This window comes from Teleopsis dalmanni, chromosome X (genome assembly GCF_002237135.1).
Source record: "Teleopsis dalmanni isolate 2A chromosome X, ASM223713v2, whole genome shotgun sequence".
Taxonomy (NCBI): domain Eukaryota; kingdom Metazoa; phylum Arthropoda; class Insecta; order Diptera; family Diopsidae; genus Teleopsis; species Teleopsis dalmanni.
In genome coordinates, this window is record NC_051848.1 from 12,366,941 (window position 1) to 12,511,119 (window position 144,179).

At 31.1% G+C, this 144,179-nt stretch overlaps 1 protein-coding gene across 6 annotated transcripts; it reads left to right on the forward strand.

Moving 5' to 3' along the window:
* Positions 1-1,502: 1,502 nt before the first annotated feature.
* LOC119662596 (rap1 GTPase-activating protein 1) lies at positions 1,503-114,461 on the forward strand. Of its 6 annotated transcripts, none has more exons than XM_038072245.1 (6): positions 8,850-9,020; positions 15,187-15,492; positions 53,001-53,187; positions 110,841-112,520; positions 112,592-113,143; positions 113,232-114,461. In XM_038072245.1, exons 2-6 carry the CDS (start codon positions 15,224-15,226, stop codon positions 113,385-113,387), a joined length of 2,844 nt encoding a protein of 947 aa, XP_037928173.1. In that variant the 5' UTR covers positions 8,850-9,020; positions 15,187-15,223; the 3' UTR covers positions 113,388-114,461. The 6 variants fall into 6 exon arrangements, with proteins under 6 accessions (XP_037928172.1, XP_037928173.1, XP_037928174.1 ...); XM_038072246.1 differs by having other exon boundaries at positions 15,218-15,492; XM_038072247.1 differs by having other exon boundaries at positions 15,231-15,492.
* Positions 114,462-144,179: the final 29,718 nt, after the last annotated feature.

Here is a 144,179-nt window from a genome sequence, read left to right on the forward strand (position 1 = left end):
TGAATTCAAGTAACTTTTTCTCAAAACACCGTTTTTTATGAAGAAATATAAGAATTCTTATAATTCTTTCGTTTTTATAAAATACAATAAGTCTAGAATTTTATTCTTAGTACTTTTAACTTTTTTTCAAATAGGTTGGTCTCATTGAAATAATATTCGGAGAACCCAACACAATATATTTTGTATTTTGTAGCTTTCTAAAAGAAAATGTTATAGGAATTTCTTCATATACCTAACATAAAAAAGACTAAGTCTTTTATTATATTGATTTTATCGCTAATTATTTTTTATCTAAGAAGTTTCTTTCTAAGTATCTTTCTAAGAAGTTTTTGAAGATTTGAAAAAAAAACACAAGTAAGAACGTACTACTCATGAGAAGAAATCCGTGACATAAACTGCTTTAAAGGCGATACAAAAACGTCAGCTCTCTGTAATGTGATGTTTAGATGGCTAAAGTGCAATTAAGTCTGTCTAAATCTGAATAATCAAATTTATGTTAATCTAAAGTTACTAGAATTTATGTCTGATTTGGTTTCTAAGTATAAAGTAACACTCGACTGGCTATCTGGTCATAAAGGATTGGATTGGTAATGAAACAGCTGGAAAACTTTCAAAGAACGGTGCCCAAATTGACGTAAGAGGTCAGTACCTTTTAGCTACATATCAGTTGGTATCGGCACTGAAACGTAGAATATAAACTATTCATGTACAGCTTAATCAAAACCTGAGACCTTCGTAATCTAAAAATATTGTAGGAGTTAACAACAATACTATCTCAGTCGTAATATGGTTAAACTATATTTATTATTTCTTAAGTTAATTATTAAAAAACTTGTTTCAATTCTAGAAAAACATTGACACTATCCGCAACTGTGAGATGTAGAGCGAATGTTACAACGATTTCCAAAAAACGAGTGCAGTACTTACATTTGATATTCATGGAACCGCATGAGTTCTGTAATCTTTAAACTAGAGACGTTATAAGAGTTGTCAATATCTTCAAATTATTTGGAAGAGCTTAGAGAAATATCTTCAGGGATGGAACACTAGTTGTTATGTTACTACTGTGTTTTATATACTATTTATATCCGTTATCTACTTTTGGCTCTGAGTTCCTCCATTCCATTGAATTATGACATTTCATTAAAATAAAATTAAAATAATTATTCTCAATGCATTTGCATAATGCATACCAACCGTAGGGTTCTAGAATATTTCCTATGCTGAGAAAAAAATCCTATCAGCTGCTGGTATTTTACTTAATATTCTTTAGTAGCCAAGAGGTTGCAGCTCTTGAATATCCATTTGCGAAACTCGAGTGCCGTTAGAGAAATAAATCAAAATCGTGTCAAAACAATAAAAATTTATATTCTAGTGTTGCATACTTCTTGATATTTATTCTGGGGTTAATGGTTCATAACTATTACCGCACATGGCCAAATGGACATCATACTTATGTTTACACGAAAACATATGTGATAATTGTATTTATTGTTAGTTTTCTTTGTAATGTCCAAATGTCCTCGTATAAAATTCTGTTGAACTCTGATGTTGAACAAAATGTAGTTGTCTGTGAAGATGGAACTCTACATAAAGTTCTAAAATATTGGCGTAACACATCGAAAATTCCGAATTTAAAAAAAAGTGCAAGTTTTACTGATTACAGAAACAAAGATGAAGAGAACTGCAATGTTAATTATCAGAGATTGAAAAGTATCGATGAGTCCAAACTTAAGAAACTAAGGTAAGTAATCATGATTTGCAATATATGTATATATATACATATATATGTATACATTTCAAGAGGTGTCGATTTTAAGGCATATAGATACAGTTGAATCTAATTAAAAGTTGTTTGAGAGAAGTATGAATTCAAAGCAGAATAGAGCATATGTATTTTGAGCAATTGGGAGCAATTGGATTTCAGTGCAAGGAATAGTGATATAAAAAGTGATATAAACCTAAAGGTAAAACCGGTCTTAAAGTTTGGTAGGTAAACATCGTTTTCAAAAAAAAACGGTCACGTTATTTAAATATTGTTCATGGTTTTTCTATATATCTCCACATATATATTTTTCTATATATAGGAAATAATATTGGATTCTTAGAAACTTAACAGAAAATAGTGTTAAGATTCGATTTTTTATGGGCGAAACTTAAAAATAAAAATATTTTGAAAAGGCCGTAGACTCCAAATTGATTTAAAACCTATGGTTTCGTAAAAGCTTTTACTTACCATAGTCTATAGAAACGTGTTTTGCTATATGCTACAAAGGGAAACAATCGCCCGTATGTATACTTAAAAAATTGTATGTTTATATACTAAATAAGAAAAGTTATCTAATGTTTGTCTATTAACTGACAAAGATATATTCGTAGATTAAAAAAAATAAATTTGTGAAATAAATAATAAGATTAGTTGTCTTTTACATGTCTTTTACAACAAGAGTCTACCATAACTCCAAGATCAAAGGGTTTTGAAATTATTCCTAAATAATTGTTTAGTATTATCAACTACTAATTTAAGTATATATCATTTACTTATTTACCATTTACCTGTTTTATTTCTACAAAGTGGTGCGGATATCTTTGAGAGCGGCTTTTCAAACGTAACGCAACTGTTCCAGAAATCTACCGTAACACTCTTAGGTTGCTCTGGTAGCTTTTATGTGTGTATACCCAGTACAGTTTGTTGTTTGTTCGGTGCTGTGAAAGAGTAAACATCACTTGACTTCTTTATTCTTTCATAAATATTTTCGTAGCGATTTAAATTTTTCCAAACTGAAGCATCAGAACACAATAATTTGAACCCCAAATAAGATATCAAAATGTTCATCAGCTTCTTTTATCTTTATTTACTTGTATCTTGTCGTTAGATCTATCCGCCAACAGAGCTGGGTTCCGCTTTTGTGTAAGAAGAATACCACAGTCTTATAGCGCCAATGACTTACAAGAATATTCTAGATTCATTATTTGTCGAACGTTGGTTATTAAAAGTAATTTAAGTTGTTTTAAGTTTATTATTTAATTACCTCAATTATAGAATGAATTAGTTTTAAGGTCAAGAGATTAAGCTACCAACTTTTTGAAGTTTGTGTAGTTGGTATTTTCATGAGTTAATTATTTCACTAATAACAGATTTTTTCAACTTGATTCCTTAGCTTCATAGAGTTCTAATACGCTTAAACTTGGGCAGTTTCCCCATGCGTATTACAATAGAACATATAGGTCGCGATGCAAAACTGTTACCAACAATATCAAAATAATGGGCATTGGATACTGCATCCTCAGCGTTCTACTAGAATCTTACTATGTTATAGTAGTTCCATTGATTTCTTTCGAATAATTATGAATGTGAAATCAATCTCCAAGATAACTTTCTTACTTTTATATGAATATTTTATATATGAATGTATCGATTGTAACAATTAATAATGGGATTCCTTATTTGATACAAATTAAAGTGTTTTCACGCTTTCCTGAATTGAGTACTTTGTATTGACTATTGTTTTTTAAGTTGTCATTGTACTCTCTATTTTTTCGTTTTAATTTTAAGTTCTATTGTATAGTCTTCTTAGTTTGCTACTTTTTTCCTAGTCTTCCGTAGTCTGAGTCTTTTTTTTTCGGGGCACAACCTTAACTGAATAGCGGAAAAAGATGAAGCAATATATTCAGATCTTCTTGAGGCTCACTATTGACTGCTCCAATCTTTGTACTTTCACGATACGAGACTGATTGATTGACGATATTATAGCTTTTTCTTTCTAATTCTTATCTCATATACACTTTACTTAAATTCCGAATTCCCGATACTTAGTTTTTACTTTGCTTTAAGTTATAATGAATTAAGTGTTGGCTACTAGTCCTTCTTGTTAAATTGATTATCGTAGATAGCTGTGTACGAACATAGCAGTAATAAACATAATAAAAAATTACCCTTAAAATAGCATTCAGAATAGATAATAAAATTGTTTTGATTTAGCAAAAAATTATTTTCATTTCCATATATTTACATAAAGCACTTCCCTAGTAAACACAAAATAGGGGTATTTTGGAGTGCTACTATGGATGCAGACAGCGCGACGACGGTGAAAATATATGTATCTACACCCTAGTATCTTCTTGTAAATAATATGCTATGCTTGTAATAGAATTTCTTTGGAATTTAGAAGACAAACAAGTCTCCTACTTTATTCCTCCCACAAGCATCGGCTCCACTCTACAGTATCTAGACGAGAAATAATACAGACTTTGAATAATGTCACGGTATGGAAACTGTACATGATAAGCAGCATGGAACTCAATTTAATTTGCAAATAATTTGTAAAGCTACTGTAAAGCTTTGCGAATTATTCGCAAGTGAAGCCAAGAAGTGAACGGGAACAGCGAGCACCGCTTATCACTGATTACAGAAACTGCACCCCAAACATCATCGACAATTGTTATTGTGTCAAATGGAATCCACAAATCACATCAGTAAACACACATGTGCAGAGTGGAAGAGATTTCGTCCCATCGCAGTAACAAGAGAATACTCTGTAGTGGCGAGCAAAGTACTTGTGTGATGCCAGACTTGGTGGTTCCATATTCAGTTAAGGATGGATGGCGTATGGGAACAAAATATTTTCGTGATGTAATCTCCGTGCGCTTGAAAGGATTTTGATTGGAATTATTTTATTGCTTTTTTATAAGTCGACCATAGAAATTTATTTATTTTTTTTTGCAATATTTGATAGAAAATGTGTTTTTGTGGGTTTCTGCAAAGATTACATTATTCAAACAGAATAAATGTATCTACACACATAAAATCAGTATTGCGTATTATTACTTAAAAAAATTGAGTAATCAGTTTTACTATTTTGGATTCGAAATGCTTTGAAAATTTTACACTGATAAACACAGAGTATATGTGTCACTGACGAAATGAAACATACTATATGACACCAAATGTCATGGAAAATTTTCCATCTACCATGGTTATGAAGCCTTGTTCGTTGGAAGTAAATACCCACTGTTCTCCGTTGTCCATAAATAAATCGTGTGAGTTCAAATTTGTACTAATTCAGTACAAAAGAAATATGTAGCTATACTTTGAAAACTTTTCACAGTTTAGTGAGAAGACGTGGTCTATTACAATTAAAACCAACACCTATTGTTAGTACTAACAACAATGACTTAACTGAAATATTTATATAATTATTAATATGAATTAAAGAAAATTTTTTTTGAAAATTCGATACCAACAAAAGTTAAGGTCCTTCAAATAAGTAGCCAAATTAAAAATCGTACAGATTAGAAAGTCCACAAGCACACATATGCAACCATTACATAAACATAACTATGTTTCCCAAATATACCATTGAATCAGCCATTAAGTAATACACAGTTACTTAATACACAGTTTAATTTAACTAAATTATTATATCACTATGCTCCTATGCTCCTCCTAGAAGTTAAAGGATTAAATACTCGTATATATATATATTATATCACTTAATAATTTTTACTTGTATTTCTATACAACTATTATATATAGAACTCAGATCAATAAGAACTCCGATTTTAGTTTATAAATAAAATTGTTTCAGTATATTGCTTACTTTTTAGTTCCGGCTATAGCACTATTAACATTCGTATGTTGAAATTCATAACAAATGAGGCTTGATCGCTACATCAACCGTATGTTCTTTACTTTTTCGGATGGACGTTGCCAATGATTTGTTTCATCATTCTATCAATAACATATCTGACTGAATCTTAATTATTGTTTTCTATTTTAGCGTTATAAGACATACAAATCCATTATTTTTATTCTATTAGTATTTTAAAAAGTTAAGTTAGAATTAGCCATACATACATTATTATTATTATTGTCTGCGCCACAAAGTAGGCTATGGTTTAATATTGATTTTATGAAGTAAATGTGCTGCACGCTAATTATGTGTTTCGTCTAATCCATGATTAAAAAGATTTAACACAAATCGGTTAACTTATTTTGATGGTATAGTTTCTATTCTATTTTTCTTTATTGTAAGTAATCTATTTGTAAAAAATCATATATGTGTAAAGTTTTTTGTTGAGCTAAGAGTAAGGTAAAATATTCACTCATTATGTTAATTATTTATGGAGTATGAGGTAAAACATTTTTCTGCACCACTTTTTTTACTCCGACTCGTCCTCTTATAAATCATTAAAAAAATATATCAACTATTAGACGATAAAGGATCAAGTAGTGAAAATTCCATTGCAATTATAAAGCGTAGATGTTATAGTTATTAAGATTAATATTGTTAGAAATCCAAGTTTATCTAAGCAAGAGTGTGGTGAATGTAGTTATCACCATTCTTTAATGGTGCTCTACTTTAGATACATATTTTCGAAACAAAGTCATAATTTTTTAAATTTTATTAAGTATTTTATAAATGCAATTTAACGTTTCAGCACAAAAAGTATAGTAAATGAAAACAAAACAAATTATTTTCTGTTAACAAAACAAATCTTTTCAACGACTTGGCAACAATGTCACTACATATACCTATTCGTTTGCAGTTGCAAAACTTTTTGTTTTTCTGGAAACCGTCTTATGTGCAAAAATTATGTCCATTTAGAGATGCAGAAGTGATGCTGATTCCAGCATTTGAGTAATATACTCCTCTGGAAATAGAACCGTCTGCCCTGTAGTATGATGCAGATGCTTCAACAGTTATGAGAGGGCATTACGAGTACTGAAAAAGCAAATTCTTGGGATTTATGGCTCAGTAAGCATTGTTAGCCTGTGTTGAATTAGGTGCAACGACAAGCTGTCCAAATTGACATCAAAATTCGGGGGCGGTCTATTAGTCATATGGTAGGACAGCTTAAAACTTTTCTTAATCGATAGTCGCTGTTAAAAAACGCGATGACATATGTATGTACCTATATCGATATTTTTGGTGAGATATTCAGTTAAAAATTGATTTAAAGGCACTCTATACTAACAACTAGTAAAGGCTGCGTCTACGTCCCGCAGTCACTAGACGAGTTCGACGATCACGGCAACAACAACACCCAACTTGCGAAAATAAGTTCCTGATCAGACAAGCTGATGGTGACTAGCCCACATGGCCAAGGATTATACATGTATGTAAATAATAACTAAGTAAGAAAGTATAATTTTTCAAACTTAAGGTGACACTATAGAACAAAGACTCCATTTGCTTATAATATTGATATAATAGATAGTCAGAATAATTAAATTATACTGTAAGTTACTTGTCCTTTAACAGTGTTACTTCTTAAAAATTAAACAATAAAAAAAATGGTGGTTTCTACATTTTAATTATAAAAATTAAATTAAAAGCAAATTTTTTTTTCACAATATTCATCCCATCCTGCACTGTATGGCTAATTGAGTTACCAGGCCATTAAAAAAACCAATTAATAATGATCTTATTATATTATATTTAACAGCGGTCAAAGCTTGAGGTAATTGCTATTTTCATGTAATTTGCATACAATTCCCACTTGAGTGGCAACACTGAACAGACCTTACAGTGTGCAATAATTTCAACTGCTACGCACATAGCCATAACGACATGAAGCCAATTACGTGCATCCTACACTTTCCTAAAAAAAGACAAATAATACAAATGAAACAAATAATAAAGCAAATTATTTTCTCATTTAAATCAAAGGTGAATTGAGAGAGTAATGAGTATTGTCGACTTTTTTTACTTTTCTCAATGTTAGCCAATGCTTTTGAACTATGCAAGTCTATTCAGCAGCGGTGAGAGCAAGGCTATAACTGACTGCCTTCAATGTGTCAATATAAATTCATGTGTTAGTTTGTCTGTTGCTTGTGTGGAGTCGTACTAATAACAAAATTAATTTCCTAAAAAATTCCAATTATAAAGAAGGGACAAAAATACCGTAATTCATACATGTGTTGCCCGGCAAGGTCATGAAAACAATATAAACATGAGATGGAAACGATAACATAGCAAACAAACCAAAAAACAATTTTAATCGTTTGCACGGCGATTTTGTGCCGCATTGTAGTTGTTGCTGTTATAAGTGTGCAAATGCACATACATATGTATGTATGTACATAGAAATGTTTACAGAAAGTTAAAATGGAATTGTTGCACTTAGAGCGTCCTGCACGCATATTGCCCTTATGGTGCATTATTTGCTTTAACTTTTTACTTTTTATAATTCAAATAATAACAAATACAATTCACTCTTTTGCGTTATTTATACAACGAACGATTTTATATATAAATTGTATGTATTTGTTGTTATCTTTAAGAAACAACAAAGAGTTCGGCATACATAAGTGCATGTGTGCATGCGAAACGCATTGAGCTTATGTGCATAGGCATTTTGTGTGTCCACCCCCTCTTGAAAAATGTACATGTTTATTTTTGTTTAGAATTTTTATATTGTTTTGTCTTTTTTTATCATTAAGTTGAACTGAATTTTCATCACTAATTTATTTTCTGTATTATTTGTCATATTCTTTGTTTCACATAATTTTGTTTATTGTTTTTTTTTGCCTTTTTATTTTTTTTGGAATGATTACATTTTTATTTAAAGCTTTTGGTGTTTTGGTGTTTTTGTAAATCTTTAGTTTTTTATCTGCCGTTTTTTTTCTATGTTTTTGTATTGTATTATTTTGTATATTGTATTTTGCCGGTTGCACAAATACTGGTGCTGTGTGTGTTCAGTTTTGTTATTGCTTTTTCGCTCCAAATGTGGAACTTGTTTACTTGTTACAAAGTGTTGTTGTTGGCGTTGTTGGCTTTGTTGTTGTTGTTTGCACAGTTATGGAATTGGAATCACAGTTTCTTTGCTTGCTTTTGTGGTTGCATTCGAGTTGGTTGTGCTGTTTGCAAACAGTTTCGCGTTAGTAATCAATTTGAGTAGGTGAATACGTCGCTTGTCGGTCCCGGGTTGTGTTAGTCGTCTATTGCTTGGCCCTCGACGTTTACGTGATGTAGTTTACTGTTTTGCGGAAGTTTTTTTTTCCTCGATGTAGTTTTGTAAGCGAATTTTTTAGTGTTTCATATCATTTATTCATATTTTTTTTTATTAATCAATTAGTTTTTTAAGTTAACATAAGTTAAAATGCAATAAATAAAAAAATATTTCTAAATTTAAAAAAATGTTAGAAAGAAAAACAAAAGTGTTTTCATGCACAAAAAATAAAATTATTTAATATAAAAATAGCGAAAAACATTTTTTTGTGTTGCAGAAATTTTAAAAAAAATAGAAAAATAACACCAAATTATTACAAAAATAAATATAATTAAGAAAATGTAATTTTCAAAAAAAAAAAAGTGAAATTGTGTTTAAAAATCCGTTAACCAAAATGTCAACAGCTGATTGCGTGCGTACCATTGTGCGTTGTTCCCACCAAATCCAAATCCATGAAGTGCAATGAAATCCACAAAAATTTGTTGCACGCCAAACGGAACGCAGCAATTTGGTTCGTGGAGCAATGGCCTCCCCTCACCACAACAACAAATAAGTTATAAAACGTGTAAACGTGTAAATAATGGCAATATATATTTACAAAAAAAACCTTAAAAAGTGTGTAATTCTCGTATTACAAATTATAAAAATGCAAAAAAAAAACAAATAACTTTATGTTTTTGCCAATCAAAACAAAGCGATTTCACCAAATATTTCCAACCAACGTTTTTAATTTCTTTACTTTTTAAATACCAGAAAATTTGTTTCTGTGTCACGTGCCAAATTTGTATAAACTTGGATCGCTGCGTTTATGCCGGAACATTTGGGGTTGCATGTCAACCAGAACCCTTTTTACCTGAACATTGCAGTAATGCATGCAACATAATAAATTTATTTTAACTTTACTTATACTTTTAGTTTCACATAACTAAATACTTTTTTATAAAATTATTTTATAAATTAATAAATGTTTGTTTTTTAAATAGTTAGAAAGAGAAAAGGGTTTCAATGCTACGAACTCAACATTTTTCAGGATCACATAATTTTATATGCAAATTATTCTTACTTTATATATAGTAGTGTAGAACGAATTTAAATTTTTTGTATGTATTGATACTTGATTTAGTTACGAACCCCTTTTCAGAAAGCCTTATCAACTAGTATGTATTTGTCGTCATCTGGTTAACATAGTTTGAGCAAATATTATGTTTATCTTACTAAATTTCTGATACTTCTTAGGTAGTTCCTCTGGCTACACTTCGCTCAGTTTTGCTTAGTTGCAAAATGTCTGTATTCTACAAACACATTTTCAAACATCCCGTACATCCAGCCCAGTTAGTGGTTTTGCAACTTCATCACTCCATCGAATATACTACTTTCCTTAATGTCTTCATCTTTAGACTGCCGTTTCAAACACTTCCTTCACTGAAGCATCACTTTCACTACTCATGACAGCTAGCTTAGTCACTAGATGTTAATGCACTAAATAATGTTAATGTCGCCACGTAAAAATATCATTGTCGTTATTCGAATCCGGTTCATTTGGTTATATAACATATTGTCTAAGCATAGAAGAACAAAGATATTATGCGCAATATTTTCTGAGGACTTCTGTGCCACTCACAGAATTACAGGTTGGATTGTAATGTATAAAATATATGGCTTTTTGTTTTGCATTCAGTTTCCTACTGAGTTTGTGGTAGTATCTATGGATAATGTTAATTTTCTTTGAGATGTTTAGGCTGATATCAATTGTTGTTTTTGGTCATCACTAGTAATAGGCAACATATATGTTCATACTCTTTCTATACGACCAAAGCTAACAATGAAATAGCGATGTTATTAGTGCAAGCAAATTGTTATATACGTCAGTGTATAAATGTGTCTTTATAATAAGCACGTGCCAGATGCAGAATCACTTCCGTAAAGTTGATGGAATATAAAGTACGCTTCACTTTTGTGTCCTTAAACATCATTCAGAAATATATTTAAATAGTATTTAAGATAACTGGTTATCACAACAAGCTATATAGCCTTTAGGGTTCTCGGATGCTCAACATTGGCTGAAGTCAATTTTTTTAAATCTAGTTGTAAGATGATTAGATAATCACATATCCATATATACCCATCGCATGTGAGAAGCGTTATGTTTTTGTAAATCTGACAGGTTTTAAAACAATTTGGGTCAAATTTATATTTTGTTTCTCTTTTTCTATTTTATATAGAGCCATCAGAAGTCATTGTTTGAAGCTATAATCCATCAAAACCTAGACTCCATCATAACTAGCAGTTTTTTTTAAACTTAATTTATTACGTAAAATCTGTCAAAGTTATTCTGTTTTACTCATAGCTTGAATTTCAAAAACAACATGGGTAAGAAATTTATTACATATATGTATATATATCTGTTAGATAGATATTACAATAATTTTCTTGTTATGTCACTGTTTAGTGTATGATATATCTTTTCATAGCTTATGTATTAATTATTTATTTTTCATAGAATCAAAGAGATACAATTACAGAAATTAACACGAAAACAGTTTATAAGAACACATGTCACTTAGCTGTATTGATAGGCTTGGAAACTATAACAACCTAATGAATTACTTAATTATTTCCAATAAAATAAACTATTTAATACAAATCCATATAGCTATTTAATAATTGTTTCACTACAACTGTTTTAACAGGAATTTAAATACATTTTTAAAAACATTTCTAATAAAAACTATTCTAAAACAGATTTACGCATATACCACATATATAATATGGTTAGGCTGTCTCTTAGCTAATGAGAATATGAAACATATTATATATGTAATACTATTACTATATAATAATTCCATAAATGACTTATGTGTGTATTCACATATAGAAAAGAACATAATAGAATGAAAAGGTTCCATTAAATATCTTACTGATATCCATAATAATTGATATGTAATGATTCTAAGAATGTTAAGTATGCTAGGTATGATATTATCTTTATGGTGGTGTTTATATTATTATATTGTAGTACACAATATTATGTCCTACTGTTATATTTTTTGTAACACTCAACCTACATAAGCTGTAACTTTGTTTATTACAGCTATATGATATAAGATTATTTTCTCAGTTGAGATCACTAGATAGATCTTAAGTACCAACTTATTGAACTTCACAATTTAAACTTTTTCCTCTCATATTCTATTTGAGAGAAATGTGTTCCATATTTTCAGTTTAATCGTTTTAGAAAAATCACTTTATTATCTCAGATTAGATTTACTTCTATTACAATGCTTCGCTCATACAAAATTTGCTCTAACGACTAGGTATATCTTAGACTTATATTTAATTACTTGATTTCTGTGTCCAACTTTTCGGCAATAGGAGTTAAAGAAGGGGCACATGTAATATGTAGTAACCGGTGCCGTGTCTTGTACGTAATAAATTTATTAGTAAACTTGTTCCACAAATATATACATTTTTTTAAGTAATTAGTATTTATATAAATATAGGTATCCGCGAACTATTTATTTCTGTTTATCATATCTACGGAAATAGATTTTTAAGTAATATCTTTAAAACGATTATTTGTTCTATTTAAGAACGTGTTTGCTTACTCTAAAAAAATCGTTAAAAATAGTAACTAAAATAATTAATTAAAATTATAAATTATAAAATGATATTACTAAATTACCAAAAAACTTATCGCAAATAATAAACAAAATGAAATTACATTTATCGAAAATAAATTAAATGAAAAAAAAACATTCTTATCTGCAAATTTTAGTTAACTTTTTTTTTTGAAATTCTAAAACTTTATTGCATTAAAATTTCCAAACTGATAACAATTAAACTATTAAGGGGCGTCTTTAAAAGATTTGCTATTTGTTGGTTGATTGAATTGAACTATATATGATATTCAGCTGGGAGACTTGAGCTTTCGTTTCAAATTGTCATTCCTAGTAATAATAATAATTCTTCTCGAACTGTCTTTGTACTGTGCATAGATTACCCATAAGTAGTCTACATTTTCTTTTTCATTCTCTTGGAGAATGTATTGTAATGTCCCATTGAGTTTTTTGATTTCTATACTGAATCTTTGTAGTTCTTTACACGGTATTACACGGTATGGTGAGCATATTCGAAGAATTTTATATATACTGACGAAGCTACAAAGCCTTTGCTGTATTCATCTAATATGAATTATGTCTGACACCGTTATAACAACGTAGACAGTCTTACAGATCTTTCAATGCCCAGATTTTATGTAATTATATAAAGAAGTCAATCGATTTTTTGATTTTTGCCTCTATACCCTTTTCAGTTTCTCGACTTATCTTATAGTGCTTGGTTTGTTCGATTGGTGGTTAGTGAAGCATTTGAAGTCATCTATTACTCTTAAGTGATTTACCAATTCTTGCATTTTAAGTCGGTTCGGATTTAATTCTGTTTGAAAGATATAGCAGGTACTAAATGATCCCGCTTGGTTTATGTCGCCTTTTATAATTTGTGTCTGCATTTATGACTATAGGAAAAATTAGAGACGCATGTTATTTGTGCGTAATCCCTCTTAGTCAAATATAATTTTGTAGTCCCTTTTAAGTATTAGTTAAATTGACTTATTTATAGTGTTTTATATATATGGTATATTCAAGTTATACGACATATTTGTCGGAATTATCTGATTACCTTTGTTTGATAAATAATAAGAAATTTTTTATAGAAAATATCTAATAATTGGTAATAGTATATATCGAAATGTGTAATAATATTGATGTGAATACCCAACATATCCAAATGTAGATATAATTCATTTAAAATTAATTTAAAAATTTTAAAAATCTGAAAGTTTTGCTTTAGAAAATGTTAAAGACGTTATTAAATGCTTGGCACCAATGTTTTGCTTCATTCTTCTAGAATTAAATGACTGTTCCCATTATAAATATAAGTTTTAATCTAATCAGTATGCTTTACTCAGAGTCGATATTATTTTCAGTTCCACTGAAGAATTAGTCAATGTTTCTTATCAGAACTCTAAATACGAGTTAGACATTTGGGTATTTTAAAGTAAAATAAAAGTCACTAAATTAAATGCTGGCCAATATAATCAGTTTGGTGAAATATGACAGCTTGTTTGTATATTTTTTAATTGTAATTTCCATCTGTAAAGATACTGAATTTTTTCATTTTACTAGAGCGATTATGGTAAATTGAAAAAACGATCACTCTAATTGGACAGACGGCGCGACGCGTTACGGACCCGTTAAAATTTATATGAACGGAAGCATTCGTTTTCTAAAATTGGCGCGAATTCGTGCTAAAGTTTCCATTAAATATAAAATCCAAGAGCAAATAAAAATATAAACAAATTGTTTTTAATTTTGAATTTACAATTTGCAAAAATAATATAAAATACATATTTTTCTGCTAATAGAAGTGCAGATTATAAATTCAGATCGCGTCGCTTATATTTGCTTTCTGCAGCTCGTTAAGTCGGTGAATTTCAATTGCAGAAGGGTTTCCAAAGCCGGCCGTGGTGTGTATTGCGCTACAAAAGCTGAACTTATCATTAGTTCCATACATCAGTCCATCGTTTCTATTTAAGTTTAGTTGGTAGTTTTAAATATTCGATTCTGATAAATGTTGTGGGCCCCGTTTTCTTAATAATTTGCCAAAATGTTTACATGTTAAAATGTTAGATGTTTACACCACTTGACTGCGGTCCATATAGTCTATTAACATATGTTTTAAATGACAAAACTATTAAAGTTTTGTAAGATAAGAGATTTGTTTATAAATTGCTTATTGAAATTATTGCTGGATAAGATTCTAAATTTATATTAGAACTCTAATTGTACAATATGTTTATATTAATACATATACATAGTAATATTGAGGAAAATGTGATAATAGAAAGAGTACTATAAAAATATTGTAATTATCTGATTATCTGACTTTTTTAATTTATACAATATACAAGTTTTATTAAGATGTTTTAATTACCTTTTTAAGAACATTTCTATGCCATCACGATTCCTTCAACTTTAACAATTCAAGATTAGAAGAAAGGTTTTTTTATTAATAAATATCGCAAACTCCTTTCTTGGGAAAAGAAATTCAGATTTTTATTTTTAGATCATACTTATGTAAAAAAATGATTAGTTTGTTGTAATAAAATAAATTATAGAAAAGTATTTAGTTGTGTAAACCCTTTATATTTAATTTTCCCTGCGTTTTTAAAAGAAAAAAATTAGTAAAATACTAACATCACTAGTTCAACATGCTAGAGATACATATGTTGGATCAAGTTGTGAAATCGAAAAATGTTTGCGAAAATTTACAGGAATTATCACCAAAGACTATTAATAAAAATTATAATGTAACGAATACTATAAACTCAACTAAATTAGATATTACCACAACACTACCTTCATCAGCACCTATACATATACAACCACAGCAGCAGTGCTCTGCAATGCCGAATTTACTGGAACGACAAATGACTAACGGCAATATAAAGTCTTCTAGTCAAGGCTCATCGCCATCTGGGTATGTTCAAATTAATATTTTTTGTGGTTAATATTAAGATAAGCTTACCTAAAGTTGTTAATTCAAGTATATGTATTTTTAAGTGTTTTAAGAGAAAAATTACTCACCGCAAATATTTTTTTATATCCAGAAATTACAAAGCCCAATTAATCTTATAATTTGTAAATATCATGGCATGGTTTTTTGACCATCATACCCAACTTGTGTATGTAAGTATATATGTTTAGTGTTGACTAATATGTGGCACTAATTTTAGATGTAGAAACGTGACATTTATTTTGCATAAAACCTCTCTGCAATATATTACGAAGAACATTTATTTTGCTCTCTTTAGGCTTTCACATTAGGTAAAATTGCTGTTGTAAAGTGAAGCTTTATACTCTCTTAGATCGCAGTCTAACCAATTTATGCTCTTTGATTATTACAATGTAAAATCCCTTAAAGTGATTTAAAATTATTGGATATTGCGTAGGTTGCTTTTAGCATAATTTTATGATAAAAAGGCATCAGACATCTTTTATGTTTCTTTGCTTCAGTTACATTTACTATGGAGAATATAGATTTGACTCATTTATGTGGTGAAATGGTAGTAGTGTACCACGTTTGGTAGTCCCACCAAATACATAGCATTATCTTTCCTGTCAGCAATTTCGGGTTTCTTTCATCATTCTGACGAATGCTTTTAAATGTTATTTTTTTTTTTTAAATTCTTGAAGTGAAGAATTACACAGCTTTTATCTTATATATAATACTATGGTATGTATTTTATATAGTTGTTTCATAGCATTTCTTGTCGGAATCGAATTCACTAACGAGTTAATCACAGATTTAAAGGCTTAATACAGGAAGATCAGTGCTTAAAACAGAGTTTGAGCGAATTAGAAAATGAGACGATTCTCTGTGCTTTCAGGACAATAGATTAGAAAGTCTTAAAACGTTCCATTCAAAATGGTATAGTCACTTGATACAACCTTTAATATCCACTCAAGCACTTCTTTCGCTTGATGCCAACATTCTTCAAGAAAAATTTTTCGATGATCAATCTTACTACTTCGATAATCTTACTACTACTACTTCGTTCGATGCATCGAGTTCTTTGATATAGTTATACTCGCTTACTCTTCCCTTTGTTACTGTTTGTTTATATCTATTGCTTTTTATAGCGCTTAATTTACTTTTATTACGAACATTTATTTGATTTAAATGAAAAATTAATTAAACATTTATTGCAATTGTATAATAATTTTATTATTTTAACTAATTTGCCAATATTTAGGCAAGCGCATCAAACTGTGAAGGCGAAACGAGTTGCAGTTCGCCATAAACAGAAAACGAGTTTGTTTTTCCTTTTTGCTTTCTGTTGTTTTCTCAATGAGTTAATAATATTAAATAAAAAGTTGTACACAAGAGTAAACACGATTATTTCGCTTAGTTTATTTTTTTTCTCTACTCTTTTTTTTGCACGTTGTGAAGTCGTTATATCATTCATAAAACGAAACACGGTCTACGGTCTATGGACAAATTGGGCATTAATCCCATTCAAGAAAATCGTTCTGATTCGCTTTGGTATTTACGTTGCTGTCTGTCGGCAGTTTAATTGCCACTAAAAAAAGATATTTGGATCAACTGACAGTGGAAAGTAGACGTAGCACATGTCTTTGGAGACATGACATCAATAATTTCCGGTTTACAATTACTACAGAAATCGGAAGTAAGCACGGTAGCCTTTTAAAAAAGAATCATTCTGTATGTGTTAATGTTTGGGTTCTGTGTTATATTCATATCTCTCCTGATGAAATAAATGTGCTGTTTATATTCGCTTCACTTATGAGTCGACCTGTCTTTAATTTCATGAACCAGGTCGACTTTTCTGAAAATCGAACTCATGTCAGGAAGAGACTAAGAGTTCACCTACCTGAGTTTTTTTATTTTTTCCATATTTGAAAAATTGGAAATTTTAATCGATCGGAATTGAAAGTAATCTATGCAACTAATGAGTATATTGTGAACCTTGTAAAATCGTATTTTTTTCAGAAGATAAAAATAATTTAGTATGTCGTTGCATTAAGCGTATTTGTAATATACAATGTAACTCCCCCTTTTTTATTCATCACCGACCTATTAAGCATCGTGCGTATGTGAAGGCTATATGTATTAGTTTTAAATTCTAACAGGTATTGTAAAAATGTATCTAAAACATTTTGTAAATGTAATAAATGCTTTGATATTTTAATGTTTTATTTTGGTTTTTATAATATATTTTTTCTATAATTTTTTATTGGAATTTTTAGTAACTTGTCTTAAGATACGTTCTTTCCGAAAAATCATCAATAAAATTTATATCTCAGAACATAAAAACAAACATGCGTTTAACATTCTTTCACTTTCATTTAACAATAGATATTACAGTTCATAATTCTGCTTCACACCGAAAAAAATAGATTTCGATTTTGGATCTTATGTTTTTGGTTTTGGTTTTTACCTTGATTTCTTTTTTGTTCTGTTAGCGAAGATAACCAACTTTTTTTGTTTTTTAAATTCCTCAATTAACTTTGCTTCTGGATTTTGGTTTCTTTTTTATTTAAATATCTGAACGCTCTTTATTGCCATTAGCTGAAAGTAATTACTTCGAAGATTGGCCAAAAAATATGTTTGAAGAAAACCTATCAGCTCCACTTAGCATAACAAAAAAAGTTGGCCTAAAAATTTCGAATTAGCCTACTTCGCAAATATGTTTCGAATAACAGACTTCGAATTAGTACATAGTTTCCGCGAAACATTTAAATAGTTAGGTTTTGAGATAAGTGGAACTGATCGCAATAATTAATAAGATAATTCGCGGCTATTAAAGAAAATGGGCCATAATATGACATTTTGGTCAACTAAAAGTATAAATTATTATATGGATTGCAGGCATAGTTTATACTAAGAATAGACGAAGAGAATAGAGAATTTTTTTAATAAAAAAAATCTTATTAATTCAATAATAATATCAGTTGGTAAGTTAATTCATAACAACATGATCTAAACTAAGCCCTTATTTAAAGATTTGTCAAGAAGATTACACTTCATATATAGGCCATTTCGATAGTTTTATGTATGGCTTAGCATTATATATGATTTTAAAAAATTTATATAAAGAAAATTAGGTCGGAAGAATTGATAGGAAATACCATCTTTATAAGCCTACAATATTCGTTGAAAAATATCGTTGTAATGGGAATTTCAATCTTGCAGATTGTTTTAGCGAGTTTACCAACTACAATAACGTTCTTGAGAAGCCTTTCATATGGTCACTACAAAGGTTTGGGGTTTTCGATTGCTTATAAGATTTATGATGGACTTATAATTCTTTATGCTCTCCAGTCTAAAATATTTTGTTTGCATATTTGACAGCACCAAACATAGACACAATGTGTGATAGAAGATTGTATTTTCCACTATGTAGTAAATTATGTGCATGGCAGTATTTCTGCAGAAGAAACTATATAAAACTTTTGAGTTCCTGAAAAATGTGGAGTATCGACTGATTATTAAGAAAATCATTTCATTATTTCTACTCATTGTAAAACTGAATCAATACAAATTGTTATGTCATGGATTTATTTTTCTCTGAAGTGCGGAATCAGTTAATAAGCACAATATGCTCCTAGCGTATAAAAATGATCAAATTTACAAGTGATTTTTTTTTTCGGTATGTAGAAGGATAATGGCTACACACTGTCCAAGGTCCGGTGACCCGGAAGGTAAATGCTCGACTCACACGGACTATAGCCGATTCCCCTTATTCCTAGAGACTTAGTCATATCCTGGGACAACATTAGTATTATTTTGAGTTAAGGTCCATATTAGTCATTTTATACTTTTATCGGTTTGACCTGGTTCTAAGTGATTTCGGGTTATTATATAGAAATGTTGAAAGCATATGAAATGCTTAGCTAAAGACAACTGCTCTGTATATAGTTTGAGGTATTGTTTGTTAATATATCTTACATCCATCTACTATCAATCTACTATCTACTACCATATACTATCAAAAATATTATAACACATAACAGCAAACTTAAAAAGTGCTGTTTGATGTGCATTCCCAAATGGTAATATTCGTACTATTTGAATTTTTAGTGCTGTTTGGCAATTATTTTCTCTATTCTTTTCTCAATTCTTTTGGGTGAGTTTAATATTATTTTCGATCATTTTTCAAATGTTAATTAATTCTCAAGCGTCGAAACGTGGGTTTTTAAATACGATAGTCGTAAGAAGTCAACAACCTTCTTTCTGCTGGTTTAGATAAACTTGATATATAAATAGTAAACTCTCTCTTTTATCTTTCAAACCATTGGCTATCATTCATATGTAATTAATGTTTTTAATATATTTGATTAAGTACGTAGGAATATTTTCCTTACATTCTCTTAAAGAATATATGTATATAGGTATATATTGTGAGACGTTGGGACAGCGCATCGTTCAACAAGTGGCTCCATTGAAGTTAAGGATTAACCGAAGTAAACCACGAAACTATGTCGGTCCTTTTTCGATCTGCGATTCTCGGATGTCGTTATTGAGTTGGAACTGGTGTGGCATCTGTTCGCATTACTACATCAATAATTGTTAATGCGAGCAGTACATTTAGCTTGAGGTTGCCTGCCAAGTGATCACCAACCCAATGATGTCCTAATACAGTCTTCCTCCTACTTGCCAGTGCTGTATATGGCACAATATATGCACCGCTGTCTCCTTTTCTTCTAGACATAGTCTGCAAATGTCTTCCTCAACAAGAGTTATCTTTTTGAGGTGATACTTGAAGTTTTCATGTCAAATAATCAGTGAGGTCAGCTAGCTTAGAGTGCTCCGCGAATAGTTAAGCACTTTTATCGCTTCCCTGGGCAACGGTTTCGGCAACATGAGTTCTTGTATTTGTCTACAAGTGGTCATCTTTCTCTTAAAGAAAGTTTTATTGCGTTTAAAGGTTGAAGGTTTAGTTAAATTTTTATATTACAAATTTTTGTTCGTTTCTAGTAAGAATTCGTTTAAAGAATTTCTTAGATGTTAAGTTATTGTATTACTAAATTCTTCCAGTATTAATCTGTTCGTATTGACTTTTTAATTTCAATTAAGTTAAAAGGGGCAAATTGTGTAGAGAACACTTTCGATTGGCTTGATTTGACTATCCTTGACTTTGTTTCCGACAGTGGTCTTATCGATGGTTTTAATTATTTTCTCTAAAATATGAAATGAAAGGCTTTGCTAATTATTGTTTGGATCGATTTGCTCTTCTCTTTGTGTTTCGCAGATGTCGAAAATGTTTAATTTTGAATATTTCGGTGTTCAACGAAAACAATCAAAACTTTGGTTAATAAGCTTAAATTTGATATGCAAATAAAAATCGTTAGCTAAATACTTGGCATTGTGTCAAACACTATGTGATGTAAATCCCATTTGTTTGGTATAGAAATAAAAAAATATGAAGTATTGATAAATACAAACACTTCAAAGCAAAAATAAAGCTGAAATTAATAATGAATAAATCCGAGAGACATCAATTAAACAATTGCCTTTTTATCTGTGCTTCAGATACAAAAGAAACGCTCAAATAAAAACATAATCGCTTGACAATCGCTTGACAATCGCTTGCGCAGTCGCGCACTGCCAAAGCAGCACTAGTAATAGAAATGAATGGGGAATGTGAGCGAGTGCGGATATAAGGAAATGTCCCAAGTTCACGTATTGTATTGCATTGCTCAATCACTTCACACTCGTATTAATTGTCGTTTTATGGGTAATGCCACCGATATTTATGCAACATGCGTAACCGTTCGAATCTTTACGTGCCTAAAAGACTATCAAGTGGCACTCAAGTGCAGAGCGTGCGAGTGCTCCATATAAAGGGTTGAACAAATGTCGAGGCTTGTTTTGGAGACAAGTTCGATGGGTTTCGATTTGCGATCGTTGCATGAACTATTTTCTAAAAATTACTTAACAGCAATTCTTCTCCATCCGTCATTGCTCTGCAGATTATGTGTGAACATCTGCGAGCATTAGGAAGTCGCTGATGTTATGCGAGTGATATCGAATTTTGAAATGTGAACTCTTGTCTGCATCGTTTTGAGTTATGTCTGCTCCATGATAATTGAATACTTTAAAGATGTAAAATCCAAACGTTTAAAAAATTATTTATTACCAATTTACTTTCGAATGTCGTATATGGACGTACGTTAAACTGTTTGGTCTGCACCATCGCGACAAGTTGAGATGCTGCTTATCAATTTATATTGCTACATAGATATTTATACAATTATTTATAAATTATACAATATATATATTAGAAAATGTGAATGAAATTTTTTGGTTTAATAATTTCTATAAAGATTCCAGCTAAAAACAAAAGTTCACTTCAAAAAACATTTTTGAGTGTAGTTCATTATTCATTATAAATTTTCTCAAAATATATCAATATATGAAACTATGCTAGAGCATGCTTATTACTTTTTTGGATTGTAAAAATATTTTGTAATAAAAAAAAAAAAAACAATTTATTCGAAACATTTCTGTCCAATTCTTCATATAAAGCCTTTGCATTACCGATAAGTTGCTCTATCGTCGTTAAATATTTTTATGCAATTACGTCTACAGTACTTTGTGCTGGTAAATATGTTAAATGGAAAAGTAATTCGTAATGAAACTAAATAAAGTTTGACTTCAACATGGTGGTTAACACTTAACATTGGATAAAATCGGAGCTGAACGGCTGAACGGAAGCAGTTTATCAATGGATACGAAATACCTTATTCTCCTGTGATATTTACTAGTAAGAGATTCAAAAGTCTTTCTAGCTGAGTGAGGAGGGCAAAACTACTTTAGCAACCATTTTCCTATTGACTTTTCTTACGATTTAATATTTAGGGGCTCATTTCCATGATTTCACTCTGGAGAGCATTTTAAGCTTATTCGGCAGTGGCACACAATGCTCCAATAGGCTTAAGTGGATTCTTAGTATCGCGAGTGTAATCAACCTTCTTTATAATTTTTAACTCTCATCACTTTTATACCCAACTCGTATTGCAAAAATAGAAAGTACAAATTATCTTTCTTTTTGTTTGTTCAAAACTTTTATTAACATAATTTTATTTAGATATATAGATACATTTAAAGTACAAGTACAGATTAAAGGATAAAGTACATTTGTATATTTGGGTATACGTTTATTATCACAAAGATATTCATATTATTATTAAAGCAGAAATCTCCCCATTATATAAGAACTACGGTTGCCGTTTAATAATTTTTTTTCTGTGTCAAAATTGGTTCAAAAAAGTGGGATTTCTATGGAAAAATATATACAAAATGTACAGAAGTTATAAAACAGTACAAGTCTTTTTATCCATAACAATTTTATTATTTAAATTATCGGGCTATCTTTTATTGACATTACATACTGCATATCTTTTTTGTCAAATAGTTCTTTGCATTTAAGATCTTAAAATCAATTTCGATCGAAATTTTCTTTTAACTACTGCAGTTGCAAGAGTTTAACTATATCAATACAAAAATGATAATAGTTTTATAGTGCACAGTCTACAATCTATCACAAATCTATAAATAAATTTCATTGAATAATATAATAATATATACAATAAAGTACGCGCTTCAAAAAGGTACCATTTTCTAAAACGAGTACCAGAGTACCATATGGAAAAAAAAATATCAATAATATTCAACTTCTACATCTCTATATCTTTCTTTTTCTCCCATTTTCTATCTCTTGTCTCTTTTTGCCTCTTTTGTTGCTCTCATTTTTGCTCTCTTTCTCTCTTTATTTCTCTCTCCTTTCTCTCTCTGTTTTTTTATCTCTCTCTATATCTATCTCTCTTCTCCTTTAATTTCTTTATTTCACTCCCATTTTATCATATCATATATCCACGGTTGCCACTTGAAAATTTTTTTGTGTACCAAAATTGGTTTAAAAAGGTACCATTTCTGTAAAAAAAGGTCCAAAATTTTTTTGGACCTTTTTGTTTTCTTGTTCTGTGTTTTTTATAGTGTTATAAATGAACAAAATATAAAATAGTGCAAAGTTGCATTTATAAAAAAAATTAATTGGAAATATCCACAATAAAATTGCGTCGTCAAAAATGTACCAGTTTTTGAAAATGAGTACCAAACGAAAAAAAAAAAAAAAATGTACCAATTTTGGTACTAAAGTACCATAAGTGGCAACCGTGCATATATCTCTCTTCTTCTCACTCTTTCTTTATCGCATCATTCTTTCTCTCTCTTCTAATTCACTCTCACTTTTACTCAATCTCATTTTACACTGACTTTTTTTTTGCCTTATCTTTCTTTGACTCGCTATGACTCGCGAGTTTAGTTTTTGTGAACTTCTCTTCCATTCATTTTTGTGGTTTTATATTGCATTTGATCTAATCATTATATTAGCGAATTTTCTTTATTTTTTGCTATGGGAAAGGAACCAATGACGGAATGACCCCATATAGTGCCTTTTTCATATTTTCTAAATTTATCATTTGAAATGCAAAGAATTTGCTAATAGCCTTATATTTCGGTCAAGATATGGTCTAAAATAGTTAAGTAGTTTTTAAAATCTTATTTTATACATCTCAACTTATTATCCAGTATCCTAAATCTAAGAAAATTAAGATATTTTTAACCAACTGTTTTTGGATCTTGAAATGTGTTTATCACATTTGTAGATGATAACTAAAATAGATCACTGTATAAATTTTAACACCCATATTTTATAAAAACATTCATTTTTAATACTTTTTAATCCATATCTAACAGCACTTATTAATTGAATAATAATTAACGAATATCGATATCGGATTAAAATGTAATAATAATTAAAAATGAATAAGAATTGTTGATATGGTCTTCTCTTTATTTATATATAACTTTTTTCCTTTTACTTAATGATCCGTGTATGTCAGAACTCATTGACAAGGAAAGAAGGAAGAAATTAGACAACGCCATATGTGTCGCATTAAATATGTTTTTCGCTTTCACAAAAAGGATAAAAAGTCAAAGGCGCGCATTACATTGCAAGTCACAAGTTTGTGTCGGTCCTTTAATTTAATCCCTTGGGTGTTATCATTTACTAATTTCCAAAAACAAACGGCAAAAAGTTATGTTAATAAAAATGATACCCCAAAATTATTTTCTGAAAAGTAATTATTTTCACTCTTTTTTTTTGATTATTGTTATCTTTTATCTTTTGATGTTTCCGTTAAACCTATAGTTTATTGTATAGTGACAGAATTTATAATTGAAAAAAAATTAACTTTTATTAGAAATACGAGTGTTGATAACAATATATTTCCATATATTCGCTTTATCTTCCTTGCATGCTCTAACAAGGGTAGTGTATGGATTTCTACTAAAACTAACTAACTACTAAAACTGCGGTAAAAGAAATCTATAATTTTATAGGGAACATTGAAAAGTAGTCGAAGTACTTTTTAATTTTCTTCAACAGTACACACGCTTAGTACTCGTAGATAATTTCCAAAGAGCTCGTGTATTTTTCTATTTTAAAGTTCTTTCTACAATATTGATTTCTTAAACGTTCTTGTAGGCTTCATACTCATATTCCGACTGAGTTAAGCAAATTACATATCAAATGGCTACAGAATAATACATATGTATTAACGTAAGACTTTTAAATAAATCATAAAATGTCATATTTAGCTGCATAACTTGAAGTAAAGACCTGCTTTAGTACATCTTTTATGTAGAAAAATAACAATTACTTTGTGAATTTATCTTGAATTTAAAACTGTCGCAACATTATTTTCCGTATCCTTTCATTTGAGAGTTATACAGAGTTTTACTCTACACATATAAACATCAACGTCCCACCACTGAACATACACAATCACACGAGTGAACATACTTCCCCAAACATAGAAGAACGCGCACAACGCGAAAACCAACAACAACAACAGCAACAGCGACAATTCGCATGGAGACATTATTGTGAATTGGCATAATGGAGGCAGATTGTAAGCTCATAAGCTCTTGTCAAATACCACGTTACATAAATAAATAAACAAAAGCATACAAGCACACACACAGGCTTACAAACAAATTAACAAACGACCAAGCAACTTAATATATGCCGGTAGGGTGGGATGGAGGTAGGAACTGACAAAAAAAAAGCTTGGAATTAAGTTGACAGAACACATATGCATATGAGCACATAGGCACATTGGCACAACACCCGCTCCAAAAAGTATACATAACTCTAAATGACAACAACATATACCAGGAGTACTGCTGTATTGCAGTACTGTTCTGCAGTGTTCTGTACCGTTCTGTGCAGTGCTGTGCTGTGCAGTGCTGTGATTGCATTGCACTACCTCTCCCAACCCACCCGAGTGCAATCCAAACCTGAATCCTTTGGTGTGCAGTGATTTCACATACGCATGCAGTCCATACCAAGTTGTTGTTTGAATATTACAAGTATGACATCGCAAGAGGGGTGCAGGCAGATGTGCATGCAGTACTAGGGATGAGCGAAAAAAGGAAATCAAATAGGTTAACGCACTTTCTGATGTTGAAACGAGAAAAAGGTATTCATAAGAGTACATTTAATTGTGCGGAAATTCATCATTTTAATTTTCATTGAGAGTTTTAATATTAATTTCAAAACTTCATTGAAATTTCAACAGAAATTGGCTGCAGTCAAGTCCAAATTCTACAACCGTTCAGGTGAGTATTTTATGGTAGGTCAGGTATATTCTTTCATGTTGAAATCATAAAATTATGAATAATATTAATTTACCCAACCGAAAAGTTTGATGGCTAAATAAATACAATAGAATATGGTATATAGTATATGGTATATGAGATGTGATAATGTAGTGACATGATCGTTGTAGTTTAACAAGTCACCCGGGGACTCCATATAATCATTATCAATTTTTAATTTCAATTTTATTAATTTTCTTAAGAGGTGTTAGTATTTCATTGATTATATAGATTTATTCACTTCCAAATTCTGTTCTATATATAGAAATCGTTATGATGTATTGGAGCAAGGCATACATGCTATAAAGGTGTAATTATTTCCTATATCCATTGGGAATTCCTGGAATACTCCATATACTCATAATCAATTTGTGATTTCGATCCTTGAATTGCCAAATCGAATCTTAATTAGAAGTTAGTATTTTACTGATTATATCGGTGGGTCATGGATTGTTATTGCAATAGTTTCATTTACTTATAAACTTTTGTGTATCGCCATTCTATAAGTATTAATTTTTGCAATTTATTGAACGTGTCTTGGATACTATAATGGCATCATTAGTTCCTTTTTCCATTGCTATTTGATTTCGTGGAATTCCTGGAATACCCCATATACTCATCATCAATTTGTGATTTCGATCTTTATTATTTGCCTTAAGAGGTGTTAGTACATCACTGATTATATCGGTAGACCATAGATTGCTAACGCAATAGTTTTATTTTCTGTAATACTTATTTAGTGGGTCTCTCAATAAAATAAAACTAACAGATATGGAACGTATGACATTCAAAACTACTACAAGTAACTGCCGTATTAATATGGACAATCTTAAAAGTGTCGATGCTTTGAAAAGTAATGTTTATCCGAGCTATTATCTCAAATGTGCCAAAAAACCACCGAAAATTACCCCAATGCGATTCAGTGATCCACTGATCGGTGGAAGAAGTTTGAAAGATTTTGCACGTAATGGCAATATATTGGAAAAATATTTTGTGGAAATCTCACTCCGTTTTATATATACGTTTATTTTTAAATCCAGAAAACACTATATTATCTTAACAGTGCTTTTTAATAAAACCACTGTTTTCTATAACAATTATAACAATAATAAACTATCATATGAGTTACTTTTCATTACAGTCTATCTCGTTCTACTAGTTTAAAATATTTTTACTCCACTTAAAAACTAACGCCAGAATAAGAGATTCAATCCACCAGATGAATAGGACTGTCGTTTGATTACGAACGATTATGAATGATTATTTCAAGTTATATGTGATGAGTCATACTATTCTACATCAACTCAAATAGACAAATATGGTAGATCTCTTTAAATAGACATATTCTAAAAACATAAGCATAAAGTAATCACGTAACTTTGTCACACTCTGAGGCATATTCTATTAAAAAGGCATTAAATCTGATTAATTTTTCATGAAGCTCGTTTCTTGCTATATTAGTATGCCTGGAAATCTAAACTTCTCTTGTCTTGGAACTACTATCAGTTGAGTTTTAACTTAACCTCATGAACCAAACTTAAATTTTGTATTACCAATAATAATGGCTTTTACTATCTGATACATATGTACACTTTCACACTTTCATTTATATGTTGCTTGAAAAGGAGTAAACTATATATAATTACAACCTTAGCCAGGTCTTTTATTCATGAAAAAATCCTTTCTAAAATGATCTGATTCAAGTGCATCAGTCTCGTACATCAGGTGCGATTAGTACTCGGCCTGCTTTTGTTTACATCCATCTTCGAACTAGAATCGTTTGAAATTTTGCATTTCTGTTTCTTTTTTAGAAAAGTTTCCAATAAATATGTCTTATATTTTCAAAATAGTATTTAATGATAGAGACTTAAGTTATTTATTTTTTGGTTTCAATAATAATGGTTATTTGGTGTCCACAAATTTGTACACTGCCTGCATTAGACTTGGCATTTAAACAATAGGATAAACGCTGCATAGACACCAAGGATCAAATAATTCGGGTAAGGGTTGGGATTAATTAGCTGTGCTTATATTGAACACAGAACACAGAACACAGATCACATAAACACAGATGAAAAATAGGATTCCGAATTCGGTTGGTTTTGAACTCTTTTACTTCTTTAATGAAATCAACGCGCTTGTATGAGAATAATAAAATCCAGAGTGAATTATTTTTATGTAATTCCCCTTATTAATTCAAATAAAAATAAAACGTAAATAACAACCTAAAAATTATATGAAAATGTAATAAAATTTATTACAATTTATACGAGCATTGAATATTAATTTGAAGGAAAAAAAATGAATTTGAAAAAAAAACGAACCCCTAGTGTTGAGAACAATGGAATAGAAATAGAGAAAATTCAAATACGCGAGTTAGAACAAAAGGTGAAGTAGGATTTTCCGAATGCAAGCACAGGATAATTTAAAAGTAACAAAAATTAAAAAAAAAAAAAAATTCGAAAGAGAAAAAAGTACATATTCAAAAGTCACGGGGTGACAACACGTCTGCACATTTTAACACTTGAAAAAATTATCTACCCTTCTCGGTCCTCAGGCATTAGCGACACACAACGTCGGCAACGAAATTGAAGAGCGTTAATATTGTAATAAAAATCATTAAAATAATAAATTCAATAAAAATAAAGATAATTATAATAACATACAGCTTTCCATAAATAAAAGTGTAATGAGGACCAACTATTGGGTATGTCATAGGTGTCTTGAAAGAATCGTGAAGAATTAGGTCGTTACCGTTAAAGCTAGTGTTGTATTAAAAAGTGTTTAAGAATTAGTTATTTTATTTTTATAGAACTCACTAAAACTTAACAGTTCGTACTTCACTTTCCACCCTGAATCGCTTCTCATCCAAGCAGCTTTTGATAAGCGCATTTTTTCGAGGGCTTAGTCGAACAAATCATTTCATTAATTTGGAAATAAAAAACACAATTGCTTCTGCGATTTCCGGAATGACAATTTTTGTTGCTTTTGTTGTTTTCATGTAACAAGTTACTACCTACCCTCCCCTCCTAAATTCACATCAATCAAAATGTGCAAACCAAATATGAAATACAAGGGAGGAAACATGAGTTCTGGTTTGGTTTAGTATAAATACAGCTAGCCTACTTTTTCTCTATTTAGTCTGTAACTATTTCTAAATATTTATTTTATTTCCCCCTCCTCTTTCGACTGTTGCAATCTGCGATAGAGCTTTTTTATACAGCGGTTTATGGTTATGGATTTTGAAAACAATATATCTAAGTTATGACTCAATATTCCAGCCGTCCATAAAGGACAGACGGTGTAAGCTAGTTTATTATTATGTGGTGTATGTAGGTGTACATTATGTGTAAAGTTTTCGGAATTTGTAAATAAAAAATCATCATTTAATCAAAATTTTTTTTGTCGTCTTTAAAGGGCACCCTTTCAAGTACTATATAACTATATCAGCGACTGACCCAATAGTCTATAAATTCTTCGTAGACTGGTTATGGTACGAACTTCAACTCCATCAATGATTTATTTTTATTGTTACAATCGACTCCAAATGTCCTCTGAGGTAGGAAACTTAGTTTCGTGAGCAGAAAAAAAATTATATGGGGATATTATGAGAGAGGACGGATATATTCTTTTAGTTGTTTGGTGAAAACTATAGACCAATTTTAGACTTTAGCAATGATCTGTTCACCTTGCTAATTAATAAAACTCTAAAAATTTTCAATGTTAATAAACTTTTATTCAACTTTTTACAGAGAGAAAAATCGGAACGTTCTCCTCAATCAAAACAAAAAACTTAAAAATATTTGAAATTGAATTTTACTTTTTAAATTCAATAAATGCACAGCCAACTGGGTCGCCACAGTACCCCCTCCTAGCGATGGAGTACTAGCAACAACGCGACACCACAACTAAGTCGACAACACCACTCTTAATCCCGAAATTCCGCTAACCTTGCTGGGAAACGCACTACTCTACCAGCTCGTGTCACTTTCGGAATCGGCAACAGGGATTCACGCCTACAATCACCAGAAGTCACTAACTGATCACCATTCAACAACGCTGAAGGCTGACGCGTTTCTGGAACAACCTGTTCAAGATCATCACACGTTAAGTACGCCGCCTTCAACCTATCATTCGAAACAGTCACCTCTCTCCCACGGCAAACAATAACAGACGTCTTCTCACTACGACTCAGCACCTCAAATGGACCTTCGTAAGGCTGCTCAAGTGGAGCTCGAGCACGATCCACTCGAAAAAAACGTGCTTACAATTAATAACGTCACGCGGAACATACACAGATGGATGACAATGTCTTGTTGATTCAACGGATTTAACCTTAGCTAAAGCCCTTCGCAACGCCGACACAAAATCAGTCTCGGACGACTTCTGCTTGAAATCCGAAAGCATCTGCCCTGGAACACAAAGAGGATTTCCAAACAACATCTCTGAAGGACTAGCATTTAGGTCTAATTTCGGTGTCGTTCGCAATCCCAACAACACAAGCGGAAGAGACTGCGTCCAATTACTTGAGGAATGACATCGAATGGCTGCCTTCAATGTTCTATGGAAACGTTCAACCATGCCATTTGCTTGAGGATGATAAGCCGTGGTATGAAAGTGTTTCACTCCAAGCAATCTCGTCAGTTCCCGAAATACAGCAGACTCAAACTGCCGACCCAAATCAGTGGTAATAGCCTGCGGAGAACCAAAACTTGCCACCCAACCGTCGATAAAAGCCGCTGCAACTTCTTCTGCCGTAATGCCCGACAGAGGCACAGCAACAGGCCACCGAGAAAAACGATCGACGCAAGTCAAACAATAACGCTTCCCCTGAGACAAAGGCAATGGACCCACAATGTCAACATGAACATGCTGGAACCGACTATCAATATCAGCAAACGAACCAATTGGTGTTTTAGTATGCCGCTGAATCTTGGACTTCTGACACGCAATGCAACTACGCACAAACACAGCTACATCCTTAACCAAACCAAGCCAAACATACCTAGCCTGCACCAATTTCCGCGTTGCTCGAATACCAGGATGAGCCAAACCGTGGAGTTTTGAGAGTACCAGCTGCCGACAGTTTGCGGGAACAAAAGGACGAACACGACTGCCTGACACATCACAGTACAGTTCAATACTCGAATCCGGCAATCTCAACTTCTTCAACCCAACACCATCTTCAGACTGGCTCTTCAGCTGAGCGAGCAACTCTGCATCAGTCTTCTGCCCCTCAGCAATTAACTCAATAACATTTGCCTCCAACTGAACCGTAGCAACCCGAGACAAAGAGTCAGCCACCGTATTATCTGCACCAGCCAGATGACGAATATCAGTGCAATACTGACTAATAAACTCCAGCTGTCTTGCACGACGAGGAGATGCCTTCTCACTTATTTGCCTGAACGCAAACGTTAAAGGTTTGTGATCCGTAAAAATGACGAAATCACGTCCCTCTAATGCATACTTAAAATGCTGGACAGCTTGATAGATAGCAGTCAACTCACGATCATAAGCACTATACTTAGTCTGCGCTGGACTCAAACCTTTTGAATAAAATGCCAATGGCTGAGTCACACCTTTCACTACTTGTTGGAGAACAGCACCCACCGCAACGTCTGAAGCATCAGTCGTGAGCGTCAATTGTGCATCCAGAGCCATGAAGTTAAGCAACGTAGCTTGGGCAAGATCATTCTTGCAAGCCTCAAAAACCTCTACATCTTCTGGAGTCCAAGAAATTACCGACTTATCATTCTTGCGGTTACCTGGTGTAAGATGAAACAACCGCTGCTGATTCTGCACAGCGTTACGCAGAAACGGCCGATAAAAGTTCACCATGCCTAAGAATTGTCTAAGCTGTTTAACCGTTGCTGGCAGAGGAAAATCACGAACAGCTTGAACCTTACTCTCCGGAGGACGTAAACCCTTTGCACTAATAACGTGCCCAAGGAACTCGATCTCGGAACAGCCGAACTTACACTTGGCAAAATTCACAGTCAAACCAGTTTCTCTAAGTCGATCTAAAACCAGTCGCAAATGCATTCTGTGTTCTGCTTCATCTTTTGACGCAATTAAAATATCGTCGATGTACGCAAAAACGAAATTAAGATCACCTAGAGTCTCATTCATAAAACGCTGAAACGTCTGGGCAGCATTACGGAGACCGAAAGTCATAAAGCGAAACTCGAACAGGCCAAACGGAGTTGTAATAGCTGTCTTCGGAATGTCTGCCAGTGCAAGCGGTATCTGATGATACGCTTTCTGCAAATCTATCTTCGAAAACATAGTTTTACCATGAAGAATACTCGTCACATCATGAATGAACGGAATCGGATACCGATCAGGTTTAGTTTGCGCGTTGAGCATGCGATAATCGCCACACGGTCTCCAACTTCCATCGCCTTTGCGAACCATGTGAAGTGGACTTGCCCAACAGCTTTTCGAAGGTTGACAAATCCCTGTCTGGACTAAAAATTGGAATTCCTTCTTGGCTTCTTCAAGTTTGGCTCCAACTAAACGTCGGGGACGAGCAAATGACGGCGCACCAAATGTCTCGATGCAATGTTCAACCTTAGTAACTAAACCCATCCGATTTGCACTCATAATGCCTAAATCACGGTATTCATTAACCAGCTCAGCATAAGCTGAAACTGAACCACACACACGCACAGTATCTTCTTGAGACACAGCAGCCTTACCCTTCATCATCAAAGTCGTCTTCGAATCAACTAACCGCTTCCTTTTCAAATCCACTAACAAGTCATAGTGATTAAGGAAGTCGGCTCCAACAATAGGACAGCTAACATCCGCAATCACGAACGTCCACGGGAAATCTCTACGCAAACCCAAAGACAAAAGCAGTCGACGCTCGCCAAATGTTTGAATAGGCGTACCATTAGCGGCATATAAATTAACTGACGCAACACTGTTAGCCCTTTGCTTCCAACGACAGAACGACTTCGGTAAAACTGATATGTCCGCACCAGTATCAATGAGAAAAACGGTCGACGTGGCGGGATCTTTAATACTAAGTCGAGCTATACGAACACTAACCCCTTCTCGGCTCGACGACGTAGAAGGAGTGCCTAGTTTTTTGACTGATGAGAGCTTGCCACAAAACTACAGGGCTGCCGACAAGCATTAGCTCTATCACCAAACCTTTCGTGATACCAGCACCAATCTGGATGACTTCCTGGTCGGGAACGAGTTCGCCTACGTCTCCTCAATGACGATCGACTTTGCACCGACTCACTACGACGTAAATCCAAACGACTCAGACGCTGTTCGATTTGCTCAAGCCTTCGTAAAATCACAGCATTCTCAGAATAGGCTGGACAATCAGAGGCTGACGCTACAGCTATCTGTTGAAAATCACCCGCCTCACAAATACGATCTGCTAATTTCGCCAGTTCTGCTAGTGCCACGTTCGATGCCTGCAGAATAGCGCGCACTTGTGGTGGCAAACGCTTCAGCCAAAGAGACTTAAGGAACTCATCGCTCACCTTGTCTTTAGCTAACGCTGTCAACTCCGTTAGCAACTGTGTTGGGCGTCTATCACCAAGTTCAACTTCTGACAACAACCGTTGAATCTTCCGCTGCTCGCTCTCACTGTACCGCTCTATGATGCAAGCCTTTAAATTAGCGTATCTTCCAGTTTCAGGAGGATGAAGCACTGCATCACTTACATCGGCGATAACACTTGACTCAATCGCTGCTACAACCGTGTTGAATTGTGTGATGTCACTCGTAATGGCAGCTACTGCGAATTGCGCCTCGATCTGAGCAAACCAAATCTCCGGTCGCTCGTGCCAAAACGGTGGCACCTTCACTGCTACACGGTTTACGACACTTCCACTATCAGAAGCCATTACTACACCTTCGTCTGCAACTGACATCACAGCTCGATAATTAGATATTTAGCTCAGAAGTTAATATTTCTAAATTTAAACTTTTTCGAAATCACGTCGGGGTCACCAATTTAGCAATGATCTGTTCACCTTGCTAATTAATAAAACTCTAAAAATTTTCAATGTTAATAAACTTTTATTCAACTTTTTACAGAGAGAAAAATCGGAACGTTCTCCTCAATCAAAACAAAAAACTTAAAAATATTTGAAATTGAATTTTACTTTTTAAATTCAATAAATGCACAGCCAACTGGGTCGCCACAAGACTATAATTTCAAAAACAGCTTTTGGCATCATAACACAGTACTGTGCTACCAACTTACAGAAAAAAATTGTGAAGGTGCCTTATACGCGCGCTCTCAAATTTCGAACAATTTCTACATGAAATATAGTTAGTAAATAGAGAATTTTATAAATTAAATATGTGTTCACATCAAATTGAAAGAGTTTAACAGAAACTATTAAAACCAAATAGATATGGAAATATCACCATATTACTGCGATTCCTATCGAATTATTTATAAAGTCATTGTTGTTTGTGTTTCAACTTGGGGCTGGCTCCATTGGTTCCTTTGAAGTTTTGAGATTGGAAGAGTTTAGCAAAAGATTAATGAAAATAAGGATGTTGTAAATTGAATTCAGTGTATATATGAGGGTTCAAATTGTTATGTTGACTAAACTTGTGGATCCGAGCAATGCATCTTAAACTATAAAGGATTTTAATCTAATTTCTTTCCAAGCCTCCAACCTGCGAACACGTTTGGTATTTTGGTATAAATATTTCTGTTATATTCTTGTTATAGAATATATATAATATGTTCCTATATAATATCGGATACATTTAAATTATTTTATTACGAATATTAAAAAATACGGTTCTATGTATAGTGTGTCAAATGTGAATGGAAATTAAATTTACAAGTTCTTCACTCTCTATCTCTATGAAATCGTTTTGTATATCCTTTCATGTGATCTGCTTACAGGTCCCAGCGGGTTACAACTACAAGAAGACAATGATATATCATTATCGAGAAATTGGCAAAAATTATATTTATTGTATAATTTTGCACATAAAAACATAATGCGCTATTGCACAACTTAAAATAGTGATGAATAGGATAATAAAAAATATATACTACATATATGTTTTATCGTACTAGTATGAATCGTAATGATTGATAAGTTTATGTATTGACAGGTAGTAACTGATTGGGATTATCGTAATAACAATTTAATAACGGATATCATTCCCTTGCATTCTAAGTTCTCAGCGGCCGTCTAAAATCAGTTTTTGTGTTAAGAAACATTGATCATAACATATAAAATCATTATGTGTCGTACCGTGAGATTGAGGCTACATTAAACACTGGTTCCATCAGTATTACATATTATATGATCATTTATTATATGACCGTGAAAAATACTTATTCTTGTGAGACCCTACTTAATTTGTTTCAAGTTTAAACAAATACTCTTATGTTTTGCTGCAAAAAATACTCAAGAAATACATTTCCGGCGCATCAAATGACGTATATAACAAAGTCAAACAGGTGATACTTCATAGATTTGTAAGTATGAGCTTGAAATTAAACAGCAATCGACCATAGGGTTGTTCGATGATAGACCAGTCCCAACAAAAGTTGTCTGCACTTGAAGTACTACGCAATAATTGGTGATACTGATCTGTATTGTGATAATGTTACAGATAGGTGAATGTAGAATTGTCAGTTGGGTTGCCATTCCACAATTTGATGTTTGACAGAAGTTTTCAGAAAAATGAGAAAAATCAGTAACCAAAAAGTAATAATACTCCGAATTTACTTTGCAAGATCCCTCACATCGATTTAAAAACTGAAATTTTTTCACCACTAAAACATCAAATCAATAGATCATCTGTCGTACAGTTCTAATTCTGGCTACTTTTATTTCCGCACCGGGAACTTAATTTCATCCGAAATAAAAAAATCTTATAACAAATGGTTCGAACGCATGCAAAAGTGTGAGGATCATGGAGAAAAACATTTTAAAAAATTATAAAGTTATTTTTAATGACAAATTACTAAATAAGAAGTAAGTTTCTTTCTAGCAGCACTGGCATAGCGAGCATAATTAAAACGCAATGCACCATACTTTTTTTGCATCCTCCATGGATATTTATTAATATAATACATATATTTAGCATATTAGTCTATTTGGCGGCCTTTGCGAGTGACACTTAAAACATGATAGAGTCTCTACTCTCACTTATTACACCACTAATTAGTACAGATAAACCATAGCTAAAAGTCCATAGTTATACGTGTTTAACAGTACTCCTAACACACATATCAGTATAATGCGCAGATAACCGGACTGCAGATAAACCCTAAGAAATTCCTCCGGTATCAATTAAAGCTATACGTTTGGGGATAGTTTCTTCTTCGGGGGTATACGAGTAGAGTACGTTTCGATACGATTTATCAATAAGATACTATCATTTAGCGCTCAAACAAAATAAAGGCACGGTTTCAATTTTACAGTTGACAGTTGATTTTAATAAAAACTACATTTGTTTTAAATTACTTTTTCAATGTTTCAATTTTTGAATTACATTATATGTATCTTAATATAGTTTAGTTTTTGACATTTCAGCTTTTATAGTAATAAATTTTTATTTGCTAGTCAGCAATAACAACTAGACACGCTAAACTAGTTTTTTATAATAAAAAGTAAACTATCAACTTTAAACCTTAATATATCTAGAGAAATATAATCATTGTAACAAGTTAAACTATCAATTTTAAAACTTGATATATGGAGAGAAATGTAATCACTGTAACAAGTTAAACTATCAATTTTAAAACTTGATATATCGAGAGAAATGTATGTATTGCAATAACTAAACTATCAACTTTAAACTTGTACATATTGAGAGAAATTATTGTAACAAGTTAGACTATCAATTTTAAACCGTGTTATATCGAGTTAAATGTGATCATTGTAACAAGTTAAGTTATAAGTTTTAAACCTTATTATATCTAGAGAAATGTAAACATTATAAAAAGTTAACTATCAGGTTTAAATCTTGATATATCGAGTAGTAAGCTATATCAACATACATTGTAGTGGAAAATTGGTTGACAAGTCAATGTAATTTATAATTTAAAACGATATATAATATATAAAACTTTAATTTAAATTATAAATTAAATTTAACATTTAATACACAAATGTATGAAGTTGATCAAATTTTAGAAACAATAATAGACTTTTAGGGTTATCAGGTATTTGGACTTATATCAAAGCCATTTGTTTCTCAAGGCTACAAAGTGCCATTCTTCCCTCTTAACTGAAGTCACAACAATGAAAACAATAATTATACGCGATAATTTGTTGATTATAAATGATTTGTAATAAAACAAACTGTGTGAAGAACCGTACAAACACTTCGGCAATGCCAAATGTAGTTCTTCTTCTGGCAAATAGTTTCAATTATTTCTAATATCTCTTAATAGGTATTCTTCTTCCATGCTGTACTGTATCTTTCTATCAAAAAAGGACCAACAGAGGACAATTAAATAATTCCCTTCGAACTCGCAAGTCAAGTGTTTGCGTCTGCGCATGTTTCCTTGGTAGCTGATCCCTGTCATACTTGCATGCGCTACACTCTTCGGTATGAAGATCACGTTCGAGGCCATAATGTTTGTTGTGTTGCTGTTTGTTGGTTTGAAGAGAACTAGAGAACTGACGTGCAAGAAGATTGAGAGGCGACGAGAAAAATTTAATTTAGTATTGAAAAAGTAGTCTTAGTGGAGGGTTGGAGTTGCGCATTCGCTTAGTTCGCTTAGTTCGCTGAATTTGTACCGCAAAACGAAAGAACGACGTAGAAGTCGAACGTTAGTAACGGCAAAAAAATAAATGTGAAGCGAGAACTCAATAACAAAGAAACCGTCCCTTTAAATGATGAAAAATTAAGATAATTAATATATGATAACTTAGAAAACCAAAATCCTAATTTTGGCATAAAAACAAAAACAAAACAAAAAAAAGAACAAAACATAAAAGGATTTGTGTGAGATTTGCTTAGTTGCCCGGAAATTGCAACGTCAATGTGTTTTTCTTTTGTATCTCGGATTTTCAGTGTTTGTGGTGTTTGTGTTGTTAGTTTCGAGTACGGAATAAAGTGTTCAGAATTGATTTGAAATTTGTAATTTGAAATAAAATCAGTGGAAGGACAGGATCAGGACAAGCGAGAATCATTTACGTATTCGGTACCTGCTACATGCAATAACAGTGTTCCCTTACTTTATACTCCTTCAGCTTCTTCCTCTTCTTGTGAATTTCAGTAATTACTTATGTACATGCCACTAGTGAAGAGTGAAAATATTATCATAATAAAGCCATTGAAAAATCAAAAGAAAATCTCTAAAGTGAAGAAAAAAATGAAGTACACAAGTCACGTCGTCCCGAAGGAGTCCTACACATTTGTGGCCCGCAAAAGATACATGAAGAAGTTGCTGTACGTAGACAAATTCTTACCTAAATAATATAAAAAGAAAAAAATAACAACAAAATATTCTATGCTATTTAAATTTATTTTATTTACTATGTCAACTATATTCTTCTCATGTGGAAGGAACTATTCTCCTTAAGAGTAGGAGCAGGAGCAGTAAAATGCAGATTTCAGACTTACCTTAAGTGTTCCAAAGTGTTCTGTCAGATCGTGTTTATAATTGTGGAAAGGTGTTATCCTTGCCAAGCACAAAGCAAATTTTGCATGCCACTTGATTACGCCCCAAATTATGCAGTTTGTAGCGCGGGGAAGGACGTTTCATAATTTATGAATTCAACAAAATTTGCATTCATAACAAGCAAAACACAAAACACAAAACAAAAAACACAGAACAACAATTATTAAAGCAAAAAATAAACAACAAAAATATGCAAATTTTTTTTTTATGTCCTGTTTTTTGTGTTTTTGTCCTATATCCCCTTGTAGTCGCTGTAGTCCTTGTAGTCCTTATAGGATTGCTCAGATTCGCTGATCGTGTGCCACGAAATGAAAAAACGAATCCATTAATGTCGCTGGCATTTATTTATTAGGTCAGGAGGGATGCCATAAATTTAATAAAATGAAAATTTGCAAAATATTTGCAAAATAAAAAGGACTAACCAAACAGGATTTGCACGCCTAGAGCCCAGTAGATACGTGCTACGTAATCAGTAGATACGTGTGCCAAACCATAAATTAAAATAATTTTATGTATTAATTAAGTTTTTTTTTTTTTATATAGTTTTCTCATTTGGTTAGAGTTTTAAATGAAATCAATGCATCATTCGTTATTATCCTTGTGCACTTTTGGTTATACAAAAAAAAAAAAAACAAAAAACAAAACAAAAAAAATGATTGCTGTAATGTAATGAACTGAAATTAAAAATTTGCAAAATTCATCCTTCTGCATACTGAGATTCGCAGTACGTTTTAGGAAGACCACAAATATCGAGCTTCACCCCTTTTTCACTTCGTACATTGTTTGAGTAGATGAGTACCTCTGATGAGTGTTACGTCGGTCGTGCACCCCATACATGTCCTTCGCACCCTTTCGGACTTCGACTCCGTGCTTTTGCAAACTGCTCCGTATTGCAAGAGTCGTCTGCGTTTCAGAAAATGTCAAAATTAGTTGCAGTTTGCAAGGATTTTGAATGGTTATCAGTGATTTGGAACAGTGTTTAGTCGTTTTCGCTTAAATAGAGCCGCCTGTGATTTTTTACATCACACTATTTGTTATATGATCCTCATAGCTGATAATATATATTTACTTACATTTATTCCTAGTTTATGAATTTCATAACCCATAATGAATGGTTCATGCCATAACACATATTATTATTGTGGTGTAGAAGTCAGCGACAACATCAGGTTTGATTAGATTGTGAAGAGGATTTCATTTAATATACGTAAGTATATTTGATGACATTTCAATCATAAACTGATTATCATGTTACATAAATTCAGAATGGACATATGTAATGCACATGGGTTCTCCATAAAGGAAATTAAAACCTATAACTCTCCTCGGTATTTAATTGTAGAGTGTATTATAATTATTATTGATATGGAATGTGGCACTGAGACGATCAGGTCTATTGTGCCCCCTTCTGGGTTTAGGGTAAATCTCTAAATCCTGTTGCTTCGATAAAAAGTAGTGTAGAACCTACTTTAAAAAGTTTTATTGTCTCTTCCGTATGGGTAAACACTCCTAGGAGTCTATTCCGTATGTGCATTAGCGAAGAACATATGTGGCTGACTTTTCATTTTCTTCACATAATCCACAGTTTGCATTCATCTATCCACTAGTTTGGTAAGGTGGTATTTTAGTTTACAGAGTCCTGTTAACATTCCTGTGTTGATTCTAAATTTTTCTTTTGATAAGTCCATACAATGTTAGTGTTTCTTATTATTATCGGTACCAAATGTTAATGTAGTGTTGTTACTATTTCATTGGCGAACAAAAATAAGTTATGTTGTTATTATAATATCTATAGTTCTTTAAATATTCTTCTTAATTTTGGAATAGTACTTAAAAATTAAGTTTAAGTACTATTATATTAATAGGTAGCCTTTATATATTAACAACATTTCTATAACGAGCGTATTCAGATGTTGTGATATTACTTCAAATTATTTCCTGTAATAAAATGTATACATTAAAAAAGTGACGCTCTCATATCTTTTCCTAATAAAATATTGATATTGTTCTAGTAAATACCTATTGCAATATTACCAAATAAACGATAGTCTTTACATAAAGTTTCAAGCTTTTTTAATTAATAAAAGAAGAAACATTAATATCTATGAGATCTATTTAATTATCATTAAAAAAAATCTCTTTATATAGATTCGGGCTTTGTTAGCGAATATTAAAATAAAGATATGAGATTTATTTGTATTATTCTAATAGGAAGTCCCATAATTTAACCTGAATTGATAAAAGTGATCAACAAATTTTACAATATTTTTTGATTCAAGACTATAGACCGTATGTAATCTATTGCACTATCTCAAGATAGAGTCTCAAATTCAACCTGAAGAGAATAAAGTTTTTTTTAAAACTATTTTGAAGAACACCATGACATACGAGATCTATGCACTATCCTAAAAAGAGGCGTACTCATTTAGACTAAGAAATTTTCCAGAATTTCGGTTGCAGAACCAAATGAGCTGTTTGTTTTTGTATCCAAAAAATAGTTTATTTGAATCTATAGTTTAATAAACATAATAATGTGATCTGTATTCACATCATCAATTAAATGTGCATGTACGGTATTAACTGTTGATTACTGTCTTCCGAACTGATTTAAATGGAAAGGTCCTTCGCCCTGCTAATATAACAATATAATAATTCTTAACTACCGAAATACGTTTTGATAGATCTGTTATAACGAAAACAAGTGAATAGTAAATAGTAAGTAAGTATAGTAAATAACTGAATAGTAAATAGGAAGTCTTTCTAAGTCATGCATAGTTCCTCATATAATATATTACAACTGTTGTTGAGGAGTTCTGGACTTAGACTCAGAGAAAAATGTGATGAAAGTGAAAGAATATGATTGTTATGTATTATGATATTCTTATGTCTAACAGTCGTATGGACGATCCATTCAAAAGTTTTTAAATTTTTCTATTAAATATTTTTTCTGATATTGTTTTTTTCTGATTTTTTAACAAGATCGCATTTATTTATGTAATTAAATACATGCGGGTATATATTATGGATTTATTTTTGAATTTTTATGTTTTCAACTGTAATTCTTATACCAAAAAAAAAAAAAAAAGACAAAGAGTACTTATTTTTTTAATATAAATCTTTTTTCTATTGACCATTAATAGAAACGCAGTTGTGTCTCCATAAAAATAGAATGTTGTAGATTTTGCATGAAGTAAGCTTAGACAATTTCTTTTAGTACATGGACGGAAGATAGCCATTATGTATTTCCGGCAATGTTTTTGATGAATTAATTACTGAAGCTCAAGCCAAAATTATTACAAAAAAGAATTACATAATTTGTGGCCAACACGTTTACAGCTCTGCCTAAAATTTTCGACTTCCTCCAAAACTTTATGACGAAAAATTTCTATATTGAGAAAGTTGTAAACATTTTACTTTATGAAAAAAAAATTCTATGAAGTACTTAAAAGTCGTTCGCTTTATATAGGATATTATATTATTTCTAAGAAGAAAGTAACATTAAAAGCTTCAGTATCTATAAACAGTCTTTAGCATCTCTAATGTTGACTCTTACTCATAGGTATTTACTCATACAATAGACTTTCTATAAATACTTCCTGAATTAAATCTTGACGCTGAGCTTATAGTAAATATTATAGAATTTGATATATTAAAGTATTATTGATAATAATAATAATATTAATGATAATTGCTTTGTTTCGAACAAAGCTATTAATAATCATATTGTCTTAATCCATAAATATTTAAAGTCATATTTAAAGTCAATAAGCTCGAATCTACATATTAATAACACTGTTTTCGTAACTATAGAAAAAACACCTATAATAATATAAAGCTCTAGGAGTTTTAAGTGATCGGAGTAGGTTAATACGAATGCAAATTGTTAATATTAATATTATTAATGTGCAGTTCTAACTTATAATAAATAATATGGAATTTTGTTTTCTTTTCTTCTTATATGTTTACATTAAAAATCTCAGAAATCCGAAGAAAGTCTCAAATCTCAAAACTCATAAATCTTAAGTAGGACATGCATAAGTGTTATACCATAAGAAAGATGTAAGGTTCTGGGGGCTTGTTTTGGTTTCTTAAAATTATTCATTAATCCGTTAATAGTTATTAACTTGAATTTTGCTCTCATAAAAATGATGTTCCTGCTGTTAAAGTAGCGGGATATATTATGTCAATATGGTAACCTCTTGGGGCGGATGTTCTGTGTAGGTTTGAATCAATATCGTTTGTTTTGAAGAATTTGAAAATCATTTATGTTGATGAGTGATGACTTTAAAATTTATTTTTAGTACAGTAAATCCGCGTTGAAAGCTTAAAAATGCATTGAATTTCGTAGTCTCTGAACTCCTGTCTTCTCTTCTGCATAACTGCAACTAAAAGTGTAGACATTCAATCATAATTAGCAAAGAGTAGTAGGATTCTGTGACTCTATGTTGTAGGTTACAAAAACGGATTTTATATGTCCCACCAATCATATGTGGGTAGTCTCCTACTACCTGTACTTCGTTTTTCAAGAGTTGCACGCTTTTTGGAAGAATTAAAAGTGCTTTTATAAAGAACTATCTAGCACTTCAATATTTCGATGCTGAATTAAATATATCGCAATATTTTATAAACATGATCCTTTCATTGCTTTTTTTTCTGTTGTGTTCTCTATGAAAAAGTGCAACCCTAATAGTTAAAAATTTGTTAAAAAAGTTTCTACCTCTCCATAAACTACAGATACTTAAATTCTCTTCTGTCTCTCATGTCTGGTAGATTTTTACTCAATTTCAATAATTTTCTAAAGTGTTTGCAATTATTCTTTAGTGTTTTGCGATGGTTCGAAGCTATCAACGAAGGTGATCGTGACTTTCATGGTTTTTTTCTGTGCTCGAAATTTAAATTTTCAGGAAGGCATTGAGCCCAATGTCATAAAATTCGTTAAAAGATTTAGTCTCCACACTTTAATCAGACTATGAAAAAAATATAGGATGGATGATTTTTCATACTTTATTTTTTAAATCAATATAGAAACTTCTGGAGGGCTATTCCGGGTGGTACGCTCGGAATTGATTGATTTATAAAATTGATTATTTAAATATTTTAACTAATTTTGAAGCTTTTTTCTTTAATTGCCCTATTTAGAGTTATTGTTCTCTTCATTTTAATAAAAAAAACCACTTGTTACCTACAGTTTAATAACTTTCAGTATATTCCTTATGGGGCTAGTGTGATAGAATAGTGCATTAAAGTGCTGAACAGCTTCTCTTATTTTTGAATTATATTCAATTTTTAAATAATTAAATAAATGTTCCAAATTTGCAAGCTTTCTTCTGAAAATTACATTCTTATATTCAGGTTTGTTTAAAATAATTTCTTTATAAATTCTTTTTTTTTACGCTGAAAATACAAGTTTTCTTGGCCATGGCCAAACACTGCGTTGGTAAGATGTCTCTTACCATGTTAAGCATATCTTACCACCATAGAGGTGGGCGATCTGGTATTGTAATATTCTAAAGTTGTTGTTGCTATTGTTAACTTTGGATTTTATTGTAAAATTTGCTAATTGAGATTGCAACAAATTGTGGTAATAAAAAATCAGAACCATTTGTCGTCTTTTCGAACTCAAATCTGCAATCTTTGCAGATTTGACCGAGTAATTAAGTCGTTTCTTGTGTGGAGAAAAGTCAAGAATGAGCTCACGATGCAAGACTCTCACGCCACTTTTAATGGGTTTTTGTGGGTGTTAAATGGTTTTCGTTGTACTGCAGGTGACTCAAACTGAACAAATTGATTGTAGAGTGATTTGAATAAATAAAAGAAAGTTTATTGATTAAAGAAAGGAAAAGTAAGTTAGATAGCCAACTGTTATTTAGTTGAAGGCGAATTAATTTCTTGAAATACTGAAAAAGGTTAAAAAATTCATATTCTGTACTATATCTAGGAGCATCGCATACGGGTCTGTCTTAAATTATTTCAGACTATGTGTATTTTGAGTAAAGAAAGTCGAAGAAATTATTTTTCAAATTCGAATACTTTAGTAAGGTTGAAATACTGAAAATTCGAATACTGAAAAAGGTTAAAAAATTCATATTCTGTACTATATCTAGGAGCATCGCATACGGGTCTGTCTTAAATTATTTCAGACTATGTGTATTTTGAGTAAAGAAAGTCGAAGAAATTATTTTTCAAATTCGAATACTTTAGTAAGGTTGTCCAAATATAATTACTGAAAAAAAATAGCTGAAAGACTACAGCCGGGACTATAGAGAGTCATAAACTACTTTTTATATACTATATAGCCATCGCGAATAATATATATGCACTACGCTTGTTTTTATGAGGTACCTCGTACGAATACATATTACAAAATGTTTTCTCAAAATCAAATTCACACAACATATGTATTTTATCTACCATTCTTTTAAAACCCCATTACCCCATAAACCCCATTGAGTTTACATATTAGTGTTATATCGGTTTTATTGTGTGTCCAGCTCTTTGAGAGGTTATCATGTGTACAATATGTGAAAATATTGGTTTTACTACAAACATGTAATTAAGTCTATAAAGTTCAAGTTCTTATTTTTTATTTTATTTGTTTTTCTATAAAAGCAATTCCTATTAAAATTTTTTAATTTCGTGCATTAAAGTCTTTAACAACATAAATAATATTTGCAATTGGCAATAGCCAAATTTCAATAAATTAACAAGAAATTTTTGTTGTTATTTGTTCATTACTGTTCGAACCTTTCTAGTTTCTTTTCGTCATAAGACGCATCATATTCGAAAAAAAAAAATTAGCTACATAAATCATATTTATTTATTTAATTATGTAGAATTTTTGAGCTGACCATTCCACTGGATAGATTACTTTTGGCGATAAGCAGCACGATTTTGCAGATCATGTTACAGAACCATTTCTGAAAACAATATATTTTCTGAATAGTTGCTTTATTAACTTGTTGATTGTTACGACTATATAACATATAACACAGATCTGTCAACATCAAAAAACGATCATAACAAGTTCACCCATACAGGGAAAAAATAAATCGTTGCTTCTGGTTTTGTTCCGTGGGTCATTGATGGTAAAATGTTTGAAGAAGTATGGCTCGATCATATCAGCAGTCCATAAACAACACCAAACATTGCATTTGCAGCATACGTCTTGGCTCCTGATGTATCGAAATTGACTCTACTTTCCTTTCCAGAAATGAATTGAAATTACAGACACAGAAGTGAGCCTCAAAACTTCATGGAGTTATATTACATTTAATATTATTTGAAGATAGTCTAAGTTGACAGATTAATTAGCTGTTTAAGTGTTGCTGCTTGTATTCAAAAAGTACTTACTATAAGAAGATCATATATTAAATGTTACTTACTAACGAACGACGAGAATTTTTTCCTTATTAGTTTCTCATTATTTCTGAATATTCGTACTTACTTTCCTACATTTAGTGCCAGTGTTGCATATTACTGTGATGTGAATGGAAGGCATTTGAGAAACAAAACCATTTTTCTTAGAATTAGAGATATACGGTTTTATAAAGGATTATAAATAAATACAAATTTTATATAAGGAAAATTTCCACACAATTCGAGTTAATTTTCAAATCAGGGGTTAATTCTTACCGCAACTCCTTAAATGAATCTGGTTTTCCTCATAGTTCTTTAGAAACACTGTTCTTCCATTCAACCTTTATCACTAATTCAACGGAAAGCAATAAATAAAGTATAATTGAGAAACGAGAAAATTAAAATTTTCTTAAAAACGCATAACGAATTTATTTTCTACCTTTTTATCTCTTCCCTTTGCTGTTCGAGACGAGTAAAGAGGAGGAAAAAAAAACTTGTTTTTGTTTTTCTTTCACAATTTTCCTTATTTGAAGGAGTAAATCAACAGAAAACAAGTTTTGATTTTTCCTACTTGTTAAAGATACTCGCTTGGCGAGCCAAGACTGGCTTCCATTAAGAAGGGATCCATTAAGAAAAGCGTAAAGTTCATCTTCCTTCCCGTTTTAGTGTATAAAATTGATATAAAATTTTATTTAAATTTGTGAACCGAAACAGCTTGGGAAATCACAGTCAGAATGCATTTCAATCAAAATCTAACCGATTTCTTCTACAAAAAATATGAGGAGTATGTGCCATACTCTTATCGCACTCAATTATTCCATTCATTAGCGGATATTAATGACGGCGCGTTTCCACCCCATTTCCGCCGTCTCAATGCTGCTTTACAATGGTAAAGGACGATAAGCGAAAATTTATTATTCGTAGAGTTTTTTAAGATTTTTCTCATAGTGGCTAAGATCTTAGCTAAGATTTCCTTTCAATTTATTACTCTTATTATCTTCAACTTCATCGTAGTCGTCATCGTCATCGATCGTTTCTGCCTAACAATTACCGCCGCGAAATGCTTATCGTTAAAGGGTCAGAGGGTTCACGCAGACTCTTCGCTGTACAGTTAAGGATTTTATTCTTAACGAACAAAAAAAAAAAAAAAAAATAAACAAATGTTTTTGTTCCATTGTTGAGCTTTGTTTTCCCTGAAATTGTTTTCATACGTTCCTCTCCTGTCAGCAAGAAAATGCTATAAGCTTTTGTTTTGTTTAATTTTCACTACTTTTTTGACGTGAAAAGATCAGAATTTTATGCTGAACTGCACAGCATGATCAAAAGTTCAGTAATTAAAGGTATTTTTTTATGTATCCCAAACTTACTTGTAAAAGTTCTCTTTCCCCTTCCTCTTCTGTCAATATTTGTAACAGTTTTTCTTTCAAGCGACGAAATATTCGAAGACTATTTCGAAATATGTATAAGCCATTTCAGTTTTTCTGCTCGTTACTTTACTAGTTTAATAAGTATGCTTCATCTCTTTTCCTCTTCTATAGTTCTTCAACTTTCTCTTTCTATTTACCCTTCTATTGTCCGTCGTCGTTTTTATTGCCTTGTGTTGTTATGTTGGTTGATGTTTTTCGTCGACTTCATTGTTTCGCTGCCGTACGAAATATATGTGCGGCTCATGACCTATTATTATCCTGCAATGAACACATGATCCTCTGCAACTGTAACAATCTTATTCCAAACGAAATTGTGTACTTCATATCCAGTAAGATTTATGAAAACTATTCTGTTTTTCTATTTAAAAGTGGGAATTTTCGAATATGTTAGAATCAATTTCTGTATAATTTGAAAGTAGAAAAGTCTTCCGTAATTGTTCCCATGTCGGATAATTCTGTACTGATAGCCTTAAATATTGTATATATGATATACAATTATACGTGACTTTTGAATTATCATATCAATAATATATAGCGGATATGTCACTTCTTATAAGTGAAGTGTTATCTCTAAGTTATATATCAAGATAAGTGATACAGAGTTTAAATAAATTTAGTATAGCATAGGTATATTGAGTGGATCAGTGTTTGCCTTTTTCTATACATGCAAATTATAGAGTAATACGTCCCATCTGTGTAGAGCTTAAGTATTTATTTTCATAACAATAAGAGTGAAAACCATACATGCGAAGCCCATATATTAATTTCTATAATAATGAAAGTAAGCACCATAATATGAGACTATGAATCCCATATATTATATTTTTATAGTAATGAAAGTTAGAACTTCTGTATATAGATTGCAAAGATCAAAAATTTATTTGTATTACACAACATCTTCTGCGCATGAAGAATATTCCGTAATCTAAATCGATTGTAGATTAAGACCATTATTAACCTTTATACCTTGGTTTAAGTCTTCCGACCTCCTTCGATATTTTTTCTAACTATTCGAGTTAATAGATTACAGCAAGTCTTAGAGCTCCCAAGTTCTGATTATAATTATAGATATACTACCATATCTATAACCTTTAATCTATTTGATACTAATCTTGTTGATATATAAAAAATAATATATGGTAATTCAGTCATATCGTTAAGTGCATGATTACCAAAGACATTCGATCTGGTAACAGATTCAAGATGATTGATTCTGACATTGTCTTCAAAGATTAGATTATATCTCAGTGATACTACCAATTGCTCTATGGCCAAGGTGAGATAATGGTTAAAATTGACTTGTAAGAAGATGCTATAACATATACATGATCGGCTTAAAATAAAGAATAGTATGCAATATAGCATAGGAATATTTTTACAAGCTAGTGAATAAAAACTCACCAATGTTATATTACATCTCATTACTCATTTATAACTCATTATTCATTTATGAAAGTTCACTGCAATTCGCAGGGTTAAGTGCCACAATATTTCTACATGAAATTGTAAAATTTTCTACTAATAGATATATATAAAAATAAAATGTTGAAACTGAACTCGTTTGCGCCATGATTGTCAACGAAGACTAACAAATTAAAACATAATATATTCGAATCATATCGCATCTGGACTAAGATTTACTAAATTTTGACTCAAATAGGGACCATAATAGGATTAGTTCATAAAAACAAAATATATTTTAATATAATTTGAGTGGTTCTAAAATGCACTTGATCTACTTGTGTTGAAGAATTACAATTCGTATCAGCTTTGGTTCCGCTTTACATTAAATAGAAAAATTTATTTGTAGAATCTATATCAAGAAGTGATTTAATAGAAAACAGTTAATTATTAGGAAAGTTAGTTTTTCCGTCCATATGGAAACAGCATAGAGCAGATCTTGAGATTGCCTTACTGAGATACATTTATTGCTCAAGTGCACACCTGAAGCACTTGTCGATACACAAAACAAATGACTTATCACTCGGCTAATGGCATACATCTGACACAAATTACTTCCTTTGGATGAGAGCAATCCGCTGTGTCAATCTGGAAAGCTGAAGGTTCTTTCCTTTCCTTTCGGTTTGTTTTTTTGTTTTTTGCTGAATTAATTGCCAGTTTGCGGCGCTTGTCTTGATTAAGCGAAACGTTCCTCAAACAACAGCAACAAAAGTGAGAATTTTTAATTCATTTGTTCTGCACCGAGTCTGTCTTGTTTTGGATTATTTATTCGAATGATTTTCTTCTTGTGGGTAGCCAGTCAATTGTGAATGCAAATGCTGTGAGATTCTATTGTGGCACATTTCCCACACGTTTTGACGCTAATATTGGGCGCGAATCTGGAATTGTGTGGCTTTTTGGGCAGAAATTACAAAGTGAGATAGGCAAATTTTAGGAAATGTGTAATTTAATAAAATAGAATTCTGTCAGTAGAAATGTAGAATGTTAATATGTGACTTCCATAGCTTGTGCAGTTCAAGTTGGAAACTTATCTGAAGAAATCTCAAGCAGCGTCAAAACAAGTGCAACGAATTTAAATTGAAACCAAAGCGAAGTGCAGTACAATTGCAATTCCTCATTAATTTAATATAAAAAATGCTTGAGGAATGCATATAGGGTAGCACTGGCACATGGAATAAAATTGACTAATATTTAAGAACTCTCTGGCTTTATTAGGCTCATATGAATAACTTTTCTACAACGACTCTTCACTAGGTCAAGTTATTGAAAATCTTCAATAGTCTTCATCTTTGAATATGTTTATGTATTATTGTAAAAACGTACATGGTAAACAACTTTCAACCTAACCAAAAGTGACTTGTCCATCACAACCCAAAAATTGAGTATTTAATCGCATTAGTTTCAAAGTGCAAACAGTCTTAGTTGTGGAAGCTGTGGGTTCATAACTAAAATTATAACTTTAGAGTACTAATTTGGTATCGAACGAAGTCACAGAGAAGAACTTATTAAGAAAGCTTAAGGTTATATATTTATTTATGTATAGGAAGATTAAATGAGGTCTACTTTCAGCACTTCAAATTAGGATTATAAGCTAATAAGGTTCTGAGCTCCCAATAGAGCAGAGTAATGCGATTATAATAGATCAATATCTAGTTCTATATTTTCTATAGAAAATAGATATATATATATTTCAATTTCTATATTTCCATATTTCTATTTCTATATTTAAATTTCTTTGTTTGATCCTTTAATATCTTAAGGTTTCTCTCGAGGAATGTGATGGCAAACCGGGGAAAAATCGCTAATTGTGTTCAGTGGAAATATGTCTGCTGACCTGGTCCTGCAACCAGTCCTGCTTTTAGACTGAATTCTGATATCCTTTTTAAATTTCAGTCGTCGAAAAGTCTATCTCTTTCTGAACTTAAAGCGAAAAGAAAATTCATTTTACTGAAGTAGTAAGAAATCTATTGAATCCTTCTTATTAAAGCCCCATAAACAGCATTACTTAGCCTTACCTCACTTTATCATTAATGCCACTTATTCCTGATTTATGGATACTTGCACCTTTTCAGTCTATCCTTCGTTTCAATCTTTTTATCAGAATTTTACGAGTGTTCCATAAATGGATAAGATGGAAAATGCTATTGCAAATACAATGAATTTAAATGAAAAAATCAACACTCGTTTCATTTTCCTTATTTGTCAATAAATTTAGCAGGTAACCACAGTAACTCCGTCCATATCCTGTGCGCATAAAATTTTCTACTATTTTTCCTTATCACTTGCAGGTGCTGACTTTATGACATTGCCACGATGTCCTTCCCATTGCCGTTTCCATTCCTATTCCTCATTTTCTATTTGTGATAGCCAAACGTGGTTATCATTGAGTCCGTAACATTACACAATAATCGTAAAAATCTTGGTTAAAACAAATAAAAAATAAAAATAGTAAAAAGGACACAAACAAATAAAAAAAACCAAAAACAAACAATAACAAAACACTAAAGATGAGAAATCCGCTTAGAGATAAAATTTCAGCAAAACAGCTGCACTTTCTGGATGAAGCATAAATAACAAGTGAAGCATCCGAAGTGGAAGAAATGGGGTTCTCCTTCCTTTTATTGCCCACACTTTGTTTTCGTAATCCTCGAGCTCACGAAATGCTTACTCAATGCTTGTTTACATAAACTCAAGGATGTGTCAACACGTTGGCATATAGAAATGTGGAATGTCTTAAGTGCCTTAACTCAACGCTGAGGAATTTTTCTAATCCAGAAATTTAAATGTTGCTTCAAAAAACTCATCTTTCTAGAGAGGAAGAATAAACTACGAACTCGTATTGTTGTTACGCCTGGAATGAGTTGTGTCAAGGCACTTCGAGTTTTAAATTTACTAAACCAACCGTGAAGGTGTTGGAGGTGTGAGTAACATTTCCACACTTACCCATCACTCCGGGGATGTGTAAGTGCTGTTTTATTTATAAATTAGAAGAAAACTCGGTTTCTATTTTTAGAAACTAGTCCTTTTATGAAGTATTTCTGTATTAAAATATTTTCATACTTATGAGTAACTTGAACATATGAACATTCATTCAACATGGCTTATGACGAGATTTCTTCCACCTTGACTCCTAGTATGTGTAGAATATATCATATATGTAGATGCTTCACAACTTGTTCACATTTTTTTTACCAAAAAAGATGACACACCTGTGACTTGTAAAGTAACCAAACGTATTTAGAAGTCTTCCAATGAAAAACTCAACAAATTTGTTGATCCACTTTATATCCACTCAATAGATGATAACTGTTCAATCATCATTGTGTATATTCTCACAGTTTTTATGAATTTCCGTTTTTGATCCTTTATACTCCGCGCTAAATAGGAACATTGCCATTGCCTAGGGGAACATATGCGAAAACAGAACTATTATAATTCTTAGATTTGTTAAGAAAGTAAATATTTTCAGTAAAGTGGGCAAAGAACTATCATGACCTCGTAATAGTTGCTGAGGTAATGGGTCAATGAGACCCCAATGAGAACTGGAGTACTTTATAGTTTATAGGGCTAACATGCAACTATTAATAGAGCTACAGCTGCATCAACTGTGTCATTAGTTGGTATCGTGTATCGTTAACAATTCAAAAAGCAAATACAACCTATCTACCAGCCTACATTCAAACCGTACTTAATATTTGGTAATCACAGATCTTTGATTATGACTTCCTCTCAACTTTTTATTGAATATCATTTCTCATAGGTGCATGATCTACTTTATTTATTTCTAGTAGAGTATAATCTAGCTGAGACATCTGTTTTAATTAGATATTTTATTTTTTTTAAATTATTTTCAGACGTCAACATGCTTTCATGGCTAGTTCAACCAAAAAGGGCAGTGGCGGCGGTAGTGGCAATGGCAGTGTAACTCACAGTCCTGAAAGATTGCGAGGTGTGACACATGATCTCTTCGAGCTGCTTGAACGTGTGCAGTGCTCACGATTAGATGATCAAAGATGCGTACTGCCAGCTTATTTTTCACAGGTGAGCCCAGTTAAACTCTAAAATCTACAAAATATAGTTCTGACGTAGAGAATTGTTAATGCTTAGTGTGCTCGTATGTAGCACTTTTTATTATGATATAAATCTACGTTTAGATTATTATACCTAACTTGACAAATATACAGCTATATCTGCCATTTTTCATACAAAATTCATACAAAATCTATTTAGAAATATACTAAAGAGTTTCGGTACATATGTATAACAGTAAAACATAGAAAAGGTGCCTGAAAAGTTAGAAAATTTCACATTAGTCATAATTGAAACTTAATATTTTAAGAAGGGTTTTAAATGATTCAGTACAATATGTATTTCAGTTATACATAAAAATAATGTAGTGAAAGGCTTTCACTATTTGTTGATTCTTCACGCAAAGTATTGTCACTAATAAATATATATATATACAATCGACAATCGATGTTTGTTTTTCTGTTGGAAACTTTTTTTTACTCAAGTTGATAAGCTTCTGCTCTCAAAAAGTTGTTTTTAAAATATACAATCAATGTAAACCTGTCTCTGATCGAGACTTCTACATTTGTCTTTTAGTGTTACGAAAACGTCTATAGAAAGCATCAACATGAGAGACAAAAGAATTTTTAAAACAATAGATTATAAGAGTCTTCTCCAAACCCTTTCTTGTGTTCCAATCAGAAAATTGTACTCTTCCAATCTAATATCTTCTTATTCTAAGAATCTCGCCCTTATGCTTCGGGATAAAGGGGAATTTGATTCCTTTATAAAAACGCTTTGGAGTGACAGAATGAACTTTTTTTAAAGAGAAGTCTCCTCGACGACTTTTCAGATTACCTATCTTAAATTCAAAATATTTTTTTTTTGATTCACTTTTGTTTGTATAATTTGGGTAAAATTATCAATTGAAAAAAATTAATAATTTACTCATTAATTTGTCATTTAAGATTGACATTAATTGATGCGACCATTTCTTATTTGTCCATTATTATCTTAAAGACATCAATTAGCGGCTTTTTCTTAAGTCGAGTGAATATATTGTTTATGGTTGAGTTGTCAGTTCAAATATTAATGGATTAGAATACTTTGGAAGTAATCGGTTTTGCGAACCTCTACTCTACGAACCTTGAGGTCATAACTCATGCTAGTTTTTCCATTTTAAATCTTTCATTTTTGTTTTTCTTCACACCTATTTGCCTTTTAAAATTCTATCATAACCCTTTACCTTCTACAGATTTGTGGTAGGAACTTTTCTGTTAATCTATTAATCTCTCTTTAATCCGTACGTCCATTATGTTTGTTTTATAACTGACGTCTATCTGCACTATAAATTTAAGAATTTGTTATTTGCAATAATAATAACAACCACAAAATTATGACATTAATTATTATATTTTAAATTAATTGGTATTAATCTATTAATTAATATTAATTAAATAAGCGTCTATGCAAGCGCCTTATTCTTTATATATGATTTTCGTTTGTTACAACTTTCAAACTGTTAATTATGTTGTATACCTTTTGAAAGTCACTGCAAGCGAATATTTATTTCCATGTCTAATTTGTAAAAAGCATTGGTTTGTGTACATACTAAGCGTTACCACAAAATGTTAGTTGTGGTCTTAACCTGAAGATATGCAACAGTTTTTTCTTCTTTAGTGGTGCTTTGAGTTTGTTGTTTATTTCATTCCTCCCTCTTTCCGTTTTGTTTTATTATGGAGTTATTTATGGAAAAACCTTTGCACCCTTATCTGATAAATGTAACTGCATGCATTTATAAGTATCGATACTTTCAGTTAGGGTACTATCGCTAGTAGTCGCTAGTAGTAGTACATTTAGTTGCTATCGGGACGCTCTACATGCCACAGATAGTGGCTATGGGTCCCATCATGATCTTAATCGTTTTAATCGTTAGTCGTCGTCGTCCGTCCGTAATAATGTTTACTTCATCGATTTAATTTCATCGATATTGCAATTTTTGACAATTCTGATGTATTTTATTAACTTCTGAATTGTTATATTGGTGTTAATATTATTTTTTTATAGATATTGATGATATTATTTCCAGCACTAGATTATAATACGATTAGAGTAACGCATATGTAACGAATAAGACATTTTATCAAAACACAATTTATAGAGGAATCAAATATTTAAGAGCAACTATTGTGTGATTTACACTTGGTTTGGTTAGTTGATTTAAAGATTTAAATCTATTCGCAGAGAATATTTATGTTAGAAATTAATACCATATAACAGCTGTCATGTGTAACTTTAGTTAAATAGTATTATTTGATCAAAATCAACACTTAACACTTAAAAAACATTTTCTAATATTTTTTTGGTTAAATTACAACAAATTTAAGTTATAAAAATATAAAATTTTACAAAATATTTATATTTAACCCACTATTTGATATCTCCATATTTCGTGAAATAACACCTAAAAGTATGCACTAAATATTTTTACATTTCCTGCACCAAAAGACTTGTTTGAGGAGACGAATTGTCTGTGAGAAGTTGATTTTAGTTTCATAATTGAAAGTGTTATTGTACGGTAGACTCCCTTATAGAGTGAGTAATATGTTGAGCGTTGTATAAAATCGCGCGGAAAGTGTAAGAATTTAGGGTCTAGCGTGAAATGTCAAAATGACTAAATGACTTAACGAAATCGTATTAAAGCGCAGAGATTAATTTACGGATCCACTCATATGAACTATATAAAAATTTGGTATATATAGATTTTTTAAGAATTATTTTTAATTTTAAAAAAAATTTTTAAAATTAAAATTATTATTTAAATTTCAAACACTTTAGGAATTCATTAATCCAATAATGTTATATCAGTATAGATAGATTATAATTAAGTATTAAGCGAACCACTTAAACCATTCCCTTTAATATTTGATATAACTTTTATTTATCAACAGCTTAAGTTAATGAAAGTGTATAAAAAAGAAAGTGGATTTTGGTTTAAGTAATTGTGTCAATAAATGAGTAACTAACAGTTATTTATGACTCCGAGATTGACGATCATGGTTTTATCGACTAAACTTGTGGAACTCATCTAGACTTCATAGATTTGATCGATATTGCGACAATTTTAATTTTTTTTTACAGTAGGTGGAAGCATCGAAAGCCACCGTGTGAGACTTGAACCGACTAAACCACCACTGTGAAAACTTCATTCCAGTAATCAGGGGAGAGAGGAGAAAAAAATAGACTTAGTACCTAGCAAGCTAGATTTATCTAAGCCAGAAAGCAAGGGCGTACATTAGGAATAGTGTTAGAGCAGATGAGCGGGGGCGACGTTAGCGGTAAACTTTGCGACTAGGGTCACGAAAGCCGTGGTTGTATAGGGGAATGAAGTGGAGGTTACGGTCCCATTTATCGAGGTAGTGGGACAGGTATTGGGGAGGTTTAAACCGCAAGGCTAGAACAAGATCTTCAGGAAGGGTTATAGAAATGGAGACGTCAGGGGGGAGATCATGGAGCCGGGTGAGGTACCTACGAGCGAGTGTCAAAAGGTACTCGTCAATTTTGCTGGATTGGCGATCGACTGGGATCTTGTTAGGGATCTTTATGAATTTATGTGATCCAGCCTGCAAATATATAACTTGGTTGGCTGTTGCTGGTTGTGTCTATATAAAACAACCGCCTTATATGAGTTTATATTGTACTATTATATGTTTTATATCTCCTCACTGACTTTGATGTAAAAGAATCTGTATAATATCAACTGAATAATATCTCTATCAGAGCTATATGTGTGGAGGGAATTACAAAGTCAAAGTTAGTTCTTTTTCTTTTTTAATATTTTTTAAAATTTTTTTTTTAATTTATATAATTTTTCATAATTTTTTATTTATTATTTTTCTTTTTACACATTCGTTTTTTATTTTATTTATTTTTTAATTCTTTGCTTTACTATTGTTTAGCGACAACGACAAAAGAAGTAGGCAGTTCGCTATGTGGCTATGGCTGTGACTATGGCGGTTGGGAATGTTTAATGAAGTGTGCGCAGTCGACACTTGCACTTGCTTGTTGGTCGCCCCACCTGCTCCCCTGCTCCCCTGTTCGTCTGGCTTCACTGACAATTTTTCGAGTGCAATTGACAGTTTAGCCGGCAGCCAATATTAAACATTTCTCATTAATTTTGCTCTTTAAAGTAGTGGATTGGCGATGGTTGTTGGCCGTTAAGTGAGGGACGGTAGACGAGGGGCGAGGGGCGATGGGCGATTGTCGATGACTAACGGCTGACATGTGGGCTACCACGTCAAGTGCCGCAAAAATAAGTTACCATTTGGCTGTGAATCCCTTCGCTTACAATAAGAGTAATGAGAAATAAATTGGTTTTCGATTTGCATAACAAAGGCGAATACAAGACAGAGGAGTCCTAAAAAATTCACATCAGTTTTTGGTAATTACTTCAGTGCCTGCCGGTATCAAAGTCAAAAGGATTCGATTGATGGCCAGCATAGATCTTTTTTCCAGTATTTTCATTTCTTTTAAATATTATTTTATATTTTAAATTTTCTGATTTCGATTGTGAAGTACAATTCAGAAATAGACTTTTAAGGAAAGTTATAATTTTTCTTCCTGAATTTGGGTGTAAAATTCACATAACGCAATGTTAAAGCCGTTGGTTGGATTTAGATAAACCTAAAAAAAAATGGTACCGAGAAAAAATAATGCTTCTATATACGATGTAACGTTTAAACTCCATTATAGTCGTTATCTTGAGATAATATTAAATTAGTTATCTATTTGTAAGCTCAGGGCAGCTTATATACAGATATTCTAACAGGACTCAATTTTTTTTTCCACTAATACAAATCTTTTACGGACCTTCTTCTGTGATACATTTGCCAATATATGATACAATTGACTTAAATTCAACTTAGCTATATCAATATATAAATATTTTTGTTGTTTTTTAGATAAAAAACGTAATTTAGATAAGTCCTCAGATAATAATATGAGATAAAGTAGATAATGTATTTACTTTATAAAGGCTTCATTATTATTATATGTATATTTAGTTCTTCAGATAGCTGTGAAATATCTCTATTTGTAAATAGAAAGGAATTTCAGATAATTTCTCAAATAATAATATGAGATAATAGATAATATATTAACGTTATAAATATTTTATTATTATGATATGTATTATGATATGTTTGTTGTTCAGACAGTTATAAAATCTCTCTATTTGTTGGGTAATTTTGATTTAAATTAGATAATATAAATAAAATCAATTTCAAAGGATTGAGTTCGGACTTAAACGGTAAAAAAGCAACTGTTAGACTTGAAGAGTTAGCGCTAAAATTTTTAATAGAAGAACATAACTCAAGAACATAATGCAACTGTTCGACTGTGTTCAGTAAAGTACTTTAAAAGTACTTATTATGGCTGGTATGGCATTAAAGATGGTATTAAAGGTTATTGAGAATAATAGACTTTTTGAAGCAGGAATGGGGAAATACATGTATATACTTATCTAACTCCTGACAAGTTTACTAATGTTTATAATGTGCTTAAATTGATTTTTTTACTGGACATGCCTCTGTTAACTACAAACTTTTTACAGTGGAAGTAAAAGCTACAGAGACCATAATTTTTGAAGAATAATAATGCGAAAAGTTTATTTCAATTTCAGTATCTAAAAAAAATTTAGTGTTTAAATTAATTAGTGGTTTTTTGCTCCATTATTGAAAGGCTATAGGTAACAGTATTATGATCAGTTAAGAAACTATTAATTAGTTTGAGAATGGTACTTAGAATTGCACATATTAAAGAATTCTTTGAAATATCTAACAAACTTATCTATTCGTAGACAAGTTTTTTAATTTAAATAAATGTGATCTTAAATTAATCACACGTACTTGACTTGGTAGTACCTAACACCTCTTCTCTTTGTAAAAAGTAGATCGAAATTGTCGGCTTTTTTCTCTGCTCATATGTCATACCCGTAGTTGCCAAAAAAGGGTTGTAGAACCATGATTTGATTTCAAGCAAACCAAAAGTGCTTTCGAAACTTAAACTGAAAAATATTATTCTGTACGGTCATCTTACTACAGTACAGTTTATATTCTATAGCACAATATGTGTAGAATCCACGATACTCAACTCTTTATCTTTCTACCGCAGATCTCCTTATTCTTTATTGGGTTTTCAGTTATTTCTTTTAGTATTTTAGTATTGCGGGTAAATTTTTATAAGTGCTGGAAAGTTTGACGTATATTCAAAGGAAATCTGTGATTGTTCCACTACTCACAATTGCTGACTTCTACACCCCCACACTCAAAAAAATTGTGAAGATTAGGCAAAGGCACGTTTGGACTACATTCGCAAAATTCTTCATCAAAAAGTCAAAAAGTAGATTTTCTTTCAAAATAATTTTTGCTACAAAAAAGTCAAAACAATTTTTTTCCCATAAATATAAAATTTTGTTTATGTTAATTTATAACAAAAATATGTTCCTATCAGTTCTAAATAACAACAAAGAAAAAAATCACATATTATTTTACTAAACTTACAAAGGTTTTGATTCGCAATTATTTTAGGAATGAATTAATTCATCTGGTGACTGAATTAAATGGAATTTATTTTATCAAAATAATAGGAAGTGTTTTTTCTTCAAAGTGTCACGTACGGCGATATAATGGCAACGAAAACAATCAAAAACATTAATAATCGCTCACAGCATACAACATAAACACACCATGCAAGTCTATGTTATATATAAAGTCCTATTCAAAGTATTCTAGAATACCGGCACGTATACATATTTTTGGTTGTTACGATTTTTTATCTCCGGCCAATCCTTTTCAATAAGTTTCTAGCTGTGCAACACTATTCTTAGTTGAAGACCCATCTATATGCAGTAGTCTGTTCGATTTATTGTAATTTGTATAATTAAAACATAAATCTCACAATCAACTCTTTAAACCACAAGTCACAATGTGTTCGAAAGCTTTTAAAAAATGTTTTGCATATATAATTATCACTCTTACAGGAATGTAGACCCTTATTCCATGTTGTATCCCACCCACTTTTCGATATGATGAGAGACCCAAATAAAGGATATAGCCTTATTTCCTGATAATCGCAAAGTGGGTACAAAGCGAATGGTTGGATGTATCGCACTATACTTTTAATGAATATTTATCAATGCCCTTTAATTCCATAGTTAAAGATTGTGCCTAACAAAAGCAGGTTCAAGAAAGAAATCAGTTATTTATCTCAGTTTTGTTAAAAATTGAAAAAGTTGTGTTAGAAATTTTAGGCAAACCTTTTCCAAGTTCGTCAGTTGCTTCGTTATCATTGAAGTGCTTCAACCTATAACCAAACTAGATTTGCTTTATAAATATGATTTAATTTATATGGAGCAATTTGAGACCAACTAGATTAGCTTAAAGTGCGAGGGATTCTATAGCTATCTCACCAACTTAATATATAATAATGCCTGTGTATTTATAACTTGCAAAAAGACTATCTATCTGCCAATATGCAATGGCGTAGAAAGTCAAATTATACGTTGAGATTGTAAAAACCGAGAATAAGATTGATTGGTAGAAGATATTTTTACCAAAACTCAAAATAGAAGTTTTTATTATGATATACGAGTATATAGAATAATACAGAACTACAGAACAGTACAATTATTGATTAAGGTTTACTTATAATTGCGCTCAATTATCTGCATAGGTATGTTGATCTAATAAGAGCTCCATCTAATGTCTACTGTAGCCGTGGATTATGTGAGGGCGTAGAAAAACCTAGTCTACCACTTTGTCACTTTCATGTACTCGTGATTCTTTTTTTCTGGGAATTTTTTTTCTAAAATATCAATTAAATTACTTCAATGTGGGCATTAAACACATTGTCTGCTTATTAACACAACAATTTCTTACCTTGAATAAAAATAGGGAAACTAATTAACTAAAATTTATGGAAACTAGCGGAAAATAGCGCTCTATAAAGCAGACGCGGTTATCACTGGTGTATACTCCTATTGTCTTCATCTATTGTAGTTCTCTAAGGATCACTTATACGTTCTATTTTTTTTCATAATGGGTTTGAAAGTTTTTAAGAAGTATTTAACAAACACATGTGATTCCAATTATTGCTTTAATAGCCTACCTCTATTCCATGCAGTATACAGCCCATTCTCTCTGTGACTTAAGACTCTTATTCGTTTAATATTTTATTTAAAATATTTGTGAACAGGAAAAGATTGCTTAACGCAAACGTGTTTCTACTGGACCACACAAAGTTGGTAACTACAACTTTAAGTGACCAAAATCGTAACGTACCGAAACTAGTTTAACTTTTCAGGCTCCCAAGTGATGTGTTAAAATATAGGACACCACTTAGTATGTTGTATTACAGATTCACGTCGTCATTGATGCCTGTGTTTCCTTGTGCTACTTTTAAACTATAATTCAGTTAAAGCGTGTACTGTTCCTCATATAACCAATTTGAAGCTATCCTTATATTCAATTATTTTTATTAATAATGGATCGGAACGATGACCTAATTACTTACAAGGCAATTCTCTTGATAATGCTTTGCGTTTCCTGCCAACTTGAGTACGTCATTGATTGCAAATAACGTTGAATAAAGTAACAAATTTGTTGCAAATAATTTAAAATATATTTATTTTGAAATATAGTTCAAGTTGTCATTCAACTGAATCTGCCACGAACATGCCACGAACCAGCCACGCTACCGACAGACATACACTCATCCATGACGGTCTTGCGTGCCTACATGACACCATTGTCCGATTGATATAAATAAAATACTTGAATTTAAATTAAATTGACTGTATTTAACATTTTTCATTTATTTCCTTATGCAATAAAAACGTTTTTCATTACTTAACATTAAAAAATGGTATTCGTCGATACTGATTTATAATTTATAATTTATATCATCAAAAACTGAATAAGAACATTGTTTTTTTACTTTTTTGAATTACACAGAAATGAATGGCACTGCACAAAAGTCCATTGAGTATTTTCACTTTTTGTGTTAATGTGTAGTTTCACTTTTTGTGTAATTGAACTGAAGGCGATTGGCAACGCGACGAGTATTATAGCCGTTGTCTTCGCATTCGCTGCTGAAACGAAAGCGAACATAACAAGTTCCAACAGAGTTGCCAAATAGTATGTGAAAGTTTTTGTGTTATGTTGTGTATTGTGTTGATATGGAGAGAAATTTTTTATTCACAAGAATTTTAGTAGAAATAATACTGAACTCATTATAATGACTTTATTTGCGAGTTAAAATTGATTTACTAATGAATGTGGTAATGTAGTAATCACGGTTTCGCTATGCAACAAATAGTACATTCACACTGCCTTATTTAGACACTTGCTTATTTATATTAATGAGTGAACGTTCACATTATAATGAGCTCATCTACGATAGAACTTTTATATGTAATAAATAAACTTTATTTCATAATACATCACACAAACAAATTAAATATATGTTTTTGTTTGTTTACATTTTACATATAAAAAATATGACACATATTTAAAATTTTTGTAATTTTGGTAATTTATAAAATGTCTATGGTATGTCTGTTGTTTTATTAGAGTTAAGTTTGTGTGTCGTGTCATTTACAATATCAATATAATTTATTTCAAATGAAATGGAGTATTGGGCGATGTTCTCATGCAATATAAATGTTAAACGAATAGAAAACTTCCACTTAGCAAAATTTTATTATGTTGCTTATATATTGAACATAGAAATGTTCAATATTCATTCAAAATATGGTTATGGTTACGAGTTTAATCTAGTTATAAACTCAATGTTTAATTATCGGGATTTAAACTCGATGAATAACATAATTGTATATTTTGTTTCTATATATGGCAAGATGTTATCCTGCGCTGATAACATATATTCAAATAAAGTATATTTAGTTTTAATTGTTTTTGATAACGTTTTGCTAGTGCTTAAAAAAAGATATAAAATAACATGTATAAGAAACAATAATGTTGAGTGGGGAGTAAAAAAATGTTAAAGACTTCGTTGAGATTTTTTAGTATGTGTCTGAAGAAAAACATGTATATTTAATTTGATTAGTTTGATTAAATAAATTCTAATTCAAATATTAGGTCTGTTTCACGAGCTACTTGTAGTAACTTTGAGTAACACTGTGTATACACAAATGCGTTCCACCAGAAAATTTTCAAGTAAATGAGAGCATCTGAGGGAGCGTAACATTTCTGCCGAAATTTAAAAATGCTACAGAGACTTTACTCGTACATTTTATTTCAAGTAAAATTTGTGTGGTGTGTGAATCAGCTGTTTTGTTTAAATTTAAATTTTTGTAATGTTTATTTGCGCGACACTAATGTTCTCACTAGACTTACAAAGCTGTTCCATTAAAATCTGTGTAAAGACCGTAATTTGATATTTTATTTGTGCTATGCTCTCAGTTTATACTTTACTTGTGTTTTACTTCAGTTTTACTACGAGTGGCTCGTGGAACAGACCTTTTTTGTCGCAAATACGCAGTTATATTCAGCAACAAAGTTTAATTATGTTTTAAATTGTGCATAATTTCGTGTGATGGCAACTCTACGCCCTACACTATAAGCAAGAATTCATTTGGTTTGTTGTGTTCAACGTTCAGTGCTTTGCTACAAGTTATATCGAATGTTTGTGTGGCGGGTTATCTGCACTTTATTCAAATCCGTTAAGAAGAGAAGAGAGTGAAGCGCAAGGATAATTTTTCGTATTAAATTTGATGAGAGAAGTTTGAACCCTTTTAACGTTTAGCGTATAACGTTAACGTTTGTACGTTATGAAGTGCAGTGCTTCAGCAAGAAAATGATCTAAAATAAATTTAAAATTTATGCTGAGTTTAAGTGCAGCGCAAATATGCAAACCGGAAAATTAATTGTTAAAAAATACTATGAGAAAGTTGAATGAATTTGAAAGAAAAATTAATAAATAAAAGTAAGAGCGACATATGATTCGCGCGGTGATATCTGCAGTGCGCGCTTTTTTGAATCGAAAAAGAAAAACAAATACGAAAATTTGATGTTGCCTTTTTGAAAGAAATTTATTCGTTTTGGTGTTTATATGCAAAATTACTTTATGTGAGACGAGGCGGTTAAAATGATTTAAACCCGTTCCTCCCATCCCCAAAACAAGAACAAGAATAAAAATTAAAAATAATTAAAAATACATAAATAAATAAATAAATAAATAAATAAATAAATAAACCAATTCATAACACAGTGCAGTGCAGCCAGGCACAGTAGAGCATAGCCAACCAAACAAACCAAATGCACAAACAAAAACAAAAACAAAAACAAAACATAATATGCACATCAAGCACACTCATACCCACAATACACTACACATAAACACACAACAGGCACAAACACACACACTCCAATGCAAACGCAAATGCAAATGCAAATGCAAATGCAGTCGGTGCCTGCATTGAAATGAAATGAAATCAAATCAAATGGAAACTGACGTTTAACGTTCTCCACCAATTGTTGTTGTGTTTTGTTTGAAATTTGTTGTACTTCTTCTTGTATTTGTTGTAATTGTTGTTGAATTTATTGTTGTAAAACGGTTTGCGGTTTTTGGTTGGGAAGTGTTTTTTTGTTCGTTATATTTGTTGTGTTATTGCCAGCAAAAAAAATTTGAGTCACAAAAATTAAACGGAAAAATTCAAAATAAAAAAAAAAAACATTTTTTTATCAAAGAAAAATTAATGCAAAATTAGAAACATAAATAAAAGTAGAAAGAAAAAAAAAACAAAATTTGAAAAAAAATTGTTAAGAAACTCTGTGAAAGACATAAGACAATACTACGTCTCCTTTGTCGTCTTTACGGTGGCATTTTACAGTGAAGGTGCTGAGCGACGTTGGGTTCGTCAAGTCGTTATGGGGGTACTAAGATGGCGCGATCTTCCCGGGTCGCGAGTATCTATCGGAAATAATCACAATAATAACGGCGGCAACAGTACCAGCATAATGAATAACAATCACAGAGAGGTAAAATATAGAATTTAAGGATTTGATGAAATAAAGAAATTGGTTCTGGATGGATGAGTATGATTTTACAATAGATTTGAAACTTGTATTAGTTGTGTTGTCTTGACACAGCTTCGAAATGTCAAGTTAACATCCATTAAATTTTTTTATTACCTATACTTATGTAAGATTTTTTATTGTTAGTTTCTTTCGCCGATAACATAATACACCATAATTCTTTATATCGGTAGTTCCTTTCGTATCTAATATAAAACATGATTTTTCACAATATTAATACTCCTTTTCAGCACAGAATACTTGGTTTAACATCAGTAGTTCCTCGCGTTCTTAAAAGAAAACATTACTTTAATTAAAATTGACCTAATACTTTATTAGTTTAACTCGTCCCTCCCTACCATACTCATAAACATGATATATACAATAATTTAAATCTCAGTAGTTCCTCTCTTTCTCTCTTAATGAAATATATGATATCCACAATAATATTATTGATATTTTTCATTATTAAGGGTTTGATTTATTATCAGTAGTTCCTTTCCTTCCTTATAAGATATGTGGTGTTGAAATATTACACTTATTGGATCACTAGTCTATTTAGTTCGCACTTAATTCGCACATAATGCTTACACCATAAACTGCTTATTTCGTCCCTTATTAGATACATAATATCCACCATAATATTATCAGTTCCTTTTAGCATTAAAAGATGAAAGAATAGGTTTGTTTTCAGTACTTCCTTTCATTCTTAATAGAATATGTGACATTAATGTAATAGATCTATTATAACAGATAATATTATAATTATTATATTTAAATAATATAGATATAGTATCTATCTATCTGTTACTATTTATTAATCATATTTAGTTACTACTGGAAAATATGATGTTAGTGATACTAAGCTTAACATCAGTAGTTTCTTTCGTCCCCAATTAGATACATGACATTCGCAATATTATTATCGGTTTCCTTCGTCAATACCAGATATCGATAATGGGTTTATTATCAGTAGATAATTTTGTCGTATAGAATAATGTTATGATCATGTTTACATCTCATCCTTAGTGTTGATAATATATAATGCATACGTCATTCCTTAGTAGAAAAATTTAATATTTTAATTTACACTCAAGACGAAACATGTTAATCACAATACCAGAATTCCATCGTGTTCTACTTAAAAATAGATTTTTCTAGGTTGATCAAAGTTAAAGTATTTTCATTACATTCACTACTACATATATATATTTATGTAATTTTTGGGTGATTTTGGTAATATGTTTTACATATTTTTAAGACATCAGTCTATGGTAGTTTGGTTGTATTATTAATCCTATTTTTAAAATTGTTTCTTATTAGATATTCTACTATATTCTTATAAGATATTTTAATATCTAATAAGTTATTTTGCTAAGATGTTACTCTTTACAATTCCTTATTTATATTTAAAGTAAAACGAATTCTAGTAGAATTGCTTGGAAAAGATTCATTTAAGTCGTTTAGTCATAATACAACACGAAGGTAGACTGGTGGTACAGCATCTCAAATAATCCTTATCTTATGCAATGTGAGAAGAAAACGACTTTTAAGTCTTCTTGACTCTAGGTTTATGATAAAAGACTATCATATATAATGTTTATACAATACTTCGTCCGTGCTCGGTATTAACGTTACCGAGTTGGTAACTGATCGTGCTATTGTATAATTATTTATTTTAAAATGTGATTTACCGCCTTTCTACTATTTTTTCCAGCTACCTCTTACAGCGTTAAGCATATGTTCAGTTATAGCTAGTATGTTCAAAGTACTGGTACCTATTTTATTTGTGTTCTTTTAATAAATATCTATTTATGTAAAATGTGTATTACACATGTGTTTCCTTAGTAGTATTATTATGGATATTCTAAATTAAACATTACCAAACCATATTTTTATTCAATCAAATAGTTCTAAATAGTTATAGAACATATGGTTTTGCTTCAGAATTACATCTACTATTCAATTATAAATTCAATTAATCTTCGGTTTAGCTGCCATGTTATTTTTTAAGTAATTTTATAAAAATACAGATAATCATAATAACAATAAAACAATGTATATAATGAAATGAATTGAAATGAATATATTTTATATAGTACCATCAATTTAAGTGTGTATAACAGACTATTATTATCGAAAGGCAGATGGCGATGCGTTCAAAATAGTTCCGTTATAGTCTAGTTAGTTAGGTCCACATAGTCTTGCATTTTAACACTATTTATTTATGCTTATTATAAATAACAATGTTACTTATTTGTAAAGCCCATTTCTCAAGATTCATAGAGATCAGTGTTGAAGAAAGCTATTTTACTATAGAGAGAGAGTAATAAGTGAAATTGTAGTGATCTATAAAGTCTACTATGTCTTGTTCGATATTCATTGTGTGGGAATAAAAGATTTGTTTTGCTACACTGTTAAGCCCGTGACTAATAAATTAGTCTCCTTCTTTTTTTTGATAACTCCATTGAAAAAGTTTTTTGTCAGTCTACAAAACTTTGCAGGAATAATTTTGCCAAACTTTTGGTTAAATAATCAAAATGACTAATTATAAGCCTTATGTCCTTTACGTTTCCTAACAAATTAATTAAATTTGGGCAATCCCCTATCATTTTTTGAGATAATGACTAATGATTTAATGACTGAAGTATATTTAAAGGTGCTTGATTGTCTAATTGTATATAAATATGACAGAAATGTGATAAAAAATGGATGATGGTTGTGAGTTATATGACAATATATACAAAACATTTGAAATAATAAAGATGACAAAAATTTTAAATAAAATGAGGATTTTCGTAAAAATAATCGTACATATTTTTAGAAAATTATAATTTTTTTTAGTTTATGGACGTGTTAAGTATCATATTAAAGGATATTTTAAGGATGAAAATTAGTATACGATTTAAGGTGCTTAAAAATATTGTTCGGTATATATAACTGTTGGACTAAAGGCTTTTTTTTTTGGTGGGCTTTTCTTTGACATTCAGTATTAGTATTAAGTAATGAAAATTGACTTCTTGTTTCATACAAATAATTCACCTAACAATTAACTTCCGAAATTATGGTATAGTGTATAATTTATATGCTCTCCGATGTCTCCTTCATTATGTTATATTAAAATAATTCCTGGCAAACTGATTACAGTATTTTCAGATCGCATCATATATAAAGAGTTTGAAATCAGATAAATATGATTATGAGTTTAAATTATCTAAATAGTTTTTAAATTACTGAACTAAGAAAGGCTACTCATTTCAAGCATTTAGTTGTAATTTAAAGATTATAAAGATTATAAAGATTATATATTTATTTCGACTACTAAAAAAAAAAGAAAAAGTACAATTATCAAAGCAATTTAAATACCAATTACTTAACCCTAAAAAATATAAAAAACGTAACATATTTCCAAAGTAACGAGAAACAAATTGGCTTTCCATATACAATAATTATTTTTAATTTCTAATTTAATTTAATTTCATATTAATTATGATTCATTCACATTTGAAGAAGCATAAATCTTCAAAAATTTCGAAGCTCTTAAAAATTCATTACCTCACAAATCAATAACAGAAATCTTTCTTCTGCTAACGCGCGCTCTCCGGTCTACGGTCTTCAGACTTCGGTCTTCAATCTTCAATCTTTCTTTTGCCTGCTGAATGTAAAGAAACGCGCGTATATTTCCTTTAAACAAAAACAAAAACAAAAACAAAAATAAAAATAAAATTAAGAAAAAATTGTAAAAATTAAATTTCAGTTTAAAATATCTTTCATGTTTTCTTTTATGTTAATTTAGATATTTTTTCAGCTTTAATTTTACATTTATTTTTTTTTTTGAATTGAATTTTCGTGCGCCGCACAACTCGACGCACTTTTACTCACACTCAGTCGATCGGACGGGGAGTACATATTTGTTTTCTGATTCCACAAAAACACACCGAAGAAGAAGACAGACAGACGGTGAATTTCTGATTTTCAGAAATTGTGAATTTGTGAATTGTGTCTGTGAAAACTTTCTCTCTTTATTGAAAAAAAAAAAAAAAAAAAAAACTAAACAAAATGTGCAATGCACAATATAACGAGCAACACAGATAAAACTACAAAAAACCTTTAAAAGTTGAGAAATCCAAAAACTCAATAATCCACAAAGAAAGCAGAGGTAACTCAATTTCATGATAATTCGCTAAATTATTGATTTCGTTCGAATAACACTTTTAGAGTTCAATGGAACAAAGCAAATTTCTTTAGGTTTTATCTACTTTGATATACAAATATCGATAAGCAATCTACGATACTTTTACCACAGGGTTTTGTTGTCATACTCAAACTCTACAATTTAACGTCTTTGTTTCCCAATGTTTACCTTTTATTCACCTTAACTTTTCACAACAACAGTTTTATTCGAAGTTCATGATTTGATTTTTTTTTCATTTTAATAATTTATTAATTGGTATTTATAAGATCGTCTATATAATACTACTTTACATAAAGAAAAGTACTTTCCAAATACTTAGTTATGTTCACTAAATGCAAGAAGAAAGAAACATAAATAACAAGAAAGAAGAAATACTTTAAGAAAGAATATATACTATAGTCAGATTTTCACTAAACATAACTATTTCAAGCAGACTTACTTGAGGAAGAGGGGTCTTTCAAATGAAATATTGGATCGACTATAATCTTGTTACCACTCAGTTATGTCATGATGCATTAATCACATATAAATACATAATTATTCGGTTTATTTTATTATAGGTGTTTCAGAAACTAAAGTTCTCGGCTACGTGCCTGAACAGTCTGACAAATTGTCGAAAGAGTAATTCCCTAAAAACGTGTTTCTTCTGGAGGTAAAAGCACAGGCATGAATATTAGCTTCTTATTCCTGTGAGTTTCCACAGTTTCTTTAGTGAGTGTTATAAGTGATCAGAGAGTGCACTTTGTAAGCCCTGCAATATTCACACGGTCCCTTTTAGTGAAATGTCTTATTATTTATATATATCTATATATAATTATATATACTTATATGTATTGATATATATTTATATATAAGTGTCTTCAATTTATTAATGACAAGCTGAAGAAAGTAGAGGTAAGTACTTTTCTTCACGATCTCCAGAAGAACATTAACTATATTTTTTTTTTCATTCCTTTCATGTTTCTTTGTCCGGGAACCTAGATAAGAGTTTTAACTTGCTGTTTTCGTGCTAAATTCTTTAACTACCTTTGATTTTATAATAAAGATTTGGTTGAATGACTTTAATTGCCGCTTAGCTATCACTAAAAATTGCAACACTATATATGATGTGATTTGTAATTAGCCGGCATGTCTCCCTAATTAATAAAACTTCATCCTGAAGACCGTAGCTGATAAAACCTTGAGTAGCCTAATGAAGTGTTTTATGTCCGTAAATAGCGCGAGAACTTGTTCCCTAACTTTTAAAATATTCTCAAAGAAACGTTTGCTAGAAAATAACATTAAATCTACTTTTCAATAAGATGTTCAAAAAGAATCAGTCTTTAAATATACTTAAGGAAGTAAATATTATCTTCTAAAAAAAAATTAATTTTTTATAATATATTTACCAAAAGTAACTATTTTTAAGGTCCTTAAAAAATCACTTGATAGGTAAAGATTGGGCGTAAGTTAAACAATGCAGTGAAGTACAATATATTTTTTTCGATTGATTGAATTTTCTTCCTCAGTCTCAGTAGTCTCATTTCAGTTCATTGAATTTGATCAAACGATTTTTCAACTTATGCAAGTGATTATTTTTTACGCTTTACCCCTTATCTTGAAGACACCCACCATTTAAATTAACCCAATTTTTTTTCCTACTATTTTGGTATAATTTTTATTCTTTCCACTACTATTTCTTAAGCTAAGCAATGATGTTTTATTTTCCTTTTTTCATCCTTTTTTTTTCCTTATAATTATTTTTTTTTTTTATTTTATTATTATTTTTTTCCTTTATTATTATCTTTCTATGTATTTCCATTTATCGTAGCATACGATCAGCAAATGTAACTTGTTGAGAATAAGTGAGATAAATGCTTCCCAACTGCTCATATGTGGGATTGCTTACATCGCCTTTGTATTTTTTTGTACGTGCTTTACATTTTAGATACTTTTTGTTATGTTTTTGTTTTGCTTAATTTTTTATCAAAAGTTTATTTCCCTCTCTGTTCCCGTGATCTGTGAACGAACATGCAACCATCCATCCCCCACGCATGCAATATTTCTGTCGTCGTCGTGATATTTTTTAATAGTTTTGGCTTCAAGTACGATTTTTTTCAAATTTTTTTTATATTTTAATTTTTCAATTTTTTACAATTCCAAAATAATTTTAGATATTTTATTAAATTTAAGATAAAAATTATTTTCGTTTATTTTAGATTTTATTGGAACAATAGTAACCACAATAGTAAAACCCAGAAGCGGTTAGGTTGAGTTAGAACTTTGCGCTTCACTTAATTCTAATAATTAAATTAATTAATTAATTTGACAAAAAAAAAAAAAAGTCAGTTATTACCTTTTCAATTGAATTTTTAATCGAATGATCAATTCTAGATCTATAATTCCTTCTTCAATTTTCGGCTAATCTGTTAAATGTATGGCATTCGTGCAAAATTCAGACCCATCCATTTAGGCAGATTGTTTTATCGTAAGATTGTCATAATAATATTATCAAAATCACGAATCAACTATAATGAAAATTTCAGATAATAAAAAATAAGGACTGGTTTCCTGCCGGTTAAGGAAAGATTATTAAGTGAAAAACAACTTTAACATAACACTCTTCGTTATCGGAAATGGGAATGGAAATATTGGAAAAAAATTTGAGAAGAACAAAATCCCAAAAAAAAAGTTTATAAAATAAAATAATTGATATTTTGAATAAATCAATTTTTGTTAATTCCAGTGGTTCATAGTGTTCGAGTACTGCGTTAGAGGTCGCAGATTTGAATAATGAAATCGAACACCCATTATTCCAACTGTCCGTTTGTATGGTTTATGTTTCATTTTATTTTCGTTTTGTATGGGAGAGAAATATTCATACAAAAGAAATCTTAATTTTGAGCACTAATGAAGATTAAATGAAGATTTTTGCTAAATGAAACTGTGTCTCAACATACCTAAACATTAGTAGAACTTCTCTTAATATTACATATGTTTACTATAAAATTGTGTAGCTGTTGTGTCCTTTACACGTGTCTCTTTACAAGACACTCTCTGAATTGAAAATATTGAACTATGTGTCTGACTATAACAATAAAAGTAATGTTAATTAAATAATTAATTAAATATCATAAATAAATATTATTAAATATATGATTGTTTATATCACAATTAAGTTGAAGTGTTTAGTCACCTGGCTATCTCCTAAGAAACCCTCTCGTCTTAGTGACTGCACTTTAGATTATTGTCTGCGGTATATATGATATTTTTTCATAATAAATTGATTATTCTTCTAAAATTCCGGAACATCGTCTCCCTTTTATTTGCATGTAATCACGTTTTGCACTTTTTGAAACATCTCGCAGTACTTTATATACTGCATTATTCTTAGTGTGCATTTCCAATTGTTTCATATGTTTTGTGTTTATATTAAGTGGAGGAAATTTAAATTTTAGCCACCGCGTACAGCGCATAAAGTGCATTTCTATTCCGTACCCGCAAATGCAGTAAATCTCCTTGAAGAGTTTCTCCTTCTCAAATTAAAAATAAACGCAGAAAATCTAAACTTCAAGACGTACGCATTTTGGCTTTGCTCTGCGCTATTTCGATTGTACGTTTGTTCGAGTGTCTGAGCGCCGCGCTTCGTCTCGGGTGTTTATAGCACCGGATATGCTCATGCCCATGCCCATGCCTATGCCTATGCCTATGCCTATGCCTATGTCCGTGCTCATGACGATACCGTGTAATTCTTAAGTCGTAAAATTTTACACAAATTTATTTTTATGTAAATGACAAAAAAATATGCGTTGCTGCGATATGACGGCAAGGCGGTACGCATTTTCTGCTTGTCTAATAAACCAAGTGAAAAAGAAAATCCAGAAAGAAAAAGTATAAATTACTAAATAGTATATTGACGAAGTAAGAAAGATTTAAGCAAGAAAGACTTAACTATCTTAAAGTCAACGATTTATTAGACAACACTCTAAGGATTTAGGTTCTGACTTCTTTGATTGGTAAAGTGGTGATTTTCAACTGTTTATCATTTTTTATTTATTAATGCTCCAAAATGATGTATGCAGACATATTTTTACACCTATTTTTGTACTTAAGTATTCTTCCGAAATGTTTTATTAAAATTATTTTATTCACTTCACATACTTAGACATACTTAGGTTAGGAAAAATATTAAGCTTGTCATAAGTAAGACACAAAAATCGTATTAAGTATGTATAGTAATGTCGGTCTGTTCTTTCCTCAGTTGCTAAGTTGAACATTAGTTTACCTATATAGACTTCGTATCTATATAGTTTAAATTATTAAATTACATGGCTTCTATATAAATTAAACAGTTAGAATTTATTTTTCTTCATTACTTCAGTAAAAAAATTAGTTAGAATAGACAATGATCGATATTTGCTAGATGACGTTCTGCTTTATCCATTGATTTTATCATTTCTAACTGCACATACATATTTTCCATATACAAAGGTAAATCAATTATAGTTTTGCGCCCTTTAACATCACTCTTTGATTACTTGTTTTTATTGTCCTAGTTAATATCACCGCTCTTTATAAGAGCCACACATTTTTACTATTGGATCAACGCCGAATCCCCTCTCTTTACGTCAATTTCATCCTTCATTTGTTGGAACTATTTTGCGGTTCTAAGTAAAATAACCTGTCGCTAACATGAAGTAGTTTGAATTAGACTAGACACATATTTTATAGTGAATAATTTGCATGACTCACAAGAACTGTGATATCTATCTTATTTTCCTGGTCAAGTATCTCCTTTAAGAAAATTTTTATTAAAATGATTATGATTACTTGTTGCTACCACTACACTTTGCTTCGTTTTAAGTAGGTCTCATGCCATTATAATGAATGATCTTAACAACTGTTCAAATTAAAATATATTACCATTTTTTGTATCAGATATAAAAACATCTGCGTTTTATTTTTTTCAAGTAGATTTTGAAATATCGAAGTAGCAATCTACCACTTCAGATACAAGGCAGCGCACAATTCTTACGCACACACAATCTTCGTAAGTACACAACGCAGAGATAAAAACTGTCTGTGCAACATTCCGGCGACCAACGAACACTACTGCACGCTCAACTACGTCGCGGTTGCCGTCGTTTGCGATTGCTTTGGAACAGCGCCGTGCAGTCTTCCGTATCTCGTATGTTTTTTGCACCTATTGAAGTAGTCTTAGTACATCCAAACATGAATGTTCTAATTTTAAATTTTGTATTTAAACAGCTTTGCGCCCGTAGCTCTAGTTCTACTGAATTTCCACGTCGTCTTCGCGTAGCTGCGTCTTCAATCTGTTTTTTGGGGTTTTAGCATGAAATATTTGACAAATTAACAGAAAGTGTCAAAATGTTTGACAAATGCTCTTCAATTACGAAATCGTAATGGCAGCCCATCAACGTTTTTACGAGTATAATTAGAACAAATAATTTCCTAACAATTGCATAAGAAGACCCCTTTGGTTATGGTGTCTTAGCATGGCTTATTAAGAAGAAAAGAAGCATGAAACCCTTAAGAAACACAACCAAAAAATTTGTATTTATATTAGAAAAGGATTAGTAATATTTAATAAACAACAAACCGTTCTATATATTGCGGATTGTGAAATATATTTCATTATCTGTGTTCTTCTTGATTAATAATGAAGTTTACAAAAATGAATTATTTTACTCTTGAGTAAAGATTTTATTTCAGATTCGCAAAACTATTTACTACTATATACTTGGTATATAACTTTCAATATGTCATTTGTCTAACTTATGGTGTAACCCTAGATGAGCCATAGTTCGAACGCTTAATCTTAAAGAAAATCTTAAAGATAGAAAGTCCGAGTATCAAGTGCGGGAAGAACTTCTGTTTGAGAAAGCACTGTTCCATTTTTTCAAATCAAAAGGAACCAGCCTGATATGTCTATAAACTTCGTTATATCCCTAAATTTTTGTTATTGTCATGTCAGTTAGAAAAGCGGCCCTAACGTTTTTAAATTTTCCTTTAGCCAATTGTAGGTACTAACACGTGAAATAGAGTACAGTTTTCTTCTCATCTACAGAGTCACAACCACGGTTGCCACTTGAAAATTTTTTTCGGTACCAAAATTGGTTTAAAAAGGTACCATTTCTGTAAAAAAAGGTCCAAAATTTTTTTGGATCTTTTTGTTTTCTCGTTTTGTGTTTTTCATAGTGTTATAAATGAACAAAATATAAAATAGTGCAAAGTTGCATTTATAAAAAAAATTAATTTTAAATATCCACAATAAAGTTGGGTCGTCAAAAATGTACCATTTTGAGTACCAAACGAAAAAAAAAAAAAGAAAAGTACCAATTTTGGTACTAAAGTACCATAAGTGGCAACCGTGGTCACAACTAAGACAAAAGCCGTAAGAGGATAGTCACATTAATAACACTAAAAATAATAATAATAATAGGATTAAATCCGGGCACATCATTCCGACGACGGTCGGTCTGACGGTGCGTAAAGCATTCCACTTCCTTAAAAAATTGAAATATAGTGTATACTATAGTATAACATTTATATGAAAGTAAACATACTACTGCAAAAATTAAGGCTTTTTATCATTTTGAAAACATTATCCATTTTGACTTCATATAACCAACTAATAATTATTAGAATTTTACACAATACGTATATTCGTATATCTGCTATGAATGTATGTTTTTTTAGGAGCACGCCCACTGTTAGTTAAAAAGATGGATCTCTTCTAGGTTTATTACTTATAATAATAAAAAAAAATTCGATTAGTTTTGGTGTATTTATAACATATATTATTAATTTCTTATAGAAAAACCAAATCATTTGAGGAATTATAATAAAAAATTCTATGCAGCTAAGTTATGATTAGTAATGATACGATAACCCGAACCAAACCATCAATTTTATATTAAATAGAAACGAATTCCAAATCACAATAAATATATAATTCTACTGCCCATATATAGTGAGTTTTTTTTAAAGTTAATGTGAATTATATCTTAAAAATTCAAAGCAAAGCATTTTTTTTGTAAATGCAGTTTTTTTTGACCTTAACCTTAACCATAGTAATTTGTATTATTACCGGTTTCTTTATAGTGTATTATAGTTAGAGAATCGAAAGGTTTATTCGTATTAAGGTGTTCTGTAAGAGCACCTTAGAGTGTAACATATCATCACATTATTTCATTTGAATTCAATCACAAAGATATTTTTTTTCAAAAAACGAAGAGACAAATCTACAATACGCTTCAATCAAATCTTCTCTCATTAAGGGTCATATTATACAGAGAGTCATGGTCACGTCAAATTTGAAATAGTTATTGTTTTGAATATAAATTAAAAAATTCTTAGTATGCACTCATTCACTTACGTCCAACCCTGCATTTTAAACATAATAATATGTTCATATACATTAAGACTGAAAAGTTTTCGGAAATTCTCATTTAAAATTCGCGCGCTGTATATTTTTCGATATTTTAAGTTTATGTAGTTTGGCAGCACTGTCCTTAATTACTATGCCAAAAATGAGCTCGATCTGTCAGACAGTTCGTTTACGGCAGCTGTTGAAACCAGTTCACCTCAGTAGTGCGTTGCGAAATGTCTTCGACGGTCGTACGACCGTCCTGAAAGGCTTTGTACCACTCATAAACTTGAGTTTTCGATAAAACTGATTCCCCATAAGCCTTTTGTAGCATTCGCAACGATTCTGCACACGAAATTTCGTTCGAAACACAAAATTTGATGCAAACTCTTTGTTCAATATTTTTTTCCATTGTTTTTTTCGCAACGCACTACTGAGGTGAACTGGTTTCAACAGCTGCCGTAAACGAACTGTCTGACAGATCGCGCTCATTTTTGGCATAGTAATTAAGGACAGTGCTGCCAAACTACATAAACTTAAAATATCGAAAAATATACAGCGCGCGAATTTTAAATGAGAATTTCCGAAAACTTTTCGGTCTTAATGTAGGTTATGTAAATGTAGGTTAAGTTCTTCATATCAAATCTAGTAGTATTAATAGTACTAAGCCATAAAAGTTTGAAAGGTTGTTATTCATACAAGGTCAGTTACTTTCTTGAGATAACTTAAAATTCTTTTCAAATGAAGTTGAAAGTTAAAGTTGATTATTACTGACAGACATAATATGACAATGCAAAACAACGTGTTTTTCCTTCTGTTAGATAAAAGTAGAAGAGGTTATTAAAGACATTAGTACTTGATGACTATGAAACTGTCGTTGAGCATCGTGCTCTTCTTTAATAGTTTACCAATGGAAGATTCTTAAGGTTATTAAAATTCATTGAATGCATGCATTTATGACTTCAAAACAATCGTTAAGCATCTTCATTAAGAATGTGTTTAAAAAACGATAGTAATATTTTATAGTTTTAAAACTATCATTGAGCATCACTCTCTTCCATTAAGAAGACACACTCCATTCGGAGTTTGTCTCAAACTTCATAATATCATTTTTTTTTACCTAAGAATCGCATCTACAATGTTTTTAACATTTTTGGATATATGTTGTTTTTGGTTCAATGCACAATGACTCATAAATAGCTTCAAACTTCCAGTGCAACTTCCTTCCATAAAGCCTCATGTAAAATGTCCGTCCTTGTCCCACTAATTGTGCCAACACTTTCGCTCCCAGAAGCACGCTTAGATGCAGTCAAAATTAAAAGTCATTTATAATCGAAATTAATCGCAATGAATACAGAAAATGAAAGTGAGTCTGACATTGTCTTTTTTGTTATTTTGTTATTTTGTTATTTGCATTTAAAAATCTCAATTTACTCTTAAAAATGTAAAATAATAATAAAAAAAAACTATTATAATAACAATAATAAATATAATAACAAATGGAAACGAACGAAAGCATTTTCACTTCAACTATTTACTTTTTGTATTGGACATTAAAAAGCGTCAAATAAAAAATTAAGTTTCTTCGTTATGAATTTTATTTTATTTTTAGGCTTCTATTTACTGAAATCTTAACTGCAAAGACCCATTTATTTACTAACATAAAATTATTTAATATTTTAATGTGATTATGTATGTGAAGAAATTTTTTTATTTAATTACTTAACACTGAAATTTCGCTCGTATCTTGACGTCTTCCACTTTGCCAAGATCTGACAAAGCCTAACCAAAGCTAACCAATAAATTCTAAAGTGATATCAGAGGGAAGGTCAAGTATTTTATAAGAGTTCTATATTACCCTATCCCCCTCGCATTGTCCCTTGTCAATAGCTAGTTTACATTCTTTATACGAAATCTTGACGAATACGAATACGAATACGAATGCCATTGACCTACTTGATCAACAAAACAGACCAGAAAAACATTTTATTATTATATATATCTTCGTGCTTTTTTTTTTTTTTTTGTTTTTAATGACATTTATTTTTATCGTATTTTTTAGAAACAAGATTATACTACTAATTTAAATCTTCTTTTCATTTCGTAATTTGAAGATTTCAAATGTACAGCGCGCGTTTGCACTTCGTAGCCTCAGAAGAACGGCCGTCTCTTGCTGCTTTGTCGCTACCTTCAGTCTTCTGTTTATCGAAACAATAAAATAAATTATTTTAATTAAGGAATTGTTTGTAATACAGTACATTGTATCTTAAAGGTTTCACTGCTGCAAGGTCTACGAAAAGATGGAACAAGGTTTGACTAGTTAAACATACCAACCCGTGGAGAAGAGAATAGGTTTATAATGCTAGAAACCACTTTTTGTTATATTTATTCTTATATTATTTTTAATTCCGTTTATAATCCATCAATTTTTAGGTTTTTTTTTGTTTGGATATTTAACGCATTTAATATCGGAGTAAGATTGTGATTTCATTGTTCTTCTATTTACTAATTTCCAAAAAAATCTATAGAACTAATCTTTGATCTCTACTATGTAACAAAGTACTATGGTAAGGTTAGGTAGTAAGGTTAAAAAAATAAAAGAGTTTACCATCTGTAGTATAGCTTAGTTTTTATTTGTACTTAAGCAACTTAAGTAACATATATATTTTTTTACCTTAAAGCTTTTTTATCAAGTTCTATAAAATTATTTAACATTATAATCATAAAATATATTGTTAAATATTATGACCACTCACAAGTCGGTCTTCACATCTTTCACGTCAAAATTTTCAGAATAAGATGAATGATTGATTTCATTAAAATATCTTCTCAAAGTTTTTCTTATTGACACCCAAATGACATCAACATTTTCTGGTTCTCGATGCAATAGGTATGTGGTATGTCTACTAGCAACCGAAAATCGATTTAACGCGTCTTTTTCTTGAACTCTTAAGATAAGGAATATTTTTTACATATAATGCCGTATTATTAAAGGATGACGATCATCAAATATATAACGATTCCTTTAAAATGTATAAATAAAATTGATCTCAATTTTGTATTAACTAAAAATAATAATATATACATATATATATTACAACACTGTCGAATTCCTATTAGAATACATTCCGGTATCTATAATATGCTAGATTTTTCTGTACTCAAGGCGGTGCTGAATAGTAATAACTTATCTGTGTTGTAGAAGGCCTATATTATAGATCATTAATTGAACTAATGCTGATATAAGATTAAGGTTTGTCCTTATGACGGTTAGTTATATGTTTTCATTACTCTCCTATGGTTTCCTAGAAGTTTCGTTTTTAGACACGGTGTAACCTCTGTTTGATATGAGTTAGTATAATTTATGGGTTATGTTTTCTGCACATTAACCCCACCACAGTGCATGTACAAGCTTCGTCTAATTTATCGCATTTTCAGTTCCTGTTATTTATGTACTTTATTTTGCAGTTGTTTTTGGTTGATTCTATTAAATCTGTGTAGTACCTACGGCGACCAGAAACGTTGTTAGTTGCAGTTCACAGTGGCAGTGGCAAAAAAGAAAAAGCCATTTTCCGCAATTTTCCTGCATTTCTGTTTTAGTTTTTATTGTTGCCATGGCTGCAGTGTTGTACATGTAGAAATTTTTATATAAGCTGGTGACCCAGAAAACTTTCTTCCGTAACTCTTTTCTGCCAGTAAAACAGCAGTAAAATCGCAGTATTGCAATGCTCCCGACCACATAATTTCTTGTTCATCTCTCGTTTTTTTCTGTTCACTTTTGCAGCAACAGTTTTAGTCTTTTTTTTTTTAGTTTTATTAATTTCCTTCTCGGCATTAACAGTTTTGTTTGCGTTGTTGAATATATAAATGCAAGTAGTAGGGTAGGGTAGTACAGCTACACAACTCGAAAGTAGGGTTATTGATAGCGAGCGTATCTATGTAGCAAGTAGTAATCACATTATATTGGTTAGAAAGGTTGAGAAAAAGCTTAAATCTTAAAATTAGTGATGAGTGTAATTTTAGCCTCTTTAACTCGAAAGCGTTAATGAAGAGATTAAATCTCTGGATCATTAAACGAAATTTTCATAATTTTTAAGCATATACATATGTAATGTGTTGTTTTCTGTCTTCGACATTCACAGTTCGCGATTAAATCACAAAACTTAGTCGCTCATACATATTCCGAAAGAAACTTTTGTTGATTGTTTTCACAGGAATCAAAAAGTTGGATTTAGTGACGGTAGATCTTCCTCTTCTACTCAAGTAACAGGTTAGAGCCGTGTTGCTAACATGCGTTAGAACTGGAGATGAAGTTCTAGAAGGATGTTTCTAAAACCGAACTGCGCTGATGATAAAGGAAACTATTTTTATAAGGCCTATATACATTTGTAGTGTTTACTGTACTCATTAATTGAAAGATTAATGATTAATTAATGAAAGTGCAGTGAAGAGAAAAGATAGCTTCTCTTCTTCTTCTGTTCTTATCTTCAATGAGTTTGGCCATTTCGTAACTGATTACAGCAAAACCGATCTTACATTGTGACGGAATTATACCAAGTTCCCTATATTTTTCACATATGTCAAATTAAGACCATACAAGCTACTGGAGTCAAAAGCATTCGCCCAGGGGCCTTGTAGGTTGAACTCACTCAGGAGCTCATACAGAAATTGATGAATGAGCAGTGAAAATCATTGGTAGGTAATCATACCACTAATTTCCAAAAGACCTCACATTTAAAAATCCTGCGGGTGTCTATGAGTGGGGCATGCATATTTTCAGTGCAATTGTCTGTGTGTATACCTTTTCTAAAAGGTTTTCCTTTCCATACCATGTTAATTAGCTACAGCAACCCCACTGACTTGCTTCTTCTTAATTAGTTGGATGTGACGAATGCGGTGGACTTGGCACATTTGTGTAGCAATCTTAAAACTCTTGCCACCGCTTATGTTGTCAAAGTCGGTTTAGCTTCCCACAGACATGACAGCCCATCGTCTTTACTCTTGCATGCAACTCGATTCTGTATTAAATGCATTTAACTGTACTTAGAGTTGCGACAAGTGTTGCAACAGTGTGCAAAATTCAAAAACTGAAAACCAAAATAAATTTATATCTGAAAAACAGAAGAAACTCAAAAAAAAGAAACAAAAAAAAATTAAAACTTAAAACTTCAAAAAGTAAAATTACCAGTTTTTCTGCTAACAAAAACAAAAACAAAAACAAAAACAAAAGCCTCAAAAAATCTGAAAAATATAAAAATGAAAATAATATTGCACACATACTCGCTTGTCCCACCTCATCTTACTCATAAGCTGTGATTTAAGGTTTCCAGTCCGTTGCTATTCATTGTTGTTATTGCTTGTATCTGTCTCTGTCTCTGTATCCGTCTCTGTATTTGTATCTGTGTCCGCCGAGTAGCGAGTAGTCAGTGTCGGTCGTTACTGTATCTGTTGGATGGATCTGTGGTAGTGGTGCGAGCAGTCTTGTTAACATTTTGTGGGGCTTGAGACTTGTTTTTTACTGCAAGTTTCTTTACATCGCGTCAAAAGCGCTACGCCGAGATATACATTCGTAAAAAATATTCAAAACTTGTTCTATTACAATAAATTCTATTAATAAAAAAACTTTTGCTAGCATTCAACAATATAAATACAAAAACAAAAAAAAGCAACCATGAAATGCATAACAATTTTTACTCTTTGTTTTTTTTTTATTTTTTTTTGCTGTAATATATTTAACGGTTACATAAGCTCTTGCATACATCATAATTTTTTTCTAACTCCGGCTGAACATACGTAAATATGTACAGTAAATAAATGCGAATTTATTTTACAAAAAAAAAAGATTTAAATATCTTTAGGTCAAGAATTTAGCCGAAATTTTCAGTTTCACAGTACAATAACTAGCTTCACTGTGATTTCTACATATTTCACAGTACTTCCGTAACAACATATCAAAAAATAGATATTGTAAAATATTGTACTTCCATTTTATATATATTACAGCATTACTTGAATAAATTATGTATGTCCCTATATAGTCAATAGCGCCATAATTTGATCACATCTAAGATTTTTCCAATCTATTTGTAGTTAAGATTATAGTGATACGGAACGCAACATATGTGATACGGAAAATCACTTTTTCTTAGTAGTAATGTTGGCAAAGTGTTATACCTAACTTATCAGATAGGTCTGATCTGTGCTGTTATTATAACAAGATGAGTTTGTCACATGGGTTGACGGCGTGTTGTGTATGTTATAATAATTTTCCTTATATATCTAGATGATGATCTAGATTATTCACTCGAGGCTCTCATTATAACAAGATGAGTTTGTCAGATTGAACACTATATGGTTTCTGTTATAACATAGTTTCTTAAATTTTAAGTGACTGTTTCGAATTGCTTTAGGAGAGAAAAAGAATATCAAGGCAACATATGTTGACTTCGTCTGTAATCAGGAACTCCTCGTCAAAACAATTTTCGTCTTTATTTAACGAGACGTGAACACTTCTCGCTATATTCTATGTTACTGTCCAGTCTTGTTTGCTAGATGATAGCTATTAACACGTAGTTAGGCATTCCCAGATTTTGATTTTCACTAATCTTATGTTCGTATGTTTTTTAGAACATTTGAACAGGTGAAGTACAGCTGCTGACAGGACATATGTTGACAAAAGAAAAATTTGTACGTTAGAAATAGCTATTAAGAGTTCTTATAGTTCAGCTTAGACAAATCTCAGTAGACTATTTTATCAGGTGTAATTTCATATTTTTCTAGAAGGTTTTTGTATATAATATTTATTATATTTTATATTTAATATTTATTATATTTTATATATAATATTTATTATATTTTATATATAATATTTATTATATTTTTTATATAATATTTATTATATTAGGTATGTAAGGAATATTTCGTACTCTATAAACACGATCCAAATATGCATATAATACTTATGTATACCATATACATACCATGGTATGTATATACAGTGCGATAACAAAATTAATATAATGTTGACATTATTATTAATACAATACTTTAATAGTGATCTTTAAAACTTGATTTCGGTTTTAAATAGTTATAAGATCTGCTAATTAAATTTGTCTAAAAGTTTTTAACAATTAAATTATTACAGTTTTATGTTTGTCTAAAAGTGCTTTAAATTAATATAATTTAATGTACATTATATATATTTTGAAAGAAATCAGTGTTTTTACTACATTCTAATTGAATATCTCAATACTCTACAAAACCATGGTTCACGTTTACATGCTTCCTCTTGTCTGTCCTCTTATTCACCCAAGAACCGAAGTGGAATTCGTTATTTGCTCTGCTGATAATCAAACAAGCACACTTTACATAATTTAACATAATTGTAGATTAAAAACAAAAAAAAACAAAATTGAAAAGAAATAGAGGAAAATAGTTGACATATAAATTAGAACGTTTGTTGACAATAGATTAAAACTAAGATTTCAAATGTCTACAATTTACATATCAGAATTCAGATTCATCACCGAGTGTGTTTACATTTTCATGCATAGGTTCATTGTCAGGCTTACCACATTGTTTTCTTCAATATATAAAACAACTATACAAAGTTTAAGAGTTTCTAATATTGGAAGCTATTTATATATATATATATATATATATAGTTATGATATCCAAAGGAACTTGTATCAACGTTACCATAAAATCAATTGCATTCACCGAAATCCCTGGAGTTAAGGTCAATTCTTATGAATCTTTAAGGGATTATTAAGCAATATCTTTGTTTAGTTTAGAGCGCCTACATCATCGTATTTGTGTTGCAAGGAAATAGTGTAACAATATATATAGACTATATATTCGCTAGGTGGAAAATTTGGTTCAGAAAAAACGAGAAAAAATAGAGTAATTTTAATACACATATAGCTGACAGACCTTTTCAAAGAAAAAATCAATTGTCAACCACTACTACGATTTTCAAATCCATTTAAGTGTAAAGACATGTTAGGCATCAAATTAGAGTTTATTTATCGACCCAATACTCGATACTTGCAACAATTTTTTTTGCATTGTAGGTTTTTGTTTAGATATCTCACACTATAAATTAATGTGTGACTTAGGCTCTATGTATGAACTATTTTTTAGATATTAAAGGTTTGTTGTATGTAGACTTTTTTTTGGGACAACTTTTATTACAATAAATATGGGGTATAAACCCTTAGCTCTGCCTCAAGCGATTTTACTTCACTTTTGAAATAAGGAATCAACTTTCGAAGTTATGAAAAGTTTTGAAAAGTTATGAAAATGCATATAAATTGATAACTCTTAATATGCTTAGAGATTAATTAGTGTTTCTTCAGTATAATTTAAATAACGTATCGTTATTTGTACAGGATATTTAGTTTCGAAACTTATCGAGTTTAGGATATGATTCTATGCTTGAAAAATCAAGTGATGATACCTCAGAGCTTAAGTTATATATTCATGTAGCGTATTTAAAGTAGGTATGTATGTATGGTTTTGTTATAATAATTTGATTGTTAATTTCAAATATACATAACTTATAAAAAATATATACAAAGTTTCTCAAATATTTTTATTCACATAATAAATAAATAAATAGATAATAAATAGTATCTTCTCCACTTTTGGGCGTGCAATCGGTGAATATGAAAAGAAGCCACCTTAAATTTATTTCCAATTTCGCACGACAGGCTTTTCTCTACTTTGATAAGGATTTTTAATCTAGCTGGCGCACAATAATTTAGCTAATGTTAGACAGGATATGATTGCGTTCCGACCTGACCCGCGCACACCAATCACTCAGCAATAATGACGACCACCATTGACATAATGTAGTCCCATATGCATTTATATTATTAAAAAACTATTTAGATAAAGTATCTAATAAACGATATTTGCTAAAGTCCGACCGGCATGATATGCTTAGGTACAAAAAATGCTCTTGTTTCGCATTGGTTTGCTGGCGGTCTGGCGGTCTGGCGGGTCGATATTGTGAAGTGTTTGCAGCGGTGTCAGTCGAAGACACATACTTACCATTAGTTGATAGCTCAATTAGCAGGCTTATGTACGTAGAGGTATCTGTAAAATGTATCGTTAGGCACTAGACGTAGACGTTTATTTGCTTTTTACTTACCTACTGCGTAATATGATATTTCATTTCACAAAAACGCTCTTTATATATTGTGCACAACACTGTGTGCTCATAAATTGTATCTACATATTTCGATGTGCATATGTATCTAGAACAAATGTTAATGTTATGGTTAAGCAAAACTTTCAGTGGAAGCAGTAATAGAGGAAAAAAGGTGTGTTTCGACATTCAACGTTCAACATTTAACATTAAACATCAAACATTACTGACTGATACAAAATAGTTCGTTGGTCGCCGCTGCTGAGTTGTAAATTGTAAATTGTGAATTGTGAATTCAGAATTCAGAATTCTGAGTCATGTCTGTCACGTAGAAGAAACTTGGTTTCACAATTATTTCAATTGCTCGGATCATTGAGACTTGTGCTGAAGTAACCATGGCTGAAGTAATTCACTTGAAAATATTAATAACTGCAAAAATTAATAAAATGTTTGTAATGTTTGCAATGTTTGGCTTTGAAGCGATTCGATATCATAGCAAAACGGGTGCGCTCTGCACTCTACTTCATGCACTTAGCAATGTATGTGCGCTTAGCATTAGCCCTTCTATGGTATATTGTGCTTGCAATCTCAGCAAGAGCATATCTCATAACAATTTGCCGACAATATATGCTTAGCAATTTTTGCCATTGAGAAAAACTGAATAAAGTTTTTCTAAACTGTGAAGTTAGGTACCAAGATTTGTCAACATTGTTGACAGAAGACTGTAGACTGTAGACTGTTGACGGTTGGCTATATTAATGTATTTCCCTTAATACTCTACTTCGCAACATACTTTAAATATACTTAAATTGTTTAAATTGTAAAATTATTGAAAAAATGTTCCCACAGTTTGTTGCACTTGACTGCATTGCTTTTCGTAGTTTCCTTCCTTCTGGTATCTGCTCGAGTGTCGTTCTCACGAAATCCCACCCCAATTATTAATATGGATTCCTGCAGTACTCACAATAAGTACATAATACCAAGCATTCTAAGCAGGTTGTTGTTTGGATTTATCAAAAATTGATTGCAAATCATTTTTAAATGTCTGAAAGAAACAGGCGCATAACTTACGAGTATGAATGCCATCAGTTGTATCCTTCTCAAGATGATTTCCGTAGCAATACCCGTCGTTTACTGTTCCCTTGTTCCCTTATTCCTTGCTTCCTTGCGCTCATATGGTGGCTTCATAATGACGGCTGTTACGAGTATTATTGTGTTAGCATTGTGTTTCCAGGCTTCCATGTTATGCAATCTGTAGCACTTCAGTGTTCCACTTTTGAGCAAGAACTGCTTTTTTCACTTGGCTTCGCTTTTGTTGTTCATATGCGGTATACTGCTTCACTGCACTTTCTGCCTTGCCAGCAACCAAGCAAGTATCATTCCTTTTGCCGTCGACAGTTGCGGTCTACTTCAAGTAATCGAACATCTGCCTTTGTTCTTATACAGCTCGCCTTACGTTTGGGAAATGTATGTACGTACACGAGTGCAGCTCTTCTAAAGTTCCGCAGTTCCACAGTTGCACAGTGTACAGCTGCACACGACATAACTTCCCTTTTTCCATTCTCATTCCTATTCGCAGTCAGGCTTTGTATTACATTTCATCACTTTGCAGGATATCGTGACTGCATTATTTTATTTGTAGTTTCCTTTGAAACAATTCAATTTGAAATGATTGTTTATTGTGTTTTATTAGTGAGTTGGGAAACGACCTACTTTGTGCGAGGAGTCTACATCAGGTGCTCTCACCTTATGCCAATGCAGGAATTAAGGTAAAACCTCACTCATGTTATTTAAAACAAACCCTTCAGCAAATAAAGGACCTGATTCTTATTATCTGCATTGCTGCCGGGAAGGCTTCACTTCCTTTTTATAATATTACAGGTGATAAGTTTTTGCAAAATTGTGTATTGTTTTCCGCTGTCCAGTGTGTTGGAATACGACATTAGTTTTTGCACTGCCTGCACTGCCAGGTGATGGTTTATTCATTAGTTTTTTTTAAATAAACATATGTTTGTTATACAATAAATATATATATACATATATGTATACATATATATAAAGTTGCTTACATTGTATTTGAAAAAGAATTGGCTTGGTAGACAAGTAGTAGTATTAGTAGTGTTAAAAATGTACTTATAGGTAAATTTTTTCAAATTTATATTCTGCTGTTATTTTGCAAATTAATTAATAGAAGCTAATTTCAGACAGTTGTGTAGTATAGCTGTTACTAAAGAAAAAACCAACAATAATCATTAAAATTTGAACTTAGACCACTTAGGTTCTTAAAAAACCATTACAGAAAGCATCATTCTATGAAGCTTTGTTAGACAAACCGATATCGATATCCAATGAAAGAAACCCATAGTCAAGAAAAAGGTCACATACAAACAAAGTCATATGGTCAAGGATATGTAAAAAGAAAGATATACAGACAGATATATTTAGATCAGACTTACAGACAAGAGTATACATATAAACTCATACAGATAGAAGCATACGTACAGAGATATACATATAGATAAATATGGAGAGATTGAGAGAGAGATTCAGATAGTTATTTATAAAGTGAGAATAATCAAAGATGGTCGCAGTGCGGATATACAATTAAACAATTAAAGTCAATTGACTGATCAATTGAGATTTAATTCAAATGACCGGCTCTAGATTCTGCGTAACTAACATGACGCACGTACATATTAAAAAGTTACAATTATCCAATAACTTCCGATGATTAATACTCCATTAAAAAAAACATCGAAATATTAATACATAAAAATAAATACAGAAGCGTACAGGTATAAACTAGCATATATACTTTAAAATATCTTCAATATTTTGGCTAGCTATACAAAACGTATAGCAATCTTGAGAGAGATTGTCATGGTAATTAAGAATATATGTAAATGATGTCCAAAACCTGCCTCAACAGACAAATCGAATTCACCAAACTAGTTCGCCATTTTAAAGTCGGTTTTGTTTTTTCAGAATTTTAATCTTTATTTCGATCGTTGTTTTTAGTGTAGGTATTCCTATATATATTTTGGCAAATTCGCTTTTGCCTTCATCAGGAGAATTCCTTATATTACTTGCCATGCTGATCAAGACTGTGTAGTTTAAATAGTCTTAAAAGTCTCTTTTTCTGCATTTTAAACCTTATATACACGAAAACGCAGATGATTTTTATATGTAATAAACATAAAACTTAAAAAGTTAGTAGTAAACTAAGTACTATTAAATTTTTATTCTAATATATATATAATATATGTATTCATAACGTGTAATACAAAAACATAATAAATTAATTGTTTTTTTTTTCTTTTCAGGTAAATATTTTTAGATTGCAAACTGATAACTTATGTTATTAACTCATTTGTCAGTAAGTCTCTCAAAATGTATAATATGTATTATCCCGACCAAATGTATTTTTGTGATTAAAGAAAAAATACAAAAATACATTCTTGAAACTAATAAATAAATATCAGTTCTATTAATGAACGATTAATATCCAATAAAGTAACTATACTTCTATGAAAATAATTATATAGAAGAGGCCGCATTCCAATAGAACAAAAGTACTAAAACTTTAATCGTGGCAACTACCATACCATATCAATACCCGACTTCGTCAGTAGTCAATAGTCGAGTCTGTGGTTTAGTGATGAGGATATATTCAATATTTGATTCAATCTCTTCAATAAATAGTTTTGACGGTAATGGTCAAAAATGATCCCTCTACAGATCATTGGTTCACAAGAAACTATTTAGTTTAAAAAAAAACTCAAATTAAAATATTTCTACTATTATGTTTTTCCCAGCCATTATCAATAAACGGAGATCCGAAGTTTCGTATTGTGAAGATCCAAGGCACCGAAAAGTAAATAGTTTCCATTTCTTAAAATAGAAAAAACCCAAAAGAATCTGAAGGCACCGTTAGGTAACTGAACATTTCGTCACCACTCCAGGCTGATCCAATTGAGTTGTAGATGATGTGATGGCTTTGGTCTGCAAGAGAAATCAATTCGTTGTCAATTTGCTGCGAACACTTTTTGCGCCGTTTAAGTCGGTATGCCGTTGGCTCCGAAGAGGTTCAAAAACATTGAAAGTCTATAAAAACTTAATTACAATTTCTGCATAAAAGATTTATGACCTGCCGGCAGTCGCTGGCCGAGCTGCGGCATTGTCATTAAAGCAAATAAAATTATAAATGAAAGTGATTGATGAACGAATCATAACGAATTCGTGAAGCGCTGGGTTATTTAATAGTTCGGCACTAGTAGTTGAGAGCTGAAACTGTAGTTTTCAGAGATATGACAGGCGCAGCTTTTGGATTTCTTTCGAAAGTAAGCCATTCATTAGTTTCATTGCACTGTTTATGGGTTCGTAAAAAATTTGTACGAAATAAATAATCTCTGAACTTTTGGCTTAAAGATTTGCAGTAATTAATGTTTAGATTTTTTTCTTATTTCTGTTTCTCATAGTTTTGTTTTTTATTTTTTATTTTTTGTTTTATTTTTTTTGTATTGTATTACCATATATTGCATTGTTTTTGCTTTCTGCACTTGTCAGTTTTAGGTTTTTCTTTGAAGATGTTTACAGAGATTTGAAGAAAAACTTCAGGTAGTTCAGATGTCTGTCAGTCTATTGTAAAATTTTGTAATTACTACATTAGTGGGCATTATGGGATCTGAGCCTTATTAAGAAGTTTTTTTTTAATGAAGCTTTTCTGATGTGAAATAAGTCATTCACTTGAATACTGTAATTTTTTCTCGGCCTCATCTCACACCTTGCAGACATAATTGTGAGACTTACGGCTGAAATGGCTGAAATGGCTGAGGTGGCTGAGATGGCTGAGACGGCAAGCCCGCGGTGCTAACGGCTTCGTAGTTTGTTCACATCATTGCATTTAATGCAAATTTATAATAATTTCTTAAGCATTTTATAATACACGGCGCACACTGTGTCTTGTAGTTAGACTAGTTTTTGAATGACGCAAATGTGGTAGAGGGGTCGGGTGGTTGGGTGGTCGACTATAAAATACTTATTTACCAGTACTGGTTTCAGTGGAGAATACTCGTATACCCGTGCAAGCAAGCGCCTCGGAAAGACGGCTACGAACGAACTACTCATAATTATTTTAGTCAAACACTGATATCTAAAAATGTTGAATTGTGTGTGCTTTATGCAGTTACTGCTTGTCCGTCTTATTCGTCGGTATGACTATGACTATGACTATGACTGTCTATCAGTCTGTCAGTCTGTCAGTCCTTCTGTCTTGTCTGTTTGTCTTTTGTGATTAATAAATCACATATTTGCTTACTGATTAAAAGTGAAAAAGAAAAAAATCCGCTCGCTCTATGTAAGCGCTGACATTGTCTTTTGCTATTGCCGTTTTGTTGCTTTAATTGTATTTCCGATATTTATCTACTTCTTGTTTTATATCCGCTATCAATTTTAATTTTATACTGCATTTGATAGATACATTACACATTTTGTACTCAGTTGGCTGTTGAGTTTTGCCTATCAAGGCCCACATACATATCTTTCTTCTCCTTCACATGAGTTTATTTTCTGCCGCTTTAATTTGATGCCAAATGTTTGGAATGAAATATTTATCAATAAATTTATCAAATGTCATAATCTAAAATATACAATATTATATACGAGTATGTACATGTATAGATACATTAGTACGAGTATATTTACATATACAATATAATGTATTTTATATTATTTCTGTGGGAAACATTGGGTTTCACGTCTCAACATAAATCATGTTTTTTTCCATTTGTCATTACAGTTTGGATTTTTTCTACGGTACACCTAAAACTAATAGAGAACCATGCGTGAATCAAACCCCTTCGTTGGCCATATATCATGAGATGTTAAACGTTCAACTGTCCTTTTATGAACAAAATACGAAGTAGAATACTTTGGCAATTTCGGTGATATAAATTATTATCTCAGTTATAATTCAAATATTTATGCAAAAATTAGTGAAAAGAAACTACTTTTTCTGAACTCTGAATACCGTACACGCATATATTACTGATTAATATTTACTAACTAAATTTCTGTTTTCATCTATATTTTTTAATATTTTTTTTTTTCGCTAAATCAAATAAGTATATATATTGTATATCCGGGCTATTATTTCGAACCTCTCTGATACTCCATTGCGATACTCCATTGCGATACTCCATTGCGATACTCCATTGCGATACTCCATTGCGATACTCCATTGCGAGCCGCATACCTTATTTCTTACTGCATGATATTGTTTTTAAATCCACAAAAATTCATTGTCAATATACTACTTTGTTTGTTCAAAAACTTAAAGACTAGTTTGCATACTAATAGATAGACAGAAACATAGCTGATTATGATAAAGATATGAACGTTGTTATATCGATTTGTCCTTTTACACCTATCAAGAATATAAACTACTGTAGTTATATAATTATTAGTATCTGCTACATTAACTTTTAAACAAACTGGCTATATTCTTGTAATGTAATACAAAAATCATTAAAAAAATCAATTACAATAATTTAAAACACTTCCACCTTTTCTTCTTATCCTTATCCTTCTGTATCCTTCTCCTTCTGTATCCTTCTCCTATTTTTATTTTTGTTCGACTTCTCTTACCTTTCTACTAGAAGACAAAAAATTCCTAACATATTAATATATTAATTATCCGAATCTATCTTTTGTTTCATATTTCTCTTTCTTTTCTCCACTCTCTCTCTCTCTCGTCTCACTCCCTCTTATGTCTTTATTCTCTTACTCTTATCTGTCTTTTTTCTCTTTCCTTGATTTCTTTTTCTTGTCTCTCTATTTTCTTTTTCTCCTCCTTTTATTTTCTTTATTTTCTCTTATATCAATCTCTGTTTTGTGTCACTCTTTTTTCTTATTTATATCTCTTCCCTCTTACCCCTCTCTCTCTCTCGTCTGACTCTCTCCTATGTCTTTCTTCTCTTTCTCTCATCTGTCGTTTTTCTCTTTCCTTGATTTCTTTTTCTTATCTCACTATTTTCTTTTTCTCCTCTTTCTATTTTCTTTATTTTGTCTTATATCAATTCTCCTTCTCTTTTCCTTTTTCTCTTCTCTGTAATTTTCTACCGAAATTAAAGTAGAATAACAAAATAATTGTTCTATTTATTAACTTTTCTAATCCCTACTTCTCCGTTAATGATTTTTGCGTAAATCACACCTAATTTGGGGAAAAGTATAATAGATCTAATAGATCTGATAATAAATAATAATAATCTAATAAATAGGCAATTTAAATTGGCATTTTTTGGTATGTTCTAACTTATTTAAATTATTTTGAAACTCTATCTAATTATGTTTCTTTTTCTGTTGCATATGTTATTCTTCTCTTTCCCTCTAATTATCTCTCTTTATTTCTGGTTATCTAGCATTTTCTCATATATTCTCCCCTGTTGAGCTTTAAAATAATTCTTGGAACTTATGTTACAATGATCAAATAATATTCTTTAATAGATTTCACTGTAGTTCCAAACTTTTCTTGTGAATATCCTTTGTTAACTAGCTTTTTTTTAACTATTTTATTTTGACTTGCAATAAAATATCCTTGATATAATAATTTTTATATTCCATGAAATATAATCAATATTATAAAATTAGGATAATAAAAGAAATTCAATCAATTTCTGTAGAAAATTCCCGATTGTCTGAAACGGAAATTATTTTTGAAGATTTTTTTTATTTTCTTAATTATCGATGCCAACCATGGGAGTTTGTTAACATAGGCTGGCTCTCCCGGTTGGCATCACATTGAATATATTCTGAAAACTATGACTTTTTCAACAGTGATGACGTCAATCAAGAAAATAACTTTTATTTAATTGACAAAACAAAAGTAAAAAAAGAAAAACAAAATAATAAAATAAAAATATAGAAAAAAAAAAACAAAAATCAGAAAGAAAACAACGGAAAGTTTCTGAAAGATGTAAAGTTGTGCGCCTTTCCAATACGCCACGCCATCCAACATTTTGCTGAGCAAAGAAAACTCACAACTCACAACTCATAGACTCATGGACTCAAGGACTCACTGAACGTTCGGATTTGATTTGATTTTCCTCATTTTCTATGAAAATTCAGCATGACGTAAGATTTTCCTTTATCCTTTGCTTTTTAATTTCCTTTCTCTAGTGTAGTTTTTTTAATGCTGTGCATGGATACGAGCACATTTTAATTTATATCCTTTGTCTAAGGCACATCCTTGTTTGTTTAGTTACTGCATATTTCGTTCAAAATATTTTTATTTGCTTACTGGCTCCACATATTTCTCTTTATATTTCGAATGTAAACAGTTTTATGCTTAATTTTAGTGAAGGTTTACGGCTGAACGGCTGAGTTACTATTAAAGTCATCGCGTCTTAGTTATTTGTTTATTTTTCATGAATTGTGTGAATTGCGTCATCATGAAGGCAAACCATTCATTGACAGTCCATTAAATATATGGCACCGTTAAACAATACACATTCGACTTTATATTGCTAGCTCGTCTCTACCTGGCAATAAAGGAAACATTCGGTTTATTCATACGACTTGTCTACCTATTAGCTAATATTCCTTGCCTAATTAATTTAATTTTGTATCAATCAATTGGCAGTATTCACGTACAATCTTGCATACATATAGTACTTCTTAAGTACAATCCACCTCTTCAGCTATCGACATATTCATAAACATCTATGTTACTTCGTTTATTAGTTGAAGATGTTTTATGTTAAGTGTTCCGGTTTTAACTGTATTTCTGAAGAACAAAAAAATTCTATTCAAAAACGACTATGAAGCTTTAGAAGTTTCTAACTTAATGTTTTCTTAACTGGGTTTAAAATATGAATTATAGTATATATAGTAATGTAGAAATACTACAACATTATAAATCTTAATATTTAGATTATTTACGTAGATCCTTCGATTTGTGGAAAACAATTGTATCCATAAAGATATGAATATTCCTTAAATAATAGATGTTATTCTAAATTATAGTTACGGTTCTGTTGCAGGAATCTAATGATATTTTAAGTACTTTTTCTATTATTATATCTGTTTAAACTTTAAATGATGTGTACAATTAATCTATATTTTATTTATAAAATTAAGGAAATCAAGTCATCAGTACAGAATATATCTACTACTATTAAACTGAATTTCTATTCTGGTAAATTTTTTTAAAAAACTCTATACATACACCCATTAGTTTACCACAGATCCTTAATAATAAGTTTACGTTTCAAAAACGTTTCTTATTCGTTTCTTCATTATAACCGTTAAAAGTGATTTCTTTTATATATCTCAGTAGCGTTGTCGTTGGGTTTTAAAAATCTCGAGAAAAGCCCAGCAAACAGATGACATACTTAGCCTATTATGGCAATGCGGGAGAAAAGATATGAGATATGAGATAGGCTATTTGCTGGTTTTATTACTTTAGAATATAAGTCAGGTTCAGATTTCATCTGTGATATTACTTGAATGAAAATATACTCTCTTCTACCATTACTTTGTTGGTTTAGTTTGTGCAAACATTATTCAAAGTAGCAAAATTATTCCATTCTTCTGAAAAGCTTGAAATATGCAATTCTATTTAATTGGTTTGTGGATTAAGTGAAACCATCGAAAAATGGGTACATTTGATTACATCCATTCGATAGATCTCATTCAATTTTTCATAGTTTTTATAGACACTGTTGGTAGTTACTAAAACTGATTCATTTTGTTTGATCATTTTGTTGGCTGACAGATCTATATTTTTTTTTAAGACACTGCGGTAGCTCCCGTTTATCTCGTAATTTCTGAAAATGTTTTTTTTTTTTCAATCATTTCGTTGGTTTAGTAGAAACACTAGAAGTGCTCATTTCAATCTTCATTTTTTTTCTCAGACATGATGATGATTTCTGAAAATATGCAATTTTAAACGATCACTTTGTGGGTTTAACAGAAAGAGGACAAATAGAATATGGGAAAATTTGATTGTACTTATTCTTCAGAGTTTCTTTAAATACTACAATGGTGGTCCCGCTTCCTGAAAGTGTATCATTTTATTCAGTTGTTTCACCAGTTCTGTACCATGATTGTTTATTCATATTATGTAGGCAAAATATGATTACACTAATTTCGATTACAAATTTGAGCTTATAGCTTGAGGTGCTCTTAGCGGATCTTACAAATACCGTGCATGAGATGCGAATGAGCACTAATGATGCTAGAAGGTAACGGTTTTGGTTCATGTCATTCTAAAGATCAACGTTAGTTCATTCAACTTTGGTGTTTTGGTGGTTTGGTGTTCTGGTGTTCTGGTATACTTGGCTATTCATTTAATATTTCCGAAACTTCATTATTTTGATTTTATCTCATACGCCTTTCCGTCTTTCCAGCTCTGCGTCAATTTGCGCATCCATTCCATTCCATTCAACTATCCGAATTGTTGAGATTTTTTGTGGTTGTGATGTTTTTGCAGTCGTCTGCTCTTTTTTTCGTCTAATATTTAAATGAAAAAATGAACTTTTGTTCTGAGTTATTTATGCTAACTAAATTATGGACAAAGTAGAGAAATTAAAGCAAAAATTATTTCCAAGAGATTTAATTTGTGTGGCCTTAGCTTGAGAAATCACTTAGCCGCGGTTCATGACATTGCCCAATCGCTGCCGAACGCCACATTCTTCTCACACAGAAAACGTGAAGACGCGATTAGCGAGCCGCACTGTAGTGATTCACTCACTTTAATTAAATTCTAAAATCGAAAAGAAAGAATCGTTGTTTCTGTGTTCTGTGACTAAATAAAATGGTTTACATCACCGCTTCCATGAGCGAATTTTTGTTGTGCCCGTCACTTCGGTTCGGTTCCGTTCAGTTCGGTTCTATTCTGTTCTTAAAATGTTTAGAAAATATTGTAATTAAGATAAACGAGTTTGTTTTGTTTTGTTTTTTTTTGGTTTTTTTGGTTTTTTTTGGTTTTTTGCTATTGTTTTTTGTTTGGTCTAACGTTTTTCTATGTTATTTTGTATTGATTGCCATTGTATTCACCTAATTATTATTATTTATAGTAGATATTCATTTTGTAGTTGAATAGTGAGTGTGGTTGAGCTTTTGAGTATGTGAAGTATCTGCGCTTAAAGTATCTTAAGGCAAAATAACGTTTCGACCTTCCTTTAACAGAGCGAGCGAACGCCAGAGTTGATCGTTCCGCTAATGTCGTTGGCTACGAGTTATGTTACACATAAGAGCGCTTTGTAGTATCTGAGTTCAATTTATTTGTGCTATGCAATTATTTTCACTGTAACAATAATTAAAACAAGAATTCATATTCAATTTGAATTCATATGAGTTCAGACTCGTGAAGTTATATAAGAGTCACTTGTGCTATACAAGCTCGCGCGACCTTGCCTTACTCTCGTCGAGTTTCCAACGTTCAGTGCCGATTGTCGACCATTCATATTCATATTTATATTCATAGATTTTTATTATTATAAATTGAATTTTATTGTGTCTTTTATGGTTTTGTATATTGGATTTGTTTGTCTTATGCACTCGAAGTGTGCAAAACAAAACTTAAATCCGAAGCCAGATTTTGATTTAGATAAAAACAGATTTCATTCAAATTCAATTATAATATAGTCAATTTAAACTTTTTCCTCTGCAGAATATCTTTAAATTTCAAATAATAAACTGAAAATAGTGCTAACTTTCGCTTGACTTTGTGCCACTGGGAGCCATCAAGTTGTGACTTTTGCATTTCACTCTAAACTATCTTAATTGCATGCAAATTGCATACGTCGATAACTCGATGTGTTGGCTTGGCTAGTTTCTTTTCACCTCAATTTATTATTAAATATCGCCGCTCTATTCAATACCAAGGCTATGGTAATTGCTTCTACAATAGCCAATATAATAAATTTTATTTTAAGTGGCAATTTCTTAGATTATATGAGATTGTTGTTAGGTATAAGGGCAATAAAATATAGTAGGTCGGAAAGAAATAGGTCACATAAACTGATTTAATACTATTTGTACACCATAAAAGTGTGTGATAGTATCACAACGAAATAGTAACATCTTAACATAAATCCTTATGTTTAGATTTAGATTAAATTTTAAAACGGGTTGGAAACTTGTCACCACGTCACTGCATCCTTTGAGGATTATTGTAACATACTCATTTTAGTTCCAAAGACGCGTAGCAGTTAAGAACGCCATTATGTCCTTTGGTGAAATGTCGCCTAATTCCGTAATAAGTGGATAGGCAGTGGATAAGTACCGAAGTCTGAGTCTGGCGAAACTAACACAGTGGCACAAAATGTGTTCTGCTGTTTCCTCCTCCTTATGATAGTAAAAGCCATAACAAAATATCAGAAGAAAAAAATTGTGTCGTATATTATGCTATCTCTGTGTTAAGAGTCTCTTATTCTGATCTACATATAATATAAGGCTGTTGATAAGTTTTGTAATATTCTTCGGCTCAAGTCCATAGATTTATTTTGCATTAATATAAATTAGATACAGTGAGTAAATAATTTACACTGCACTCTACAAAATGTATACTTGGCGTTATCCATTAATTTCGCCTTTGTTGTTGTTATACCCATCTGGTAATATACAACACACTTGCTTGTAGAACTTTTGACGGAGGAAATAACCGACCCTAGTTTGTCAATGATGACAAGTGATTTCGGAACGTAAACGCATTCGTCCCTAAATCTAATTTCAACCTATAAGAACCGAGTGATTAATCTTACTGATTTCAAGTCTATTTATATCAAAAAGTTTTGATTGTTAAATAAAATATTATTATCATCATAAATGTACTTAGAGCACCGAGTTTTGGAATTATTATCTAATTCATACGAAAACAGTCGTTCTTATAACCTTATAACTAATCAGAATTGTTTTATGAAAGTCTCTATTCCTGTAATTTTTTATGGATCAGCAAAAATATGTGTGAATCTTTATTATCAAATATTTAAGAAAGTATTTAATTATAGTATCATATCGACTGTACATGTAGTTTATATTAAAAATAATACAATATAGATTGATGGCCCTAAATGCCCATATCCCCCCCAACTTCGTGATGTTAAGTATGAAGTAATACAAGATCACAGTCAACAACTAGAAGGTGTTCTTCAGTCTTCATTGACCCAGTAAATATTATTTTTTTTTTTTTGCTGCTTTTGTGATATTTACATAAAAACTTTATTAATTTTTTTTTTTGAAATTGAAAAAGAAAGTTGTTTAACATTCACTCGCATTTCTGATTAGTCATTTACGTGCCACAACTAAAATGAAAATATTCGAGCACGCACACAGCCCCACTCACGCATATCCCATCATCATAAAAATCGTTAATATTTTTAACTGTAATGCATAACGATTTTTAATTAATTAATATTATTTATTAAATTTGGTCGCCTACCTTCTTAAGTTACTTAACACTAGCATAATTGGTAAAAAACTAAGGCGTTGACTACTGGGTCCAAAATTAGTGTGCGAAGCGTTAAGTTAATATACACGTTCAAAGCCTTGCATAATTTTGCTCTTCACTATTCAGTGAAGTGGTGGAATCGGGAAGAGTTCAGCAGAAAGGTTCATGACCATAAAAATTAGTTGATAATAATTACACGTACTTATTGGTATGTATCGTATATATAATAATATTCGTTTTAGTAAACTTTAACCAAACAATCTAGCATACAAACAACAATATTTGATATCAATCATTGGATAATCCAGTGATTCACTGACATTTTAATCGCCTTAACTCCCATTGTGTGATAATGGTACAAAAAGTTATGAGATATGGCATGAATTATACCATATGAACTCTGAGACCCATATCTTGAACTCGAACCATATGAATTATAAATAATTATTATAAATTATTGTTTGGCTCAGAAATATTCTTTATATATAGTATGGTAACGTACAAATATTAGGTTAGGTTGAGTTTATCTGTTTTGATGAAAGCCATACGTTAACCTATTCGTTCTCAGTGATACCAGTTAGGACTAGCGCTCTATGTAATTTGTAGTGAGTATACAGCGTTTTTTGCAAATCCAGTAAACACTCCAAGTTCTATTTCTGACACGACTAACACTTTCCTTATTGTGTTACATCCAATTATTATATGCATGTTTGCGTTAACATAAAACATAGACATTGGAGATATTACTTCGTTTCCAATTTCCTACATAGCTTGCATACCTTATTAGTAATATCTGCCTTATATGAATCAAACAAACACAGCTATTCTAACAAATGAAGGTTGTACATCTTTTGATCTCACATCATATTGTCCCGTTGCTGATTTCTATAATTTACTTATAGAGTATTGCTCTCTCTGAGCGAAGCCCCTTCAATAACAAATTCAGCTCAATCTAGGCTCTTGAAGCATTTAAAGTCAATACGTTAGTAAAATTATATCACATTAAAAATATAATAAAAAAAGATATGCTTTTTTCCGACAATTCAGTGAATCGAAAAAATATAAAAATTCAAAGATTATTCCATAAATTTATCGGACAAACACTTGAATATTTAATTCTCGCCTCTTTATAAAATGTGATTGCAATGTATGTTTCGTGTTCCACGACATTTTCCTAGACAATAAGGCAAGCCAAGTCGCGCAAGACTGATCAGTATGACTGAGCATGTTTCATGCTTTATATTCATTCGCACTCCATGATGTAGTAATGATGGAGCACTTTTCGTAAATCTACTGAAACTACATTTCTTCAGCACGCACATAGCCGCACTCACGCATGTCTTTTGAAAGAAAAACCTATTATTTTCGCCTTTACGCTTGTACAAATATTAGTGATCCCCCGAAGATTTAGTAAGGTTCCACCATAGTTCCACCCACAAAATCCTCATAAGTGAACTCGTTTACTTTAGTTTTTTTGCACTTGATTATTGTGCATTAGAGCGAAGAGTCTGAAATAAAATATTTTTGGTCGGGTTTGGGTATAAATATGGATTATAATGAAATAACGAGATAGTTTATTTATGGCATTTTAATTTGTACGAATTAATTTGAGAAAAAAAAACAAAGTATTTTAAAAATAATTCATTCATTTAAGGCACCTAATAAGAGATCTTGTTCGAAAAACTATGTTTCTGGAATGGTCGAAATGGGTTAGAGAAATTTTGGAAGTTACGAAATGAAAAGTATATTGATACGAAAAATTTAAAAAAGAAGGAGAGGTTTCAGAGGAGGAAACAGAGTTACCAAACGCCCAGACGGAACATGACCCAGAAACAAGCTTCTTCCATCTGTATCTTTCGCTATCGAGTCTTCTTAGTTGATGTCATAATCTTTGTGTTTTATTTAAAATCATTCTCTCCGATATAGTTCTGTGCTTTTATTTTGGCTTTAGATTGGTTTTAATGTTATTTATTATTTCCTATTAACGAAGTGGTTCCGTAACGAAATACGGCTGTATTTCAAATTATTTCATCGTCATTGATAACCAAATGCCGGTAACAACTTTTGCCGAAATTTCATGGTTCGAATGAAAGATGATTCGAGCAGACTTTTTCACGACTATAACAACTATCCGAGTTATAATAACGATTAGATGAAAGAGAAAAAGCTAACACAAGATTTTCAACACGTATGATTAATGATTAGGTCATTAAATTATAAGATAATGACTTATTAAATTTCATTGAGGTAATTGAGAAATAGAATCCTTGTCAGAAATATTGTAATCACAATTTTTGAACAATATTGGGTCTCTTACATACTTGTGTACTATATTTTTACTCTTGGTTTTAATATTCTCCGAAAGATTAGCTTTTTGTACCGGAATATATTTTTATGACTTTTCTTTTTCTACCTTTTATAGAACTTAGTGCTGTTCTTCTTTCTACTTTATAACTCGTCGTGCATTGTAAGGGATTTCAATACAGAACGGCAATGATTTTCTGTTGTTCAGTGGGCTTTTATAGTGAAATGCTGTACTATGTATGTATGTATTAGTTATATTTTATAGAATGAATAAGCAGAGTTTTATCAAATCCAATTTTTTGCTATTAATAGTATTATACAAAAAAAGCATTATTCATGTAGTACTAGTATATCATACTCATAATATATAATATAGATATATACTCAACATAATATGTTATGAGTGGAATAATATAACCGTCATAATCATTTGTTATATGATGTGGTCATTTCTCCTTTACAAATGCTTTCTGTACTAAATATGTAATTTAGCAATTGACTGAAAATAGTTGAAATAGTCTTAATAATCATACTACAACAATTAAGATAATGGGACTGAAGAAAATTAATCTCTCTGGTAAATGGTATATGTAAAGAGATAAGTATTGAAGAATATCGTTCTTTTGGATTTGTATAAATAGTCTTTTGAGAGACGCTATTATTATATAAATTTGCAGATATTTAACTCGATATTTAACCTTAATATTATAAATGTGTATTATATATGAAGAATAAATTTATCACTTCAATGAATTGAAACATATGTTGGATAATCTGTATTCGGAGAGTTCTTGTATTGCAAAAGTTTCTATAAGAAATACGGAGAAGAAATACGGCGCGTGCTGGATCAATTGCACGATCATTGAGAGATCAAACAGATTTCACTCATCTTGTATCTTTTTTATTGTTGCCTAGCAATTCAATTGTGAGTATTCATCCATTTTATTTGTGTATTCACATAATACGTCTATATAATGATGTAGACGTGCTGTACTTATGTTATGTACTTTATTCTTCTGAGCTGCTGTCGTACAGTTTTAATGGCTCAAATTACGACATTTTTATGAGTTTCCATATTTTTCTCATTGTAATAAAGTAGACACATTAAATATGGCAAAGCGATTCTTCCCATGCTGTTTTTGTCATTTGCGCATTTCCTCAAATTTGACTGACTGTGAAATTATGTTTCCAAGCATAATTAGCTTCTTAGGCAGATATGCGAGCTTCGTCAATTTGTAGTCTTCAACACTGCGAAGATTGCGACGTAATAAGTTCCTCTGTTTCACGATTACATTTTAATAGCTTCCATGGGTTAAGTGCTGCATGAGAGGTTAGCGCAGTCAGATTGCACGCATTCTGCGCACGAATGCATAACGATATGGCATCTACTATCATCTTCTCCCAGCTACGGGTGTGTTGCACTGTAGGTAGCTGGGGTGTGGGACTCTAACTGACATTGTGGCCAAAATTTCGTCTCTGTTTTGAAAAATAAAAACACTTCTTTTCTTTTGTTTTGAAATTTTCCCTTTAAAAGAAAGGCAAAGTTCAAAGTAAAGCAAATCAGATCTTATCTTCACTTAGTTGGATTTGTTTTGCGAGCTACCAACTGTAGCAAGTTATATGAATAATTTAGTTAGACAGATTTAGTTAGACAGATTTAGTTAGAGTCAGAGCAAGTCTTTATGTAATTCATACTCATATAATGAAAATTTTTGGTGTGGTTTGCTTAATTTGGAATTGGGTTTCTTCATAACGCTTTAGGTAGTCTTCTTTCTTGTTCCTGTTTTTTTTTTTTTTTTCGTTTTCTGTTCTTCTTTTGTCAAGTGGGAAAACTTTTTACAATGAATTAAAGTTCATGGGGGAATATTAATGATGGACTACACTTAAGAGACGCGCTATACGCTTAACCACAAGCGGCGAAGAGACTGGCGGGCAGACAGGCAGACGGCAGGCATACATATAGGTAGGTGCGCAGGTAGACCGATTCCAGTAAGCCAGTCAAGCATGCGTGTTACATGCTAAATAATAAATTAAAGTTAAATAAAATGAATTGTAGTGCATGGAAAAATATTCTTCTTGCTACTTTATTTGTAACTAAATTTCCGCCTGCCAGTTTGCATCTCAGAGCTCCAAGAATACATCACAAGCGGAAGAGTAGTCCATGAGAATTTGCCGACCAAGCGTGACTCGATATGTAAAATGTATGAAATTTTTTCATAACAAAATTCTTGGAATTATCTAGACATTTACTTGTTGTTAACTAAAAATAAACGAACAACAAATCATATTCTTTTAAACAATTTGTTTTCATTTACTCGTAATTATTTTTATTTTTATGTATTTTTCGTTGAAATATTTTTTTCGGCTTAAATGCTTTGTTAAATTATTTTTTGCTACTGTAAACTTTAAAGCTATAAAAATATTTCAATATAAACTAAATTTAAATTATAGTAGAAGATTTTAAAAGATTATTAATACATAGATCATAGCGTACGTGTATCGGCGAAGTGTTAAGATCTATCTATGCAATTTAAATGAACCCATTTGCAATATCAAAGGAGCCGCAACTATAACTGCAATCAATCTTCCCCTTAAAGATGAATTTTACACTGAAAAACACTGAAAAACACTGAAAAACTTATAAAGTTAAGTTTAAAAATGTTTAGGAAATTTAGTTCCGGTGTTAACACCTAAATTATGTTTCACGCTACTATCTTTAAAGATCTAGGAAATTTACTCCTTGTGAAATGTTATTCTCTTGTTATATTGACTAAGGTTAATTGTCTTTCTTATATTAATAACAGAGATAATATAAAAACCAAAAAAAAAATTGCTAATCCAATGCCAATTAAAGAAGCGTAAGAAGAGCTTAAGTAAATCAATTTAAAAAATCATTTTTCCTTACTATTAAATTAATTTTTCATACCAAAACAGTTGTCGTTAAGTATCATACGATACGATACGATATGATAAACAACAACCCCATTTTTTTTTTGTTTTCGATATATGACAAATTTCATATCGGAGGTGTCAAAAATATGTAAATATGTTCCGTAATATTGTTGTCTTCAACTGATAAGTCTTCCAATGACAAACAGAGTTGCAATCACTCATATCAAGTGTCTACCATGGCGAGAGGAACCTGTGTTCAAATTTTATTATCTTTTCACAACTGTGAGTGTAACAATTCACGTTTACAGATACTCACATCTGCGTTTTGTGATATTCTACACACAATACGAAGATATGAAGATGTATATAAGTATGATATATGTATGTATGTGCAGTATGTATTATATGACATATATATTTATACCCAATCCTTTGTTTGTTTAGGACAATAAACAGTTGTCTGTCTTATCGTCTTAGATAAAATTCCTGATTTTGATGTAGTGAAATTTATGCACTTGAAGGATTTGTTTACATGAGATTAAGATAAAAAAATATAAGTTAAAAAAATTAACGAAAGAATGAAATAGAAGGATAATAAATTGTGTTTGTAAATAACAAAAAGTGACTGAGTTTAAGTAAACAAAAGATTTGGTCTGAATGTCTCAATCGCACATAAAGTTTTGTTAGAAATTTACTTAATTAATTTACTAATTTAATTTTTGCACCCACATATCTCTTCAAGTGAAAATACACTTCAATTACATGAAGTGTGTATTTTATGTTACATAAAAACTTATATATCTAATCGCAGTTATTATGTTTGACTATTACAGATCAATTAGCAGATAGAAGCATAGGTAGAAATGGATATCGTCACATTAAGATTATAAATGTCACTTCTATTTTTTTCCCACATTGCATTATACATATATCATATCAATTAAATTAATATCAGTGTTGTTAATCGTTTATGTTTCTTCAAGTGATTCGGTTCAGTAGTAGTAGATACTCCTTATTACCTTTAATCCGGATCAAAATTCCATTTATTTAATTTTCTCAATAGTTGTTGGGTTCCATGCCACAATCGTTCGTTGAAAGTTCTAGTTGAGTTTAGTTGAGCATCGGTTCACTGCAATGGGTAATATGTTTGTACCATTCACAATAGTGAAAGTGTATATAAATTACTCAAAACTTTGCCATCATTGGTGACTTCGTATCAATCTCTTTCTTTTGCTTATAAAAACATCTCAAAGATAATACGTTATCTCCATTTTTCAATTCTATTACTCACTTATCAGAAAGTGAGTAATTTTCCAATACACTTTTCTTCAATTTGTTTCTCAAGCCAATCTAGAACATTTATTGTGCTATCATTATTGAAAGATTACAAGTTAGGTTAGGTTAGATTCAAAGCTAACTCAAATAATTTAAGATTATTGGAAAATCTTCTAATATCTTTTGATTTAAGTTTCTCACTTAATTTTATGAGAACTACATGAAGGTACTAGCAGACACATTTCTGGACAATCGCAGTGCAGGAGCAGATAAAATAATCGGATGTTTCAGTCTGCTTTGCATGTAGATGACGATGTCCTTTAATCCCATTTTAAAAAGGTCTTTGTTGAAATCTATTTTAAATGAGAAATATGCCACTTTTGTTATTCATTTGAATGAGTTCTTTGGAATTTTGAAACAGGTCTAAAATCGGTTCCTTCACAAACAGTTAATATTCAATATTTCTAGGTTCTGGTGCAAAAAGTGGCTATGTGCGTTATGTCTTATTTTACTCTCTTTATAACTCGTTATCTCTTCTTAACTACACGTATCAGGCTAACATTAATGTGTAGTGTAAGTTTCTGTGCCATAGATAAGAATCGGTTTGACGAAGATGGCATATAGTTTCGAAGTTTTGTTTTATTATCAATTTCAAGAGACAATGGTGAGGGGTTTTCAGTCATAATAAACAAGTGATTTCAAGTGTTGAATTCGGGCATGGATGTGTCAAATATTTAGTTTCAAGTACAATCTAATGCAACATATGTTCTGCATTTGTGAAGTAATTGTTAGATAGTAACTCGCGTCCCAAACGAAACGGAACTCACTTAAGTCTTGAGAAGTAACATAAAAGATACATGTTAACTGACTTCTAGGAATTTTATTTTAAGAATCCTTCCGTCTGTATTTGCATTTAGTTGCATTTAATCGACTGCCTTTTTATTTCGTTCGTGTATTTTTTTTTCTTAATCATAATTTATAAGCTTGACTTACTAAACCAAACCACTCAATTCAAAATTATCTCATCTGTTGTCGTTGCTAATATTGACGCCTTTGAATAAAATTCTATTCGCTTAAAAAGCGCATTTATCATTTTAATTTAAAAAAATTAAAAAACAACTCCTCCGCATATTAAAATCAATACGACCGAGTATTACTCACTCATAACAGGCAGGAATGTCTGTTTACACAAAGTTGACTTGTCAATTACTGAAATGGGTCGAGATCTGGGGGAAAAATAAATGCATATGCATGAGTTCGAAACTGAGTTTTTGATTGCGAAAACAAGTTCGAAATTAGCATTTCAGTTGATTCTCTGAAATCTTCTGGCCAGTAAGGGAAATGTAAAAAGAAAAAGTGAATCGTTTTGTGAGTAAAACTCTTCACGCTAGTTAGAGTAAATCTGAAATACTCTAATTAGAAGATTTTTTTTTTGAAAAAAAGATTTTATTTGCAACAATAAAAAATATAAATTATTAAACTTGACTTAGTTAAAAACAAAAAAAGCTCGTCTTCAAATTAATGCCCAAAATTTAACTTGTTTCTTTTTATGGTATAAAAATAATCCGTGATTGAAGCAAGCACTCGCCGTTAAGCCCAAAATCATCTATTAATTACAATTCGAATCACAACTAAGTTAAACACGCTGACACTCAATCAAAAAATCCATTTCAGTTTTGTACTAAAAATAATTAAATTTGAAAATCATAGAAAAAAACCAAATAAAAATTTAACAAAAAACAGAAAAGATAGGAGAAATCGAAATCACATTTTGAATTCGTCAATCCGCAGTCAACAACATTCTTCATCCACAGTTCAGCATAGCAAAGCACAGCACAGTACAGCACAGCACAGCACAGAGCTGGCTGGCACTCCATTGCGAGGCCTACTAAAGTCGGAAAAGAGGAACATTAATTCACTTGGTTGTGTCTGAGTGAACCGAACCGTCGGCGTCGCGTATCTCAAAATAGCAATTGCAGCTTTTCTGTATCTTCGCTCGTTGCCGTTGCCATTGCAGGCAGGCAGTAGACGTAAGGTGCGAGGCGTGAGACAACTATGGCGTATAGGAAGCAATAAAAATTGCACTGGAAATATACATTATGCGTTTTGTAAGAGTTAAAACTTCAATAAAAAAAAAGAAGGGCAATTGAACATTTGAATTGTAGTCCATTCGAATCGACTTTAAGAATCACACTACGTGGTCGTGTTTTATTTTTTAGAAAGTTTAGAATATGTAATTGTTGAAATTCATATCAGTTATTGATAGAAAGGCGGAACACGTTATATATATGTTATATTTAATAAATAACATATAGTAAATATAATATAATATATATAATATAAATTATAATAGGTTAGGTTATGCTGGAAGACCAAAAAGGCCACAGATTAGAGCCTTAATTTTTTTAGTGATAATGTGCATCGCTTAGGATGTGCGTGTTATTAGCGAATTTTATTAGGACTTCAACAAAAACCTTAGGTATGTGCTCCAGTCCGGTAAAATTGACAGCCCCCAAGAATTTTTGTCGAGTTTTCGAGAGAGCCAGGCAGGGTTTCCTTTACATCCGACTCGTTGCATTTCCTACAAGCATCGCTGTGAATTGGGTTTAGTTTACGATCAGACAGTGACCTATCAATATACCAATTAATGTTCTACAGTTCCTTCATTTATTATAATGATATTGATTAATTTTTATAATTACCTACTCCGGATGAAAGTCTGATCTTTAATTGAAACTTACACTTAACTGTTTGCTATGCCTTAATTCTTAATATAAAATATATCACTGAATGTTACTCACTCCCATTAGCCATGGACCTTTCTTACCACTATTCTGATCAATTGTCACGTTTTTAACTTTCATTGTCTGCATTTTATCTTTCTTTAGCTTCCAATTCTTCGCGATATTTCATTTTTCTGGTAGCATTTTCTGACCAATAATCATAGACCACCATACTCACTATGTTTGTTGATTTATTATGAGAGTTTTTAACTTCTATTTAACTTCTATTCTATTCTATAAGTCTGCACACTATCTATCAGTTACCTATTTTTATTGAAACGTTCATTTTTGATAGCAGTTTTTGAGACCCATTAAACATAACATTAGTATTTCTTAGTATGCAAGATCGGTAATTTCTTTTTTAATTTCGATAAGGATTGGTTAAGGATTGTTGAAGTAAATATAAGATATCGATATATCTTTTTTGTAAAAATATACAAAAGGCTCATCTCTCCAACTCTGTCTTTTCCATATTATATTGGATATGAGTCAATATTCTTGACTAAACTGCAAAGTACAGTTCTAGACTATTTAAAATTCCAAATGCTATGTATGTTATGTCAAATGTCATAAAGACAGATGCTGGGTTTTTTGTCTTCTACAGTTAAAGGTCACCCAGAATAATTTAGCCATCAGAGATAATCACAGCAATCAACTGAAATATATTAAACACAATGCGAAGTGCACAAGCCAAGAAATAAAAGCTAAATATTCTACTAACCTAAAATACCCAAATTAAGTTTAAGTCGTAAAATCTTTTTACTAGAAAGAAAACATAAAATTGAATAATCACTCAAGTTGTTTATGGAGTTTGCCGTCATGGACCAATTTCTACGATTTCGAAAAAAATGTGATAATTTCACCGAAAATAAACGCTAAGCTGATTAAATTCTGAATCGGCGCACGTCGAAAAGTAAAACTTAATCGTTCTGCAACCTGAAACCAGAAGAAAGAAAATCTAACCGAGAAGAGGAGAAACTGAGCCTCACTTAAAGCAAAATTAACGAAGTAGAAAAATAGAAACGTACAAGAATTGAAAGAAGAAAAAACTTCGACCGGTGTTTTGACTCTGAAGCTGTAGTAAAAAATCTTATTTATAAATTTTTTAGGTTTAGGTCTTTCAATTTTTTGTTTATGTTGTCTTTAGAGTTGACCTGGTGCAGTTGCAAATTATTTTGAAATTTAAATTTAATTGAAGAGAATTTACATTTTACTTTACAAAAACACGAAATCTTCCGAACTTGTAGTTGTGGAAAACCGAGTTAATTTTCTAGTTAAAAAGTAGGAAGAAGCACTTTTCAGACACGATCCATATTTCTTACACTGAGCACTAATATTTTACTTATTGCATGCCATATATTATACCGTTGACAGAACTTAGTAAGTTGAGGTTGATTGCAGTACGTGATCTGTACACATACCATATACTACATACCTCAAAACCTTGGGTGTGTGGAACGCCCTATTCGAAAATGTCTGTCATTTTCAATAGTGCATAACGTCGCTCAGACTGACATAAAAACCAACTTCACAGCAATAAGCCAGACATGCTAAGAAGTTTGTCGTAGGCAGAGAAGGGGCGATGTGTGGTAGGAAGAGTACGTGACCCACCCACAAATTTAAATGCAGATAAAATTGAAAGACTCCAACTGCAACTGCAACTGAAACTGAAACTGAAACTGCAACTGCGCCATTGTTAGCGTAGGCCGCCCGTTTCAGCGTTTATGCCTTTGTTTCTGTGCATACGTAATGTTTTAAGCACAGTTGGTCATGAGATACAGCGGAGAATGGAATGGAAATGAGTATGTATGAGCACAATAATAACTAACAACAAAATAATTTTACACATAAATGCTTATACATTTCATAAAGTGAATATACGTATGTACCAGTATGTTTCTCTCCCTGCTTCAATATGCCAACCAGCCAGCGAGTATATACATATGCGATGAACTTAAAGTAGCGTCAGTGCTATTTTTACTTGTATTTCGTTAAGAGTCAGTTTTAGGAAGGTTTACTGTTTGCTCATACTGACCTATGCAATAGTCAGAGTCAGCAAGTTGGTGAGGAGAGTAACTCTTCAAATAGTTAGTTTAACTTAATGATTAAGTCCGCATCTTCCGAAACGTGTTACACGTACTAATAATTTTTATTTGTCGTTTTTTTTTTCAGAATCATCGCAATTCAAACGATGAACGTGTTCCACCACATTCACCGCATGACAGCAGCAACATCACACAACCACATCTCTCTCATCACAATGGCTTACAGCATTCAGGTTCACGTTCAACACTTCGTCATTCCATGACAGCAACATCAAATTCTACACCATCATCACCACAATTGAGCGGCATTGTGTCAGTTTCAGGTGGTCAATTGATTTCGAATGGTCATCAGTACAACTCGCAATCATCTGTTTCATCGCAGTCGTCGATTATATCCACCATACCAGCTTCACAGCGCTTACTTGAGGACGCCCTAGCGAAGCCTGCACCATATCCCATGATCATATTACCCATCAATGGTGGTTATTGGGTTGAGGGCACTGAACACGAATGTTCGTTCGATGCACGTGGCAATCCAATGTTGTCGCAAACAACTTGGATGGCTAAATTTGAAACGGATGATACCGCAAAATGCTACAGGCGCTTCTACGCTGCACGCGAGCATTCTAATTTGGTTGGACACGATGAACAGCTCGGTCCGGTGCTTATCTCAGTTAAAACAGAGAATGTGGCTAATCAAGAGCATGTACGCATATTATTGCGTTTACGTACCGGCACCATGCATGAATTGATACCGGTTTCATGCCTAGGTCTTAATCCTAGCCCTGCAAAGATGGTGCGATTACTAAATGATCAAATCAATGTTGATAGTTTCATGCCTGTGGTATGTTCGAAAGCATCACAATTAATCGGCGTCTACGACGAACATGTGCTCGTTTCACACTTCAAATTTGGCGTCTTATACCAAAGATACGGTCAGACAACTGAGGAAGAATTGTTCAGCAATAACAACTCCTCACCCGCTTTCGAAGAGTTTCTCGATGTGTTGGGTCAACGCATTAAATTAAAAGAGCACAAAGGCTATCGTGGTGGTTTGGATATACAGAACGGTCACACTGGTGACACTGCTATTTATGAAGTATTCAAAGAACGCGAAATTATGTTCCACGTCTCAACTATGCTGCCTTACACCGAAGGTGATCCACAACAATTGCAGCGCAAGCGTCACATTGGAAACGATATAATCGCGATTGTTTTTCAGGAATCCAATACACCATTCTCACCTGACATGATAGCAAGTCATTTCTTGCACGCCTTCATAGTTGTGCAGCCACTTGAACCAAATACACCGAACACGCGCTACAAAGTGAGCGTAACAGCAAGAGATGATGTACCTTTCTTTGGGCCAACTTTGCCAAACCCGGCTGTTTTCCGCAAAGGGCAAGAGTTCAAGGAGTTCATACTTACAAAGCTTATAAACGCAGAAAATGCTTGCTACAAAGCTGAGAAATTTGCTAAATTGGAGTTGCGCACCAGAACATCGTTGCTACAAAATTTAGCTGAAGAATTAAAGGAGAAAACACGTGATTTCTTGGGCGTCGATTTGACTGTGAATACACCATCAAGCCCAACGCCCGAAACACCAAAATCTGATAACAGCACTGCTGGTTCACGCTTTATCGATACTGTTAAGAAGGCACTGATATCGCGCGTACGCTCACAGAGCGTAGACACAGGCAATATTTCCAATATGGAGAAATTCTGCGTATCAACGAAAATGAATTCATCTGCTGCATCGACTAATTCTAAAAAGGACAACAGCCTTATCGAGACTCCAACTTTAAATGTAAGTATGAATAATTTTCTTAAAATGTGAAGAAAATCATTAAAATCATTAAAATATTACCTTTTTTACAGACTTGTAGTCGCACTGCCTCAAAGTCATCATCGAAATCAAAATCATCGAACGATTCAACATCGTCCTCGCCTGACATAACGTCGCGGGGACCGCTAAATGGCTCGGGTTCTAATACTTTGAACAACAATAGCTCCTTAAATAACACACACCAAATACCAAAAGAAATGCAAAATAGTGCCAACAGCAGCACAAATACTACACACAGCGCTGGAATTGCCCATGGTATCGGTCTGGGAGTTGGCGTTGGTATTGGTGTCGGTGTAGCTGCAATGTCGGAAACATCGGATGATTCCAGTTTGAACAGCGTTGATCTTGATCCTATGATTGGGCATTTGGATGGCGGTGCTGCTTATATTGACAGCGATACTGGACTGGAGTCTATGTCGTCTGCAGAAGCCACGACTAAAGCATGTTCACTATGCCTTGATGGTGTGCAACAAGCAGCAATGGGTAGCGCATCGAGTAATGAAACGGTCGTAATTATCGAGAACTTGCGCCAGGAAGTAACGCGACTTAAATGCGATAAATTGGATTTGCTAAGACAGAATGTGGTAAGTAAAGGGACTATACGAAGTCCGCTGCGTTTGTAATATATATGAGTAAGAGAGTATATGCTTATTTTCTATGCTTTGTTTCTAGACTTGTCAGCGTGACATAAAGCGACTACGTGAGCGTGAACTATCCTTGCAGGGCGATTTAGCGGCCGCTGGTAAAGAAATTTTACGATTGCGCGACTTATTGAAGGAATATATGCCCGATTCGGCAGCATCGAATCTTTCGATATCACCGATTTAAGTTCAATAATGCATTGACGACAATGACGACGACACAACAACAAGAACAAGAACAAGAACAAGAAATGACTCAACAGTTTATTGTTTGTAGGCTAATAAGCTAAGCAATCGTCTTGGCGTGGAGGAGAGCTTCAAAATACAAAATTTGCAAAGCAAATTTTCGTTTGTTCATAAAAAATGAAGAAAATAAAACCACTGTGCCGTGTTAAACACTTTTTTGTTTTAAGAAGCAGGAGGGCAGGCATGCAGGCAAGCCCCATCGCTCGCCTGCCGCTTCACACAATTTTGTATTATTACTAATAGAAAATTGCAATACTTAAAATTCGAAAATTTAACTTAACAAAAAGAAAAACAAAAACAAAACAAACAAAAAACATTAATTTTATTTAAAAGAAAACACAGACACAAAAAATTACACCAAAAATTTAATTTAAGTCTTTTTTTAAATTTAAGAGTAAATTTTATTGTTAAAAACTTTAAGAAAAACACGAAAAGGAAAAACTTATGCAAAAAAAAGAAAAGAAAAAAAAACAATCAGAAATATCGAAAATGAATCAGAAATGTCTCATTTCCGGCTTACAATAGCCGGGCTTTCGAGCGCTTATTGAGGAGTTGATAACTCCGAATTACTTAAAATTTTCTTTATATTCTCATGTTAAGAAAAAATTTCGATTTAATATTTGTTTCCGTTTCCGCTGAAAAGCATTTCTCTCGTATAAAACATACCGAGGCCCCGCCGTCGCGTTATAACTCAATGGAGTAATGGATCAATGGAGCAATGAAGCATTTCTACGCCTTCAACTGTACACTCCTCACTGAGTGTATGCCTAGGGAAAACTGAGCTTATTTTAAATCTTGAATAATTACAAAAATTTAAAAAAAATGATTAATTAAATTAAATTAAATTAAATGATCTGACTGAAATCGTGCAAAGAGTATGGGAGATAAATAAATAAACGGAAGAGTAGAGCAGGAAGAGTAGGAAATTGCCTTTGGTTCGTACTTTTCGTTTAAGATTTTTGAGATTTTTTTTTTATAATACATTTACATTTATATATATAACTATACAAATATATATATGTATATTTGTATATTCATGTATACAATTTTTTTGTGTTTACTAAAATTTTACTATTTAATACTAAAGAGAGTGAATATATAACCAATGATTAATACAAACAATAACATTTAATATAAAACAATATAAATATTGTTCAGTATGTAAGTTTATTATAATTTTTACGAAATGAAATTAATTTTAAGTTCTTGATTTTTATTTAATTTTTAATTTTTAATTTTTGATTTATAAATCTTATTTTTATTTTTCTGTTTTGTTAATCTTACTTTATTAACTACGAACACACACAGAATTTGCTGTAAAAATACTTTATTTTCTTATTATTAAATTTAATATTGAATATTATTTTAAATTATTATCTATATCACTTAAAAAATATTATTTTTAATCGAGTATTAAAATCGAGTGTAGAAGAGAGAAAAATCAGAAAATGAAAAAAATGTAGTTTCTTAGAAAAATCTATTTGATCTTCAAAGCAAATTATTTAAATAAATATAAAAGTTATTTACAAAAGTAGTTCAACTGCATATTTCTTTTATTTACATTAATAATCTATGTATATATATAAATATGTGCATATAACCATTCATATAAACAATACTTATTTAAATTTAAATTATAATAACTTTCAAAGTATTCTCATTACAGTTCAAACAAAAAAAAAACAAAAAAAAACAAAAAAAAAACAAAAAAAAACAAAAAAAAAAAAAAAAAAAAATATATTTACTTGAATTTTATATATGTATAAATAAATGTAAATTTGCATATTTAGAGACGCATTAAAAAGTTCCAAAACAATTCGTATTTTTTAGTAAAAACTCAAAAAGCCACCTTATTGATGTACTCATTTTTTCAGTCATAATTACAGATAATTCAGGGAATATAGACGCTAAAATAACTAACATGATTCATTGTAATTGACACCTATTCCCACCCAATCCACTCCTACTTCCTAATAATCTCCTCCACTCTCACCCAACCATTACCCATCCATATCCGAACTTATGTATTCGTCATGTAATTCCTTTTATGTTATCTGCTCTACAGTTCCCCGGGGGCTACAACAACAACAATATAATTGACATGTTGTCCTAGATCAGCATAGATTAAGATTTGAAGTAACGTTAATATATATGCATACTATATATGAAGGTTTATTCAGTTGTCACTGATATTATTAGAGATAGTAATTACCGTCTTTACTGTATAAATGTAAATAGTATGTACCTACTTACTTTTACTCTAAATTCTAGAGTTTTGACAGAATAGCTCAGATCTGGTCACTTTTCAAATAAGAAATTTATAAACATTTTTCCAGTTGTCAGAGATATAATCAAGAAAAGTAATAAACGTTTATACATATGTACCTACTTTATTCGACTCTGAGTGTTAGAGTCCATACAGAGCGAAAAAATTGAAAATACAATTTTTTTCGGCTTTTTATGAATACCAAAACCAAATAATGAGCTTCGATTTCATCATAAGACTCGACACAGGATTGATTCGTACCTGGCGAACCGTTCTATTGTTCACAGTGATCTTATCACTTGAAAAACATACTCTGCTTAAGAAATGGATTCTTGACAATATGGGAAATATTATTTTTGTTTCATTGCAAAACCATTCAAGGTCATATGTACCTGGTATCGATCAATTATTTAATATTAGAACATTTCGACCATTTAATAAAATAAATAAATATAATAAAAATTAACACACGTATGTGTGATTTTTGTATATATTTGAAATTGAATAAAATTTTAATTTACTGGAAGCCAGAGATGGCAGAAATTGATTAAAAATCGAGATATATAACAAATTGCCAGAAACCAGATTATCTGGATTATCCTGCCTTAACCGTGTTGTTGGTGTTGTTGTCCGTAGTGATCTATATAGCAGATAACAAAAAAGAAATTACAAATCCGAATATATGGATTAGGATATGGTTGGACAAAGGAAGTGTGACCTTAATCGAGTTGGAAGGACTTTCATATATTATTGTCATACTTGTTTCGGAACTTTACATAAACTAAATTGAAATATATATCTATATACAAATCAAGTAAATATATATATTTGAAATTAATTACAAAAATTAAAATAATTAAATACACAAATGATTAAACAAAAATAAATAAATAAAATTGTTAAAAGGTTAAGAGATGCAAAATTCAAATCTATTGCCAATGCTAATGCTTAACATAAATTTTGGCTGCCGTTTATACCTATTAGTTACAATGGAAATATATATACATTTATATCATTATATGATTATATACATAGACTTATACAAAATATATAAGCATTTATTGTTGAATTAAAGCGCTTAAAGTATTCCAAAACTTAATGTCCAATGATTTATTTGAAATTTCGATGAATTTGTTATGTGAACTCTTGAGCTATAGACACGACGTTGTAATCCGCTTTTCTAACTTACCTGTTAAGTCTCTGAGTGGAGTGATGAACGGCATTTATTATTGTTCTCTAAAAAGATGATCTGAAGACGAAAACATAAACGAATCAGTCAATAAGAGTACATAAGGTGAGATAGAAAGAGACGACTAGGTGATTCAGTTTAGGATATCGAAATTAAAGCGGATCATGATATTCAACTTAGACTAGCAATAAAAAAGAACAAGTTGTCCGGGATATTCATCTGTATGGGAAAAATGTATATATATGCACGAAAAAACTTGTAATAAATACGTACCCGGTTTTAATACACCTTCAGACCTTGAGTAGTGCTCCTGGATGTAGAGTCTACGTTCCAGCAATTACGTTAAGTTATTAGTTTATTAAAGAATGCTTTGGAAATAGGAAAATATGTATTATGTATTACATCTGTTCTCTGTTTATATATTGACTGCATATTGTACGAGTACTACATTGTTCCATTTATATTCAAAATTTTACCGTATATAAAATATATCACCGTTAGCCATAAAAGTAAAGACGTTAGTATAATTGTGCTTTGTGGGACTAAGTGGTTGTAGATAAGAATGACAATTGTTAGTTATGTTACTTGGGATATTTCTCAGTAGTGACTTAGTATTTTTCTGTGTTGGACGATACTAGTTGTTCATAACTCCTTGGTTTTTAATTTTTATAAGAGTATATATAATCGCTAGATGTTTATTAAGAATATTTTTGCTGGTCTACAAACTTTATAACAAAGTACACCCATTATGATAAAATTTTTAATGTTATTAAATTTATTGGTAAGTAATACTGTCTGATAACAATCTTATATTGAAATAATAATAATAATAATGTTTGATTTCTTGAAATTTTTCCAAATTTCTTCTAATTAAACTGAAACGTTATAGTTCTGAATATATAAATATTTGACTTTATTCTGCTTCAAACAGTTTAAACTGTTCTAAACTTTATTTTGAAAAGCAAGCGGTTTCTTATCAAAAACATTAACCTCAATAGGTTGAGTAAAGAATCTAAAATAACAATTCAATTTATTACAAACAATTAATGTAATTGTAAAAACAACATGTAAAGAACACAAACAGTTTTATAAAATTGTTTTTGTTTTACTAAAGTAAAAGAATTCAATATAGTCTGAGGTGATCTATTATATATAATCCCTCAAAATGTACTTTTCATTCTATTAAATTAATATCTACAAATAACATTGGCTTCTATAAGTTAATTTTTATTTAAGAAAAAAGAGGGACATATGACTATGGAACCTTATTTTAATGAGTCAGACACTCTATGAAACTCCACTTACCTATCTAGTGGTTTTCCTTCCTTGAATAGTTTCCTTCAAAACTCTATATTTATAAAAGCTATTAAGTAGGTAGGTGAAATCGAATAAGAAATAACCGATCTCCATTTGCTAAAGAGCTGTTTTGATTAAACTATTACTCGTTAAAATACCATAAAGAAATGGAACACCTCATAACCTGTCAGACAGTTTTAAAAACGTTAGTACTTTACTAATTTCTAAGCTGAAGAAATTATGTATCTAATAGAAAAAATTGAATGCTTAGGCCGTGTCCAAGTTCGAGTAAATTAATGGCAAATTGAGGGAAATAGTAACTTATGTCGGTATGGCAGCGAATGTTAGTGTTTACCAGAATTTCGTGTAGGGTAAATTAGATAAAAATTAGGCAAATTAGATGTTACCATTATGAAAATTTTTTAATATGTTTAATAAATAAATAAATAAATTTGAAAACTTTTAACCAAAAATAATAAATAAGTGCAATAAATAAATAAATAAATAAATATTTACGTAAGTGCAGTGCAGAAAGTCCCTAGGCAATTTCAATTTACTTTACCTCAATTTACTCGAACTCGCACACGGCCTTAGTGATTATAGCTTAAAGGCAATGGCATAAAAAAAGTTCTTCGTCTTTACGTCGAACAACAACAATTATGATTTGCAGCAAAGTATCTTTTTCTGTATATGAACTAAGTCTGAGAATATAGTTGTGAAAAATAAAAGCCAGTGTAGTATTAATGAAATACAGGTTGGTCGCGTATACTACCTGTGTTTCTGTGTGCTGCCAAAGCATGGATGTTATCACAAATTAATGAAGTAACACTGGGAGTTTTAAAGAGAAAAGTTGATTGTAAGATCTTTTGTCTTGCACAAAATTGGCGAATATACCCTGAGTTATATGAATCTTATCACGACATTGATATCATTAAGCGAATTAAGATCTAGTGATTTCGCTGGCTTAGTCATATCGTGGGTAGTGGTGACAATATTCCAGCAAAAACGATGTTTGTAGCGACATTTGGAAGAAGAAGGCGTAAATATAGATCATGCCTCCGGTGAAGGGATCAAACTTAGGGTCTCATGCAGGCATGCTGTCAGCAGGAGCGCTGGTTTTTATGGCTAATTAAGTAAATAAGTAGCAGCATTAAATTAAACACTTAAGTTTAGAAAATAAACTAAGATCAAATCCTGACTGTGACTAAAAAGATCAAAGATTTAAAGTTCTAAGCTTATGATTGCAAAAAATAATGGACAAACTATAAGTCAGTCGTTTTCTATTGACCTAACGACAAAAGAAGTCTGATATCAAATCATGATTATTGTTAAGAGGAACATTATTAAATAAGAGAAGTTCTATCAATATTGTGCTATGTATTGTTAGTTTGTTGATCTAATGCTATCTGTTTTATCAGTATGACCGTAGATACAATTTTAGTCTGGTTACTCTAGTTTATACAATAAGTAGATTCATTGGTGTATAAAGCATAAAGTGGATTAACTATTATTTAAAATATATATGTGTGTCAAATATATGTATGTAAATTAGTAAAAAACTAAATAGGCTGATTTTACACATTTCTTATAAGCAATATTTTATTTTTATTCAAAGTAATAATAAAATATTGAATACTAGGGGAGCGCATGCCCACTAATCTAATCGTCTATGTGAATATAAAAATATGACTGCGAAAACATTTTATTATTATGAAGAAGATATCTTCATTTCATTTAATATGAGTAACCAATATTATTAAATGTTGATTATTTGATTTAAAATCAATTTAAAATTAACGTATCAGTTTATGCTAAGAAATTTTCTTCAATTTATTATTTTAATCGGTCATCCATAATCATTTTCAACCTGTAGCAAATGAACATTTCTGTTGAGATTAGAATTTGAATAATGAATAAAATGGCGCGCATTTTTATTTGAATTTTCAGATATGGTAACTCCACAAAAGCTTTTTTTCATTGTACCATGTTCAGAGTGGATAGTTTGAAAAATAATTTTAACTTTAAAGAATAATAAAAACCTTAAGAAATTCGAGGAAGAATCAAAAGTTTAAAATAATTAAAATAAATATTACTTTTTCAGAATAGTGTAGCAACCGTTTACTTTTTTTAGAGAGCGTTGGAACATGAGTTAAAAGTAATATTGACGAGCACCTAAATATTATCAATTTCATTTAAAAGTTATTGTTTTTAATGATGGCCATTAGCATTATATATATATATATTAATTATTTCAAAAATTATATACAACAAAAAATCATATATTTAGAGATACATCCATAATTATTACATCCGTTAATTATTCTAAAAAAATATATGCAACAAAAAACCATCTGAATATATGGTTTTTGTATTGTATTTCTGGTGTATATCGTAGATATTCATATACAGATTTATTTTACTACTTATAACAAAATTATGAAAGGTACTCCAAGGGTTTTTGATAATTGATTGTACGAGTAACACCTCGAGGTTTTACATATTGTATATTATTATAAAATGAATAGTATGACACAATGATCTGTAATGTTATGTTGTTGATATCAAGCGGACTTAAGTAATGTAAATGTAAGTTTTATAAATCAATAAATTTTCTGGTGGGTCATTTAATGATTTTGTATAACAAATTATATGTTATAAGAGATAGAACACTTCGGGATAAATATTCAAAAATGTGGTAAACTTTTTGAAAGAGCTGTAAGGATTTTCAAAAAAGCGATTCCATGTTTATGAAAATATTAATGTGGCAATGACCTTCCGCCATATAAAAATTTTACACAAAAAGCTCTTATTCACAATAGCTTTTTACACAAAATTGGAACAGTATTTTCAGCACTTCATGTTGATTTCAAGTTTTGAACTTCGGTTAGTCATTATGAACTACGTTCACCGGCCTTTGTTGATATATTGAATAATTTTAATTGTTAATTGAATTGCAAATGTTAATTATTATTTTTGGAAAACAGTTTTCATAAAATATTTGTCTACCACGAGAGCTAAGAACTTCCATCAATATTTCAATATATCATCTCTATGCATAATATATGCAAAATGTTTATTCATTGTAATAAACGTTCAAAAGTAATTATCGCATAAACCGCCCTACGTTTTCTACATTATTTATATCTATGCCAACTAATTTAATCTTACGTTGGCACACATGTGTTGACATGTTGAAAATACGATTTTTCGATAAAGTTCTTATGGATACGTTATCTGAGACGACAAAATATAGCGCCGTTCGAACGAAGTACAGTTAAACGTTACAAGTGACATAAAGCGATTAGCAAATCTCTATCTGCATCAGTAAGTAAAATGAAATGGACAATTACAAACACATCAACCCACAGATATGACAGTTTCGATTCATTTGAAAAGAGCAGACTACACAAAGACGTTTGGTGCTTGGGCACCAAACAAATTTAAGAAAAAAATTTGATTGATTTTTTTGTTATCAGTAAAACGTTGAAGCTAAATTACTTTTGAAGCATATCATAACGGGTAATTAAAAATGAATTAAGTACGATAATATCGAATGGAAGTGATCATAACCAAAAGTAATGATCTTCCACAAAATTCTTTAAGACCTCGATTGAAGGCAAATATGGTTATGTTAAGTTTTTGGTGACCTTTCATCTTCATTGGAGATGGACTGCTTCCGTCTATTATGATGCTTTGTTCAGTATTGTACTGTTCATTCAACTGCTCAATTCAATGGCTTGACGACAGAAAAGGAGTCGTGTTCTATCATGACAATGCCAGACAATATTTTCTTTGATGATTCAGAATAAATTGACTAAACTTGGTTGGGAAGTTTCAATGCATCTATATAACAGCCATTTATACTACCAAAAAAAAGTTTTTAGTAATTGGCACGTATATATAAAAAGGTTTGCCTTTGTGATATAGATAGCCTTAGTATGAATAATTTATTTTTGTTAAAATTTAATTTATATAATATGATTCACATTATTTTTTTTTATATAATATAACTTATATAATGTAATTCATTTAAGTTAATTCATAAAATGATTTATATAATTATATTTATATAATATAATTTATTTAATACAATTCAAGTAATTTAATTCATGTATATATTCCAAATAATTTAAAATCAAATATTATCCAACTAAAACCAACTAAAAAATGAATTAATTTATTTAATTTGATTCGTATATATATTTTATATAATTTTAAGTAAAACATTTTCCAACTAAAACCGTTTTTTTAAATATTTTTGTTGTTATTATAAATTTAAATAAATTTTGAATTAAAATTAATTTCCAAGTAAAACTGTTATTTTGTAACGTTTTTTATTGGATTACACAAAATTGTAAATTTAAAACAAAACTTTCGTTCGAAGGACTATTTTGTGTAAATTACACAAAGTCAAGTCCACTACTGTGTCTACTAAGAACTTTACAAGTAACACAATTATGTACGCATTGAAAAGCTTTATTTCGCCGACAGTGTCGTAGACTGAACTATTGCTTGTGCAATACACAGTTTCGCAGTTGACGCCAGTGCTGGCAACACTGCAGTAAAGCGACGAGAGTGCAAGTAGAAAATGTGTACAACAACGTCAGCTACTTGCGATTTTCGCTTCAACTGAAAGTGTGTAAATTTGAGAAGTTTTCAGTCTGTTTTGGACTTGCTGTGAGGGTAAAAGTGTTGGTACAGTGAGTCGAGTGATAAGATTGAATGAAGTCGCCGTGACGGACGTTAGCGTTGAGCGATGAGCGAATTCAGTCAAATACATAAAATTTGTTTAAAACTATTCAAATAGGCAAACATGCATTTAAGAAGTAAACACAAAATTCTGTTTTACTAAAGCCACACACCAATGAAAGGTAGCACAAAATTATGAAAAAAATAAAAAAGAAAAAAATGTGTGTTGTTTTCGTGTTTGTCCGCTCGTTAATTAATTAATTCGAATGTGAAATTTAGTGAAACAACAAAAGACAAACAGCAAACACAATTGAATGAAAAAAATTTGTTTTCCCAAAAATCTTTAACGCTATGCTATGTGCAGTGTGTATATGAAAGAAAGTAGAAAGAAACACAACAAAAAAAAATAATAACAAAATAAGAATATTCAAAAAAAATTGTCATATTATAATTTATTAATTAGAATTATTGCCATAATATAGTGCAAAACATTGTGCATAAATATTATAAAAATTAAAAATAATTATTTTGAATACAATACAAAAAATGAAGAGTACAAAAGCAAAAATTTAAATACAATAACAAGTAAAACAACAATACAAAAATACAAAAATACAACAACAATAAACAATACTAAACTCAATCCAAATATTAAGTAAATTTACACACGCCTCAGCAGATAAAACAGCAGCCCCACCATCACCATCAGCAGCAACAGCAGCAACAGCAACAGCAACAACAGCAGCAGCGGCAGCAACATTAGCAGCGGCAGCAGAACCAGCAGCAGTTATAACAGCTGAGCTGAACTGACCTTTTTTGTTATTACGGCTAATCTTCGTTTTTATCTCGTTTTGTTCTTCACTTTCTCGTAATCGTAAGTATTTTAAGAATTTCAATAAAATAAAATAAATGTGAAAATTGTACGATTGTACGATTGCTAATATAAATGTAAATAATAAATAAATCAGGCATTACAAATAACAATAAATAACACAAAATGTAAAATATGAAATAAAAAATAATTAAATAAAAACAACTGTGACCGACAGAGCAGAGTAGTGCAGAGCAGAGTAGAGTAGAGCGGCGGCGGCTAATAAACGTAACGACAAAAAAATCTTGCCTGACAAATTGGCTTTATTGTAAATTTGGCTTAAGCCTGTGGTTCACTTCTAATTAAGATGATCGTCCGTAAAATTGGTAGAAGGCGTTACGGCATTACGGCATTACGGTATTACGGTGTATGGAGCGGATCGGAGCGGTAGCATCCCTTCACTTTTCACTTGTCTTTTTATCTCATACAATACTTCATCTGACAACTGATATCATCATCCGTTCACAGAGTTCGGTCAGAATCAAGTTTTGTTGTTTTTCGTTTGTACAAAAATCTTTTTTTTCTTTTTTTTTTGTTTTTTGTTTAATAAACTTAAATATTTTCTTCTTCTTCTTCTTCTTTTTCTTGTTCTTGTTCTTACTACTGAAGTGCGCTCGTTTTGCTTTTCCACGCTTATCATGAATATCTTTAATGTGACGGCTGTTATCTGTTGTCTTGGAGATAATTTTACAACTCATAGAGAAAGGTTCGCAGCATGCTGTGCTCAATCTAACAATGAAAGGCAAAATTAAAATTATTAATAAAATTAATTTTATCTTCTTATCTGCATTATAAATGTATATACAGTACATATTTATATATTATATACATACAACTACTGATTTTCATCAATTTTCTAAGTCCTTTTTTGTGGACTTACCATAGATTGCGCACCCAGTCCAGTACCTTTTTCAACATAAGAATCGATGGAAAAGTTACGAAATATTTGAATAGTAGTCAAAGAGTTCTCCATGTGTGTTCTAAATATCTCTTAATTTACTTACTTCTATTAAAAAAGTTAGTCTTAAACTGCTTTGAAAGGATGTAGCGTTAGGTGATAAAAGAACGAAAAACCAATAGAATGAAATGGGTATTAATTTCACTACTGTGCCACGAGAAATGTCAGTACCCATGAGTTACTCATGAGTTGTGTAACTTTCTTAAACAGATTAAGTTAACATAAAATGGATGGAGCTGGCTAGTGAGGTTAGAGACACATCAACACAAAATATATCAAAATTCAAGATATATTATTGATTATTAATTTATTATGTTAACTAATTTGTTGACATTAGTTCCATTACTTGGTAACTGGTCAGCTTAGCAACTAGTGTAAGGTAGCAGCCCTGCCACCAAACTTTGAAAGGTGGAAGCTTGATTCCCTATAATTTTCGAGAACTAAATCATATGAATATGTCAACAAATGTAACAAATAGTAATTCACTAAAGTTCACTATAAACATTGACTTACAGTCCTCCACACAAATGCAATATTCTCTTCGAAGCCTCGGTTTCAATGCAATAAAGTTCGTCTAACATCTGTAAGGAAGAACAACGCCGTACTCGTCTGGCAAGAACAGTCTTAACTCAATTGAGATTACGTTAGAGTAGTTTACTAAACAGCTACTTGTCACGCAAGAAATGACAAGAAGTGGCTAGTTTTCTTCGCATTGATCCTGGTGGACTTCAATTTAGATTTCATCCATCCTCCAATTAATTCTCAATCTTAATTAATACATTTTCTTCCCAAACAAAGAATACTTACTTACATCCGAATCCATTTATTCATCTTTTAAAGATTCTTGCGGGCTACAACAACAACAACAACCACCAAAACGAAACAAATTATCGCTTAAAACTAAATTTTTGCTCACCATAAGTTATTTAATATATAATTTAATAAAAGTAATATCCTAATGTATGCTTACATATAACTGAATACCAGCGACGTGGTTAGAATCACTTATCCAGATAAGGTTGTATTAGAGATTACGACCTGTCGACTGTCGTGAATGGTGGCCATTACTGACCTATTTTCATACAATTTATTGTGGATCTTTTGTGGATTTCTTTCTCGAAGTACAGTCTTTTCTTAGTCGACCTGTTAGGAAGAATAACAGAACACTGTCTGTTAAGAGTACATAGAAGCTCGAAGTAAACCCTCTACATCTGATCTTATAGAAAGAATAACTGTTAGTTAATACTGTTTGTTAAGAGAACATGTGAGAGGTTGTCTGTAACAGCTTAGATTTTTGTCGAAACTGCGACGGCTACGCGAAGGAACAGTGTATATCACAGTGTTCAAATGCTGTCGATAGACAGTCTATTGAACTCAGTCTATTGTCAACATTCCGTTAAAAAAGTTAAAAAGTTGGTAAAATATATTAGTAAGCTTTTGATGGTTCTAAAAGTGGAAAAGAATGCAGAAAATGCATAAAATTTTAAAACATCTAAAATTCTAAATTATTGCACCAAACTCTTTTCGAAAAAAAATACACTTTCCATCAGGTTTGTGAAAGGAGTTTAATGATGTTTGATAAATGTTTAATAAATATTTAATTAATGTTTAAGTGATGAATGAAAGGAGTTAAAATATTGTTTACATTTTTATTTATGTTTTGATGTAGTCGTCTTTGAGCTATGTATACTTGCTGCAACGACATTCTAATTTTTTATATAAATTTATTGATATCCACAAAATGCTCATCAGTTGTAGAGAGTATCTTCAAATTGAAGGCATTCTTCCAAAGAAGATTTGAATCCTTTACGTGTTTGTTAATAGAGTGTTCTTCATCTTTAGTGAGTAACGTATAGAGTAATGTATAACGTATAGTATAGATGTTTTGGTATAAATATATCCAGATAATTTTTAAGAAGAGTTATTTCAGTTGTAATTACTTGTAGAAATTTTTTAACAGTGCAATTTTTTTGTAATCGCATTATTATATAAATAATGTATATTCTTCTAAATAATGCCTCGATTTTCATAACTATATAAGAATTACGAAAATTTAAGTATTATTTATAAGAATAACTAAGTGTTTCATTTATTTTTAAATAATAATGCTAATAATGTAAATAATGCCATGTGATTTCGCCATTTTTGTAGGGTCTACCAGAAAGCACATTTGAACTATCATGTTAGTGAAATGTTTTAACACTTCTAATACTAAATAGCAGGATAATATAACATTTGGTGAACTGGAACATTACTTGTTCATGGTACTGCGACCATTGATGAACTATTGTATTCTTAAAAATGAGTAGTGTCATTTTGTTTAACATATATCTGTTGTCATAGGTCATTTTTTGAGAGGTATGCACACGAGTAGAATGGGTATTTCCAGCAGAGACATAAGCATAAAAAGAAAGACAAAACGTTTATTATGTCACGGCACTGGTATTTGTAGACAAAGTTTGCTTTTTAGGAGAGTACGGTTTGGAGACAGGCACAGTCGATTTAATAAAATTTAGAAAGTTAGCCATTGCAAGAAAATGGCTTACTAGTGTTGGTTCAGGAGTTCAGGAGCTAAATTACAATAGTGTCACATCAGCGTTAGGTCCATGTGTGTCTCAAGATTATATTTGTGAGAGATTGTCATATTAACATAATAATAGCAATATAACTAACATTCTTTATGCAATATATTAAAAACATTGTTTTAAAAACATTGCTAACAAGTTATACGGTAGAAGAATATTACCACTATTTGATTTGTCATAGTATAGTTTCCAATAACATTTTTGATTTTAACTTGAAAGTTCAGTAGAAGAGATAAAAAGAGAACTGTGAATGGCTTTTCTTATAAACATATTTGATATTGTATATATAATTCCAATTAGATAATCATTATTGTTAAACCAAATAAAACTATGAAAGAAACATATGTTGTTGAGTTATATGGTGTGTTTAACTGAGTTAGTCACTAGCAGGTATTTATCCAATTGTTTTTGATACTATGTGCAAAGAAAAGCTATCAATTTCTTCTTAGTATTAATACGAGTAAATGGTTATATGCAAATAGTGATTCACATAAGGCGTTTACTGAAACTTCCGTATTCAGAAATTGGTTACCAAGCATCTATGATATATATTTAATGTAAATACGATTACAATAATCTAAGAAATATGTTGACCTGTTTTTGTAATACCCGTTATACTGTACAATTATTACTATTTTCACTACTTTATATTGTCAAAATAACTCTGTTCTCGAGATATTGGGCTCTAATGTTGCAATTTTATCAGAGTATGATGACAACCATGTCAGATTGGTGTGTTTAAGTTACAGGTTTCTCGTCTAATATACCAAATTGTTGATTTTCATAACAAACTTATCGGATCTTATCGGAACTTTATCTGGAAAACCAGTACACGATGATAACAAAGGTTAGCAACTCGCCTATCCCAGCAAAATCTTTGAGGGCATCACAATGGGCAATATATGCCTTCGAGTGGAAGTGCTGATAACTGTTAGCACGCGCTTGAGTGCTGATTTATATAATTTATATAATAGATATAATACAGCAAATAAATTTATTAATGAACTTCAACAAAAAATTTACAAAACTCCAAACATCAAAATTTAAAAGGACAACACGTTCTATCAAAATTTCAAACTTATGAATATGAATGAATAGTGAATCGAATAGAAAGATCAGCAAAGACATGCTTCAACTCTGTAATCTACGAACACATCCATCAAATAAAGAATATTAGCTTTATTAAGATGGGTTTACGAGATGGGTTTACCACAAAATTGAACTGATATATGGTAATGTGCTGTGAAGTTATGGTTTGAAATATTATGCTCTCTTTGGCATGGTAATTAAAGAAAATAATATCAACGCAGAGGAAAAAATATTGTATAATATAATGGTGCGGGTCTTTTGAATCGCATATTCTCGATGCTGTTTTGACAGAATGTACGCGTACAACGGACAACGGACATTTAAAATTAGATTGGAGTCGAGTCATTTACACCTGTGCGAAAGATTGGCGCCTGTTTGCGAAGTATATTGAAGCAAAAATAAAAGGAAAGGGAATGTGTTTTTGAATAAATTGGATTATTTATTTTTTTTCATTGGTTTATTTCTTTAACACAATCCAATTTATATTTTTCTTTGGCAGAACTTTGTTTATATATAAATTAGAATTCTGTTGTTTCTTGGTTGTGGTTTTGGCTCTTTATTAGGTTTCCGGCGTGTTTTTTGTTTTTACCCAAATTAATGGACGGAATTTGTCGAAAAACAGATCGCAAGAAAACACCAATTTGAAGCATTTATAAGTGGTTGTCTGGTAGCACACCTTTCAACTTCGCATAATAAAAACTTAACCTAATCTAATCAGTAATTAATAATCGCGCCTTTCACTTTCATTTTCATCTGCACTGCTTTTCGTACGCACTCAAACGCTTTTCCAATGTTCCGTGCCCGTGTCTTCCCCCAAAAAAACAAATTCATTCTATTTTTGGTATTGGATATCGCCAGTGGCACTCCATTAAACCGCAGTGCAACAAAAGTCAATTTTGTAAATGTAAAATTTCACTATTGACGATATTGTTCATCTTGTACTAGTTGTTGTTGTTGTTGTTGTTGTTGTTGTTGTTGTCGTCGTCGGTGTTGCTGTTGGTGTTGTTCTGGTTTTTTATCTTTTCGGTCTAAATTCGTACGAAAATAAATCTGTCATCACAGTTGAACTCAATATTTCATCGATTTTTGTTTTTGTTGTGTGTTTCAGTTTTTGCACCCAGAAATTGTATGGAAACGATCTATATTTGACTAAATAGATTCCTTTAATTATTGCGGAAAAGAAAAAAGATTTTTTCGGTAATATAAAATATAATATATGCAGAAGTGTGTTGAAGTCAGGTGCTCACATCCTTTGTACACCATATACTGTCAATTTATCTCAAAAGCCTAAGACCTTCCTAATTCAAACTTATCTATTGAGTAGATCTATTAATTAATAGTAGGTGGATATTTGTGGGTAAATATTATTTCCATAAAGATTATTTTTACAGTATTCGATTTTTACCCTATATGACTCATAATATGTCTGCCATATGAGAACGAACCTTATCGACTTGTCTTTCAATGCAGTCAAAGGCTTTCAGCATTTTCACATTTTCATGACTGACGTTACCTCATGTGTGCCACGAGTACTCGCTGTTAATTCATAAACTTCAAAATTTGGCAAAACTATTAATATTTTGACTAGAATTGCTTTTGTGCTTTCATAATTATTTCACGGTTTTTCTATTTGCGAATCCATTACTTCCAATAAATCGACCGATGTCTGTCAATATTTATAAATATTTGAACTATTTTCACTAGAGTTCTGTTGCCGTGCTGCTCTGATTTATGCTCAAAAATCCGATTTAAAATCCGATTGTTTATTAGGGAAATATGTTCTTTGTTTGATTTAAAATAAATTTCGTTTGGTATTTCAGGAATTTCGGTTTTCGTGAGATTTTGTGCGCTCTCTTCAGTGCTCTTCCATCAACTGAAATTTTTATTTGCATAATAAAATGAATTAAATTTTAATTTCATTGAAATGTGCCTTCAATTATAATTAAATTTAAGTAAATGGTACTGAAAATTGCTGATCTGATTTTCAAATTTCTGTCCATTTCCAATTATTCGAAAATTGAGTTAATAAAGACTGGCAATCATCTAAATTCTTTTCACAGACCGTTTAGAAATAATTTTAGCAAAAGATTTTCATTTGATGCACAAATTATGATTTTAAATAAAGGATTTACTACATGATTCATATACACTAATTTTCACTGCATATCTATCTGCATATATATCTCACTTTCCATACAAAAGTTCCTGTCCTGGCTACAATAAACGTAATAAATATTAAATAATGTTTATTACGTTAAACAAAAGAAACTAGTTACGGAACAAAGCTATGATATCTACAGTTCCGTTTAGATTTGTGGAATATTCTTTTTTCGGTAGTCAGGTAGACACAAACCTTTTAGACATATTATAAATGCATTTTCTCCACTTACATAAATGTACATTTCTATGTTCTACTACTATGTATGTATATGTAAATAAAATAACTAGTTTTTAAATTTATTTAGACGATGATAACATCGACTTTTCGCTAATCCAGTTTAGATGACTTTAAACCACTTTAATGTATTGGTGAAGATATACCTCAATTCTCTTTAGCTAGCAATCAAAATTTGACCAATGTGACATCAAATGATAATATTAACTATTTATACATTAACGTATCGTGAGAAAGAATGCAACACATTTTAAAAATGAGCTCCGACTAAAGCCATTCAAGTTGAACAAAGTGCTTGATCTCACCGATTAGAGCCGAAACAGCCAAAGTGTTGGTTCTTGATAAAAATCCATTTCCTCGTTACAAAGTATCAATTTTTATAAGTGTATAGTTTGGGTTGTCGCCCATTAGTATAATGCATGATTTAATTCTATTGCACTGGAATTGTTCTGAACATCTTTGCAAAGAGATGTTAACGTAACCTTAGAGAAGAAAGTCCAATAGCATCGTCTCATAACATACGGCTCCATTTAACTTTAATTTTGAATAGCTTTAAAAAATTGCAAAACTTATGGGTGAAAAGTAAAACAAAATTAAAGAGAGTCTTAAAATAAACGTGAGTCAAGAATCACATTGAAATCGTTTTCATAATTTAATTCGTCATGATCTTGTGGCAGAGTTCGCGTTGTATCTTATTGTTTAAGTGTATGATTTTATCTATTTATTCTGAATGTGGTTCCAAAGAAAAAAATATTGTGGTGTAAAACTTTATATTTAGGACTTCATTAAGACGAATTTGTGGTTCCGAAAGTAAACGTAAATAATTCAATAACTCAATTTTGATTGAGATTTTTTTCATATTGAAAATTTTTTTTTCCATATATTATTTGAAACTTAACTTTAGGTATGAAAAACTTAATATTCTACAGGAGACATCTAACAGTATTGGGCTCATTTAAACTGATTTTCGATTTGATTCATAATATGACTGATATTCGTTTTCGAAGCGTCAAGAGTTTGAAGATAATCCGTATAAATACAATTCACTACGTAACCCCAAAAAAAAACCAATGGTATGAAAGAAGCCGAAACATGCCGTAACGTGTGGATTATAGCTTGTCATCCTTATATTCACATCGCATATCTTCGACATCCATATCTTGAATTTCACATCAATCTTGAATTTTGAAGTTTCAATTTCAAAATTAGTGATAATTTTTCGATTAGTAACGATTAGAATTAACGGTGTGTGTCACAACTTTGTCAATTTTAAAAAGTACGATCCTATCATACATCCAGACGAAATATCACTTGACTCACAGTGACTTTTTGTGGACGCAATGATGTTTTAAGAATTATTTACAGATCAATTTATTTCTTGATATATCGAACAAATGAAAAATGCATTTCATTACTGAAGAAAATTCGTTGGGAAAAATTGTTACAATTTTTGCAGCAAGTTTTCAACGATTACAAACGTTATTGAACAATCCGTGCTATAAAATTGCAAACCTAAAGCTTCAGATCATAGTTCTGTTTGACATACGTTAATAAAATAAGAATATAGATTGTAAGTGAAGAGGCTTTAAGAGGATGATGGGCATTTAAATTATTGTCTCGCAATCTACAGAGGAAACAGTTTCCACACTTCCAGCAATTTCTAGCTGTTTACTATTCTGCACCAGGAGCAAGAGGATTCCTCTTACTAGCTCCTATTAATTACTGTACCTTTTTATCTGTCATGACTTGCTTTCGCCAACGTATTTCTTATTTTTGACTACATATTTTTGGTGTCCTGATCATATCATTTGAATATCCTACAATTTCTTTTAAATATTCTTAATAACTTTGTGTTTTTCAGTAGTACAATGCTTGTTTTTACCCAATTTCGTTCACTTAATTTAGTAAACGATATAAAAAAATTTGTTTATTATGTTTTTTATAGCACAAACTATGACTTATACATTTTTTTCACAAAAGTCAAAAAACAAAATAGGTATAAAAATTTGATTTCGGTATAAGCAGAACTTGGACATTGGGTCTTATTTTTTTGACATGACTTTTGGCAGCAGTACATGACTCAATGTTCAGATATATTCATTTGGTAGTTAGTCCACTGTGCGAAAACTATTTCTAAGTTCTGAGTCTGGAATGCACAGATCTTGTGTTTAATGCAAACAAATTAAAAATTATTTTTTAAATAATTGCTTTCTGTAAGAGTTTATATAACGAGTTATATTCTAAAACCATATTTTCGCGTGGACTTTCAAATTTTAATTATTTTTCATTTCATTGCGGCTGCGACACAATCTCCAGAGCACAGGTGAGAAATGCGAAAGTATGAAAGTATGAAAGTACGAAAGTACGAAAGTTTTCCTATCGCTTTCACAGCAAATTGCAAACCCCATTTAAAAGGGGTGAGCATGTCTTATGGTAGTCGTAAAAAATGACAAGAAATAATTGAATGTAGCCCAACCCTATTTGTCCAACTTGTTTTTCAGTTATGAAACCCCATTTTTCATATTCAGCATTTTCTTGAAACTCTTCTCATTGTTGAAGTGGCAACACAGGAAGCACTGAGGTCCTTCATAAAATTCGGCATGGCATGCAAAATAAAAACTCCTAACTCTCTTAATGTCTTTTAATACTTATATAATTATGTGTAATTTTTATTCGTTAATTTATAGCAACTCCCATTATGAAGTCCATAAAGAACGCGCGTTAATGGGATTAAAAATGATGTCTTCTAATGGAATTGCCAACGTTTTCAAAGCAGCCTCGTACGCAATCGCCTATTAAACTGAATTAAGTAACCTGCCATAATAAAAATAAAACTTAAATATATAAAACAATAAAAATTAAGTAAATATAAAAAAATAAATAAAACTGAGTGTTTGGTGTTGATAATGTTGTTTTTGTTGGTGTTCTTGTCAGTAAAAACTATTTCTATTCTGTATTCTGTATTCTGTATTTTGTATTTTGCAATCAAGCCTAAACGTTCTGTACGCTTTAGAGAACTGAAATTTTTAGTTGAAGTCAAACAGACTTGCACACAAACTAAACAAGTTTTTATATTGTTCACCTTGTCAATCACATCAAATCGAGAATGATCAAATTTGAGTCATAATCAAATTAAACATATATAAAATTATTAAAAACTGATTAAATTAGGTCGAATGTGTCGTAGAGGCAAGCCTATTTTATTTATAGGCAAATATAAAATATATATGTTACTTTTACTACTTACCTTCGAATTCACTTCGAATATCTTTCCACCGCTTTCAACATTATCAGGTTTAGTTCTCTCACTTTTGAAATTGAGAATAAACAAAATAAGATATATAATTTAGCAAAAATATTCTCTATTAGACTTCTTACGTATGATGTAATATTTCTAAAATAACACGCATAATACTAGGAGCCATCATACCATATTTACGTTTCGTAGTCACTCATTTACAAATAAGTACGGTTCATCGCAGAAACCAGAATTTGACTTAGGAACTAGATGCATAACATAGATATGTAGTATCATGTTCACACCTCAGACCCACTCCTCTGCGGCTAAATGTCCTTTAGTGCAGTAACCAGAATTTTCAGCAAGAAACTTATTGATATTACTGTGAAAATAGAAAAATTACCATAGTAAGTTACCATAGTAAGTTAGATGGACTTTATCGAGTTGACTTTAAGCAACACAAGCACCCATTGGTGCTAATTATCGTTGTATGAGACCAGTTATGATTAGTACTGTGCGGTATTTTTTATTCATTGCATTATTGATATTATAACTTTATATTGTATTAATTAATTGAACTGTCTTGTAAAATTTACAAATGATACACGTATCTTAAGCACTGTGTAATTGCCTTTAAGGTAATTACAGTTGATATCGCTATAGATCTTTGGCAGCTATCATACTGATCTTAAAATCCAATTAATCGTATCAAATTTAATACTTCTTTTCTAATTCTTAACGTTTTTAACGAGTTCTAGTACTTACTAGCAAATCTATGCGTGGTTCCAGCCAGCAATCACTATCAATCTACCTATTATTTATCTTAAAAGCGAACGCTGTTGTTACTTTGTGTGACTGTGCGTTATATTCTTAAAATCGTATATTATCTATTTATATTTTTTTTCCAATTCCTGGTTTTTACAATGAGTTTTAGGAGTAAAACACTCCAATAGGTTGAGCAAATATTTCTTACTGGTAAGCTCTCTGTTTAAAATGAATAGAATAGCAGTCCCAAGCACTACTATTAAAGAAAATATAAAGTGGTTTTAGTTCATCTTGTATCGTCCACTCCCAGGACTATTCATTTATTTGCAAACCAAAAACATATACCCCTATCTCAATAACAGTTATGTCCCGTTCAATGCCTAGAATCAGAATTGACATGATCTACTACTTTTGGAAGACTCTTACAGACCGATTAAAGAATTTATTTTTTTAATTTTGCGTAGCCGTTTCTTATTTCCATAATTTTTTTTCAAAATTGGACGAACCGAAGTGAACCGTTCAACGGATAATCCATTATCAAATACAATTTCCTTCACTTTTTTGATAATTTCCTCGGTTATGCAAATTGCAAAGGTGGAAGTTTCTTCAGAACGTTGCATGTCTTCGAAAACCTTTTGGGACTTATCAAATTTTTTATAATATTTACAGCCCACATTTTTTAATAAAAGAGAATTTTGCGTCACAAGATTTAAAACAAACTCTTTTATTAAGTAATTTCTTTCATCTTTTAACGATCTTTCATCTTGAACTGTTGAAGGAAACTGATTTAATCAACTAACGAACGAACTAACGAACTATGCTTATGCTTGACATGGTAGGTACCAGACCGGCTGTCCGGCATACAAAAAGACGGAAAGAAGGAAAAAATATTCTTAGAAAATATTTGTGCGGTCATTTCTGAAAGATTATTTCAAATTTGATTGTCAAATTTCATTTGGATTAGTATATGTTTATTATAGCTGCTATGGGTATGAGTTGATAGTTCAGATAGTTTTTATATTAAAAATTATTTTGCTGGTTGGTAAATTTGCACTCAAATTGTTCAAAATTTTCCATTAAACAAAATCAAACTAAATTATAATTTTAAAATGATTAAAATTAAAAATCACACAATTAAAATTACAATTCTAATTGAAAAAAGTTTTGTTTGAGTACTGTATAGTGTATTAGATCTTTAAAGGTTGAAAACTGTCTTATTAAACTTCTTTTCTTATTATTCTATAAAATTTTCTAGTTTATTTGTTGTATGTTTGGGGAGTTTGCACTGTGATTTGGAGCTCTATGGTGCCCTATTTATGGTCTTACAGTATTTGTATTTTTTCACCTCCAACTTCTGTTATAAATGATAGTACTGAACCTATATTGCATAGTTTTTTCTTCATCTGATGTGAGTTGCTTAGGTACTTCTTTCGTTTACGCGTCAGTACTGGATACACTGGAGAAGCGCGTATTTTGAGGTCTTATTCTATTAGTTGCAAAACTTATAAATTTCAGTAGAGTATGTTTCCAGTTTTGTAAGGCGATAGTTTAACCTATAGTGCTCTGTTAGGATTTCAGTAACGATTTTTAAATTATTTTTACTTAGTTGCATATTGGATCGTTTTAGTATAGCTTGTCCCAGTATAGCTTTCTTCTTCAGTATATCTTCTTTTTGTATAGGTGAAAAGAAGTAACCTCCCCCTTAGCCACAGAATGGTTCTGCGCCTTCTGAAGGAGCAGCGAGACTGCCCCTTCTCTGACGACAAGCTTGTTAGAATACTTATGTATATTAAAATATATTGCTTTATAGAAAATGTTTGGGTTTTCTTTTGTTTGCATTTAATATGTAACAAATGTGTACTATTTATAGTAACCGCTTTTGTTTACTTTATTATTTGTTATCAGAAGACAGAAAACGCCAAACCGCAGACTTAGTTAATTAAAAAAAGCCGCAATAGATGAGAAGCGGTCAGTACGACGTTTTGCTATTCAACTTCATATAAACGCTGCGATATAAACGTCGGGTGCATGTTATGCTTCGATTTAATCAGTAACTAAAGCACGTTTGATTGTCAATTTTGAGTGTTTTAATAAATCAAAGCAATTACGCGCTCATTAGCTTTATCTTTGAGATATTGACTATCAAGAAAGCTGATTTCTACTTGACGTCCGTGGGTAATAAGAAAATTGGATCGATAAGATAAGCCAAGTGTGCCTACGAATCGGCGGCAGACGCACTTTGGGCAAAGCAATTCTCAAGTCGAAGCCTAAAAATATGTGACATTGGGCAACTAACTTCAGTTCTCACGAGCGAAACATGCATAATTTTAATCAAAAAAAGATAAAAAAAAAACAGAAAACAAATGAAAATCATTAATAAAAAACAATATCAAGCGTTGAAGGTGCACGTACGTAGCTGTGCAATAGTTGCGATAAGCCGTAAGCGGTAAGCCGTAAGCGGTAAGAACAGCACATGAACACAGCGCAGCATAAATAAAAATCTTGTTTTGTTACTTTTCGTTTAACTTTAAGCAAACAAAAACAAAAACAAAAACAAAACAAAAGTTATAGCAAAAGCAAACAAAAAAAAAACACACACAAACAAAATAACAATACCTGTGACATTGCAGTTCACACACGACGTGCAGGTGATTTTTGTTGCTGCATCGGGCAAATCAGTGCCTTTACGTGTTGCAACAAAATTTGCACTTGCCAGGCTTGAGCGGACCACACCACACTGAATCCTCCATACAGAGGTAGGCATACTTACGGCACGGCACGGTACGGCCGTATTTTTGTGAGGCTGCACATTCGTAGGAATATCGCTCGTACTCATACTCCATTGTTCGACAAGTATGAAAATTGGAATAAAGTGGGAAGACAATCTCCCCCTCCTCCCCACACTGCTGTTCATTAATTAATACCTGGGAGACGGGGATAGTGACGTTAACAGGTATGAAAATCATATTTTGTGAGCATAAAAATAAAAATTTTCGAAGAAAATCTATTTTCAAGGTAAACTTGGTATCGCTCTGCGTTGTGAGTGCGTTTGCCTGCTTAACTTGAAATTATTGCTGTGAGGAACGTAATTGTTCTTGTGAAAGCAAATGCTCTTCCGATTCGTGTAGCTATCAGAGCGTTGCAGCCCCATTCCATTTACGAATGAATTCCATTAGAATGCATCCATTTTTAAGCTCTTTATATAATGAAGTCTTCTGCTGTAGATACACGAGGCGCACAATTGAAAAATTTGTTGGTTAGATGGTAGGTAGCTCGGCTTTCACGTTATAAGGTCATTTCGGCTTTAACTTTCTATCATTTAAGTTTTTTAAATTGATTTTTGTTTAATTTTTATTGCATACTTTATAATTGCACTCTCGTTATGAGAAATGAAGTGTGAAAAATGAATCGCCTCACTTGGTTTTATTTCAATTTAAAGGGATTTAACTTAATCTATCTGCAACAAAGAAAACCCTCGAACATCTGATATGTTCGGCATGCTTTAACATTACCAAGGACTACATTGAAACCCAAAATAGAAAACTATAACAATCATTAAATTCGGAAGTAAAGCAAACGTTTTCGGCTAACCCCATACAAAACCAGGATTAAATCGTTGAAATGTTGAAGCAATACAGCTACAGAACCGTATAGACAACTAACGTGTTCGATCACAGGGTGGATAAGCAGTCTTTAACATGGCCACAGCACTATTGACCATGTCATTAATAAGCATTGCTGCGAATTTAAAGGTTAAAAATTTTCTTCTCTTGACTAGATAGTGAACCATTTTATAACCATAGTTATAATGTTGAAGCAAAAGAACTGCGGAATAGAACTGACAATTAAAGGATCTGACCACAGGATGAATACATAATCTTTAACCATATCCTACATTGCTTCTCTGTGGCGGCATCTCGATGTCAACCAGATCAACCTAACTATTTAGTCTATGCAGAAAAAATTTGGTCTAAAATATCCCTAGTACGGATACAACATTATTACAAATATCCGTCGGCTATGTTTATATTGACTATTTTGGCTTATAGTAGTAGCCATTGTAGTAGTCGTTGTAAAATAGAAGAAATAAAAATTGCTGTGAGAAGAAGAAAAAATTGAAATTAATTTTGAAAGAGAATTTAAATTTGGAGTACGCGGATGTTGTACACAGAATTAGTAAAGATTTATTTGCATAAAAGTAATTATATATTGCCGGAAAAACATTTGATTTTGATAACCGTTGCCTGGGTTGAATACATCCTGGCAAAATAATCTCCTGACATTTATAAACAGCAAAGTTATTCCAATAAAAGATAGAAACTGATGATGGATTGACGTTATGTACCAAATGGAAATTGGGGATAATATCGCGAGAACATTTTTTTAATATAATTCACGGAGCAGTGGAAAATAAGCAACGCTCGAAATTACATAAAAAAGAATGGGCTTGAATGAATTACTAAGACAAAATGGTAGACCAATGGTGCATATAATAGATATTTGCAGGTGTATTAGAGAAGCAGTTAACAATAACTATGTGCTAAAACATATTCTTTCAAATAGGGTACAGCATGTAGTCGGTCTGCATGCAAACTATAGAATATGTCACATTCACTTATTTAGCATATTAAAGAATTTGTTGTATAATTCCATATAAATTGAAAATAAGAATATTATTTCTCTACAATCTATATATAGTATTTATAGGAACAATAAAATTCGTTGGCTTTATCGTCTACAAATGTAAATAAAACTTAAAAAAGTTTAAATTTCGAGTACCGACGAATCTAATTGTGAATATTATATAGATAGAGTCTCAATGGTTCATGGTTTTGTTGCACTACATTGTGTCTAATCATAATTAAATAAAATTGTATTTTTATTATTGGTGTTATCTGAATTAAAAATGATACAAAGACGACTTAATAATAAATTTTCTTTCATTCACCTAAAAAATATCATATATATCTGTTTCATATTAGCAAATAATCAATTTATTATTATTTTATTATACACATATCATCATCAACTCCTGTCATTTGTTTTGATGTATCTATAAAGTGAAATACCATTTACCTAAAAATAAATCATTGCAAACTACAGTATTGCATCACAAAATATGTGCAGCTACAACAACAAATTCATTGTCTTGCACTACTAAATTTCCTTCGATCATATCAGTTCCATGCTATTGAAAGTTAAAACAAAGCCAAACCCTTGCGTGCATATGTGGAAGTATTAGTGAATATGTGAAAATACTTGAAATATGCGAAAAATAAACAACACTTAAGAAGTGAACATGTAGAATAAAGAAAATGTCAACGTGTCCTGTGGTGTCAACTATGAAACATAGAAAGTATAAAAATAAAAAAATAAGGACTTCAATGAAATGAAATGACATTATACAATTACCAAGGAATTTCTATCGCTTCTCAGCTTCTGCATGTTCTGTTCTGTTTAAAATATTAAAGAAATTCCTCAATTGAAAGAAAACTTTTCAATGATAAGCAACAAAAGCGAATCCCACATGGAATGCACTGTTGTCGCTCCACTTATAAGTATTCCTTATACGAGTTTGTGCAATGTGCAGCAGGAATGTTAGTCTTCACTTCCCACCATTTATCCTAAATCAAGCACGCGATGTGAAGGCGTGTGGAACAAGAATTCCTACGAAGTGCAATACATTTACTTAACACGATATACTCACATTCCTCACACATCAGCATGTTTCCTTGTGATGAACTCTTTGGAATGTATCTGTATGGACAGGTGTGTGCACGACATATTTCGCTTGGCCAAAAATTATTTAATCTATAGCAACCGCTACCCCCCACAACTTTTTCGGTAAAATCAATAAATCAGTGAAACGTGGAAAATATTCACAATTTCAGATGTGTGATAATAACGCGGTCAAAATTTTGGCAATCAATTCATTTTTCCTACACATATTCATTGGGAGGGTTGGGCAGAGGAAGGCGGTAGAATTGTTCTAAATATCAACCAAAAGAAGTTGATTTTTTAAATTTAAACAAAAGTCTCTAAAAATAACTGAATAACTGAAAGGAAAAACGATTTAGAAATCTAAAATCGATTTATCATTGCAAGTGGGACTTAGATGATATTTCTCTAATAAATGTATGTACCGAGTATGTCTTCTCGTGAAAAAAACTGAAATTCGGCTTATTTGCTACGGAAATACTTCATATGCTGTTTAACTATTTGTTTTTTAATATTAAAATATACAACTTTTGTCTAGTCAAACCCAGCAACACCACTTATCGCAAAGGTCTCGTATTTGTCCGGTAGCTGTGATGTATGTATTAGACGGGATTAGCTCGATAGCTCTTAAAGGCTTTGAAGTTTTGACATAACCGCTACGCTGCTTTTACTTAATCAATGCTAATTTGTACAGTAATTAGCATTCCATCCCGATTGACTTTGAGTGAAGAGCGAATATTGTCAAGAATATGTCCGATCACGACGCGAAGTAATAGTATACAAATTTCCTTAGATGGATTTTCTGCATGTTCTAACTTGATTCTGATCAAGTTCTCAATCAAATATATCGAAAGTTGTTAAAAATGGGAAGCAAGTAGGTACTCTAAAAAACCTAAAAATTTATATACATTAATAATAATTTAATAGTCTTAATAATGTTTAACATCATTTTTTTGTATAAATAAACTTTTTTATTAAACAATAAATCATTATTAAACTATAAATAAAAAAAAATAAACAGTACAAAATATAGATGCAATACAAAAATAAATAAATAACCAAAATTAAATCAAATAAAAAAAAGATTAAATAAATAACTAAAAAATAAAAACAATTTCAAAAAAATTAAAAGAAAAATAAAAATAATAAAAAAATAATAAAAAAATAAAAATAATTAAAAAATTAAAACAGTTAAAAAACTAAAGCCATAAAAAAAATAATATTATTAATAATAATAATTAATTATTAATAATTTTTTTCTTCAAACATTGAGGGACAGAGATGAGTGTTTCGTGTTGATTTGAGGAACGAGCATTTTTGCTCCTCCATTTTTGCTTTGAAAAGTTTTAATATAACATTTTTGTGTTTTAAAAACATTAAATCTATATTTTCCTCTGCAATTACAGCGAATTTTGAAAGCTTTATAAATGTGTTGAAAGCTAATTCTTAAACTTGTTTCAAAATTTATTCGATAAACGGTTTTAATCATTTCTTCTCGTATAAAAGTCATTGCGGCTTGAGAGTATCGCCCAATAGCAGCATATATCCATCCATATCTGCAGTTAAGTGGATCAAAGTAAACTAACTAATAACTGTGAAGCCAATTTCCACCCATGTACAAAGTCACAACCCCAAACAGTTGAAATCTACTTCGAAATCTACTCCCTTACTCCGTTGCAAGTATTATGCCGTACTTTATATAACCTTGGCTATAGTTTTCTTAATGTTGTCCTTATTCTTAACTAACTGTTTACATGACATTATTTCACCTTAGATGTCTATGTGATTGCAGCCATTTTTTTCTCATTGGTAAGTAATACAAAGCTTTTACCCATGTACCCCTGACATGGTACGTGCAGTTCCACTTTAAGAAATTAATCAACATTTGTAATAAAGTTAATAAATAATGATCACTCACCTGTCAAGTTGTGATATTTTTCTTACTTGGTCAATAATAGTGTCATTTCACCGCCAACACAATATTATCCTCGGCTACAAAACCTATACAACAACCCGAACATATAACCACTTCTATGGCATATTAAAAGGAACTGGAACTGTGGATTTTAGCGACATTAAAATATATTTTTTAATTGTTTAATTTTATTCACATTTTTGGAATGTAAATAAACCATAGTTTATATAAATTTATAAAAAATCTTTACATAAATTTAACTTAATAACTTAAAAATAAACTTAATAATAAAAAAAAAATATGTATACATATGCATTTTATACATAACAGATTTCTTTTCTTTTTTAATTTAAAGCAACGTCAACTTTAATATAAAAATTGCTTATTGTAATCTATGAAATGAATAATTAACATCAGCAGTCAATATATTCCAAAAATTAATCACATTTAACATATTATATTTTAATCCTTATACTGTATTCACACGAGAGTTTTGTTTTTTAAAACCAGTTGTCAAAAATTATAAAGTGAGATCTGATATTAAAAAGCAAAAATAACTCTTCACACTACGCATTATTGTAATTTGCTTGACAGATGGAAAAATAGTTAGGCATAATTAAATAGTTTTAATAAATAAATAAAACACAAAAAAAGATAGAATAGCAATTTCATGGTTTCAATCATGGTTTATGTATACCAAAAACTTTTTCACAACTTCTGCAGAATAATTATTTTACACATATAAATGTGAAATCCGACAGTATTGTTTCATTTTGCATGGAAATTTCATTCATGACCCGCAATTTTTTCTTTCAGAGTTGTAAAAAAACAGCATTAAGTCTGGTTGAAGCAAATTGGCATCACTTTTAAAATATTTCAAAAGCTTGTTTTAAGCATATGTTTTTTGTTATATTGTGCACAATATAAAATATAAAAATTGTAAGAACTAAAAATTAATTAATTTAAATAAAGGAAAAAATGAATATAGGAGTAATGGTAAGCATTTTTATCTTGTGTATTTAAATTAATTTAAGTATATGAACTTATTAGTAAATGAAATGCTTATATGATTTAAACGGATGACTGGAATTTACAACATATTTCCAGTAAACACTCACAATAGACTGATTTTTGAATTTGGCCACACTTAAACTAAAGACATGAAAGTTTTTGCGAGTAAAACTTAACTCTGAAGATTTTAAGAGCATTGTTGTTGCTTCACATGTTTTCTTTCATAAGTTGTGAGTATTTTTTTGCTACTCTGTAAGAAAAAGTTACGGCTGGATTGTTAGTTATCCGCCTATGAAGTATTTTGTCGTACTTTATATATCCTGTATATATTTGGTGTGTGTGAAGGGCATAAAAATGAGCCAAAAAATTGGATTAACATTACATTAAGTGATTTAAAATCTGTTTACCATTTTTACAACTATTAAAATTTTTGTCTCTATTTTTTATCCTTTCAGGTGCAATATTGAAACTTTTGCGGCAAATTCCAAAGAGACTGGTACCTCGTGCAGCTACTGTGATTCCTGCACATATTCGCATAATCTAGAAAAAAATACCTTGAGTGCTATATACTACTAAGTGACTAGTCGGCTCGTTGTGACTAGTCTAGACTGTAAATAATAGTTTTTAGTTCTACAAACATTTTTTTAACGATATACTCGTATAATGTTAAATTCTGAGTGCTATTGACTGCATCATACCTTAGAGGTGCAAATTTCTAAATGTGAATTTTTTGAAGCTGAACCACCGA

Excerpts from the sequence above, each read along its gene's own strand:
- LOC119662596 (XM_038072245.1), top strand. The coding sequence starts at position 15,224 with ATGCTAGAGATACATATGTTGGATCAAGTTGTGAAATCGAAAAATGTT. Across the intron at positions 53,188-110,840 it reads TGCCAGCTTATTTTTCACAG|AATCATCGCAATTCAAACGA; the intron begins GTGAGCCCAGTT and ends TTTTTTTTTCAG. Across the intron at positions 112,521-112,591 it reads TCGAGACTCCAACTTTAAAT|ACTTGTAGTCGCACTGCCTC; the intron begins GTAAGTATGAAT and ends CCTTTTTTACAG.